The sequence below is a fragment of the Macrosteles quadrilineatus genome, unplaced genomic scaffold, assembly GCF_028750875.1.
Source record: "Macrosteles quadrilineatus isolate MER2022 unplaced genomic scaffold, UCM_ALF_1.0 Scaffold_3__2_contigs__length_128488019, whole genome shotgun sequence".
NCBI classification, from domain to species: domain Eukaryota; kingdom Metazoa; phylum Arthropoda; class Insecta; order Hemiptera; family Cicadellidae; genus Macrosteles; species Macrosteles quadrilineatus.
Genome location: NW_026542596.1, coordinates 65708837 through 65853015, shown reverse-complemented (window position 1 = coordinate 65853015; position 144179 = coordinate 65708837). Strand labels below are relative to the sequence as shown.

At 34.7% G+C, this 144179-nt stretch overlaps 5 protein-coding genes across 7 annotated transcripts; 3 read left to right on the top strand and 2 right to left on the bottom strand.

Annotated features, from left to right (window-relative positions):
• Positions 1–9105: 9105 nt before the first annotated feature.
• On the top strand, positions 9106–47312 carry LOC128988788 (RNA-binding protein 24-like). Of its 3 annotated transcripts, none has more exons than XM_054410426.1 (4): positions 9106–9226; positions 26306–26363; positions 42600–42841; positions 44840–47312. In XM_054410426.1, the coding sequence occupies exons 1-4, from the start codon at positions 9106–9108 to the stop codon at positions 44995–44997; spliced, it is 579 nt and encodes a 192-aa protein (XP_054266401.1). In that variant the 3' UTR covers positions 44998–47312. The 3 variants fall into 3 exon arrangements, with proteins under 3 accessions (XP_054266401.1, XP_054266400.1, XP_054266402.1); XM_054410425.1 differs by having other exon boundaries at positions 9106–9253; XM_054410427.1 differs by lacking the exon at positions 9106–9226 and adding an exon at positions 24999–25160.
• Positions 47313–59854: 12542 nt separating this feature from the next.
• Positions 59855–76403, bottom strand: LOC128989265 (mucin-17-like). Its single transcript, XM_054411143.1, has 3 exons — positions 76380–76403; positions 74269–74464; positions 59855–64328 (listed from the first exon to the last, which is right to left on the bottom strand). Exons 1-3 carry the CDS (start codon positions 76401–76403, stop codon positions 60127–60129), a joined length of 4422 nt encoding a protein of 1473 aa, XP_054267118.1. The 3' UTR covers positions 59855–60126.
• A 1790-nt stretch (positions 76404–78193) lies between these two features.
• Positions 78194–86457, top strand: LOC128989264 (uncharacterized). Its single transcript, XM_054411142.1, has 4 exons — positions 78194–78244; positions 81921–82023; positions 84601–85013; positions 86227–86457. The coding sequence occupies exons 1-4, from the start codon at positions 78194–78196 to the stop codon at positions 86434–86436; spliced, it is 777 nt and encodes a 258-aa protein (XP_054267117.1). The 3' UTR covers positions 86437–86457.
• Positions 86458–89224: 2767 nt separating this feature from the next.
• Positions 89225–95690, top strand: LOC128989921 (gem-associated protein 7-like). Its single transcript, XM_054412056.1, has 2 exons — positions 89225–89445; positions 95346–95690. Exons 1-2 carry the CDS (start codon positions 89349–89351, stop codon positions 95588–95590), a joined length of 342 nt encoding a protein of 113 aa, XP_054268031.1. The 5' UTR covers positions 89225–89348; the 3' UTR covers positions 95591–95690.
• Positions 95691–96865: 1175 nt separating this feature from the next.
• Positions 96866–133702, bottom strand: LOC128989920 (solute carrier organic anion transporter family member 74D-like). Its single transcript, XM_054412055.1, has 13 exons — positions 133599–133702; positions 113745–113938; positions 112172–112396; positions 109242–109445; positions 108349–108489; positions 106539–106760; positions 105616–105780; positions 104643–104835; positions 103605–103749; positions 102781–102974; positions 101748–101851; positions 98510–98611; positions 96866–97746 (listed from the first exon to the last, which is right to left on the bottom strand). Exons 2-13 carry the CDS (start codon positions 113935–113937, stop codon positions 97583–97585), a joined length of 2052 nt encoding a protein of 683 aa, XP_054268030.1. The 5' UTR covers position 113938; positions 133599–133702; the 3' UTR covers positions 96866–97582.
• Positions 133703–144179: the final 10477 nt, after the last annotated feature.

Genomic DNA, 144179 nt, shown 5'->3' with positions numbered 1-144179 from the left:
CCTGGTCAAATAGGCTACTATTTAACCATTAAAAAAACCAAAGTAATTTACAGCCAACGATGGATTCCGAACCACTAAGCCATCATTAACCTAAAAAAATTGAATGTTACCTTAATTTATCAATACGATATGACTTAAGTAGTTTTTATTGCCTGCCAGAATAATATGTTTATTATTTTGTTTTAATTGAGCTACAGTCAAATGAGGGTTCCGAACCACTGGGCCATCACCAGCTTATAAACACATACAATGTTAACTTGATCTAACAAAACAATATTACCATTGACTATACAATATGGTATGGCTGTTGTTGTTTACATTGCCTGGCAAAATACTATTTAAAATTGTTTACAGTTTAATCTACAAGCAAGAACCAAAGGTGGGTTCAGAACAACTGAACACTTATTCAGAACACTTATTGAAGGTTATCTTCAATCAACAATACAATGTGACAACCAATCTACAACCAACGTTTAACGACTGATCGCTGATTTTTACCATCGCTGATAATTATGCCTTTTTATGAAATTGGGATTGCAATAATTTTTTTCTGTGAAATTGTACATTCTATAACACTCATTAATTTACACATATATATAAGAAGAAAGTTTGTTCCAAAATATCAAGCCAAAGCTGATGATAGTAAAATAACATTGGCAAAGCTTTAATAATTTTAAAACGTTACCTATTTATTAGCAATCTACAAGTGCAGGTGAGTTCCGAATCATTGGAAAATTGCCAATCACAACGGTAAGTTAATTTAAAGAATCGTAACAGTAGAATAATTTGTGATAATTAGTCAGCAAATAATGATTAATTATCAGTCTGTTGATGGTTAATCCGTGAACTGCTGGAGCAAGCTGGTCGTGTAGGAGAGCGTGGGACTTCGGCACTGGAAGTCCAGAGTTCAATTTCCGCCAATCTCCTATGGATTTTATTCAAGTGATAATGCCGCAGCCTCTAGGGCTAGTCTGAAGCAGGTCTGAAGTGATCGATGTAAAATAAAATCCCTGGCATTAGTCTCGATGGAAAATCAGTCAACAGTGTAAATTTTGTCCATTGTAGACAAATATCAAACCACTTTGAATTAATAATACCTACTTTCTATAACAAAAAGTGTGTTCCAAATGCAGACGCAACGTTAAAAGTGGGTAGGTATCAGACTCATTGTTAGGTAGGTCTGGCATGATTGGACCATGTTATTTCCCTTCCAGCGCATTAAACTAACTGTATTATTCACTTCTGAATGACATATTTATGTTCGTTTTTTAATGCTTCAATTCATACTTGGCTTAACATACCTACATTGGTGTGGTCGCCATATCGGAATAAAGTATTAAGTATTAATTAACTATAATTATTATACAATTATTAAATGCACGAAATGGTTTTTTATTGTGCACGATTTGTTTATCATACCCTAGAATGCCAGGCTCTATTACTCAGAACTGTTAACACATTACTATTCACCCTAGGCCTAAAGAGTAGGGGAATTATCACTATAAAGAACATTAGTGTTAGGAGGGATTTGAGCCTAGTTATTATAAAATGCCGTAACTTATGCCATTATGATAAGAACACTGTTATACTTTATCACGAATTAGTAATAATGTATTTGTTTGAAAACTTTAATATTTTTGTGAATTGAATAAAGTGTACTAGAGATTAGCTGGATTTGAACCCAACACTTTGGGAGACGCTTCACACTGTACTTCTAGCTCTAGAACAACTCGCTTATATTTTTTAAAGCAATACAAATTAGTTATAATAAAAAAAAACAATTATTTACAGCTCTATTAGTGACAGTTGCAGTATTATCATTTTTCACGAATTGGTAGTATTAGATGAATAGGTAACCTAAAGCATTTATATCACCAAGATAAAGAACAGTGGTGATTGGCGGAATTTGAACCCAAAACCTCGTGACCGAAACCTTACGATCTGCAACTAGACCAGGCTGCTCCCACTACCACTTGTTAAATACATTAATTTTAGTTCGAATAAAATCAACCATTTTACGGTACCATTATTTGGGCACTATTAATCACGAATTGGTAATTTTAGCTTGTTGAGTCTTAATAATTTTTACTAATTGGATAGGGTTGGTTAGTAATTGGGGGGAATCAAACCCATAACATCAATACCGCCCCACAATCTACTCCTAGGACTATACTAGCACGCTCCCATTTGTTAAATCCATTAATATTAGTTATAATACAATAACAAATATTGAATACACTTTTAGTGACAACTAATATACCCTAGTTCATCATGAATTTATAAAATTAGATAAGTAACATTATGTATTGTTTTATCACCTAGATAAACTCAATTGGTGATTACTGGGATTTGAACCCAAATGCTCGAGATCGAAGCCTTGAGTTCTACAACCAAACCAGCTCGCTCCAATTTGTTAAATCCATTATTATTAGTTCAAAAAATTAAAAATTTTACACCACTATCAAGGACAGTTTGATTTTATTACGAATTGGTAATATTAGATAAATAATAACATATTATTATTTTTCATTTTATGTCCTACATTTACATATTAGGACATTGTATTCACCACGGAACTGTTTAGGCATCATCAAGCTAAAAGTAATTATATCTGTGATTAGAAGGATTTAAACCGCGGACCTCAGGGACCGAAGGCCCGTGGTTACGTTGTTCCCTAAATCCCCGTTTACACGCTTGAATTATTTATCTGCACAAACCTGGATTGCAGAGAAAAAAACTGAATATGTACGTTGACTAACAGAAAATTTAAGCATAAATCCACGAAGGCTTTGCGAGACAGCTAGACATATTTTAGCTACAGAAATAATTAAAAAATAACGTTCAGTGTAGTTTGCAGAAGATAAAAAGAAGACAGGAAGTGGACTTCCGGTAGTCAAATCGCGATCCCACGATCGGCGCGGCGGAATATTTTTGGCTGGGCCGATAGTTCCCGTGGACGCCACTAGATTCGGCCGAGCGCTGTCGTATCAAGAGGTATCAACAATAGTCAGTTGTTTTAAGGTATCAACTTTGGTGCTGTTTTTATGAATGCAGAATGATGGCTCTATACAAGTCGAGGTATCAACTTGAGGTGATAATTTTTAAGAATATCAACTTTTCATTACTATTGGTTATACAAGACTATAAACTAAATATATAAGAAAGTAACTGTCTAAAATGTTATAAGACACAGAAGTAAACAAATTTCCATAACACATGCTTTAAAATAAACCAATATATACGACGGAAAGAGGTATCAACATAGTCAGGTGTTTTAACGTATCAACTTTGGTGCCGTTTATATGAATGCAAAATGGCGGCTCTATATTGTTCGAGGTATCAACTTTAGGTGATATTTTTTAAGAAGATCAACTTTTGATTACTATTGGTTGGTTATTAAAGACTATAAACTAAACATTTAAGGAAGTATCAGTCTAAGATGTTATAAGACAAAGAAGTAAAACTATTTCCATAAGATAGGCTTTAAAATAAACCAATATATACGACGGAAAGAGGTATCAACATAGTCAGGTGTTTTAACGTATCAACTTTGGTGCTGTTTTTATGAATGCAAGATGGCGGCTCTATATTGGTCGAGGTATCAACTTGAGGTGATATTTTTTAAGAAGATCAACTTTTGATTACTATTGGTTATACATGACTATAAACTAAATATATAACAATATATAAGTCTGAATTTTTATAAAACTTAATAATATACCATCCACTGTAACGTAGGATTCAAAATAAAAAAATATATACGATGGAAAGTGGTATCAACAATTGCAGCACATTTTAAGGTATCAACAATGGTGCTGACTTTATGAATATATATTTATATATTTATATATTTATATATTTATATATTTATATATTTATATATGTGTGTCCGTTAGCACGATAACTCGAGCAAAAATGATCCGATTTTGATGAAATTCGGTACAAACGTGTAAACCTACGTTTATTCGAACGAGTTCGCGATCCAGCATGATCGGACCATGGGAACGGGGGTTTATGGGGGCTTTTATGGGGTAAAAATAGGTTTTTTGCATTTTTGACCCAAAAAACATAAAATTTAGCAATTTCTTTCCAAACCATTTTGTAGAGCTTAAAAAAACAAATAATTTAGTATATTGAAGCGTTATTATGCGCCTAATGGTTACGGAGAAAATTCTAAAAAATTGTAAATTTAAAATTCCCATTCTATTCTTATGGAGAATAAGTAAACTGTTGTAGTTTGCTTGTTTATGAACATATTTTGATCAAATTTGAAAAATGTTTTTATTTCTTGCTAACTATTAACATAAAAAAAAAACAGTTTTACCTCCCTGATGCAGCAAACCTAAGTACTTGTTAAACTAATTCTATTTAAATCGGGAATAAATGTTATATTTTTAAGTAGACATTTCAGTGTAAATCAAATGGAAATTCGCTTAGTCTGCAGGTTTGCTGCAGCGGGGGTATTTAAATATTCAACGTAGTTACATAAATAACACACAAAACATAAAATACACAAACAAATAAAAAGCATAAAAATGCAGTTTGGAAAAATATTTTAGGTGATTAGGTTGAAGCAGCGACTACAAAACTTTAAGAATGTTCCGATATTTGGATTGTTTATAATTTTAAAATCCCCTTGTTCGTGACTATATGTTAGCTCGAATTGATTAGGGGTTTAGGTTGGATAAGAAAAAGTACAGTCCAGCAAAAACTTCGCACCACGGCCTTGCTGGCGTTGCAGTCAAGAGGGAAGCTATCGTCAAGAAGATACACCATACTTTGCAAAAAAATATATAGGCCTATTTTTGGTTTTGGTCAGAGAGGTTCTGCCTGTGGCTAAGTTGTAGCCAATAGTTTAATGCATAAAATAGCCTGTATTTTTTAATTTTTTACAAACAATGTTTCTGTAGATTGCTTAAACAGGTAGGGCAATTTAGCATTTTGCAACGTGTAGAAAGAAACTACAATCGTACGCGTTCCGTATGGACTAATGTTTAATTACCTAAGGACAAAATAAAAATTAATTTATCTTTTACTGACTTTAAAAAAAAAGAAAAACTGCAAAATCGGCATGTAAACTGCGAACTCAATTAGGCATTTTACCATCACTAACTTTAACAACAAAACCAAGATACCCGAAAACGCCAAATAAAATTTTAACAAAATGAAAAATTACATTTGGATTACTCCATTTGCCAGCCAATTCTGCAACATACTGTATACTATATGAAACCAGGGTTAAGGTTACCTATATTAAATTAAGACTTTTTAGGGTTATAGAATGTTGAAGTAAATTATTTTACTGTGAAACTTTTCAAATTTGTGTATTTTTAACGTTTAACATGAAATAACCTCGTTGACTAAATAATTAACGATTCAAGATGGAAAACTCCTGCTTTGGTTTTATTTCAAAAACATTATAATGAGATGATATATTCTAAACGTTTCTGTAAACATTTGACGCTTACTTTAGAGTTTAATCAATATTTTGTTTAAAGTGGAATGACCTCAACGGCTACTCTGGAACTAACCTGAGAATTAAACTAAAAAAGTTCGTAGAGACAATATATTTTTTCACTAAAGCAATTACTACGACAAGTTTCAGTGAGCGGGATTTATTAATTTTGTTTGGAGAAGGTTTTAACTAGGTACATTCTGTTTCTCAAAGGAAAAGGGGTTAAAATCATATATACTAGCATGCATAGTATGAATAAAGTACAGGGAAAACCTATAACAGTAATATTTTGAGGTAGTTTCCTTTTCTTTATATGCTTGTCAATGCTGGAGAAACGTAATTTAGTGATTGGTTTCGACAAATGGGTAATCAAACCCTAACCATGCACTGCAGTGGCAAAAATGTTAGACGAGAGCCGTTGATTAGCTTTTTCAAATATAGATGAATATAAACTCGTTAAATGTTTTAAAATAAAATCATAATATATCCATTGAATATAACATGTAATACTATCTAACTACTAAATGGCTAAAGAGGATGAAGAAGCAAATAAATAGGTATTGTAATGTGGTCTCAACCATGGTCTCAACTATGAACCCGCTGAACGTTTTAAATAGGCCTATTTCGATAGAATGTAAAGTCAATCGCACTTTTAGCAGGAATTCCACCACATAAACTTAGAATAAGAGTAGTTTCTATTTTTGTTTATATTATTTTGACCAGAACCAAATCTAGGGTAAAGTTTAGTCAAAGGGATGCATTTACACTAATTTAGTTTACCTTAACGAAAGGAGAATAAAAGTAGAAATAATAACTGGGCCAGGTCGCTAATTCAGTGGGTTTTACCAAGAGCTTAAATTATCTCCACATCTTTATATGCCTTTTCATATTTCACGAAGACAATTTCCGAAATTACAATCGGGGAAGCATTTATATCAAAGAATTTTGTTAACTATAGACTACCGGTAAGCATTAAAATGCACAAACATACGCCTGTAAATTAAGTTACCATTCTTCGTAATGTAATGACATATTTGATGTAATATAATGATAATTAAATGCTAGAAACTCAGTTTCTATATCCCGTAAACTGATGCTGAGCCGGCCAAACTCCTAGCGCCAATGCCGCGCCAAGCGATTTTATGCCTATTTTTAATCGCTTAAAAATGATACAAGCAGGCTCCGTATCAAAAAAAGCTTCAAATAAAAAATAAAATTCATACTTTGAACTAAAACTTTGCCGCAGGAACTTTTTTCCTGACCAAAAAATAAAAAAGTTCCTCGCTTACTACATTTTTTATGTTTTTTATGGTGTTAAAAAACAATCATCTGTTTTAATTTGCCTAAATAAATTATACAAATTATGTTAAGGTAAAAACTAGCTACATAGTAATGAGCACTGGTTTTTCCAGAAAAATAATATATCAATTTGAAATTTGTATGTTAACAAATAAGTGTAGCAGAGCAGGTTGAGTGAATGTATGTTTGTGTAAAACAGAGAGGTTCATTCGGCCCGTCCGCCTCGGTATCCCGCCAATTCGATTGTCTTATGGCAGAGACTGTACCGTTGGAGCTTATGAAACTTGGAGGTTATGAACCACTCTGTTTATTTGATATTTAAAAGTTGGAGTTTGTGAAATTTGGACATTGTGAAACTGTGCTTATTTGAAAGTTATAGTTTTGGAGTTTATGAAGTTTGGAGGTTATGAAACACACTGTTTATTTAATATTTTAGACGTTGGAGTTTGTGAAATTTGGACATTATGAACCTCACCCTATTTACTCATAAGTGATGCAATATTTAGACATAATATAAAGAAAAATATAAACAAATTGTAAAAAATAAATAGGAATATCAAAATTACGCAAAATAATGGTTGAAAAATAAGACCAAGTGATATATCAAACATTATAATAAAAAAGTATGCATGAATTGTAAAAAATATTTATTCACGATAAGAAATACGCAAAGTGATATAACAACTATAATAATGACGAAGTATGAGTTAATTGCAAAAAGTATAGGCCTACAGTATATAAGACTACTGGGGAGAACGCACGACATACGATAAAAATCGTATAGTGGGCGAGCGCCCATTTGATCGTACACGCCACTGCGAGTTAGACAGTCGTACGACAGTCGTGTATCACAGTGGCAGTGGACGACTGCTTCACGACAGTTTGTCGTAGTCGTGAGATTATCGTACAGTGGGCGAGCTCTCATAAGATCCAATGGTTCACTGCGGAAATGTTGTCGTTCCGACACAGTGTCGTACGACCGAAATCGTATAGTGGGCGAGGGGCCTTCGTGCTGCGTACAACTGTTACGTCACAATACACAGGCTGCAACTGTTCATAAACGCTAGATAGATTATTTGAGCCAGAGGTAACGGTAACTATTGAAACTTGGCATATGCTAAGGATATGTAAATGAGAAAAAGTGTATAACGTTACGATTTGAAGGAAACCAACCTAACCTAACCTAACCTAGCCCTATCCTAACCTAGCCTTTTAACCTAACCTAACCTGATCTGACCTAACCTGTGTCTGAATCTAGAGTCCAGTCCTTCAAGACCTAACCGAATCTACCACTTACACTCACCTAACCTAACGTAACGATTCATCTACACCACCCGCTTTGCAAATTATTGTAGGGAGGCTCTTCAGTAAAAGAAAACTATCCTACTACTCTCTTCTCTAAAAGACCCAATTCTAAGTTACAGTATAATACAAATATAATGCTTATTTTCAACTCATCCTCCATGAACTCAAGTTACATAAATTTAGTTTATTTCACTCATGCCCACTTCGAATACGCATGAGAGACAAGTAGTTGTCTCTATGACATCACCGTTATAAACCAGTAACATAGATGTCTGTGGTCCGCCGATAAGCTCTGTGCTGATAAGCAAACGGTCGCTGGCTGATTACAAATTTAAAATTATTCAGCTTGAAATTCATCGTTGTATTTCCCCGGACACTTTCATTGTTTGTAATTCTCGCCCCAGTTGAGGTATTGATTGTTATTCAGTTCCGGATTATTATCGTCTAGTTTTCGCGGCTATTGAGTCCGTCCAATTTGAAATAATGGGTCTCGACATAATCTTGTCGGTTGCACATCGATTGGGATATTTATAGTTTTGAATTAGTACTTGCCATAAATTTTCATTCTTCATTGTCATTAAAAACTTAAATATTGTGGAGAAATTAAGGTGCTACTTACCACCGGCTACGTCATATACATCTAGCAAAATCCATAAATGGATTGACAGCATTTGCATCCATACAATTACTGTACCCTTGGTTTAAAGTTGAAGACTTAACCAGGCTGTTTTTCTGATCACTCATTTCGATCCCTCCATTTCCTGTCGTCCTATCCGGTTACTATACCCTGAGTGATGGAACCTGTCTCCTGACCCTTTGTCTTGAGACTGGCCAATGGCATATGACACGGGTCAATCCTAGGTGGATGAACCAGGAGACTGGTTCCATCATACCTACTATAGTCAGTGTGCTTACCAACCCACCTCTTACACTTCATATAGCACCAAAGCCCTATGTTTATATTTTCTTCATCTTCCTCAACATAACTACAGTCCCTCCTGTATTTATGTGCACTGTTGTGACTCGTGTTCTGTTTCCAGGTGATCATGGGAGACCGACCCGCAGCCGAGAGGGCGTGCAAGGATCCCAACCCCATCATCGACGGCAGAAAAGCCAATGTCAACCTAGCCATCCTGGGGGCGAAGCCCCGGGGCAACGTTCAACCAGGTCAGAGCTTTGGTTGTGACATTTCATGTAGGTATTACTTCCTGTGCTCTTTATATTATTCCCAAGGATGATCTGTATTGAGTTTTCCGCCGGGCTTTCCTATGTTTGGGTAGCTTAATTGACATAAATAAAACTCGACTGATTGCCTTGAGGTCGCGAGTTATATCATGAGGAGTTTATCAGTCGCATTTTGAGAAGTTTCTAACCACCCCTGTCATTCATGTTGTTGACAGCAGATCTTGCTCCACCTCCATACAAGAAATCTCCCTCCCCACACTTGTGTTTTATTCATACTTTGGTTAAAATTCCTTTAGTAGTGAGCCCATCTCATTGTAGTGTACTGTATTGCCATTGACTATTAGATACTGAAATTGTATTAATAGTCAAAGGTACTACCAATTGAAATAGATACGCAACTTGACGTATTTTTACCCAAGTATGACAGAAGGAACAGTGTATGAAATGATCTGTGTAGCGCTAGAGCTATGATACGATTTAATTATTTATTTAGCCAACCAAGATCATGATTTATCAAAAGCTCAATGGTCAATGACAGTTGGGTCTAGTTTCGAAGCATCAAAAGGCATAAGTACTGACTTTTCTCAAGACACGACGACGTCTTCTTGATTAATATGTGAGCACTAAAACCACTTACTGAATGTAATGTCGTAGCGGTCCTATTATAGACTACTCAATTCTTCTTTGTTAGACCGTTTATACAGAATGTACAACTGAAACACCGCAAGCTTCGTCAGTTGCCTAGTCCAACCACAGCTGTTTCAGTCCAGGGTCGTGACTATAGAGTATAGATTGTCAGTTGGCATTGTACATATTTAGGTGAACTCGCCGTATGCTGTAGCACGCCCGCTACTCCAAGGTTAAACTTGTTACGGCTTTTAAGATAAACTAGACCAAAAGCCGTTTACACTCGTCAAAGTGGTTTTACACTGTTCATGGCATTATCATTTCCCGCGTTTTTATTCCTCTTTAATAGCGCTTGTTTACGAAGGTTACGTTGTTGTATACGAAAGGTATTTTGTGAACTTTAAAAAGTTTCACTTGTGACATATCTTTGGGCTTTTTCCAAAAGTAGGGTGTAACATGGGTTTTTGTATGTGTATTAATAAATAATATCTATGATAGAGAATTTTTTAAATACTTTGGCCGTCTTATCTCCCATGGACAGCGTCCTGACGTGGTTGGGACTAGTTTTGTTAACAAACTTTTAATCTGATCACAGTCTATAGTTTTAGTCAATTATCTGTTTCTCCGGAAGCATATTGAAAATTTACACAAACAGAAGGATAATACGAAAAAAGGGAAGGTAAAATCTTCGCTTGGTGACTTGAACCTTTAGGGATTATCAAGGAAAACTTGACAGATTCACTTTCTCTCACTCTCGTGTGAAACCTTGGCTGAATAAAACCTAAATAAACAACTTTGCTCTTTTCTATTCTTTCCCGTGGGAAATAGAATACCATTGGGTAAAACATGCTAGATAATCTTATGAAAATAAGTGTAGTAATAATTTTTTCATGTTTAATTGAGGTTCATTTGGCCAAGCTGTTGATTAGAGTACATGCCAACTCACAGTTTGTGGATACTCTTTCGTAACAACCCTGTAGTATCCAGGGAGTATCCAGGGAGCGGAGACTATCCGGCACGTGCGACGCCCCTCATGTTGGCGCGATATCCGACATTCGATACTTCCACTGGAGATATCCGCTCCTATCTACTTCCTTTTCACCCCCCCCCCCCCCCAGCCATCTATAACCCCTTCAAACCATTTTGTCCTCTTCACACGCTTTGCAAATTAGCATAATGATTTCAAACCAATCGGTATGTTATGCTTTTAGACGCTCTGGATATTTTATGTTTGATTTCAAGAAGCAGGACTTCTAGTTTACGTTCTTAGTCTTCGCAGTAGGGTTTGTATGACAATAAAACATCGTCAATTGACCCAACCGATCGTCTCATAAATTTCTTTCCTTAAAAAAATTGTATTGCATTGCGATTTTTGGCACTGCCCAGATTGAGTGCGAAACCCCATACATCTTGTTCATGTTTCCTCATACCTGAAGACGATATCGAAAAGTCGTGATAGTAGCCAGTGATGGAAAATTCTCCTAATAGTCCTTAAACAATTTAATTATATGGGTATTGTTTCTAACACTTAAACCCTATTGTAAGGAATCGTCTGTTGTTGGTTGGGTAACTTTTTCCAATAAGACCAGTTGTTAAGATGTTGAGTCTTGATCCTTGAAAGTTTTAAAACCCTCTTCCTGACCTATCACAGTGTGAATTGTGATTATCTTTTTTAAAGCTAACATAGATAAAGCATTCTTCCTCCCATCTCATTGGCGTATCAGATACTGTATCATCTCGCGTGATGTCACCCCATGTCACACCCTAAATGAATTTTTAAGCGTTTGCATATTTCATCTCTTCATATGTAATCTCGTTAACTGAATAAGAGTAAATAATTTGATGCTTTGGAGTTATATTTACGTGTACAGTGTCAATTTGGGGGAAAAACTATGGAACCATTTTATGTCAGATTTTGGGTTTTTAAGCGAACAAGATCTGCTGTCTGACTATTGTCTGTGCTGATGCCAATTTTAAGCAGGTGCCTTTTAATCCCCTCGTTAAAATCACTATCTCGTCCTAGTCGTTAGTAAAATAACAGTAAGTCCAAACTATCAGAACACGCGTCAAACACTAGATGTCTGGCGTATTAATGTGACTTGTAATCAGCGAAGACATCGTCGACATGTATCGTTGGGAAAGAGATGCGCAGTGATACCTTTATCTCCATAGTTCCTTAAAAATACACGTTTAAAAGCCCTGCGTAAAAATTAGCAAACAATATGTTAGTGCCTACAGTAGCTAAAGGATAGTAGTTACCGTAGCACTCTTGGCCGAAGCAATTTTCCTAGGCCCCAGTGCTTAAGCAACACCTCCGAAGAGATTTAACGATTCGGATGTTTTAGAATTTGTACATTTTAAGGGCCAGTGAATTCAATTATGGGCAATGGGAACTTTGCCTGAGTTTGGTGCTTCAAAAATCAGTTTGTTGACTTTTTGACCACGTTATTAGAAAATGTTAGCCTAAATGGTTTCACCACCATTTCAAATACACCATGTGGGCATTGCGTATGGTCCGGCAGTCCGTGGACATTTACCGGAAGCGGCCACTGTTATTCATCCCGGGTTGTTTAAGTGGCCACTTCCGTTTCGTGTCGCCAAGTACTTTACTTGTTTCAACTTCACACCTAAATGTGCTGAAAGTAAGTTTTCATTATCGCATTGAAAAAATCAAGATTTGTTACTACAGTATTCTGCATAATTTTCCATGGTGTTCCATTTGTCCCATAAGAGCTGTGACTAAAGATAATTTGAGATAATTTTACGTTAGTCTACAACAGGAGTAACTTATCCTTTTCATCTAGCGCCTCTGAAATATGCAGCGCTCCGAAATGAAATCAAATGCTTTCTTCTGAGGTGAACAAAGCTGCTTAGTATTTCCTTACAGTTATTAACCAACCAACAAAAATCATAAAAACAACGAGCCGGGATCGGTTGTCTAGGGATGTTTAATTTCTTTGGATTTTTTATTCTACAATTTAATGGTTTATTATAAACGTTTGCCCTGTGATGAGAAACACACAGCATGAACTATCCAAAGAGAGTATAGCACCTCTTTCGCACAAAAAAATAAAGTAAGGATTCCAAAATTTACGGCTGAACCGTTGAAGGCCGGAGATTGACATAATCCTAAAAAAATAAAATAGTCAATCTTTTATAGTTGGTCAAAAAAATAAGTCGCTCTACCACAACGATGCAATTTATAAACTGGTCCGAATTATAATATTATCAGCTGTGTGGCGACGCGACGCGACGTTGCCGCTGTTATCAATGTTGCGTGGCTTATCAGTTATCGCGCCACATTGCCCACTCTGCGATATTGTATTCTGATTTGTCTCTTGTCCCTCTCTTTGTCCTTATCGTATTGCGTCAGTTTAGTTTCCCTTCGTCCTGCCTGGTTATTGATAAGGAATCAATTCAACTGATAGCATTGTACTGAACTTTTCTATATAACAGTTTTTTAAGTGATTAACCTATATTATTGCATATAATGTCCTTTGTCTTATATTTGTTATCTAGTTATTAAAATATCTTTGATAATTTCGATTAGAATTTATTTAGGGAGTTCGTTGATGTTATATTGTAATTATTTCCAAATTATTATTAATTTACCTTTATGACTCTTTCTGTTTTGCTACTGAATGTATACTACTGTAGTAGTGCTGGCGCAATCGCCAACAATGAATTGCGGCATTGGTGCATTGTGAGAGAGCTAATTATTACTCTATTGAACAGTATTTGGCAATACCCTACGTATACTGCAATGAACATCACATATAATAGACCACCAAAATAAATAAATGGTATATTCTCTGTGATAATATACCTTACAATCTCGTCGCTTTTCACAGTTAGCCTAGTTAATCCTAGCATTCACTAGAAACCTAATACATAACCTTCTAAGTTTTTTGATCAAAACACTCCTTTACGTTAGGCTTCAACCTCATCATTACCATGTGACCATAAATTTGTATACACAGGTCACATAACTCAGATTTTTCACCATTGTAACCTATTAACAAGCAGTTTACCACAGTATTGGGTGTTTTACCAACACACACCCCTTTACCCATCGACATCAACCCTAACATCAGTTGGGGGTACATGTTCTACCACCATCCTAGAGTATTGACTTGTCTTCAAAACGTCACGTACTCTACAGAGTGTTTTACGATGAGCTTTTACCCATCGTTATCAGCCTGACCATCGATTGGTAATACGGGCCAATCATTCTAATCCTAGCTTATCAGTCATGGAGTACGCTACGTCGTAATGTACACTCAGGGTGTTTTACCAAAAACTCTCCCCTACGGCTTTACCCATCGTTATCAGCCTGACCATCGATTGGTACCATTAGTCTCTGCACTGTGCATTAGCCTAGCGTGTGACATGCTGTTATCTGTGTATGTCGTGTGTCCGGCTAATCGATATGATGGCTAGCTGGAAATGAATAGTTGGCTGTGTCTGTTTTTCAGTCGCAGATCCTTTAAAAATCGGCGAATCCCATTGCAGACGATGGTAAGGGAGTTACTTAAATGTTCGCTTGCTTTTTGTACGAATATTCTTCACAAAACCAACCGTATCGATTTCCTATTTCACCAAGTTCTCTGTTCGCTACGTTTCACGAAAGTAGCTTACAACTTCTATTATTTGTTTCGTCAAGAATATTGTTGGAGTGCATTCCAGTGTGTATTCTGCCTCTGTGCTAATGTTTATACACCTGCCAGATGTAACTTACTCACTGTACTGCACAGCTGTTCGGAGTAGTGCTGCCAACCTTGTGGATCGTGGACTGTCCTCCCACACAAAGCAAAGCAAAAATATCCACAACCTTAAAACAGTTTTTAAACGAGCCTACTAATGCAAATAGAAATACGTAAATACTGTTTTCTACGAAAGTATATTCGTAATGTATTATTGTTATTTCAATTGATAATCAAATGCGTTTTGATTGAAGTCGCGAATTTACTTTGTTACTTCTAGAGCACTAACTCAGATATAATAATTATTAAACCCTTAAAATTGTATCTCTAAAGCCTTCATATTGGTTTTATCGATAATTAATTAATAGGATGGTATGGTAAAAATTTTAAGCCAGGAAATTATTATTTTTGAAAATATTTTGATTTCTATCACGGTTCAAATGCATTGCAAATACGTACAGAATTCTGAGAACTACCAGTATAGGGTAGGTGAACGTCAAATGTAGTCAACATTTTATCCAGTTTGGATCATTAGTTTTCTCTCCACTCCACATCCATACAAGAGCGCTATGCTCAGATTAACTTCTACCCGTATCCCTCGACCATTTCCACCCTGCACCTCCAAGGTCCATGTACCCTGTAGCTCGTGCCACCCGCACCACCCGGGCCCGGATATCCGCGAGAGCTTCGCTCACTTCCGGAACACAGGACATCCCTAGTCCAGGTGGGCGTGGGATGCGCATGCGCCGGATCATATCATATCCTGGCGATCGTGATTTCTCATGTCCGAGGTTTCAACTCATATTCCCACGTGAAGGTTGAAATTCCTGTGAGGTATTGGTATTTTGAGAAACATTTTTATTTCTGTGGAAATTGTCTCTTTTCTCCCCGGAGAAACAACATCCTACCGAGGATGGGTTTGATACGCGACTCACGGAATTAAAGAGTGCAGTGTCTTGTTGGTTTGTCAGCGACCACAGAATTAAAATTTTAATTCTGTGGTCGTTGTTTGTTGTGGTTATCCGGAGCAAAAATCGCCTTGAAGATGTTACTGCAGACTTGAAACGTCGGATAGTTATCATCCTCTTGTCTGGAAAAAACACTCCCCATACTTACAGGATATCATTTAATTCATAGGAAAGAACATATACCAGTAAGGACACAACTAGAAATTGTACAAACCCAAGATTGCATGATGATTAATAAATTATATTCAGGACTAGAAAGTTTATAAACGTGACTTTGGACTTTGGGTCAGTTATGTTTTGCGTAAAACCATATCAACTGTTTACGAAGCTTGGAATGCAAGCAATAAACACCGAAATAGCATTGAAAATTTGTGCAAACTTACTTAGTTCCCATGAAACCTTCAATTCAACTGCATACATCTGTTTAAGATAAGATTCGTTTATATTTTTATTGCATTTATTTTTCTGCGCTGTAACCCTACACCACCTAAACATAAGCTATTATTTGACTAATATTTCTCTTGTTAGTAAATTTTGATAATAGCCCCATAAAACAGGCCTGAAATAGTGACTTGTGGTTTAAAGTGGTGCGGTCGGCCAAGTTGATGGCACTCAGATGTTTGTGTTAAGAGCTGTAAAACGCAAAAATAAACTGCTAAATATAAAATATCAGTCGTCATCTGGACTGGTAACTATTAAGCTAGGCGCCCACCGGGCAACTCAGCGGGTGACGCGGCGCGGCGCGGCGCGGCGCGACGCCGTGGAAAAAAGTTGCCACGTATCCGTGCCATGTTATCTTATGAACTGACGCCCACCTAGCAACCCAGCGGGTGGCGCAACGCGGCGCGGAAAAAAAAACTTCTTCTCGAATCCGGCAGTGAGAATTCGGTGGAGAATTTCTTCCTCTCGTGTTGCGGCGCCTCCGTTGAGTTGCCTGGTGGGCGCGGGGTAGAGGCACGGAAACGGCGTCTGCCCCTCGTCTGCCGCTCATTCGGGTGTTTTCGGAAAGTATCGTGAGCCCTTCGGGAGTGTTCGGGTCCGAATCGAAGTGCACTGTGCATCCCCTCCAAAAGAATAATTCTCAGCGCTGCCCCGCGCTTCCGCTAGAGTTGCTTGGTGGGCGCGAACCCTGGAGAAGCGGACGGAAGTTTTTCTCCGCGTCGCGCCGTGCCGCGCCGCGCCGCGTCACCCGCTGAGTTGCCCGGTGGGCGCCTAGCTTTAGGGCTCAATGTACTTCATCCTTTGTTGGAGAGTTGAATAGAGAAACGCACTCGATGTACAAAGCTCAAATAACATTCACCAAAACGAGATGCTCAATAAAGAAGTGCGGTAATGTACTTTGACCACTAAGTTCCAATAAACATAGTTGTTGTAACCAAAATACTCCAATGAGAGTCCCTTCCCAACGAATTATGGCAGCGTTATTGTTACAATCCCTAATTATCAATAAACCCTGTGTAGTGTTTTACCAAGCCGCTACTATAAACAATGTACAAGAGCATATCCATAAGTAACAAGAAACACCGATGTTTAACAATACCACTATTTAGCAGTTCTGTACGATGTTGAATAGCAGTACTGTTGTTTCAACCACCAAATACAGTGAAGTGTATTCCCAAGACGCCACTTTGCTGTTTCTGTTCAGCGCTAGGTAATAATTGACCTCGTGTTGATAGCATACACGTACAATTTAACAGAGCAGCCCCATTGCTTCAACCACCAAGTAACAACAAACCCAGTGTAGGATTCAAGATGCCCACTATAAGCACCCCTGTTCAATGTACTAGGGTAGCAGGGCTTCCCGCGTTTCTATTGCTTCCTCACTAGTTTTTACCACTTTCAAACAACCAATCGATGTCCAGGCTACCGACCCTTGGTCATTTGATGGAAGTATTGCATAAGGCCCTTAAATGTAAATGGGTTTTGTAAAAAACTTTCTTACCATAGTCTGAACAAACCAAGTAGTTGTGGAAGAGTTATATTTGAAGGGATAAAATATACCACGCTAGTAAATATTTGATTTCAATTATGCAATCCTATACGCTTCACCAAGCAATAATTGATAGGTGTTAAAGCTACTTGTGAACTAAAATGACAAAAATATAAAAACCTGCAAAATTACACATACATAACTACATTAATTAATTGTAAAAAAATGTATCCTCGTTACTTTTAAATAATAATTCTACCTCGTGTTTTTTCCGGTTTCATGTCAACACAACGAAAACAAAAACAAAAAAATTCAGAAAACAAAAATAACACTAGGCACACATTGATTAAAAAACATACTTACCTGGCCAAGTAAGTTTTTTTGTCAATGTGTGCCTAGTGTGATTTTTGTTTTCTTTGCATGGTGTGTTGCAAGCTTTTTGATGTATTTTAGGCTAAGCATTTTGATGTATTGACTTTTCCTTGTACATATGCTTTCAGGAAATAAGTCATTCTTTTCTCAACAATCATAAAACTATTTGTGCAAAGTTTAGCAATACTGCTAAAATAATATTGGCTATTGTAATCGGGTGATGCAATCAGTTGGTTTGCAGCGTATTTGTGTGGGCATCGCATATAGACTTTACAATTATAAATTTGTAATTGATTTTGATTTAGCCAAGCTTTAGTTATACTTGCTCTAGGAAACGGAAAGAAGAACAAATTTAATTCTTTGCTTGATTCGTCCCTGCAGATGGTTTGGAGAAACAGTGTTTCTTTCCGAAAGACTAGTTCGAGTTCGAGACAGACTGTAGTCCATTACAAGGTTGCTGATGTATCAGTTCAATAAATCTGTTTATCAGTTTGATTTACAATAACACAACTCGCTATCTCATTGTGATACGAGGCCCGGATAAAGGTTGTTAACATGGCAATTATAAATAACAAATCTTTTACTGGGAAGCTTTCTTATTAAAATGTAACTTTGTCTACGATGTTAAGGGTTAATGTAAACTGATAATTGCTTTTATTTGCATTTATATATATTCCATTGAATGTGTGCTATTTTTCAAGCATACATAATTTGTTCTACGTTTGACAAATGTAATTTATTTTACTATACGATAAGATTGTATGGTTTCTGTAATGCCATGATTGTGGCCAGTGGTTACATTACGTAGGTACCCACTCATCCATTTTCACTGCATGTACATTTAAATATAATTAATAATAAGGAGAACTGTAAAAAAATAAAAAAAATATAAACAAATTGTAAATTGACACTATAAAACAGAATCCTTTATTGTTTGCGAAATGTGGAATACATCCAGAAATGCTGTAAATGTACACCTACAAAGTTCTTTACAATAAAATTGTTACTCGAAGGCTGTAACCATATTTCTACTAGTGGGAATCCTTCATTTACTGTATGTACCTATGTGCAACATATTTATAATGTGTCAGGTAGCCTAGATATGGGAAAAGATGAGACTTTTGAACAACAGTGGTTCTAGTTAAGAATGATTTCAAAATAAAAAACTAATTACTCCTCACGCCGCCTAGTTACATGCGGACGTTCAATCTCGTGTTGGAGTTCCCGCCAATTTGGTGACGTTTCCCGCGTTTCCGCAGCGCCAGATATTGATTGATAACAGATAGCAGTGATAACGCTATGACCGGATGGCGTGTTCTGCGTTCACTTCGCCACCTGTTGTTGATGTTAGAGCTTCATTTCCTACATACAAACCCAACAACCCCACCCCCCTCTCATACTCTCTCTCTCCCACTTTACCCTTGATTAATAGCTCTTCGTTCCATCCGTGTTTTAATTGTGTTTTGTTGTTTTCCAAGTGGGGGGTTTTATCGCCAGGTATTAAATTTCGATATTTATTGCTTTATTTTTTCTTGTTTAAGATTCACTTATCTTACGTAGATGTTTCTCCTGTTTCTAGGTAGTGTTTCTAACATGATTACTAGTACAGTATCCTACATTAGTATTTCAACATTAGTATCCCTCCTTAAACCATAAGTCTTTTCAGTGCATCCCAGACGTCTTTTCAGTGCATCAGATTTTTTCGCAGTGTCTATTTTAGATGTAGGCATGTTAAATTCACCTTCAATTACAAATGAATTATGCACCTACACCAATTTTGTTTAAACGTCAAAACGAACTGTCATAAAAGTTAGCGTCAAATGACCCCTAGGAGCGGAGCCTTGTCAGGGTATAATCAAACGGTTGTTTCACAGTGTATAGTTATTTGTGCAACTAGTGAGAAAAGTGAGCAATTGACTCACTCGAGAGAAATCCTTACTCACGAGCCGTAGGCGAGTGAGGAATGGTTTCTCGAGTGAGGCAATTGTACTTTGAACTCGAGTTGCACATTATACTTTTCCTACAGTTACCATAATCATAAAACAAATAAATTGGTGAAGAAACATAACCTATTTTTACACAGAAGTGAACTTTTAATATAACATTTAATAGGCGCTTTAAAATAAGAAAAAAATAGCAAAACCTAGAAATAATTAGAACACAGATGAAACCATTGTTATTCGATAGTGAAGGGTATTGTGAATAACATATCAAAAGTCTCCAAAAATATCTTTTGTGGAACACCACCATTTTTCCAAAATGGCGGCCAAATCCAGTAGTTTTTTGCTTTTTATTGAAATTCTGACTTTCCAGTCAATATTGGTGAAATGTCACAAATACATTTTATTTTCCTCCTGAAATTACCTTTAAAATAATACCAAATACATGTACCTACAACCAAAAATAATCCCCGTAGAAATAATAAAATATTTCAAATAATAATATTTTTTATAAGTTAACGTAATAGTCCAAGCAAACACAAATTTCTGACATAGGATTCGTGTAAAAAATTGCAAGGAAACGTTTTACGGCTTTATTTTTATTGTTGGGTGTGCAGAGTGACATACTAAAAGTTGCCAAAAATCAGTCCTCGGGAAACCTGTGAAATGTGATAAAAGATGGCGGCTTTTCCCATCATTGGACAAATGTTTAAAAAGATACAACATGATTTTTTGCAAATTGTTTCGAGATATTAAGTTAGGATCACCACCAATATTTATTGGGTAGTCAGTACTTCATTTCGATAGGGAACGCGTTTTTGGCCGCCATCTTGGATCCGCCATATTGGATATAAATATTTTTAATGTAATTATAGTGTTGTGACACATCACTATGAACTAGATTTCCACGCTGATTTCAATGCTTAAATCCATTTTTAAATCAGTTTTTTGTTTCTTAAGATATATTAAAACGAAAACTCTCCCCTATACATTACTTATGGACGTATCGTACTTTGAAAATGTGTTTAGATTATTTTTCTCCAGGTCTTATTGATGCTTGAAGTTCGTTCTAGCCTTAAAATATTCAGTGATGTATGAGCTTCCTTTTTAGCTATTTATAGTTAAAACAGACTATTTGTCTACGAGGTACAAACCCCAACACAATATTAAATTACCCTTTATTTAAATCACATTTTGTTAAAAGATTTATATCTCGGGTTGTTAATATGTCAACAAGTTCGTTCTGGAATCAAAGTACTCAGTAAATGTTTGGCTTTAAGTTTATTGATCATTAATTGACACCTCATAAATTTAAAACGGATCATGTAAGTAAGGCCTACCTTCAATTAACATTAAAATATTGATATTTAGAAATTTGTCTTTAGTTAAAGACATATATCCCCAATTCTAAATAATTCCCAATAAGGAATCCATAGCTAAAATATAAGTCAATACTTTAACGAATAGCTATAAGGAGTTTTTCCCGTTTTCACTCTGCAAAACACTACAAAATAAAACCATAAAATTTGTGTTGCAATGTTTTAAAGGCCATATCCTATATTTATCTAAATATAATTTTCAAGTTACACAGTTACAGTTATTTATAAGTAAAAATCTACGTTGAATGCACTAAATTTGATTAAATACGTAAGTTTACATTTAGTATTGAAAAAAATTACATATACCATTTTTTTATCATCACCCCTCTTTTGGCATTTACACTTACTGCCACAACCAGAATGATATTTTCAGTGGATGAGCTTTAGATTGAGAAGGTAGTGCTGGTGGCATGTGTGTCTCAAAAAGGGTATATTTATGCACCATCAGTGAACTATTTCCACGCCATACTTGAATCTGATGGTACTCCCTTAGGCTGTCGTAGTTTTCAATGTGTTTTTAAATGGTCAAAGTACGAAACTTCCATAAGCAATGTATGGAGGAGAGTTTTCATTTTTATATGTCTTAAAATAAAAAATAACTCTTTAAAAACGGATTTGAGCACTGAAATCAGCGTGGAAATCTAGTTCATAGTGATGTGTCACAACACTATTATTACATTAAATAATATTTATATCCAATATGGCAGATCCAAGATGGTGGTTCAAAAAGCATCCCCTATCGAAATTAAATACGGACCATCCAATAAATATCGGTGGTGGTCCCAAGTCAATATCTGGAAAATGTACAAAAAAGCATTCGGAATATTTTTTTTTTTCAAAATTTGTCCAATATTGGGAAAAGCCGCCATTTTATATACAGTAATTAATTTAGGGGTTTCCCATGGACCGATTTTTCGCAACTTTTGGTATGTCACTCTGCACACCACATCAATAAAAATAAAACCATAAAACGTTTACTTGCAAATTTTTATACGATCCCTGGGTCTGGTTTTTTTTTAGTTAAATTATTTATAAAAATTATTTGAATTATTTAATTAATTCTGCGGGGATTATTTTTGGTTGTAGGTACATGTATTTGGTATCATCTTAAAGGTAATTTCATAAGGAAAATAAAATGTATTTGTGACTTTTAACCAATATTGTCTGGAAAGTCAGAATTTCAATAAAAAGCAAAAAACTACTGGATTTGGCCGCCATTTTGGAAAAATGGTGGTGTTCCATCAAAGATATTTTTGGAGACTTTTGATATGTTATTCACAATACTTTTCACTATCTAACAACAATGGTTTCATTTGTGTTCTAATTATTTCTAGGTCAAACCATATATTCAGGGGCCTATAATGTGAAGTGACAAATACAACAGTACAACAGCTGACCAGCTGATTTACAGCCAGTGCTGCCAACGTATTTCGCGCGCATACGACGTTGCCTGCATGTTACGCGCTCACTATTTCGTGCTTTCTCGTTGCAAATCTGGAGTGAGACAAAGTAATTAGAGTGAGACAATGTTAACATTGTCTCACTGATGAGCGAATTGGCCACTTTGCTTTCTCAAATCAGTGAGAGAACATGTACATTGTTAGGTAACTGTAGGAAAATGAATTGGTGGGCAAGTTTTGGCGGGTGTCGGTGGCGGGTAGTTTTAGCGGTACAATGCGCATGGCTGGTTTTGTAGACAGGTGGCTCGGTGCCCCCTGTACCCGCATATGTTGTGTGCTGTACTGACCACCGCACGCGCATACACGCACACACATGCGCTGTAAACCATACACTAACACCATGTGGCCATGGTGGGAGGATGCAAGAGAAAGGTCTACGTTTTAAAGTGCTGTCACATTACAGTACCTTTGATTTTTATCTATTAGAAAATTTGCTGGAAACTAACTAAGGAGAATAGAATAAAAATTAAAGTTGGACATTTAAAAGCTTCCAGCCATTACCATCTGGGTCGTCATAAGTCATTAGGTCAGAAAATAATACAAATAACCAAGAATATTGCAATATATTGCTATTTTATTTGAGATATAATTTATTTGAAATCTGGTATAACTTACTGTAAGTTGATTCATAAGGTACTTTAAGTTGATTCATAAGGTATTGACTGTTCATCATTACGTTTCTGGCGATTCTTACATCGTTGGGTTATCCTTGAAAAGTGTCATTCTCTTTGGTGCTTTGAAGCTGGAACCAGCTTTCCATAATTATCAGGATTGATATGGTTCTGATTAATGAAATGAGCCGACCTCAACAATGGTCTTATCTCTCGTCTCATTCTGATGCATTCATATCAACTATTACTTTTCACTACAGAGAAGTATATTACTTCTATGTGACTGTGCCTTTACTCATTTCAATTTTATCTTGGTAAATGAATAAATAATAACAAGAATAACGACTTGTCCATTGTTGCACCTTTAGTAATTTTTCCGCCCGGCCCGTGTACATATCTGCGATGACTGTCCAATTTAATCGATCAATATTCTCTATAGTCTTATCACTAGCAGATATGTTTTATTGTCTCTTTGTGACAAAGGTTGGCCAGACTGGGCGGCGCTAACTCACCGTGGAGCTGGGACAGATGTGACCAGGGAGGCCGCCCCCCGCACACATGGTGTCTGCGCGTGTGTCGCTCACGCGCGTGCGTACGTCGCTGCACGCGTTTGTGCGTTTCCCGTCACGTGACTGTTCTGATTAAACCGCGCATTGTTGTGCGGGATTTATTGCGCTTCTATGTGTGTGACGTCGGCGCGGGGTTCCAATATCTTCGTGGGAGTTCAATTGTTTAAATATGATTAAATCGATATGTGATTTAGATTGCATGTATATTTTTCTTCGGTAACAAAAATTATGCCAATAGCAGTATTGGAATAAAAACAGTTTTTATGGAATAGCAGTAAAACATGTTTGATAATGAGAATAGCTAAATTTGTTACCCTGGTCATGTTTCGTGCTACCTTTGTCTATGGTGCTACCAAAAGTACCTTGTCTATGTAGTAAACGCCACAATTTATTATCCAATGTCATAAATTTAAATTTAGTTCAGGCTCCTGTATAATCGATTTCAGTGTGTAAACACGAAACGATGATAGTGTAAGATTCGCCATGAACGTTCGTGAGCTTCCAACTTGTCGCTTTGATGACATACATCAGCGTTTTGAATTTCACGTGTTCATGTGGTAAATTATATGTAGACAGCTGTGATGGCCATACGGTTTGTGTACTTAGAACGATTGTATCTCAATCGTGAATGTAATCTCCATTTCCTATCCCATTTCCTGACTCCTGATGTCAATGCTGCCTGACCTCTTTCTGGCTACAGAAAAGCAGTTTGTCAGATTTCTACTCTGATCTTATCGTCAGAGGTTAGAGTCTCGGAGATGCGATTTCAGACTCCCCTCCTTCGGATTCTCACACTTCTAGACATAGAGATATACATTTTCAGACATATCACCACCAAAGGTACATTCTGCCTGAAGTGATGGTGTCCTGAGATAGTTAGATAGTTCTCACCTCGCCACGGTCGTATAGGTGACAAGACTGGAGCCAACAGTTTATTTCCAACCTCCGGACCTCCCCTGGCAACACGCCGAAGCCGGTCTATTTCCACCGAGCGACACAACTCACAATGTCCCCCGAAATAATTGTGCCTCTGCGCTGAGCGCTCGCTTTCCCATATACGGCGCAGAGCACTCCGCTCTCCCGGCTTTATTATTATCATCTCCGGCATTAATTTGCTGCACGCGGCTCCTTGGGTTACTCTAAATCACAGCACGGTGCCAACACGCTGTAGCTCATTTGTAAGGTTGGTCCAAATTTGTAAAGGTTGGATGCTTGGCAGCGCTTGGACGCAATACCAAACATCGTTTATCGCTGGAGTTAATAGTGTCGTCAGCTAATCGTCTTAAATTAATGTTGGGCTTAAGTTCTTTGAGGTTTTCAGATCGAAACAGATTTCGTGTCACTGTGGAGCTTGCAGGTCAGAAGTATTCTCGTCTGGTGGGAAATTATCAAATCAATTAAGAGTGGATTTAGAAATATTCCGTATGTGATTGGGATTGGGCCATAGGGGATGAAAACCGACTTAAGTTTAGGATATGAAGTCAATAAACACTTTACTGCATCTAAGGCAAACGTAACTACAGTATCAAGTCATCAAGTTAGGTGTTGAATTAACAGCAACACACAATCAGGCAATTAGTTATTGCTCATACCAATTCGGTTACTCACCATTGCAGTAGTTTTGCAGTTAGTATAAATGTGTAACTGAGGTTATATGGGCCTCTAAACTTTAGGTTATAGGCCTAGTACTGTAGTTGTAATTATCGTTGTAGAAGCGTTGAGGTAGAATTCAATTATGTGAAACATCGCGAAACAAGATGCGCAATAATCTGTTTTGTAATAAACCTTGAAACATGATGAATCTTGATTAACGTATACCTGTAATATTCAAATGACCCACAAAAAATAAACCAACTAATTTATCAAATAAGTTTCCTGAAGAATACACTGCGAAACCTGTTCATCGTTACATTGTTTATTAAGCAAAAAGAATGTCTACTGTGCAAAAGTAACGCTTACTATAGTTTTTGTCTTTTGCGGACGTAAACAAACAAAACAATTGTTTTTGTTTCATCAACCATTTAACTTTGCAACAACCAAAACTGCACAATGTAAATTTTAACTTTAAATTGAAGGCTTTACCTAAAAAAAAATGCTATGAGTTTTTAAATGTTCCTAATTGTAATAAAGAAATACTAAATGTCTGTTTTAATTAGAAAAATAATAATTAGTCTTTGTAGTGTAGCGAAAAGTAACGTTCAAAACACGAGTGAAAGTGGGTCTTTACATATTCTCGACCAAATGATCGATAAACACATGGTCTCAAATATGTGACTCACTTTCTACTCTTGTTATGAAATATACTATTTTGGGAGTACCTTATCACACACATCGTCAGGTGGTGTACGCTGTGATAAACTTTAAATTGAAGGCTTGACCTCAAAAAATTCTATGAGTTTTGAAATATTCCTTACTGTAATTGAAAAGTAATAGACCTTGTATTGAAATTAAACTCTTTGTGATTATTTTGTCCCTTAAAACTATAAACTTTTTTTGTTGCAGGTTTCCAATTCCCCGGAATAAGGACAACCTACCCCACTGTGTTGCAGAGTCAGTACGGGTGAGTACAACGTACCACTGGGGCAAATAGTTCTACGTACACAGGATTAACTCCAAAGCATTGAAAATACTTTGTTCAATCAAGTTGAATTGCTTTCAAAAATTACAAATTTCAAAACCACAAAAGTAAACAATTCAGTAAATAAAAAAAAATCATAATTTAAGTGTACACTTAACCGCGATTTCGTGCATGCCCAATCCATCTGTTGTGAAGACGATTATTGAAGTATACTCTGTTATGTAGCGAACGCCGGCCGGACAATTGGGTGACTAGCTGCTGGGTATCTACAGGGACTTGAGGGTATCTACCTTTCGAAGGAAACAGTGTTAGTGTCGTGTGTGTGTTTGTTTTGCAGTTTGCGCGCAGAGTGCACGTTTGCTGTGAATCTATCGGTATTGGTTGGGTTTGGTTGTTCTTACATATCTGTATAGAGGAACTCACTTCGCGGGGGCCCTCGTCCTGTCTGCCACTTACGAACATACACAATAACACACACTACACAGTAATATCTGTCGATACTTTACATGCTCACATGTTGTGTACAAGGTTTCTAATTGGTATAAATTATTCATAGGTTGAAAAGAAAAAGAATAGTTCAACAGTCTGATAAACTAATAGTTTAACACATTATGGTATCCAAAAGCTATCTAGAGGTAAAAACTATTGTATTTGTAATTAAAGCTTCTCCAAAAATACGAAATGATGGCAACATGAGTATTTACGCACAACAATCTATCCAAGCAGCGGTATTAATTGATTTCTTAAAAAAACCTGTTAAAATGCATGTTTTCAATCTAAATTTCTATACTATCGTGGGTTATTAAATAACAATGTATTTAGTGTTTTTACGCAACCAAAATACAAGTACTTTACCATAAGATACTGTTTACGGCAAAACAAGCTCATATTTTGGAATCCTTGTATTGTTTATTTCATTGCCAATCAGCTGATTGTGCATTGTTGCATATTTATCAATTTGAGGTTTAGTGTTATTGAGAATTTATTGTGAAAAAGTATTAACTTGGCGCTTTATATTACTTCATCTATGCTTGGCGTTTTCGGAAGCTATACTCTGGGCAAAGAACCCTTTACGTCCTTATTTACAATGCAAATTATCAATAACACAATTCCTCATAGATAACTGTGAGGATGCATAAAATCCTTTCAATCGCCAATAAAGTAAAGAAAATAGGGATAACATCATATGATGTGGGGATTTTTTTTAAAAAAAGTATCTCACGGTTGTGGTAATTATTTCAAATCATCTCACGGACCCCATATTTCAACATGGACATTGAGTAGACGGAGATATACTCTCTTTCATCTTTGCTCGAAACATTAATCATAAATCGCTGATAAATTACAATTAGCATTAATACAACATTAACATTAATTACATTCAACAATTTAATTAGTCTTGCTTTTATAACAAAAAACCTATTTTTTTGTCCAGTTTCTTCTTAAAATTACTTTATCTATTCAATTGTTTGTAGTTGTTTTTCTGTTTAACATATCTTTGTTTAAAGTATGTATAGAGTTTCTTGATTGATCTCGTTTTACGTAGTAAGGTTTTTGTTTTTTAACATAGTATACTTTTTAATGTTGTACCCAACGACCACAATGTTATGTAGCGTTGAACTTCAATTGGAGTTAAGCGATTATAAATATATTTATGCATTTTAAGCTTGTCATCGGTAGAATTCGAGTGAGGTTCATTGTTTTTTAAATCAATAATTATTATTCTCTCTTAATTATGTTGCGTAGTTCACCCTTAAGTTGGACAGTAATGGTTTCCACATAATGCCTCTTAATTAAGCCTAATTCATCGCTAATTACACAAAATTTTCCCTAATCTAGAAACTTGTTTACATTCACCGTTCCAGTATAACCCCAATACAGGTGACAAAACTGCGAATAGACAAAAACAAACGAACAAAACATGGAATATTAAAAGATAGTAGACCTGCAGGAGTAAAAATTGTTTATTTGATCTACATGTAGATAGCTTGATTTAAAATGTTATATGGCCTCAAACTGTACTTTAGCAAGATTGGTCTTTCTTTTTACTTTAAATACCGGAAAAGTAGGCCTACAAGTTTTTACAAGTTGTTGTTTTTGAGATGTCCTCCTCCCTTTTGATTTTGGGTAGGACATGTTATGCTATCCTTATAAAAATGATTTTCCCAAATTCACCTGACGTAATTATGTCGCTTGCCACACAACAGGGATGTTAAACAATAAACGCACTCTGAGGGTGAGTTACCCTCCCAATATACCGGACCCCTACAGCACGTCTAGTACCCCCTCCCCCCCTGCTCACCACTAGTACGTGCTTTGTTCACCCTTAATAAACTCGCGACTACCACTATGATTTATTAAATGGCAGCTGTCGTTATATTCACTGCCAGATATTACTTGCCGATAGCCTATGGGGTCATAGCATAGTTGGACCACTATTTGACGAACAATCATCGGTGTTTATTCTAGAAAGAAATTCGTGATAACTTAACAATGTTTGCAATAAAGGTTTTGACATTTTTATCTCGGTTTGCGTGGCAAAATATTTCTTTATTATTTCGTAGTATGCTGCATTTCCTTTAATGCTAGACCAACGTATTAGAACTTAATTTCATTCATTTGGTAAATACAAGTTAGGTGATTCCAGATTTTTCCTTTTCCAATAATTTCCCCAAGTATAGGATAATCTCAACCACACAAAATGTAAGACTATTTTTAAGACCAAGAGCTTAAATGTCTTGTACAAACCTTTTACTAAAGAACAAGAGCGTAAATGTCTTGTAAAAACCTTTTACTTAAGACTAAAAGGGTAAATGTCTTGTAAAAACCTTTTACTAAAGAACAAGAGCGTAAATGTCTTGTAAAAACCTTTTACTTAGGACCAAGAGGATAAATGTCTTGTAAAAACCTTTTACTTAAGACTAAAAGGGTAAATGTCTTGTAAAAACCTTTTACTAAAGAACAAGAGCGTAAATGTCTTGTAAAAACCTTTTACTAAAGACCAAGAGCGTAGAGTATTCTCAAGCATATCATGTTAATAATCTAACAAATAACAGATTCTATTGTTTCCAACCATAAGACGTGTTTAATTGCCGTGACTTTGGTATTGATTTACTTCTGATGCCGTCACGACAATGATAAAGCACATGTGTACGGTTATCACTTATATTGTCTTTCCTTCGATTATTTACCACTGGAAATATGGGGTTCATCGGTAACGACTTTTTTATTTCAGTAGTTTTGAAACTAAATCTATTTACTTGTGTTATAGAACCTTAATACTATTTTTTACATATCTATGAAATAAAACGTTGAAGGTGGTAAGCCAAACCAAATATCATGGAATAGGCATATTTGTCTTGCGAATTTAGTCAATTAATTTATAGTGCAATATTATTACTTAATGATTGAAATAAAACAATTTTCCTGTGGAATATTGAAATCTAATAGCGATTTAAAGTGGAATACCGGTCATATCTAATTGTGCATCAAGAGCAATCAGGTCATATAAGAAATGATACGCTGATGCTTTCTTAATACTCATCATCTCAATATTTACTTCTTAGTACATGTTGAATAATAGTTAATGTATTTGAAATCTAAACTATACGTAGATGAGCTAACAATTTTCATACTAAATTTGTATCTGTAAATACTCTCTAAGGTTGATTTTTTCAACATGTTAACAACCTCTGTATCTCAACAACAGTCTGATAGACCTATATTTCACTTACACAAACTACACTTTACACTACAAACAAGGGATAGTGGTGGACGGGGGCGGGTGGCCGCCCTGCGATGGTTTGGTGTGGTTTGCCGACAGCTTGTAGGCTTAGATTCTAATTATTTCGTGGATTAATCAAAAGTGTGAATCACAGTAGATATCGAGACAGAGACCCTGTCTCCGGACTTAACCATCTGTAATGCACATTCTGTTCTTTTATTGTTATTTTATTCATATTGTTTCCTTTTTGTGGCGTTCCTTATAATTTGTTAGTTGTGGATTTTCTTATACGACTGTTAGTTTTAGTGGATTTTTAGTGACTTCAGATATTTGGCTTGGGGTTAACCATTTCGTTTAGTGACGGCGTTCTTGGGCGATTTGTGTAACAACTTAAGGTAAAGTTCGTTTTCGCTTAGATGAAGCACAGTTTTCATTGAACTTGCAACAATTTTGATCAAGCACAAGTGTGATTTTCCATTACGATAGAAAATTTTATCTTGATATAAAATAAAAGAAACAATGTTCTTACTACCTTAAGGAGTATGAATCAACCTCACTATTATACGTTTAGTCGTATACTAAAACCACAAATTATTACACGACCCGTCGGATTGAAATTTATATTCAACAATATCAATGCCTTCAGAGAATAACTTTTTCCTAGTCATTAACGAAAGGAAAATGGAACATTAACATTTCCCACTGCTTAAACCCTTTTACGAACTACCACTTGAAAATACCACCTTTTAATCTTGTTCAAACAGTCCAGATTTTAAATTGAACCATAAGCATTACTATGAAGCCAGATTCAATATTTTCCGACTAGTCACCATTGTCTATTGCCACTGCAGGCGGTGGTCTACATAATTTCAAATCATGTCGTTAAATATGATGCTAAAAGCCCGAATCCTTCATCTAGTGATTTTATCAAACTAAACGACCGAACAAGGCAACGAAGCATCTTGCGGAGCTGAGCAGTTGTAAACAAAACTTGCAGACGCGCCAAAATGTGCATATTTTGGCGCGGTGGACTGGCCCGGGAAGCGGGAGTCATTTCGACACAAGACACAATCTGGTTCAAAGCTAAACTTCCCGTTTATTTTCATACTTGCCAACTTTGTTGAGACTAGAAACTTTGTTGTCATGTTCGTTTAGTTTACGAGCAAAATTCAAATGTACGTGTAGTCAGTATGAAGTTGTAGAGGTTAAAACACTTTTTGTTACGCCCCTGAATTAATTTTCTGTGTAAATTCAAGCTGAGTTTCAAGTTAGATTTTGTACAACTTCAATTTTAATCGTAGATATCAATATTTTGCTTAAAATTTAATATCATTGTTGGTGGACGCGAAGAAGTTAAAGCTTCTGTCCTTGAGGAATATGCTCAATACTACCTTGCCTTGATTCGGGGGTTCTGTACCCATCTAAAGCTGCAGATCCTCCTATTTTGAAAAAAAAAAACGAATATATTGTCTATTAGACGGAGACGAACCCTGTATTGCAGAACTACCTCCACTGAAATCCATTCTAAACCAATCCTGTAGTTTACATACTTGAAGTTCAAACTCCCCCAGAGTGAATGGATGTGTGTTACTATAATTTGTAAAGGGGTTGACAAAGTGTTTACTTGCTCTACGTACCTGAAGGTGCCGAAGCATCTCTCACTATCTAGAACACCGTAGCCAACAAGCCAGGGGTGTCTTTGGTGAACACTCAAGACTGGCAAATTTTTTATACCTGGAATCTGTTCGCATTTTCGGCTCATAATTCGAGAACAGATAGTTTGAATTCAAATATCAGCCATTTGTTGCACGTATTTTCTTTTACAAGGGTTGGTTTTGCGGGAAAGGTTGACTCTGCATGATTTAATTATTAGATTGATTGGTTTTAAGTAGATGGTTTTTTTGCATCCAAAATTGTTAAAGGGTTTGATCATTTTTGGGAAAGGAAATTTCTCTGTGTTAATGTATAATTTTGAAACAATAGTCAAGTATAAATTTAAACCTTTTTGTGTCAAACAACACATTTTGTTGTAGATTTAATTTTCTGAAGTAGTACAATTCCAAAAATTTACCCTTATCCAGTACTTTTACTTAAATATACTGCTATTGAACATTCCATTAATTTAAAAAGTGAATTTGATTTGTAAACAGTGTTTTAAATTATCGGCTTACCTAATTACTATATAAATTAGAACTGTAAAATAATGAATAATGTTCACTGTATGTAATTGGATCTTTCCTTCGATGGTTTAGTTTTTAGAAGTGCCACGCATTTTGAGCCTTTTAAAATCCATACTGGTATGACATAAACTAACAAGCTGAATTAAATAATTTTAATTAGTGATTCAATATTAGTGAACAAATCGGGGGGTTCGTCATTAGTGGGAGGGGAAGGGGACCTAGAGGAGTTAGGGATGAGTTTGTACCATAACAATAAGTAAAGTGAAAACCCCAAAAGTCCCTCCGGTATTTCTAATCAACTCCATTATTTATCTCGATGATTGGAAATAATTAACTAAATTTGTTGTCACGCTGAAATCCATTCCTTGAGGTTAAGTTATATTTAGTACTTAAGGCAAAATACTACTCATTGAATATCTAACCCCTTCTAATCAAGAGAAGTAATTTTCACTTACAGTGTTAGTGTTACAAAACATTTCATCGAGTTGTGAACTGTACATTGAAATGTTCTATAAATCACATGTTATCAAGATGCCTTTTCATCTAGGAAATATACAGCTGATAACAGATATCAATAAATTTATAGGAGGCAAGATAAATAAGAGCATTCCATGTTGTAAATCTGTGCCGCGCTAGACACGATAGTCTTATTTGCCCTTCAGATAAGGGAATTTGAAAAGTGAAATTTGATTTGTCTTGGACATGCTGGAAACTAGTTGGTCTGTAGAGGTCTACGGAGACGATGCTATTTTACGTGGTAAACATTTATCACAAAAATCTCCTCAGGAGTGGGTAAAGTGTTAAGATATCCTTTATCCGCAGTTTTTTTTTTCATAGAAAAAATTAGATATACTCTAAAAACCTTCGGAGATTTTTTATTAATCCCACCACGGTTTATTTTAAATCAAAACGATCACGTGAGATGTCTAAAATCAATTTAAAGTGTCTTAAAATGTTTCAAACATATTTAACAATACGAAGATCGAAAGCGAATGAATAGTGTCGCTGCATCTGCATAAATAGTTAAACCGAAAAAGTATGATAGCTCGGAGTGCCTTACGAATCAAAATTGTGAAATAGTTTTGTATGAAGCAGGTGTCATTAGATTCATTTTTGTTTGACAAGGTGAGAGTTAAAGATTTCTACCCAAATCAGAATAGGCATTGGTCTATTTTATTTAGTACTTGTCGGTTTTTTTTAGATATACCTTCTGAATATCATTTCACATCGACGCTTTGGCGTACAACCACTAGTTTCTCTATCTCTGGATGTATACTACTATGACATTTTACCGTGAAACCCAGCCTGATCTAAACCAGTGAACCAGTGCCATATACCAATGCTGTGTGCAAGTGACAGGGCCAGTGCCAGTGCCAGTGCCATATCCCGGTGCTGTGTGCCAGTGCCAGTGCCAGTGCCAGTGCCAGTGCCAGTGCCATATCCCGGTGCTGTGTGCCAGTGCCAATGGCGGGGCCGGTGCTATATACCATATACCAGTGCTGTGTGCCAGTGCCAGTGGCGGGGCCGGTGCTATATACCATATACCAGTGCTGTGTGCCAGTGCCAGTGGCGGGGCCGGTGCTAACGCCAGCCGCGCTATTTTTGAGCGAGAAATGCGCTCGCGTCTCGGCTAAAGGACAACTATTTGAGTCTACCAGCTGTTGCCATATTTTTACGTCACCAAGTTGGCCAACCTGTGCTCCTCCGTCCCGAGATGTCGTGGTTTGATAAAGTACTTAACCTCTAGAAATAAATTGTACGGTTTCCTTATGTGTCCTTTTATACTCGTGCGTCTTTGATTACGCACTTTGGGCGTGAGTTGCTTTGAAGTCCTGAAAGGTGTACACTGACTTATTCTTTGGCTCTTAGGACACTGTCGTACACTTGTCATGGACATTTTCTTTGCTTACAATTTCGTGAAATATTAATCCAACACATGAAAAATATTCGAGCGCAAGAGTACCTAACAATTCAAAATAATATTAATTTGAATTTGACCCTATGTCTCTTTGTACTTATGCCTTATCTTGGAGTCTACATATTTTTGCTAATTTAATTTGATCTCAAATTTTAAAATTTAAATTGCCAAATTCACAAACAGGGTTTTGTGTATGGAACACTCGGTTTGTCATTAAATGAGAAACATTATTCTACGAGCAAACTTTCGTTATCCATTTTGGACTTTAGAAAGATAAGTTTCGAAATCCAATCCCAAAGGTTTTTAACCACCCATTATCATCGCATTCACTGTGTGTGCTCAGGTTAACTTATTCTACAATCTTTAGACAAATGGTAACCACACATTTTGCAACATCCCGAAGTCGAATGGTAAAGTGGCTGCAGCAGTGAGGGGAGAACCTCCCCTAGCTCTCCCCTGCAACCCTTTAGGCTTTTGTTGCTCCCCCTCGGATACTAGGGGTGACTGTAATCTGTAATCCAAATCTGCTGGGCTGCAGACTACAGATACAGACAATACTGCAGTAATAATCGACGACTAATTGCTGCAGTACTGAGTTGTCCGTATCCTACAGATACTAGTACATACAACAATACTGCAGTAAACAGTGATATCAGCACCGGGTCGACTGTAACCTGATTTTGGTTAACATTCGGATAAGGAGTATGAAAACTGAAAAAAATATATGTATAGCACAAAAAAGGAAGAATGATTTGATCTCATTGTTGTTGATTTGTGTCCTCGTATCACTAAACCGCTGATTTAATTGAAGCAGTACTGCAGTAGGTGATAAGAAATTCTTGAAGTTTCAGAATTTTTTTGTCTGGACTTGCAGGAAAATATATGTCTGTAAAATGTGCAGGACAATACCGTTAACGGACGATGTTTGTGAGCAAAGATAGTTTTCTTAAGTCAAGGTAGGACTCTGTTGTGATCAAAACTATTGGTGTTTTAGAACTTAACGTTTATGAATAACATTTTTGGTAATTTTGATTGTGTCATACGAGGGTTTGCGGCTGCAACCTCTATAATGCTATAGATGTGCTTTTGATGTTGTAATGGCGTGTGTTGAACCTTCGTATTGTAGATTGTTGATTGATGGAAACATTACTACTTTTTCTCCATAAATTACTACAATGGTCAAAGTATTCACACTAAAATAAACGTACCCGTGAACTTTCTTTCATCAATTTACGAATAAGTCCTGATGGGTGTAAGATGTACCAAGACACACTATTAGACGTTTTCAAAGTTAACTTTATACGGATTTGTAAGTGATCGATGATGTTTCAGCAAGTTGGCGGCCGTTTAAAATGTGTACAATAATGTCTGCTAAACGATTAAGAAAAGGTCCCTCTAAAGATTTAACTTTTGTCTTCAGATACCAATCGACATTACTCAGTTAAAGTTTTTAAAAGGTTTAGAAACAACATGGACTTGGTTGAGTCTTCATCAGAGTCTACTGCTGCTGTCAACTACTGATTTGATTTATAATTATCTACCAATCTTAACGGAGCGGAACCCCTTATTGTACACTATAGTATACTACAGTACCGTAGTTCCACAAAATAATTAACTAATAAAATATTGACTGCAGTGCTTCTATGTGAGTGGTTAATTCAGCATGAATGGTATTCAAAATTCAAAATTTTACCTAAACTCTAAAACGAAATTTGGGTATGTTTGCAAACTTGTACACTCAATTTCACTCGCAAGACACTCGAAATTATTTCTGTTGAAGACGTCGCTACCTGAATCATTGCTTGAGCTCGTTCCAAGAGCAGTTGTGAAGTATCAATTTCTGTCTGTCAGCCGCAGTCATGGCTTGCAATAGGACAAAGGAAGGTGCTACGCCAAGTCTTCCAAGTTTAGAACATGTAGGTTGTGCTCAAGTAAGACGGAATTGGCTGCAGATCTGTGGCTAGGTGTTTTCTGAGTAGTATTCCTGATGCGTTTTTCTATATCGTTCTTGAGAGATTTTTTTTAGATTCCATCCGCCTGGAGATGTTGAAAAGTAGGGAAAAGTATTAAAAACGATAAGTCTCCGGATGGACATAGTTAAAAATATAGTTGAATCGAGCATCGTTGCAAGCTGATCCCGAATCATCTGACATTCACTTTAATTAATCATATACAACTTGTTAGGGTCATGCGTAATAATAGAGATCGATGGGGCCATGTTTATTACAAGATTTTGTAACAGGTGCCAACGTTTTTGCTGTACGCCTACAGAACTTAATTACACAAGCAAATTGGGGTTGACTTTACTAGTTTAACTACGGGAGAAAGTATGTGTGTATTTGACATCTCTTAGTTGAAGGGCCTAGCACGGATTAAAGAAAGACGACCTAATGTGTGGCTATGCATACACCAATCTTCTGGTTGTCAAGTTTCGATATTTCCGGAAGTCTCAGGTTTGTTTTTCAATTTACAGTTTATTGTACTTGCTGCTGTTGTACCTACCTCGTTTTGAAGCTTCGTTTTTGTTTTAAGTCAGGCTAGGAATAAACTACACCCCACATTAAATTGTAGTTGCATAACAATATTTGACGCTGAATATATTTTATTCGTCCCGTCCTACAATATCATTTTCTGAATGCAAAATCAGAAAGTTTATTTTTACAATTTATATATCGCGCGAAATTTAAAACACAATTTGTGCAGTTTAATATGATCTTTTCACTTAGCAATGAGGTTATACATGTAAAATACACCACAGTCCACAAAAGTTTACAAACAAAATTAATTCACAATTGTCTGTGCACGTTGTGAAAGTGATTGGTCCGTGTTTTAGCCACGAAGAACCGTTATCAGATATCGGGTTTCGTGATTACCAGAGAAAGCTTTTGCAATCGTCCATGATCATTACATATCACGCGTGCACGCACCACGCATCATGCTGATACTGATACAGTTCGTTGACATTATGATAGGGATTATGTGTGTATTCATTGATTATGTGTCGATTGGAAATCATAATTCTATTATTTGGAATATAAAAGCCTTTAAAAATAATTGTATAGTTTGATAGTAAACCAAAATTAATCGTTTCTTTTTAGTTCAGTGTTAAAACTGCGGTAGATTTTGATGTGTCTTATTACGTCATCACACGCAAAACGCGAAAATGGAACATGAAACAACTATCGAACATTTAAGTCACAGATAATACATTGATTATACACAGATTATTAAAGTAGACATTAGGCAACTAACTGTCTACTCTCCTTAGACTACATATTAGAAGTTACTGTATTGTTTCCGGAATTGTGCTATTGACAAATATGATACTTTCCCAGCAGTTTAAAATGTCGTGTTCAAGTGAAACGCCGTTTTCAAACACAAAAGTCCAGGGAAATACATTGAAACAGCTCGAGTAGAATGAATATCCACCTAAATGAATATGAACATTCAATTTTCACACATTTAACGACAAGACTCAATTTTCACACATTTAACGACAAAACTCAATTTAGACATATTTATCGAAAAAGATAATATCATTTATGGCTTTATAGGCTTTTTGGTAGATAACTTATCACATAGGTAAGTAAAAAGATTGTGAAGAATATACTTTTAATTGATAAACAAATATTCATACTGTTTTATCTTTTTAATTATTTTAATTTTATCAGTCAGTATTCCAGTTTATTGATAACGCGATGTTAGATACCCTCTTATCACCAGCTGACTATGTGGGAGAGAAGGGGGGGGGGGGGTCAGGAGGATTGTGATTGGATATAGCGGTTTGTAGGAGATTGGATAATCTTGAGACTTGCGCTGAGGTGTTGACCCCCCTCCCGACCCCCCCCCCCCCCTTTGGATAACCCCCCTCCTAACCCCCCTCCTAGTTACGCCTTCTTGAGACTGGTCAGAGCGATAAATGTTATCAATTTCTTCAAAGCACTAATGAAAATATTTATACTAAAAATAAATTGTCGATTTGTCAACTAAAATTGAAGGCAATGTATTTTCAGAAGAGATTTCCAAACAAGATTAAATTCAAAAGGGTTTCCTTACAGTAGCATTTAATTTCAAACAAACTACGTGACACTCTAAATTAATTAGTTTTATAAATGAAAATTTGAATTGGTATTAAAGTTCCGGTTGTAGAAATTAACTAAAAAAATATGTGATCTTGTTCGCCTCATAAGAAAAGTATTTTTCCTAAAGGGTTGCTATGTTAATTTCGTGAATTTATTACCATTATCCGATATTAGTTAGTGGAAGTTAAAAATTTAGTTTTTTAGGACCTTTTGCACTTAGTGTCCTCAATTACAAAAATCTTCATCTGAAACCAACAAAAAGATAGGTGGAAGGGTACAATTTGAGTTTCCATACAATTAATTCTTAAGAAATTTATTTTTACTTTTTCATTTATACAAGGTGATGTGCAAAATTTTAATTTGGTTAGCTAGAAATGTCTACCATTATTACAGTACCACCTCTCAAGACTAAGTGTGTATGTACCTATAAACTATACAGAACACCCTTTTTATACAGTCAAGTTTCACTTGATCAAACATTTTGCTGTTTATAACAATACATTCCATCTACAACTGGTCTTAAACCAATATCACAAATAGCGCCAAACCACTAAATGGTAAATGTGAACACTTGTGCATATACAAGTTTTTCCGTGGCCTCATTTCATATATTGTTAGGAATAGAGTGCGAGTTATGTTTATAACTGTTATGAACTCTTTGGGAATGTTATTTTCTTTTGTGGTGTTGTGCAAAAAGTTAATTTTGTATCAAACAGTACAAAAATGGTGCCAGTCTATGGATTAAAACTTTTTTATGCCGATCCTTCTATTATAAATTTGATTCTAGCTAACTTTCCATCGAATTTTCTTAAAAAATAATACGGCAAATAATTGTCTGTCGGTAGTGCAAACCAAGCAAATTTTCATTATAATGATTGGGTTTAAATTTTTTTTTTAATTATTAATAATTTAAAGAAGAATAATAATTTAAAGGTTTAATAATAATTTAAAGAATAAACATATGTCGGATTTATTCCCTATTTGAATAACATTAGGTTTAAGGAGTACTTATATAAGTTTGCTGCTACAGAGAGGGTAATAAAGTGTGTTTTAGGTCAAATTTTAATAGCTTGATAAAATATAATAAGTAAATATGCCAAGTTTGATCAAAACAAAATATAGGCCTACCCATAAACAAGCAAACCACACATCAGTTTACTTATTGTCCATAAGAATAACATAGGAATTTTTAATTTAATTTTTTTTTTAATTTTCTATATTTACACGTTTGTACGAAATTTAAAGCTATTGTGCTAATGGATACACATGAGTTGGAACGGATACATCTTGGATGGATGGTGTTTTGGGTGACATCAAAATGAAAAAGTTAATCAGTCCCGGGTATATGGGGAAATTCACTGAAAGAAATCAGTTTTACCTTCAGTAATGAAATGTATAACTAAATTTAAAAGTTCAAAAAAGCCAATTTATAATAAATTATTTTAATCCACAAGCGCTTTCAGAAACTATGTTTCCATCATCAGGCTGTGTTTAAACTGATACAAAAAGTAAATATTTACAATAATAAACTAATTTTAAGTAAAGTTAAAACAGATAATTTTGCAAGAGGATATTGGAAAAATATGAAAAAAATAATCCTTTGAAATTTACCTTCAGTATCCAATAGTCAATGGTTTTACCTAATTCCTAGAATGGAAATTTGCTAAGAAGTTTCATTTCCCTTTATTGCAACATGCTAATGTTTTTGAAACTCTATAGCCACAAAAACATCTGTTAGTGGTTTTTGTTGCAACCACTAACATACATGATATCAGAGTAATTAACTTATTTAATAAGGATCCACGGTTTTTTTTATTCAGATTTTATTTAAAACCCTGAAATCAAGTGAGATGATCATGATAGATATTGTTGAAAAAATTATCATAGGGCTGTGTCTTAGCCACTGAATATCAGGTTGTATTGTGGAGGTTTTGATGGTTTCCGGCATCTGTTGGAAGACCTTGGCGCAGATCCAGTAAATAAACAAATCTGAGGCAGTTCTAATTAAATAGTTGACTAGTGCTTGCCAACAGTTTACCACCAAACCTTCTTCTGCAGCTAAATATTAGTCTGATCTGGCCTAAAATCAAAAGTGCTTACCCCCTCTATCTTGGCTCATCCTAAATGTAATTTTACTTCAATAACAGAATTGTGACAGTAAATTTGATTTTTTTAAAGCATACAGATAAATACACCCTGTCTGAGTTACTGATAAACTTATAGGTTGATACTTTGCTTTCATTTGTTTAGCATCAAGTTGCACTATGATCAAAATACCATAAATATTGTTTCTTATCCAAGAAAAAAAAATGGTTTAATAGTTAAAAAAAACATATTCTTACTTCTACCTAAAACCTGTAAAATCTTGATGTTTAGAAGGATTGTTCTCCCCCTCTTACAGTATTTACAGTATTTAGAGCAGGCTTCTTTTTATAAGGAATAATAGTTTGTGAGAGTGTTTTTCTTTTTATAATAGATGCACCTTTAGGATTGTCTTTTTTCCAATTCTAGTTGATCAATATTGTGGATTTTAGGGAGAACAATTTTGGACAGCCTCCTTTTGGTTCCAAAAGGCTTTGTTGTATTTTCTTTAGAATATTGCTGCGATAGGAATTGACTGTGTTTTGTATCATTTCTTCACGGTCGTCTTTCTTATGTTAGGATGCACAGGTTTGTTGGTTGTGTTATTGAGCAAAACTGAGTGACATATGTTTTTTTCAGCTTAACAACATTCATGGTAATATGTAATTTTTTAGCACCAAAAAATGTTTTATTTTTTAAGTAACAGAATTTGTTTAAAATTTTGATATTACTGTTGCAACCAAACTTCGTAATATATTTTCAAGTTTTACAGTACCGTACAGCTTACAATCATGAAAAACACATTTTCTTTGTTTCAATTTTTTTTTACTCTTTTTCACCCAAACTCTTAAAAACCAACTATTTCAAAATAATATACCAACGGGAATCACCCATATAAATAATATTGTATAGCATATCACATAGAACTTTAACTAAATTGTTTGGCTTGAAGCGATTTCATTTTACTCCAAATTAATGAGTTAAATTAAGTTTTTAATAAATAAAGTAAAAGAATGTATGAATTTATCTTCGGAATTGTTTGCTTTTTCAAAAATTGAAAGTATTAAGACACACAAATGAACAACTCTTTGCACAAGATTGATATTCCCTGAAGAAGAGTTTGTTACTTCTGGTTGCAAATTTATTTGGATTATCGATCCATAATTTTAACATTTCTTGCAAGGGGAGAGCAAGTGAGTAGAGGTAATTGATGTTAACGTTTTAATGATTAATTTTTTTAGAGTTTGATTTGGTGTTGTTTCACTGTTTTGAAGTTTTTATGATGTGATTCGGGTTTAAATAATACCTTAACTATCATTGACTTTGTACTGTAGTGTTAAAAATAAGGCTTAACGTAGAACTTATTGTAGAAAATAAATCAAAATAAGAGTAGGTGTATCATGGTCAGTCCCTAAAAATCTGTTGAAGACTTAAAATATTATTTCAAAACTAAATACCTTCCAAATTTGTAATGAAAAAAGATCTATTTTGGTCAAGCTTTTTATAAAAAACCCAATACATTTTGATGTTTTACTAACAAGAACAAAACTTTGACCAATCCCTGCCTGAAAAATATACAAATAAAACTAGAAAATATCATGCCTGGTTTCTTATTTTCTGAAAGTCATAGAATATTGTTATCTGTTAAACCTTTATCCACTAAACTAACCTATGTGGATGCATATTTCTTGTTAGTTCCTATAATAATGAACTCTTGAATACACTTTTAATTAATTTCTGATCAAGAGTTTTGCTCTAAGATGGTAGATAAGAATCAATAATCTCATAATTTTTTTAGCTTTTATATAATCCTTACTATATCCAAAGAAACCATAACATGATAACAGCAACTAGTATTATCTATAAATTAAAAATGAATTCATACATTTTATAAGTTCACTTATCCAACCACAACCATACATCTGTCTAAACCGAAAAATTGTGATCAAATTATGTACGGGACATAATTTGATCACAATTTTTCGGTTAACGAGTTTAACGATGATAACGGGTATCATTGGGAATTAATTATTTTTAATAAGTCTATTTATTTATCCAAGTATACAATTTTAATTTTCTCTGTTTGGCTGACTAATATTACCCTTCTTTGTCAGAATAGTGTGAGGGAGTTTTCTTAATTAAATCTCACCGCAAGCCAAAATCCTTCACTATTTGACACAAAACTTCAATTTCAACTTGTGCCGGACACTAACAGGTCTGCTTATGTTACAGTGTACCGCCCGGTTATGTGTACCAGTCACCGTACCTGAGCGCCGCAGCCGCTGCGACCCCCGGGGTTGTGTCTCTACCCCCGGCCCAACTGTCACACGCAGCACTCGCCGCAGCCGCAGCATCGCAGTTCTATGAGTACCAGAACGCAGCAGCCGCCGCCGCAGCCGCAGCTGCAGTGTCTTCCTACCCCAGCCAGGCATACACTAACGGCTTTGAGACTTACCCTTACACTACGGCTGCCGGTATGTGAAACAAGTCTCAGTTCTTTAGAGGGCTTTGGAATAGTCCTGCCTAATGAAATAGCTTATCTTAGTAGCTGTCATCTTATGGAACATACATCCTTCTGAAATCTTAGTCTTCACCCTGTAGTGATTGCGTAATATGAGTGTAATGTAATTATCATAAGCTAAACCTTAGCATAAAGAAGTTTTTTTTACCAGAAGCGTAATATCTGTAACCATTCTCCCCTCCCACCTTAAAAATCTCCTTTCATGTTTTGTTTTTAGAACTGTTTAGAAGACTGAACATAGCAATAATTAATTAATTTGTTTTAGAGATGTATAGCTTCAGTAGCAATAAGATATTTTGTTAAAACCTTTTGGTATGGAAGCATAGATAAAGTTCTAAACATAAAGGAAATTTTGAGCCTTCGAGGATGTCATGAACTCCTTTAACTCCTGTTCTCAACACTAGGAGTGGGCTGCATGTGTAAAAGTTCCAAAACAGTGTGTTTCCAGATTAGCTAAGTATTTATTTTTCTCAGTTCGATTAGAGTATGAAGTAACATGGCTTTTGTTGACTCATTAAGAGTGCACTCTCTGATTATGTAGTTTAAAATGTAGTTTTTTTTGTTTTTTGCAGCAGCTATATTATAACTGGTCTAGTCGATCATAAAAACAAATAGTTTAGAGTAATACATTCTTCTAAGATAATCACCATGCTAGTCTAATGTATGCTGTTTAAGCTTTTCAGTGGGATGTTTGTCCTGATATCGTTATTTCTTATGTATGAAAAACGCCAAAGTCAAGACTAAACACTGAGTAATTCTTCATGAGCACCCTCTCTGCTCTGCTTGATGGGATCCTTTCATGTCTGTAATTGAAATGAACACCTCTGTGGAGAGTTCTCTGGCCTCCAGGCTAGTGAGGGAAAGTGTACTTTGTGGGCTTCCCCCACTCACATTCCATCCCCATCTGCTAATAGCTGTTATTCCTCTAAAACCACCACTTATGTTACACATGTTCACCTATTTAACTGTATCAACCTGTTTCAAATAATTTTGATGTTCTTATAACGAGGAAAAAATTATTTTCATCATTCTGTTTACAGCCATTGGCCTTTTGTATTGGAAATAATTTCCATTCAGCAGAGAGCTTTTCTAAAATTGTTGATTTAAAATCTATAAAATCATATTATTTTTCCAGCCTCAACAAAGTTTTTCTTGTCCCATACAATCAAAGTTTTCTTTTGCTCCACAGAAGCACTAATTTAGAGCTATTCATTATATTAACCGATTTTGATTCTTTGCAGTGTGAAGAAAAGAATCATTCACTACTTGTCACTAAAGTCCCGTTTCGGGGCTCAGTAATATTGTTTCTCTACCTCGCTCATGAACCAAATTTGCCCTGAAATAGATCACTTTGAGACAAGAAAGGAAATATACTCCTCCATCATGGCAAGAACGACGTTAAGTGTTATTCATGAGATTAAGCTAGATGAGGCCCACCCCAATGTAACAACTGTGTTAAGACTTTTTCTCACGCTCCCTGTAACCGTGGCAACTGGAGAACGGAATTTAGTAAATTGAAACTGATCAAAAAACTACCTAAGAAGTACAACGGGCCAAGAGATGCTGACAAATAGTGTCATCTCAATATAAATAAAAGAGCTAGACACATAAACTTTGACTAGATCATCAATATATTTGCCACAAAGAAAGCCAGAAAAATAAAGTTTTAAGGTTTTAAATAAATGTTCATCAGTTCCTCATAACGTTTTTTGTGTTATTTCAAATCCTATCTAAACCTTAAATAATAGCTTAGCCTAAATAATAACCTGTCTAAAATAATAGCTTACGCAGGTATTTGGTATTTTGGTTAGGAGGGGGGGAATCAATCCTTGCACCCCCCAAACAAATCTCTTGATTCCAGCCTTGTTCAAGGATCTTGACAATGTGTTAACAAAGGTCTATGTCTGCATAACAGTGTCAGGGCCCTGATCTAACCAATGTGTTTGTGCAGGGGCTGCCAGCTATGTGACTCCGTACGCCTACGCCACTCTGCAGCAGTCCGCAGCTTTGCCCACCGCAGCCACTGCAGCCAGTGCCTTCACCGGACTGTCACCCTACACCGCAGCCGCAGCACAAGCAGCCACTCTGCAGGAGGCAAGGCTACAATGATCCCCTCCCTCGTCTTAGCCCTCACATTGTTATCCGGCCTCAGGCCGAACATTGTTATCTTGTTGGCAATATCGGTTGTGATCGTGTGGTCAAACATAATTGTGCAAACGTAATTGTGCGGCATCTAGCAGTAATTTAGTCTTAATTTATCGTTAATCGTAATGGACTAGTTACTTTCATAGGGTAGTTTAATTTCCTTACACAGATTCTCTGAGAAATCACTTCGAACGGGGGAACGTTCGAATTCCGAAGCTTTATTAAAATTAAAAGTTATCGGATGTTTTTTCGTTAGGCCTTCATATTTATTTATTAATATATTCTTCTGTTACGATGTTTAGATTTTTTATTTGTTGTAGACATTTGATGTACATTTTACAATCTTAATTATTTATTAGCTCGACAAAAATATTTAATTAATTCATTAGTTCTTATACTTCGTACGACAGCTTAAATTTTTCTCTTTGATGTATCTTATTAGTGATGCAACTATGATATTTGTAAATATTTAATAATACATTATAATTAACAATGTTTGCATCACCGTGTACTAGACTCAAACTTTCTTAGTTTACCATTTTAAGAATCTCATTTTCAATTACAATCGTAATTTCACATTTTAAAATGAGGCGACTTGAATTTTGCTTTTGAACCACATAGGTACCCTAACTTATTTCTTTTACCTAGCTATACAATTGTACTATGTTTATGGGGATATTAACACATGCCCCACACATTATCTTAAGTAACTTGTAAATTAGATAGTAAATCTGTTATCTAAACTGCTTTGCCCCAGTGCTATATGGGAAAGTTATTTAAAAAATAAAAATAATAAGATAGTTTTCTGGATAACATTTTATGTAATTTTTACAAACTAAACCTGGACTAACATCACACTGCAGAAAATGTCTGTAGTGAAACTACAACTAAATGTACAAATACATTGACCAAAGAATATCCAACTGCAAGACTTGATAGTCTATGTCAATTAACAAATCATACCAAATAATAATTCAGTCAACAAACTTTGTAGTCAGAGGTTTTAATGTTAAGTTTAGAGCACTGCTTGAAATGTTAAATGTTTTTAGATGTTGCCTTGGTAGTCAATTTAAAAATATTCTTACTACTTAAATATTGAAGGTGTACATGTACTACCGTACTTATGCTAGAAAAGAATATTCACAAACTATTATCAAAATTGGCCAGTATAAAATCAGCTCTGTGTTTTCATATTTGAAATTATTTCATACATCACTTAATATTTAAGCGTCACCAAAGCATAACAAAAATGCAAACTAATTATGGAAAAACATGATATGCAACATTACTATTTTCAAGTACTGTATTTCGAGTACAGCTCTGATCTCATCATGTTGACATATCAGCAAACCAACCACTAACCTGTTAATTTTAGTTCCGTTTAGTCAAGTTGACTATTTTTCAAGCACTGCTACAGCATCCATTTCGTGTGCCATCGTTAGTATTTTGAGGCTTCGAAATGCGATCGCCATACCTCATACCATTAAAAGGGGTTTAGATGACGTGTAAAATTTGTTCATATATTTAAAAACACGTTACTTAGCAATAGAATATATTAGTAATCGTAAGTGTTAGCAATAATTATTAAGTACATTAATGAAATGTAATATTTTTAATATCTAGTCCATATCCTCCTGACTGACGGTGATTGAGCAGGACAGGGTATATTACCCAATGTTATATTGGAAATCTGTTACCCGAATACATTAGGGAAGCTATTTCCAGTATTTTTATAATATTTAGTAATTTAGATAATGTAGTTTATTCCATAAGTAATTATCATTTATGTTCTAATAGAGATGTGCAATAAATACACCGATTTAATTGGGACGCTCGTACGACTGCGTCAATCGTGTAAATGTAACTCCTCCCTTAAATTATGCAAAATCATTTCTCATTCACTTTTTGTTTGGTGCAATATTATAAATTTGGTGTTTAGTGTTAGTTGATTTTTTTACAGTTTTGTATTTTCGTATTCGTATCTTGCATATCTCTATAGTGTAATATTGCTCAGTTGTTTATTAAATAGGAAGAGCAAATATGATTTGCCCCTGTGATTCCTGTTGTTAGAACAGTAAAGTACTTATTAACTCATTACCGTCCTATCTGGCCTTACCAGAGTGTCAAACGTACAAGTTATAACAGACTCAGTGCCTTGAGTACAGTCTCATCATCACTAACACATCTCTGATCCGTATATAACACTCATGTCATTTGATCAATTCACAATTTAATATATAACTATTATAAATAGGAAAAATTGTAGCTATAAAATAAAATGTTACTTATAAATTTCAGCGTGTTATTAATCCAATCTATAAAACTTATACTTATAATTAATTGTGATTCTTTTGGTGGAAGAGGTATTATAATGTGGTGAAATCGTTGTTCCTTGCATAGTATGATCTTATGTTCAGGAATTTTATTAATTCTAAGAACATAAGAGCTTGGATAGGATGTTTCAAAAATTTAATTTTGAAAGTTGGCTTTTCTGTATTATAGGCCCTAGTGATTGGCATATTAACATTTTTAAAGTTTAAAAAGAAATAAAAGGCAGTCCTGAAATAACCATCATCAACCCTAAGGCTACTGACATACTTGGCGACTTAGTCTCTACAACTTTTTATCCGTAACTAGGTTGCAAAAATGTCACTTTTGGCCCACGAATGCAGTTGTTGCAATTACTCGAATGCTCCAATGAGTGAGGAGGGCCTGTTGCTATAGTTATCACATACTGTGTCTTAAAAGGAAGAGATAACGCAGATTTGGAATGCATCCCATGAATGCAGTTTGAACATGGTCAGTTTCACTTCACAATAATGCTTAGAGATGGAAGAAACAGTTTTACTCTTATTTTTAAATGAGATTAACAATTTTTGATGAGCTGACCTTACACATTTACAGCTGTCACTTATTGATTGTGAAAAAAAATACAAGGTTTTGGATTCCCATTGCAACAGAAAATACTAATCCTTTAGGCTGATATCATATGATCGCTATTGCCATCGCGCCCGAAAAAGTCCATATCATACGTGACGGCAAATGCGTCGCGTTGATCCCATCCCACACACACTGGGTGTCTGTTATACATAGCGTCTTCCGGGCGCAATTGCAGTCACTGCACTTATTTTATTTCCAAGATGGTTGTTTAATCTTAATGCACATTATCAAAGAGTATTATCGGAAGAATACAAGACGATAGAGAACCCATCCTGTTCCTGACGTTTGTTGAAAGGATAGTCTTATCTTATGTTCAGACAGGAAGTATAAAGAGATATTCATTCGTTACTATTGAAAGTCAGTTGATTCTTTTGAGGAACTCCTTAGTGCTGTGTGAGAAAATAAGAAAAACAGAATGTGATGATGATCACTCCAAAAAGGTCTTCCAGTTAATCTGCCAGTAGTCGGGTGACAAATGCGTTCCCCTGATGCTAGCGCTCCGTAAAAGACAGGGTCCCCCTGTCACTAACACCGCGTTAATGACGTGACGCGACCATGCATTGGCAGCGCTCAGTGTCCGGCTGACGCGGACGCGCCGACAGCATTAGCCTCCGTATGATATGGGTCTTAGGGCAGTGGTACCCAACTCTGTTAAGGAGTCCGTGGACCACTTTGTATTTATTTTTGCACATGAACATAGTCTATTTAAAACCCGTAAAAAGGGAATAACCTATTTACTGTACAGTAAAACCTCGATTATTTGACAGTCCTTTTAAGTAACTCGACAGTCAACAGCTGTCAGGGAAAACATAGCTGGCTTTGTCTTATTATTGTGTTTGACTTTTCAAGTTTTAATTGTTGAATATTTTGAATATTCAACTTTTTTATTTATTTGTAAAAATGTGTCTATTACGTATTCATTTATTTAAACTCATTAAACATTTTTATTTTCTTGATAATTTCATAACCCACAAACTCGACAACCTCTGGGCCCACAAATAGTGTATACAAATTACTGATCTTATTAATTTCAATGGGAATAAAGTATGGATACAGCAGATATATACAAGACTATATAAATGGAACAATCTTCAGATTTCAGATTTCCCCCCACAATGTTAAGTAGAACCAACAATTTTTTTTTAAAGTTGCATATACAATATTTGATTAAAGAAATTATAAAGGCGATATCCAAGCAATTACTTTATTATATTTAATTTCGAAGGTACCAGTAGTCGTAAAATAAACAAAGTGTAGTGGTGCATTAAGATATTTATTGCTTTGACAAATTTTTGTTATCTTAGAGAAGTAAAGTATAGAGGAATGGGACCTACATTATGGAATGACCATGCGATGTCAGCTCTGGTATATACTCTGCGCTGGAAATATACTTGTGACGAACAAGGAAGAGCCCGAACGGAACGGAGAGAGCTGTTCACCCTGCACAGGGCATAGGGTATTCCTCCAGCGTTGTAAGGACATGAGGGCAAGGGGGGCGGTGTTGGACTTCCCTAGACAACACTTTAGTGTACTATTGGATGTTTTCTCTGTACCAAATTTCAACCTGTCATATATTGTAAGCCGATTGAATTCATCCCTGTGTAAGAAGGCGGTCTCAAATTTGTTACAAATCATACAGCAAAAAATGAGAATGGAGATATCAAAATTTGGTCTGTTAAATTTTTGTTATTCTTGGTAGTATCGAATGTAAGAAGTATAGGCTGAATTGTTCTCCATTAACACTTCCCTGTAGAGCAGTGTGCCCCACAACCTAAAGTATGTAGTGGAGGGGGTGCGTGGTGAGTGAGTATTATTATATATATCAGGAATGTTTGCGTGAGCTCATCCACAGGTGTGCAAATACAGTAATTAAGATGATGGATAATGGGTGTAAAAATCTTTAGTTTAATTTAGTTCAAAAAAATTACTGGTTTAAAATAAAAGAGCACTCAAAAATATGCGTTAAATTAAAAACTCTTTGCTTGGTCATGTAATCCCAGAGGGGAGTTTATATTTTGCCCCCGTTTTTGCAACTTTGGGCTCTTCACCCAAGTTACAAAAATATAACTTTCTTGGGAAAAGATACTGCGGATAATCTCTCCACAGTACTATCCTGGAAATTATACCAATTCGTATATACCTAGACAAAAATATGTTTCGGATTCCACTATAAACTGTAGGTCCCTTAGTTGCCGTTAGCTGTATGGGCCATTAATTAACAGCTGTGTCTAAGGAATAAGTCAGCCTTAGTCACTAATAAGACTACAAGATCGCGCCACTCATCCTTCACTCATCTCCATTCATACTTGGCTTAAAATACCTACTTTGTATGGTCGCCATTTCATTGAAAAGTATAAAGTACTATATACTATAATACTTATGTTTTCCATTTGTAGCAACTTCCCCCGCAACTAAATGTTATAAAAAATGTACATTTTATACTTTTATCTGAAATGTTGACCATATGAAGGTAGGTATTTTAAGCCAAGTAAAATGGAGATGAGTGTATGATGAGTGACACGATCTTGTAGTCTTGTTACTGAAGGCCGACTAATTGTCTTGTGAAGTGGTACGCCTACAAAAAAGATAGGGAACTTTTGTGATAGCGGAGTTGAGGTTTATACTCCCCATAAAGGCATGTTATGTTATTGCAGTGTGACTGGTGGTCAAGGGGAACTTCAGGTACCAGTAGCCTTTCTATGTTATCACCAGCGCTGGATTTAAAAAATACTAATGACTAGATTAATATTTGATTTTAATGTAGAAATAGAATAGATTCTTAGAACAATGACTTTGGGATATAAGAACTTGAGAGATTTCATCCACGCAGATCGGCAATTTTTTTAATACTTAAGAAACATATAGTTGACTAAGCCACTTCCTCCAGAGTGCGCTACAGTCTACAATTCTACATCCTTCCTTGGATTTTTCTTACTTTGATAGTTGATATGACATGAAAATTCATTTGGAGCTTATAATAGGTTGCAGTGGTGGCCCTAGAATCCCGGGGCCCAAGGCGAAGTTCAATAGCTCTCTTAATACCTTAAATATGGCTGCTGTGCAGGGCCCCAGGCACCGCCTTGTTTGCGTTTGCCTATAGGTAGGACTACCTCTGATATGTCACCCTTTCTGTTAGGCATGGTTAAAAAGTTAGAGTGGTCAACAGAAACTCGTAATTTACACTAGCGCATAGACTGTGAGTGGCTTCAACTTAACTTTAACTTGGGTGGGTTATACCATAGATAAAACATACTCTCTTAGTAGATTTCTCATTCTTATGGAACAGCTGAAGACAATTTTATTGTTAGTTCTGTACGGTTTATGTAGAGGTAGTGTTTTGTTTACAATTTGTTTCCCGTTATTACAGCCATTTAAAACCTCGTTTAACCAAATAATACGATCTAATCATAAACAATAACTTGTCCCCTAGTTATATAACCAAATAGTAAAGCACAAATCAAGAAATTAACCCTAAAATAATAGAAACAAAGTTTGGTCGACACTAGCCCCCATGTGTCACGTACATTAACTAGACACGAAAAACGTGCTTCAAAATTTACAATGGGATGAGAAGTCTACTTGTGTTGGTTAGTCTATGGTGAATGTAACGTCTTATTATAAACACAGTCACAGTTTTAACAATACTTCATTAAGAAAAAGAGGATAAAAACTATCCGGTGGGATATTGAAAGCCTCCAGTTTAAGCATGATCCTGAAAATTCCCATGGATTCAGACCCAATCTGATTAATGAATCACAGTGTTGCCACAAATAGCATTTACTCTAGCACTTTCAAAAAAATTTTGTCATTTAATTATTCTAATTATGAGTATTTTTATTGGGAAAGGTGCTAAAAATCTCATTTTCACTGGTAAAAACTTGGAACAAGAAAACATTAGTCCAGGAATAAATGAACGACCTATAACTAAACTCTTATATCTTCTGCCAGAAGCTATTTTCATCTTAATTAGTGAATACATCCATGACACTAGCCACAGCTCAGTCTGCCACTGGCCAAACTATAAATCATTTTACCAACAAAAATACCTTTCTGTTTGAGGTTATGTAAAAGTGTATAACAAGCAAAAGTAACCTAATCAAGATTTAGCAGATGCAAGCCAAATCTTAGATAGAGCTGGATATGCTACATGTCAGTTTGTCTTAGTTTATTTTTTTTCTTATTGAAACATTAATATTTTATCAAGCCGAACTGTTTAAATGTCAAGTTAGTAAACCAGTGAACTATTTTTAATTACAAAGAAGTATTTACCAAGATGCATTTCTATTCAGCCAGCTAGATATAATTGAGTCTATTTACTATATTATGTCCCTTCAGCGTGTTAGGCTGGCATTGTCAAGGGCTTCTAGCTCCAGTCATGCTAAACAGAGCGTTGTAATGGTGTATTGTTGCTTTATTGTTTAACATCTGATCAAAGGCCAATAAGATATATCTCTTCTCGGATAATAAATTTTTACAAGGTCTGTCTCCTTGTGCAATTCATTGCTACTACAAGAGTAGCTGCGTAAAATATTGTAGATTACTTTGAAGTTCTAACCAAAAGAGTTTAACAAAGATGTAAAAAAAAATCCAGTGGAATCAAGAAGAAACAATCAAATGAGAAACATTTTTTTGGTTTATTTGCGGTGGTGACAGAGTCAAATTGTGTGAAAAATTATACAAAATGATAATTATAAAGGGATTTGAAACCATAAATGTTGTAAAAAAATAATAGAAACGCTCCTTTGTGTATAGAGAGATCTTCCCTGAACATTCCCCTAATTTTGTTAGATTGATCGTTCTCAAACTTGAATATCAGTTTATTGTATTTCTCGGGTGTACAAAATTATAAACTCTTTATTTAGTTTCACACATTTAATAATTCTAAATCAAACAAAGTTGTCTAGTTTTAAAATGAGATCAAAATCATTCAAATGAACTTTCAGAATCCAAATTAACAATCAATGTTCATATAAAATAAATAATTGATTAATAAATACAGGAAAAACTAATTTCCAAAATAAATTACAATAAATTATTTCTTTACTAGTCCTACTACCAAAAATTAATCATAAGATGTGTTTCCAAACCTAATATCTATATCTGTCTCACTCCTTTTTGATTTATCATCGTTCAGGCTCGGAAAAACAAAATCTGAATCGGAAGGATTTGAATCATCAGTGGAGAGAACTGGTGGTGTTTCTGGACTCTTACTGTCTAAATCAGAATCATTTTGGGAAGGTGACGAGTTTTCCAAATGTGTATTATCCGATTCATTGTTTATTTCCCAGTTTTGTCCGTAAGACGGTTCTTGCGAAGGTTCTAAGGGAAATTCAGGTTGAGTTTCATCATAGCTGTTTTCAGGACTCCAGGACGAACCTTCCTCTTCCACATGAAGCTTTCTGTTCCCTGTAAGTGCGTCGAGCGTTTCCTTCATCAAAATGGCTGGTCCTAACACCACCGTAGCAAGAGGTTTGCCGATCTTCTCCACAGAAGTTTTCGCGACTGTGTTGGCTTGCTGGTACAGGTATCTGGGGATGTCCTTGACAGCTTTAGATGCAGAATGTGCAAGTTCCTTGAAGGTGTGATGAAGATTCACTCGCTCTTCTACAGGATCTTGACGGTATTCTGGAAAATATATTTTACAAGTTACGCGTTAGTACTCTAGTGAACAAACATTAAATGATATACTGTTACAATTCTAGCGTTAACTTTGGATACTGAAGTAGACCTTCAATTCAAATGGGAAAAATCTGTAGCCAGTTAACTATTTCAAAACCACATGAACAAAGCTGTTCATACTAGCATGGTTTGAGTCGATGGATGTTACAGATCCTATAGGTGATGATATGTTTTAAGTTTGGCATGGTTAACATTAACAAACCAATGTATAAGAAAGAAAACTGTCGTGGCTCAATAATCCTGATGCATACAAAAGTTTTGTCTAGCAAAACAGTTTGCTTTCATCGTTAGATTTCAATTGTGAATATATACCGGGGAAAATACATTTTGATTTTATGTACCCACATAAAATGCTGTGAAACTCTTTAACTCCATACAATTTAATGTCTTCTTTATGGTTGAACCTGATACAACACTGATAGACTTCCAAGTAGACTGAAATTTGAGAAATACAGAGGTCCAAAATGACATTTGAATATCAATTTTGACTCTCAATATGAATAAGATTAAAGTTTAAAATCATTACATGTTGACAATAAATTGCCAAGTTGTGACACACACTCATTGCAGGGAAAATGGAGCACTGTCCTGTGCAACTTTCTAAAACGTCTTAATCTCAAAACCGAAGATTTTTAGGTATTCCCAAACAACATCACTACATTGGCTATGATTGTTTCAGAAACATGTAGCGAAACATGCAGCAAATTTCACACAGTGTATGCAAATATGGGTGGATTCTGAATCAAGCTGGGTAGATTGACTATTGGCATTGCCTTTAATTCTTCAAAAGGCTCTATCACCATTCAGATACATAATGACCTTGTATTTGAATCACAGCAAATCTTAGCATTAACTTACCTCATATTACCACACAAAATTAAAAATCAAGAGATAGAGGATTTGACAACTGTAACCTACAGTATTTTACCTGACACCTGTATTATAGTGTTTCAAAGGTTTGATTAATCACTTCTACTTCTTATTATTGAACTGAAATTGCACACATTCAAAATTTAAAAAAAGTACATTTTTATTTGAGTGAGGAATTTTATTAAATTTATGGTTTATTTTAAAATCAATTTATTAATATAAAAACCCACTAAATATAAGATCTCAAAACATCAGTAGTAAAACATGAATTATGGTATTACATTTTATAAAATAAAAACTTCTAACAATCAATGAGTCACAACATTTCTATAAAAGTTTCTAACATTACACAATTTGATATTATTTCAGAACATTTAAAATTGATACAAGCAAAACTAAACATTCAAAATTAATTCAATTCAAATTTCAGAGTCATCTCAGTGAAAAGGATTCTTTCTTATGACCTACATCTACCATACCCTACACCAATTCAAAGAAGAAAAAAATATATTTAATTTTTAGATGGAAGAACATCTTCAGAATTATCACCATTTCCCAAACGAATGTCAATTCCAAGATTATCATCATTATTCTTCGGCTCCTTGTCTTCGAATTCTATTACCACATCTGAGTTTCCGTTTGTAAAGATGATTTGTGTTGTAGTCTTTGGAGTTGAGGGATCTGGTAAAGGCTGTTCAGAAAATCCTTCTTGTGAGAGGTCTGGGAATGGCATTGGCCGAGGGTTTTCAGGGGCAGGGTTGTTTTCAATCGGTTCTTCTCGGCAGTTTGTTCCACCGTAAGGGCATTCATACTGATGAGTGTGTGTTCCCATAGGAATAATCTGTGGACGTCCGATGTCTATGGTGTGGCTTGTTTGGTGGAAATGAGTATGAGTCGAGCAAGGTGGGTATGGACAGAACCGTGGAGGAAAGGGCGGGCGAAAACCTGGAGGTTGGTGAAAACCATTCAAAGACCCGAAGTGAACTTCTTTGTTGTGCTGAACTGTAGCATCAAGATGCGAGCCAATTATGCTTTGCAGAGTGCCAGCTAGTTGTCCAATGGGATGAAGACCTTGTTGTTGGAACTGGGGATCCAAAGGTGGGCCATAGTTTGGTCTGCCAAATGGAACCTGAGGATAATCTCCAAAATGGAATGGATGGATTTGTCTCACAGATCGCTGCCTTTTGTCTTGTTCATTGGAATTGAAATTTTCAAGAGAGTCGAGATTCTTCTGATACGCCACTTCAACTTCAGTTTCAAGTGGGTTGTCGTTTTTTGAGAGACCTGAAATAGACATTTGTGTCTAAATTGATTTTATTATTAAAATGTTAAATAATTTAAGTATTTTTTTGTAGTAAAGAAATAAAAATATGATAAACACTAAAATACTAATAAAGGATGCGGCAATAAAACGATCTCAGGTCATCTAAGAGTAGTGGGAGTAGGCTCATTGGAAAGCTGCTGTAGTTATAGCAGTTTTGTCAACTGAGCAACATGCGTTTGTTATCGAGTCATTTAAAAAAAGTAATGACTCAGCTCATTGCAGCTCGCATTCCATGCATTCTTTCAATTAGATCGACATGCAGAGGTTCCGTTGCGATTATCTGAATGGATAATCAACAAAATTAATTAGATTAATACAAATTAATCTGTTGGGATGAAAATTAAGATCGAACTTCTAAATTTGTGTAATAGAGCGGCCAGACATGTTTAAAGCAGACGCTTGTTTTCAGGCGGGCCTAAGAGGACTGTTTTCCACAGCAGTTCAAACTCTTTAAAATGTTAGTTGTCTGGCGTCAGATCTGACTTTGGACGGTCTGTCAGCTTCTTTTTGAATGCATAAGCTGTTGTTCTAAAGTTAGTAACCCACCGCATGATTGTGCTACACAACGGAATCTCTCCACGTCACCCTAATTAAAAGAATGCACACAACTGCCGCTGAGTTGCAATGACTGAATTATTACTATTTAATGCGACTCGATAACAGACTAACCTTACCACTCTCAGACAACCGTGCGCTGCAGAAAATAGATAATTTTTGCCGCTCCCTTTATGGATGGAAACAAAGTTGTTTCTGCATTACGTTACATGTCCCACAAAGATTGTCTGTCAATTAAAGTCTCCATAAAGCTCTTGTTACAACCAAACCAGCTAGTTCAAATCTGAGCCCAACGTTGAGTTCCTTACTTTGTCCACTACTATTCTAATCATCCGGTACCTCTCTTTCGGAAAGATAAAAATATGGGCATAAATAGGTATTAATTACATAAATAGGTTACAGTTCCGGCACTAATTTTTTTTATCGAGTACTGCTAATAGGTAACATCTCTATAAGGCTATCACGGAGAACCAGCTATCATACATGGCTTTAATGTATGGTGTCATATGGTTGCTCTCATAATATGTAGCTATCATAAATGGTTTGATCAGTTGGTGGCTCAGATGGTAGAGCCATGGACTTCGGGCCCAAGGCAGCATTCTTTGGATCCTAGTACCTGCCATTACTTTGTATCAGTACAGTCCATCATAGTATTCTACTGGCTTACCCTCTGCTTTTCTGGATACGTTCCATCTCCATGCAGGGAAGTGGACGGGGAGGTGTAGGTGAAAAGAGGCTGCCAACCTATTTTTTTTAGAAAGATCAAGGCAAGGCTATTAAGGAGAGGGTTTGTAAACCATGGAAGACAAACATGTTGATCAACAAGTAGTATCCTCAACTTCAATCATTTACTAGATAAAAACACCCACTGCCGGCTCCATTATGTCAATAGCCCCCAGGGAATTTCCTAAATCGCTTTTCACATTTTCTATGTGCAAACACCTTCTACATACACATCTGTCCACTGACCACAATAATCATTGAAGATTGATGACCCCCTTCATACAGAAACCTAATCACAGAACATTCACAGATTCTTCGTTAGGGTAAGGACATGTTAAGGAGGTGTATTGTAGTTTGCTGTAAACGCGAAGTTAAATAAACAAATTATCTGTTACAGGTGCGCGCATAGTGAGCAGGTTGAGGTGGAGGTGTAGGTTGCCGCTTAAAAGGAGATCCAGCTGGATGCTTTTCGAGAACAAACTATTTTGATTTTACCTCGCCACTCTTAGCTCGCTGCTTTTTTTTAATTGGTCCGTTCAGCTGTTCTTCTGGACCGATTGGGTTTACATGTACGTTAGGGTACCTTTTAAGATTCTCTGATTTAAGGATACGATTTAAGTTCATGAAACAAGTGATAATATTCAATTCACCTAGTTTCTGCTGTACTTAATTAATGGGGTGAGCACTTAACTCTTGATTACTTAAGGTACTTGTAAACCACCACTTACTAGCTAACGACATCTCATCACTATCATCCATTACTGACAGAAAGCATTATTTACAGAAAAACTAAACAATATTCAATTAGAACTTGCTATTGCGCCACACAGTTGGAGACAGACTGAATGTGGACTGGAGTGGTGGGGGAAAAGGAGCGGTAAACCTCCTTAACATGTGATACCTAGCTCCACCCTACACACCTATACCTCCAGCTACACATCCAGCTACACCTCCACATACACCTCTTCAACATGTCCTTACCCTTACAAGAAACGTCAATTTTCCCTCATATAGGTTTTGGCTAATATGATGAGATTATTGTGGAATGAATAAGTTAACAGACCTTAATAGAATAATAGTGGACAAAAAGGACAAGACATTAGTAACAGATTTGAATGTGACTGAAGTACAATGGAGACTTTATTTTATGGACATTTCTTGCTCTATGTTTGCTGTCCACCATATACTATGTCTTTTTTAAGGTTCCATTCAATCCATTCTATACCGTACTTAATGTCTGTTGTAAACATTATTCTTTGTTTGAAAAACTGTTGGTTTTCTTTAAGAAAATGGTTTAAAACCTATAGCTAAACAATCTAAATATTCATGGCAGTCATAATGTTAAATAAACAATGGTACAGTTATAGTTTGTCATTATAGCTATTTCGTTATATCAAGTTGTAGTGAATTGCCAGTGCGTAAATCATAAGCAATAATAGTTTAGTGATTGAGTGTAAATTAACTCAAACACCCATAATCATCTAAAGGAATAACCTGCTGTATCCTATATGTCCACTAATTGGTTAAGGATAATCAAAAGCCTTAGATAACACTACTTGTTTACACAATATTTCAAAGAAAGACACCACTTCTAGAGGATATAAAAATCTAAATGAAAATGACATGGATATGTCCTGAGTGACAAAACATTCTTCTTGATATGAATGCAAGAGTCTAGCTACAAAATTTTTATTTATAATGTTACTTTTTTAAATCTAAGCTTGATGAACTGGAATTATCAAACTCTTATAGATACTCTAAAGAGCTAATCAGTAATAATATATATTGTATCTAATTTTAAATAGCTTATAATACCTTTCAAACTAGGTTAACTTGTTAAAAACACAATTCAATATTTCAAACAAAAGAATAAACTTTAAAATCCACAGCTGTCATAAGTCCAGTCTAGGTGTTCATTTTGTGGGCTATTTTCTTACATTAAATTTAGGTCAGTAACACTTATGTTGGTGAGGAGCAGGGTAAACCAAACACAAAATATTTATAAACAATTGTTTATTAATTCATTAAGCATGTAAAAATGCATTACATAACATTGTCACATCATAACCTCATTACAAAAATTAAATTTATAAAGTTTATGTTCCCTCTGGTTAAAAAATTACATCAAACATTCTTAAGCAAGCTGAACATTTCAATTAAAGTTTTGCTTTAATCAATTTTACTTTACTTTACTTACATTCACCTATTAAAGAATAAAAAATTACTGCATTTAAACTAGATTACTGTACACAACTAAACTAAAACATAAGTTGATTATTCACATATAAAAATACAGTCTAAGAATTGTACCCACATTTACAAGATTAAAGAGGCAATTATATATATTCACTTATGTAGTTTTAAAACTGTAATTAATAAAACGTCCAAAGGATTTTAAGACTAGGTTCAGTTTAAAAAAGGAATAACTACAGTTCTTTATAAAAATAAAATTTGAAATACAAAAACATTTTCATAAAACCCTATGTTTGAAAAGTAATTAATAAATATCATCATCGTATAACGTGATAGGTAAGAACTAATGTAAATAAAGAAATTGGTAAAATTTTACAATTCTTAAGGAAAACATTGTAACAATAACTAAGAGAATATTTAACAAATACAGTATAATCAATACAAGAGATAGATTTAAAAAGTTCTTTGAAAGAATTTAAAAACAATATTGAAATGTTCTTGACGTTAAACATTATAAATAATCATATATTTACATTACTGCATCGCTACAGTAATATGTTTTGAAAAATACTTAAATTACACACAATTAACTATACAACTATCAGTTGTTCATGTTGAACAACTGTAATATATCATGTTCACTTAAGACAAGGATTAAAATATTTACATGAGTTATATTTACAAAATAAAGTACAACAAATATTTACAGCCAGGCACTAATAAATAAAAAAGCATTATGTACATTTTGTTTAGTCTAAGTCAATATTAAAATCACAGTCCATAGTAGTTGTGTTAGTTTACATAAAAGCTCATGATTTCTCAGCTCTTGCTTTGCGATCTTTGTGCCTTTTAGCCAATTTTATTAGGTCAAAAAATGATGGTGTGTCATCGTAGTCATCCTCGAAGGGGTCGACATAAAACTCTTCATCCCCATACTCGTCCTCTTCTTCCTCGTCGTAGTATTCATACTCATCCTCATCATCTTGAATCTGTAGTTCTCCCGTTTCAGAAAGTAAAGCCAAGATGGCACTTGCATCTGCTTGAGACATCTGTGTAGACCGAGCTGATCTAGATTTCTTCATAGGAACATTAGAGTGGCTTCCAGTATTATTTGAAGCCCTTTTGAGTAGTTCATTCATAATCTGCAAATTTTTCTTTGACCTTTTAAGTCTCTCCTTTTCTGAAACTTCATCCGTTAAAGGTTCAGACGAATCGTAATTAAAGTCTTCAATATCTTCATCTAGCCTCGATGCCCCGTCCCCCATGAGAAGTTCACCTGTTTCGGTAATTTTGTCAAACGTTTCCTCATCCACTAAGGCCTTCATGTCCCCAAATAGAGATCTGATCACTTGTTTGTCTTCTTCGCTAAAAGCGTTATTTTTGTAACCCTCCCTTATCACTGGCAAAAGTTCTAAAATTGTGGAAGCATAGTCGATTGGATTTACGGTATCTTCTAGATTTAGGCTGATGCTGAAGGAACAGTTTGATTTCTCATGTAACTTGTTTGGCTTATTATCGGTTTTTTTGTTTTCAACGGCAGTTCTTTTCCTCCTGTGACCATGTGGCAATCCTAATAAACACAAGACACATTCTGTTGTTGGGTATTCCCTAACATTTTCATCTATGTTTGTAACTGACCGTCTTCTTCGGTTTACACTGTCTTCTACCTCCAAAATTGATTCAGGAATTGTTGTCGCCTCAACAACTTCTGTTTGCAATCCCTCCTCATTTGAAGTTTCTATCTCTGTAGTGAACTTAAGCACTCCACTTTGGTAGGAGGGAAATGAAGGATTCTCACTTGGCAAGTATTCTTGTGTACTTTCTTCAACATTCTCATAACCTTCTCTCCTATAATCTTCAGTCAAATAGTTTTGATAACTAGTCGACAGTTCTCCTACATCCTGTGTTGTCTCTTCTTTACTCTGAGGAGCATCTGTATTACTTGTTTCTGTTGATTCTGGAAAAGGGATGGTTTCTGTAAAATTCTCATCTTCATTAGATTTAGATTGAGGGTATTCCGTTGTTTCTCTTTCCAATAAAGTATTTAAGTCAGGCATAGAGGTTTCTTCTGTTTGCTCTTCTGTCCAGTCTTCACTGAAAAGTAGACCTGGGGTATCAGTTTTCCCAAACAGTTCCTTTGGAATGGTTGGTATTGGTTCGTTTGATTTTTCTTCAGGTCTGGAAGTGCTAGTTAACGTTTTAGTCTCTGTGGCCAGTTTTTCTTCTACAGAAACTGTTGTCACTCTACTTGTTGATATTTCCGAAGTAGTTACTACTGATTCAGTTGTTTCCTGTAATACTATGTTTTCGTCACCCTCTCTTAACTGTGGCAGTTCACTAGGTGTTGTAACAGTAGAAATGTCTTCATGACCAGTACCATTAGAAAAAACATTAGTTGTTGAAATTAATGGAGTGTTATTTTCTTTAGACTGCACAAATAATTCACCGCCATTGTTTGTCGTGGGGAATACTTGTTCACTTTCAGTCAATGCTGGCAATTGGCTGAAACTTTCTTGCGGAGTAGTCAGATCTCTCATGGTTTCGGTTTTACTCTCAACAATAGCGTTAAAAACTTGTGTCGAAGCCTCAGTTAAAGATGAAAAGTCTTCTGATGGTGCATGGTTTGAAGTAGTTTGTTCTAAATTGTAGAAAGTATGGTCAATGTCATCTTCTCTGGCTTGAAGTAGATACTCAGTCATCTCAGATTTCTCTGTTAGATTGTCCGTGGATTCCATCGTAGATGTAAACAAAACATTGTCTTCATCAAAGCTTGACTTGGACTCTTTGCCTTCAGTTGTAATGTCATCGGTTTCATAGGATTCTGTAAATATGTCTTCTTTTCCTTCTTGATGGTTTTCAGTTTTAGTATTTGGTAATTCAGTTGTAGTAAATTCCAAGTCCTCTTGTCTGCCAAGAATGGTTTCAGCAGGTTCTGAAACAAGTTCTGTTGTTGGACCAACTTCATCCTTGTCAGGTAAATTTGTTGAAAACAGAATTATATCCTCAGAAGCTTGTTTACTTGCTTCAGTACTAAACGGTTCTAAAGTAGGGTATGAGTCGGTAAACAATTCTTCTCTAGCCTCTTGATTCACTTCCAATGTTATTGATCTATATGTTGTTGTATAAAATATTTCTACTGGTTCAAATGCATTTTCTTCTGTAGTAGACTCGCCAAACAAATCACGAGTTTCTGCCAAATTATCAGTACTAAACATTGAATCTTGAGTAGTAATTTCTTCATCATTCTTACGATAATCTGTAGTGCTAACTCCATTGTCTGTATCTTCTCGTCCTAGATTATCTGAATTGTATGTTGTTGAGTCTTGAACGGTTCTAAAAATGGTCTGTGTTGTGAATTCTTTCTCTTCTTGGTTGCTTTCAAATGTGACTTCTTCTCTTGGTTGAACTAAAGCTACTGGGATTGTTTCAGATATATCATTATTTTCCATTCTTGTAATTTGCTCAGAATTGCTCATTGTTGTTGTAAAAAACTCTCTATTGGCATCCTGTTCAGTTGTGAGGAGGTAGTTTATTGCAGTTTTACTTTCTGGAAAATACTCATCTGACACTGAAGTTTGTTGGTCACTTGTAGATTGGTCTGTTGTTGGCACAGGAAGTTCACGAGGTTCTACTGTGGTCATTTCAGTAATCTCACTTTTCCATGCAGGGGTATTGTCAAATGTCAAAGAATCCAACTCTATACTGTCTCCTGACTTTGTAGTACCTTGTGTCTTGTTCTCTTCTATTTCATTGCCAAACCTATTTAGCTCTGTTGCTCTGCTTTCATGTTCCAAAAGGCTGCTTGAGGAGGTTGACTCTAGCATTATTTCATTTGTAGGCACCAAACTTTCAACAGGAATTTTCTCTTTTACACTTGGATCAACTTCATCCACAATCTTGAGAACTAGTTCACTACTAGCTGAAGTTGTAATATCAGAGAGAGTGGTGGACGTGGTTATCTTCTGACCATCTTCAATGCTTTTATCAACAATTTTAGGTGATTCAGTTGCTTCATGATGGTTCTGGTTGCCTTCTGGGGATGATTCATGATGATAGAATTTAGCAGTAGAATTCACTAAGCTTGGGTATGTCTTCTGAGTTGGTATATTTGCAGTACTCGTACCTTCTTTAGCTTCAGGTTTAAATTCGACAGTTTTCAAAGGAGGTTGGGTAGGAACCTCAGTGGAAATTTCAGTCTTTGCCACATAGGATATCTGTGTGTTGGACTTGATAGAAGGTTCCGTCCCTATATTAGGAATCAAATTGTCAGGAATTTCCAAAATCTCATTTTCAAGTTTTGACACTTTTTCCTTCTGAGATCCAAAACCTTCTTTTTTATCAGGTTTATTTAAAAATTTCCCTGGTTGAGTTGGATGTGTATTCACAAGATCTTCAAGAGGGGTTGCATTGTGTGGACTAAGTTTACTAATGAGCTTCACGGTTGCATAAGTTGGCCAAAAAGTGCTTCGATGATGGCAATTCTTGTCTGGCCGTTTCCTATCACAGATGATGTGGTGATGATGTTGCTTTGGTGGATACTTATTCTTGGAGTGGCTTGTATGAGATGGTTTGGCGATAACCATTGGCTTGTAGTGAGCGTTGAAAGCTTGATTACAGTTGGCACCATAACAAGGCTGTCCAACTGAGGGTGCAGGAACAATTTTTGCCAGTCTGGACGGAAAGAGATGAAGACAGTTCAAGATGTTTCCAGAACATGGACCAGCAGGAGATTGGTGAATGTATAATGGGTGAACAGGAACATGCTTCACAGGAACATCTCCGTGATAGTTTGGTCCAAAATGGTCCAAGCGTTCCTTGACAAAGGGGAGAGGAGCGAACGCATTGTAGAAATGTTGACGAACGATATCCATGTAGTTCTTCTTCAACATAGCCAGGTGAAGCTGAGCATCTTCTCCTGCATCTCGGATGGCTTGGGCAGCTGCCAGTTGAGCTTCGCTGTAGTCTTGATGGCCGAGGTGGTGGAGATTGAAGTCTTTTGCAACTACAACACCTATAAGAGAAAACTGGCTTGTAACACTTTCGGGGATTTTTATACAGTTTTTTTATTCATAACAACTCTCTGCCCAGTTGCTGAATGGCTTGAACACTTGATAAAAAAATACAAATCTAATTCAATTTGTATATAAAAAAATTCACTTGATGAAATAACGGTAACTGCTTTGTCCAACAGTGACTGTCCCAAATTATATACTGATTTTGTAGGAACACATAAAATTTGAAGTAAACAAACATTCATCAATGGTATACCAACAAATTTACCATTAATAACACTTCCATATTTGTTTTTCTAGGGTTTTCCATGCTTTGGTTAAACCAGTGGTCAAGAGAAAAGCTTTTCCAAAATATAAATCAATTGGGATGAAATTATTTATTTTAGTTGTAAGCTGAGCACCAGTATTTAAATAAACTTGTTTACATTGAATTCTACAGTACTTCGAATGGCATGCGTTGCAAGTAACTTATGACAATAAAAAAAATTTCAAGTGTAAATTACTTGATTTTACATAGTATTCTACTGGGCCAAAAAATAGCCCATAATTGAAAACCCAAATTCGTTGTTTTCAATAGATGGAAAGCTTATAGACATACCACGAACAAAAGAACCTGCGCAGAAACGAAAAGATCACGTGGTTCGCGCCGGTAGGTGTGGCGTACCATTCAAACCTGCGCGGCTCGAAACGGCCCAGGGTTCTTTTGTTTCTGGTATTACTATAGTGACATTTGTGACATTAAAACTAGTCGGACATTCTGAGTTGTATCTTCTGAAATATTCTCTGAACTTTCCTTAAAAGATTTATTGTAAATAATCATTTTAGAAAAATATACAGGGTGTTCAAAAAAAGGTGGGGACATAATTTACGTAGTGATTCCTTTATCAAAATGAAGAATAACATTTTTCAAAAATCGCTTCGTTAACTAGATATCTGCCATTTCGTATTTTTTTACATAAACATTTCTATCTTTGAAATTTTTCAACCGATCTTTATGAAACTTGGTATGTATGTTACCAACCTTAATAATAAATTATTATACCCCATTTTACAACAAAAATTCGTATTGTTTCAGCTATTTCTTATTCGATCTTTTTGAACTTGGTACCGTTTGATAGGGAATTTAAAATGCTAAATAAAAGCGTTCTGGTCATGTTTTTCATCAAATTAGCCATTTTTAGTACCAGTAATTGAAGTTTAAAACATTAAAATGGCCGCCATTTTGAAATTTTAAGTTCAATAAAGATGAATTTTTTTCCTAACATGGGTTTATCTTAACATCCCAAGTTTTATAAAGATCGGTTGAAAAATTTCAAAGATACAAATGTTTAAGTAAAAAAACAAAATTGCGGTTATCTGGTTAACAAAGTGATTTTGGAAAAAATGTTATTCCTAAATCACTTGATTTTCTCTTTATTTTTACCCAAGGAATCACTACATAAATTATGTCCGTGCCTTTTTTGAACACCCTGTATATCTAAATAATACTGCCTTTAGCTCTAATAAATGCAACCACTCCATCATGGTAAAATATGTAAATGCAGTACTTTTAAATATAGCAGTATCTCAAATATCATTAAATAATTATGTAACATGAGAAGTGAAAATAAAACTGTATATGAAGGATACAGAGTTTGTAATTACATTGTTTTTTTGCTCTTAAAATATTGTCTACATATTCAATAAATGAAGTTCTGAAGTATGGGAAAGCATAACCATGTTTTTTGAGTTTGTTTTATAAAATAAAAATTAAATTAATATTTTATAGAAGTTTTTCTAACAAAGGACGAGCATCCATGAAATATGTTTTAAAAAAATCATGTTTTTCTTTAGGTTATTGATATCTTTAGATCCCTGGTAGATGACCAATGTTTTAGAACCATGGATTGTTAAAGAACTAAAATTAAAATTTATTAGTTGTAATGACAATTTGTAAGCTCTACTGCAAGGAACTGATTGTTCTTTCATTACTCTGTTAAAAACTGATCAAATATCAAATCTAAAATTGCGAGCTTTGGACTAGATTAAGTTGTTGTTAGAAATTAACACCTGCTTTTACATTGTGTTTTATGGTTTATGTAGCCTTGTACTCAGTTGAGTTAGAGTTTTAAAAAGCTAAAAAGAATCAATTCATTTCTACTAAATTGTAGCAGCAACGCACTCCTGAATGATTATAAAACTAACCATAATTATTAATTAGTATAATAGTTTCTCGCAATTGCAAACTGTCTTAAAAGATTATACAGGGTGTTCAAAAACGGTGGGACATATTTTACGTAGTGTTTCCTTGGGTCAAAATAAAAGGGAAAATCAAGAATAACATTTACAATAATTATAAGATATATTTTGTTTGACATGACTAATACAAATCTGTATTACTTTGGTTGAATAAACGAGTTATTGAGTTATAACATTCATGCTTTCATGATAATGTTAACAGTCCCGCGATGGTCACCCTACCCATCAATGTTTCAATTCCTACTTTTTAACTGTATTAATAAATAGAACATAGCTGAAGACCAAGCCAGTAACTTCTAGTATATAATATATGAAGTGATATCAAATATTATTCAGAGTCTTGTACAATGTTTAAAATTAAAACTGTACCAAGAGTTTTATTTAATACTTCATCAATGATCTTGGGGTTCGACAAGGATGTACGAAAGTATTGTTGATAAATCTCTGTTCAAAAAAATACAAAGGTGAATATATTTGGTCATTTTGTTCCTACTAAGAATTGGTTATTTAGTACACTAAGAGACAATCATGAGTTATTAAGTTCCGGGGCGCAATAAAAAAGGTAGGTAGTTGAATAAATTCCAAAAAATGAATTGATCTTATACTCCTCTTGATAATCATTAAAAGTTCTATATTAAAATAAACTGTGTAGTTAACTATTTCAACTCAAGCAAACATATTTTTAATCTGATTCACTCACCAGATAATTAAGTGAAAAAAATCTTTTTTTAGACGCAACTGATTCTTAGAAATGAGGTGAACTAGAAACTTTGTCCAGAAGGTAGTTGATGTTGTATAAAAATATTCCCTAATCAAAACAGCAACAGGAACACTCATTTATATAAATCATTCATTATAAATGTAGAAAAAACTTGAGTAAATATTCAAAGGTTTTGGATAACAACAGTGAATTTCATTTATACTCAAGGCTTTTATTTCCAATTACTAAACCTGAATTTATGAAAATATAAACAAATACCCCCGCCACAGCGAACCTGCCGACCAAGCGAATTTCCATTTGTCTGAATTGATTTTCAATTAAATCTATTTAAATAACATGAAGTTTAACGAGTACCTAAGTTTGCTGCTACAAGGAAACTAATAAAGTTTTTTTTAGTTAAGTATTAATTGCTTAGTATAAAATAAATAAATTTGTCAAGTCTGATCAAAATATGTCCATAAACAAGCAAACTACAACATTTTACAATATTCTCCATAAAAATAACATGGAAATTTTTAATCAAAAATTTTTTTTCAATTTTATCCGCTACCAATAACCGTACAAAAACACTTTGATATACTAAATTATTTGATTTATAAGCTCTTTAAAGAGGTCTAGAGAGAAATTTAGAAATTTTGTGTTTTGAGGGTCAAAAATTAAAAAAACAATTTTTACCCCACAAAACCCCTTGTAAAACCCCATTCCCATGGTCCAATCATGCTGGTTCGTGAACTAATTTAAGTTTATACCGCCTTACACCTTTTAACCAAATTTCATCAAAATCAGACAAAAATTATTCAAGTTATCGCGTTTATGGACACACACATACAATTTTGAACAAATGGTGTTTTTGGTCTCTGGGGACATCAAAATTAAAAAGTAAATCGATCCCCCTCCTATGTCTTACCGCCCCTATGGTAATAGCTACTTCCCTATAGAGAAATTTGCAAAAACAATGCATAGTTTTTCCCAGATATTGTGGGGATATTAGTAAATAAATTATAAAGTGTGGCTGAAAAGTCTTAGAACGGTGTAGTATACTTAAATATTATAGAAGATATTTTTCTATTATTTTTCTACTATTATGGATATAGTAATGAGACTTGGCATGTCAATAATAACAAAAAATGTTTATTAAGCTAACATCACTTTTTTCTCTTAAGGGGGCGGCGCACGAGGAGACAGTAAAAATTCTTAAATAGTTTGGTATCAAATTAAACGTCTTAGTTAGTTAGTAGAACACATTGCTGCAAACCGAAACTTGAACGGACAACCGAGTAAAAAATTACAGCTGTTCAAAAATTCGTTGAATTTGCAATGCTACAGTACTATACGCTACCTCCTGAAGGGGCGCCCGATAGAATTCCGATGCAAACCATAAACTTAAGCATAGGTCGATATGCACTTCAAATTAAAGCTCTTCATTAGTATAACATGCCGTAAATTTGAGCTCAAAAGAACAACTGAGTAAAAAATGGCAGCAGTTCAAAGATTCAAAATGACTGATTTAAGAAATATTTAAACGGCTGCAATCTTTGACTTGGTTTTCCGTTCGAGTTTGGTTTTTCGGTAATGTGTTCTACTATAACTACGACTTTTAATTTGATACCAAACTCCACCTATGCTGCTATTTAAGAATTTTGTCTGACTCCTCGTGGGTCGCCCCCCCGCCAAAAAAAAAGTAATAATAGCTTAAGAGAGTACACATTTATGGCTATTATTGATGTCTCACAACTTCATCCAAAAAGGTAAAAACTATATTACACCGTTCTTTTCAATCACACTGTATATTTTAACATCCATTAAAAAGTAAAATTGTGTCATGATTTTTGAAAATTAATTTTGACATTCAACCTGAATAATAAAATGCATGGAAAATTTCAATGCTAAGTTTGCCACCTTCCTTTATTACTTAACTTTAAATTACTAGTTTAAACAACAAAATTTCCAACTTATTCAAGTTAACAATTCACGGTTGTTAACACATACGCTTGCTCCCATTATACTGCGTAAGCGGAGTGGGTAACTATATGGGTTTGAAAAGTTGAAAAATCGTTTGAACTATAACTGCATTGGGGGTTGTGCCATTTTTTACTCACCCTGAGTAGGTATGTAATAATATTGCAAATTCAATTAATCTTTGAACAGCTGTCATTTTTAGTTTGACTCGGTTGCCCGTTTGAGTTTGGGGTTTGGGTTTGCAGCAATGTGTTCTAATAAATAACTAAGACGTTTAATTTTAAACCAAACTATGCTGCTATTTAAAGCTATTTAAGAATTTTTTCTGACTCCTCGTGGGCATCCCCCTGGAGGAGATCATTGAATATATGATAAAATAGATGTTTACGTCAAGTAACTTAGTGCAATGTTTTGTAGCTCTATTTTAAATATTTCCAAAAATATTCAAACAACACGAACACGGGACTTTTTGGACACCCTGTTTATACATAACTTGGAAACTGATGTTTTGACACAGACTCAAAAATTGCTATATACAAAAGAACTTTCTCCATGTACTATAATTAAGGGGAGAAAGTAAAAATGTATAAGAAAATATATTACAGTTACTAAAATTAAACATAACCATGTTGCTGTAAATGTTGTAATGTTTGACAGAAAATCTCACAAAATTATCTTTGTAAACAATTGTTATCTTTCCATATTATAGACACAACCTATGAGGTATTAATTTAATTGCTTGAGGTACAAAAAGATTACTTTTTCTTATTCAATATGAACGACGGGTGGCGTTGTCCTGTAATCCAGCTACTAGGAGGTCACGAATTGTGGATATTTATAGGCATACACTGTGGATGCGATGCTCCGTGGTGTGGATTAACGTCCGCACGAGTGAGTACTTGACTATCCGCAGTACTATCCTGATGGTACCAATTCATTAAATACCAAGGAAAAAATGTGGTTCGGATTCCACTCTAAACTGTAAGTCCCTTAGTTGCCATTAAATGTATGGGCTATTAATTAACAGCTGTGTCTAAGGAACATGTAGGCCTTAGTTACTAACAAGACTACAAGATCACGCCACTCATCTTACACTGATCCTACACTCATATTTGGGTTAAAATACGCACATAGTGGCGTCCCCATCTTAAATAATTGATAATTGATAATAACGATTGCATAACTTTCTTTCTTATAGATAAAAATCAAATTCATAAAAAACTAACTGGAGTATACAAAACAAAACATATATTTTCCATGGCTAATATTTGAAACTACTGTATACTCTTTATTATATGGGGAACCATAAAAGAGGGGGGGGGTCCAAATTAAATTAAATCCAAACAAAGGCCCTCAAGTAATAATTAATAAAAAATAAGAACAGTTAATCAAACAAATAAAATTTAAAATTCAATTATATGTTATACCAAATATAAGAAAATGTAGTAATAAAAGGCTCGTACCTTAAATTTTCTACTCGTGTCGTTAACACTATTTACGCGAGTTGCTACACTAGTGTTTTAATTACTAAAAATCACTATTCATAACTTCCAAGAGATGAGGTTGTGTTTTCGTTTATAGTGTCTCATTGCCACTGACAGTGATGCAACGAAACATTGTACCAAACAACCAAACACTAAATTGCACCACTCAACAATTAAATTGGTAATTGAACAGCTGATTAGTTTAATTTGGAATCATTACAATTTTACTTCTCCTTGTCAATCCTTAAACCTCATTGGTCTGTTACCCGTGTTGTTATGAATAAAACTATGCTGTTATGAAAATAAACAATGTTGTCATGAGATGGTTTTCAATTCTAAGAACTTTACTGAAACGGCTACTTAAAAAACGGTTGTAGGTAAAACTAATTATAAAATGAAAATAGGTTAAATGTTAAACTTTGACAAGCTAAGAATTGTTCTCAATTTATTCTTTGATCTTGTTTTATATTGTGTTTTTTAGCAAGAACATAATGACATGAAAAATTCTCAACCATCACAGTAATTTCAATCTAATTTTTATAATCTTAGATACTGCATTAGTTCAGTTAAGTCAATAATACTACTAATAGAATTTGACAAATGCATGTAATTTTCTTCATTATTTATTTTTATAATGTAACTAATCATAAAGGCACATAATCCCTCTGAAATGCTTAGAAGACTTCTGTAATTTTGATAAAATAGCAAAGTTAAGTGTTTTTAACAATTTACTTACAAAACAAAATCGTTGCCAGATAATGTCATTGCACTCAAGAACTTTCCTGTCATTAGTATGGTCTGTACATAGATAATCATTTTGTCTTATCATAACTAAACAGCATTCGGTTTTTTTAGGTAGGTAGATTTTTAGGTAGGTTTAAAACAGTATATCGTTACAATAATGGTATTATTCATACAGAATGTTCCCAAAATATATTTTAAACAAAATTTAGACTATTTGGGTCAGTTAAAAATTCTGAAATAGACTAAATTTTAAATTTTGACTTGAACTAATTGGTAGTAATATTTGGTACAATTTTAACCCTTTAGACGACATGATAATTGATTACACATATTTCGACTTTAACAAAAAATATCACAATTTGGCAAACATTGAATTATTTGGTTCTAAATAAAACGTCAAACGCTGGAATCTGAATCTTTGAAGTTTACTGAACTGTTTCTAAAAACAAATACCAGTATAAACGTTCTTTTTGTAACTGGGTGAAATTTTTATTGTTGCCGACTTACACATTACTTAGATTCAAAGAAATCTCTATGTTATAGTAGTGACAATACTCAATCTTAGTCAACACACATGGCTTTATATGACTCATTATCATACACTGGAATTTGCTAAATAAGAATGAAAAACGTTAACTACTTAAGGAGGGAGTTCACTAAAAAAAAAAACTGAAGTTTTACTTGAAAATGTTATTTTGACATATTTTTATTCTCCCTTAAACTCCATATCTAAAAAAACATAAACTATAAGACCGTACTATTTTTATTCACATGGACAAATTTTTTAAGTTAATAATGTATGTCGATTTTTCAACCGTAGATTGCTTTGTTTTGAGTATTTTAGTAATACAATTTGACTAAAACCTACAGTAGTCATTTTATAAATAGTCATTTTAATAGTCATTCACCTATAACCTAGTTAGTTTATTTGGAAAAACTGTATTTAATAGTATATTGTCTGTTTGGAATAGTGAGGGCCACAGCTGCTTTCAAACAAAGGCTAGGGTTAATTTCTTGATTTGTGCTTTACTGTTTGGTTATATAACTAGGGGACAAGTTAGATTAGAGCGTATTATTTGGTTAAACGAGGTTTTAAATGGCTGTAATAACGGGAAACAAATTGTAAACAAAACACGACCTCTACATAAACCGTACATGAACTAACAATAAAATTGTCTTCAGCTGTTCCATAAGGATGAGAAATCTACTAAAACCCAGCTCCGCTTCTAGAAGATATAGAGAGGTGATTTTTTGTTTTTATTTTGTTCAGCTTGTTCAGTTATATGATCTGTGGGATGGATTTGAAAGAAAAATCAATAGAACATATTTAATAATATTTTTTGTTAATTTTCTACAAAAAAACCTATTTACATTTAGTTGTTTTTAGTTTTTATAGTTTAACATTAAAAATGTTATAGGGCCATTAATTTTATTCAAACAAAACCCATCCTACAGACCATAGAGCATACCTCAAGAAACACTTAAAAACAAACAGTTTTAATTAATCTTTCATGGGTTTTAATCCGTACATGATCTAGTGAACCCTTGTAAAACTTGAAAAATCATCCCTCCTCCCCTACAGGGGGTGAAAAAATCCAACACATTTTTTTGTTACTATGGTTACAGCTAATTTTCAGAAAAAGTTTAAATATTTTTGGCTAGTAAGATTTATAATTTTTTCATGAACTCCCCCCTCAAACAATAGGGTAAGATTGTTTGTCCAAAATAAGTGTAAAAACCGATTAGGTGACGGAAACAATGGTAATAAATATATAAAAATATGTGAAACATTATTCCTTACACTTGTTGATCTATCATGATTGTAAGTGTAACTGCAGTTTTTTTTTCTAACGTATCAATTAATATGAACAGAAATACCTGAAAATAAATTTATTTGTGTTATTTTATTATCAAATCCTATCAACTGTGGGTAACAACTTTTAAAATGATAAGAATAAATCAATCAAATGTTGTGGTTTTCTTACAAGACCGAACATGAAAATAACAAACAAAACTGAACTCTTACATGCGTAGATATTAATTAACAAGGATATATTAAAAGGGAGATATTGAAAACCAAATGATTTCACATGGTTTATAAATGTCCTAATTGTTTTTAGTTATGTAAATACAAAATACATTCTGGTAAACGTCTGGTAATATTTATACCGTTTCATGTTGTGTAAATGCAATATTTTTTAACTCAGTCAAGTTTTCTCAATATTTTACTTAAACAGAATCCTGGAATCGTTGACAATATTTAGGCCCTATACTAATATTTACTTTAAGACAGTTTTAAAATTATAAAATATTAAAAGTAAGTTTTTGAAGTCCTTGGTTAAATTAATTAGGTACCATTATCGTTTATTTATTAAATGAATAAAGTTCTACACTTGATACAACATGTAAATACAATTTTTAAATAAACCCGTATTGTGGGAGAGCTAGTTAAATATTTTTTCATCTTAAGACAATGAAAATAATATTTTTAATAGATTTTCTACCCTACCTCATGATTGGTCTTTAAAACTAACAGATTATAGTTTGTTGCAAAGTAATGGATAACATGTTAAACTTATTTATTCTTCTTGTATTTAGTGATAATCCATTGCATTTGTAACTTGTGCTTCAACTTTAATTAAGTCAAAATAAACATTTTGTTAATAAGCGATTTCAAAAATGTTCACTCTAAAAAATCTCATACAAAACGTAATTTATGCTACCTTAATCACGACAGAATCCCCTATACCTGAAAGCAGTTATAACAATTTCGAAAAATCAAATATAACCAACCTTTGTGCCAGTTAGGGCGAGCGTAGCATGTGCTGGGGATGAGCAGGGCGCACAGCAGTAGTAAGGGAGACATGACCACCCTGGGCGAGTTGCGATGGGCACTGGAGACACTGAGGGACTGACCAGTGGACCACTGGACTGCTGACTGCTGACCAAGGGGTTGTACATTGGGTAGGGGAGGGGGTGGACTTTGACCCTAGACGCCAGACATGTCTGTGGACAAGCCGGATGCCGGAATGAACTTCCTTGTAGGGAATTCAAGAATAGTGCAAATTACCTGTATCAAGTTGAATAAATTACTATTTTGTAGCTTTTAAGTAACACGATTTTAGCTATCATAACAAATATACATCCTGGTTTTGATTGCTAAATGTTGAATAATTTTCATGGAAGAATAATATCATTTTATCAGAAACTTGTATAAGATACACAGTTTACCCGTATCTCTACGAATACACTCAACGGTGATGGTATTGACACTAAAACTGTCACTGAAAAGTAATTTCACCCCCGTATACAGTCAAAAATCGTACGTACATAAATAAGTAAGTATATTCAATATTTTAGACACGAAAATTATTCTTTGACATTTCGTAGATACAAAATAAGAATGCTATCACTTTTCCTAGCGGTATATACTCGTGCTGAGTTATTTCTTCTACATGAATAATATATCGTTTACGTGAATAATTTTGATGACATAATTCGATTATAGGTCTCAAGTCAATCCAAAATCAAAAGAAATCTATAATTGGAACACGTAAATTATCAACATAACTTTAATCGTACCTCAGGTTATCATAAAGGTAGGTAATGTTAATAAAACATCGATAAAAATTTAACTAGATAGTTAGGTAGAAACGTGAATATTATAGAAATACACAGCAGTCCTGCATTTTATCTACGAATTGATAAACTGATCAATAAGTGAACTTTCACTTGGATTCACACCACATTCAACATGATCAAGAAATACTACGTAATAAATACTGTAGGTAGGTTATCTTAACGTATTTTTTTATTTAAAATGAATTGAGTAAAACGGAGTTGCAACAAAATTGAAATAATAGTATTTTGTTACCCATTCCTACTAAATGAGATGTAACCTAGATGTGCAATGGATTGTCTTGAAACTAATAATAAATTCATTCTGTATAAAATAACAACTAGGTATAATCGGTTTGTTTGCAGATAGCACTCTATAATGCTAGAAGACAATAAAAATCGTGTTTTATAGTATCATTACTTTATTTCAGACCCCAACACACACTATCTACATGCCATAAGATATGTGAGGATCCTTATACTATCACCACATACTTAATACTTGTTAATTTATTCAAGTAATATTTATTCATCATTTATATCTAATCCAACCGGGAAGGCGAGTGTGAACTTCCGGAATGAAACCAGTTCTTTCATTCGTGGATCATAATCTAAATGCCAACAGTTCAATCTTAACATTATTCAAAACATTGTACCTATATGATTTAGTAGTAATGTACCGTAATGCCATTCATAGTTTGATGAGTCCTCAATGCGTCAAAGAGTAGGATATTTCTGCCGAAAACGTTAATCCGTTACAAGTACACGTAGTACAACTGACAGCTGACCCAGAATATTCTAGAAACGGGCGAAAGTTGAATGATTGAGGAGTTTCCTCTGACGTGGAAAAGTTAACTTAGTTGATTATTGTAAATCTGAGAGGTTAAAGTGCAAGTTGTCATACAAGACAACCGATTTTGTGATAAAAAAACAAGTATCAATGTTAAGTTTAGCTGCGTTTTGTCCCTACGAGCCCTTGCACCACCTTAAGAGGGTTCCACGCGCCCGACTGGTTACCACGTAAACATGGTCCTACAAAAAAGAACCTCGTGGCATTATTAAAGTGTTTATCGAGTTGAAATAGACTGTAAAATACTCACAAAGATCCAAACTATGCCCTGGATGAACTGAAACTTCGTAATTGTTTATTTACGTATTTACAGAATCATTTTTAAAATCCTTTTTGAAAATCCAACCCCACCCATTGCAAGCTGTGATATGTTGAGAGCACAAAAAGCACACAATCATTGGAAACTAATTAGTTTTAGAGTGTTGAAAGCTTGTACCGTAGAGGCATGTTTAGCCGCCATCTTGAATTGACCCGGTAGAACTTAATAAATATTAATGTAATAAGGTGAATAAAGTTGATGCAGTGAACTAAAATTCAGTTTATAATAAATATTTCTAACAAAGTAACACATATCTTAAAAAATAAATATATTTACACTCCTTTATTACGATTGCATTTTCAAAAAAATATTGCACTTAAAAATTGAAATAATTTGTATTATAAGATTGAAGTTTTATATGTGATTAATATTTATCGTAGTTATGGGGGTTTCCGTGGTCCACATAAATATAAGAATGCAGAATATTGGTCGTTGACCTACAACAACCGACGTGGACCTCTGCTGTACCTTCCAATGGCAATTCACATGGATCTGCTCTTGCAAGAAACGAGAGAAAATGCAACAAGAAATATCAAGTAAAACTACAAAAATGTTTGTGAATATTTTAATGTTTAAATCGAATTGACCTAAATGCAACATTGGTTTAACATTTGTAGACTTGAAGTACAGTAGAACCCCGGTTAACCGAAATAAAGGGTGGATAGCCATTTCGGATAACCAATTATAGTTAACCTATCATATGCTTAAAAATAGCCAATGTATCACCACAGTGTGTAGGGTAAATGAATTTAAATGAATGTCTATATAATTCAGTGTTTTATTTAAGCAACAAAAATGTTACAATGGGATAGAAAATACTTTAAACCAGACAACTGAAGTTATTAAAGCATTTTACAGCTCTATATTATTTTATAGAACCATTTCGGTTAATCCGAATTCGGTTAAAAGGGTTCTACTATGGTATTTACTCTATTAGACTTGAGTACACCAGTCGATGTCATTTTGATACGATAATTATATTGTTAAATTTAAAAAAATGTGAAATTCCAACTAGCAAGACTTCAATTGAAAATACATATCTACGTTCCCACTAAAATACGTTAAGTTACCGCAAATCAATCAATAGGGTGCATTACTGAAATAAGTTCATGCATTATGTTAAAATAATCATTGGGTATTTGACTGTAGTGAATAGTAATTTTTGTATGGATTCCACGGTTTGTTGCTCACGAGCTTTGTTAAACTGTATTTCCTCATCTAAATACATCACAGTTTTTCTGTTTAGTTTTGACTCAGTCGTCCCGAAAACCTGTTTGTAACCAAAGGAAACTTGTAAATCATAGACATTTTTGTACATTTATTGCTATTCATGCATCACGTTTCCCACCAAACAAACATCACCACAGGCCTCACAGTTTTTGTAAAAATAACTTAAAATACATTATACCGATAAGTAGTACTGCCAGCCGCAAGACACTGTAAAAATTCCACAGTGTTTGTGTAAGTATAACTTACAAAGAGTAGACTAAGATGAAACTCTTCACAAAGATAAATCCATGGCGATACAACTGAAGAGTGTGAAGGCTGGGCTGTCCACAAGGAAGTGTGTGAATTACTTTACCTATGTGATTCATAGTCTAAAACCTAGTACCATTGGATCGTTGATAATCAACTTCCCATTTCCCTTAATTACACTTAAGTATGAAAGCGATAGTTGAACAATGTCTACCGCTTTGTGGAATGTTCATTAATATTGAACCGATGATAGGTATGCAGCTGTTCCATTTAAATACTAATGTACTCCTGTGGTTCGAAGATTTTAACAAGTGTTTCTAAAATCATAAACTTGTACTTCCACTCGATCGCGCTAAGGCGAAGACACCAACCCCTTGGGACGTCGGAGGGGTAGGAGTCAGGGTGACTGGAGACTAGAGTCTAGACCGCGGGCGACGGGCGACGAGGGGACGCCCATGGGGGCGCTAGGCAGGCGACCAGGCGAGACCGACGGAGTCCACTCAGAGGTCCGTCTACGGCTGTAAATGGAAGTTGTACATCAACATAATGGACAACCATTATACATTCAGGTCATGGTGTCTCGTGGTCAAGGTTTAGACAAATCAATAAGGATAAATTTAAGTGTAAACTTTTCCGTGCTACAGTAGAATGTGCAATTGAAATTCTATTAATTTTATATTTACATAGCTTAGACACCAAAATTTTAACTTTGGCTGATTTGTCAAACAAAATGTTTAATAGTTACTTATATTATGTAAAACAGTTTAAATAATCTGAAAACAGTCGTTGTGTGGTATGACCATCACAAATTCAAATTGCATAACAATAGTCAAAGAGCGAAACCATATACAAAAAGAAGATATATGTGTAAATCATTGACTATTAATATAGGCCTACTAGTATATAATTAGTCAATGGAAAAACTTAAAATTAAATTAATTACTACAGTAGATATTTTTTGCCCAATATCACCGAAAAAATAGAACACTAAGAAAACTAGAAGCTAAACGAAATTCTTATGATAAAATAAATTCTACCAACGTAATCAAAAAGAAAAAAATCAAATGAAAATGCATAACATAAATAACTATCGAAACAGCCAGACATATTTGTAACAATGATCAGAACTAACTGAAATACCAAAATCCTGATAACATTTTTTTATTATCTGCCTACTTCAAACTTATGGTCATGATTCTCCCAAGAATGCAAGACATTTGTATAATGTCGAAACCATTTGGTTATTTGTCGTTCTGCGCTTGAACTGATAGTAAACTAAATAAATGAGGAGCATTGTATGATTAACAAGTGTCTGAAGATAGTCGAACAAAAAGAGTCTTCCAGCAAAAAAAAATTCATAACTTAAATGCCTACATATTACATTCTGAAAATATTTTATATTATTTTCTTACGTTTAAACAGTTTTAGAACCTTGTATGCCTAAATAAATAGGTTTTTGATCAGAAATAATTCAAAAACTATTAAAAAGAGGCTAGTGGTCAGTCTTAGGAGCATCTTTTTGCTAAAATGCAGGAAAAGTTCACTGTGTCCTACTACGGTGTTGGGTATAAAATAGAGACACATAATGGTCCACCCCAACACAATAATAGTCACCCAAGAGTTACCTTGATCCAACAAGAGCATGATGCACTTTCACAATAACTTTCCGGGCATCACGTACACTGCAAGTAAAACATTCTCACTAGTTTTATTCATTCAATAACAACTTGGTTTGTGAATTTTCCTTGAAAAATCTTAAACAATTTACTCCACACTTGATCCAACACAATAAATTAAATATTTTCAGTCATTTAGAGTGTATAGTTTTAACCCTTATTATGATGTTTATTTTTGTGGTTATCTATCTCGATTCAGCTCAAGTACATAGTATAAGCAATGAATACTGAATAATTAAACATTGAAGTATCTTTCAAAGCCTGATTCATAACATTTCCTCCAGTTGAATGTGAAATTTGAATAATAATTGATAATTTTTACAACAAATCGGTAAAATATGAACACTGAGTTTATTTTAGGAATATACCTTATGCAATATATCTAGATAAGGAAGATTCCACGTTTATCATCAAAATACCAAACACGAATGACAATCATTACAATGCAAGTAAGAAATATGTAAAATTGTGTCGTTTGTAACATGCCCTAGATTTTGACATCACTGTTGTAGATTTTAAACAAAAAGTAACATTAACGAAGTAACTGAATATTTTTTAATCAACGTGAAACGTCATTGTAGTAAAACATAATTAAATAAACATGATATCAACTATTTATATTTGCATGTATGTAAGGATTTACAAACTGTGTCAGGTCGGTCAGCAGACGGAAGCCCACAGGTACAATATTGTGTCACTGTGTCATTGATAATGTATTACAACATAATGTCGTCATCTAGGCATATGTCGGGTTGTATAATGACCCTTATGTCCATTGGTCATACACCCAGCCTGTCCTAACATCGGTAGGCATCGATTAAAGTTTGTGTAACAATTAGTAAACTTCTCTTACAACGTACGTTGGTCTAATTTTCATCTCAGTCAAATTTGACTCGGGCTAATTTTGTTTTATAAATAGTTGGTATATTTCTAAAACCTATATTACAGTCAGTTTTGTTAAGTTATTAAAGTATAACAGAATAAAAGACCTGGCTACAAAGATTGCAATCTGAGTCTTAATTTATACATCTTGTGAGTTGAAAACGTAGAATGTTCAATTAATGAGGTACCTACATGTAAAACAATAGATAAAGAAAAATTAGACACTTTATGAAAAATATGTTTGCTTAAAGTGTCAATAGAAACTTGACTAAGGGCCATGTTTGAAACACAATTAGAACTTAAGTCTTCAGACTTTTTTAAAGTATAACAGCCTAGAGTTAAATTTTCCTGGAATAGTTTCGATAGTGCAACATTGTACATAATTACTCTAGGAACAAATCTATGAGTTTCTAAGAGTGTAAATACACTACGGTCCCATTAGAAATAAGGCATAGAGTTTGATAAATAAGAATACTAGAAAAGGTTAATTCTTGAAGTTAAAAATTCAGATTCATATGACTCTACGACCGTTATTAGTGTTGAGAACTTGATTCATAGCCCTCCTCTAGACACGACAATAAGTAAATTTTATCATTAGCAAATCCATATAATCCCTGATTACAAATCAATTAAAATAGATTGAGCACTGAAATAAATTAATTGAATGAATACTGTACTGGGTAGTAAAAAAATAACATTAAGCCATAACATCAGTTATTAATAACTATCGAAATATTTACACACTTTCCCGTAGGTAGCAAAAAACACAAAACGTGTACTTTAGTTATATAATTTTCCCCTTTTGTTTGTTGACCTACCTAAACTCCTACAGCACTAATAAAATATGTGTTGTGAAAAACAGTTATGCTATTACATTAATGACAACGATATAAATAGCAGATTCTACGAATTACGAAGAATTTCTATGGGTGAGGAACATTTATTAATTACAGACAGGAATCATTAATGGCCACTAACATTCAGCCTAATATATCTTTGACTATACAATATGCAATACGCACTACGGACACATTTCGTTCCAATTCCCATGTATAACATAGCAACATAGCTGTTTTAGATCACGTCAAACCTCTATAAGACGAATTTCAAGGGGTAGGGGAACATTTCGTACTATCGAGGTATTCTAAAGAGTTTATCCTTGCTCTAAGACAATCGTTGTTGTAAGGAAGAGGAATGGATGGGGGTTTCATGTTGAAACAAGCTCCTTTTTGTTTTGAAAACTACGTACTGTACTATAGAGGTTGAGATCATGAGAAATTCGTCTTATAGAGGTTCGTACTAACGAGATTCGACTATATATAATTCAGTTCAATTGAACACCGACTGTATTTAGGCCAGAGGAGTCTGAAAATCTTGTTAACCCCTCCCCTTCCCTAGGTAGCAAATACTTTACAACCATAATAAGCTTTTTTAATCCGCTCAAATTATCCTGTACCTGTGTCCAAGAATCACAGTTAAACAGTCTTATTTCACGAGTAGCCTATACAAACACCTTTTCTAATTGTTTTAACTTAACAAGTGTTAATGTTTACAAACACGTCTATACCCAGTTTGCAACATCACCCGTATGTAGCAGGTTATAAATGTGTGCGCTACCCCCCAGGTGACTCAGTACGGTAACATGTGGGTATTGTTGGTGACGGCTAGCTTGGTGTTTGGAGGCCACGCCGCGCCACCACCGGCGCTGCTGGAGCTTGGTGAGACAGGTGAGACCATGGGGCATATGGGGCTTTGTATGGCATTATATGGGGAATGTGGAGATATGATTGAGTAGAGAGGTATAAAATAACTTACAACACTGTTAACATAATTACTTTGTAACTGTAAAGCATTCGGTGTTCCTAGACTTGGAGGATTCAGGTGCCATGGGGTATTGTATGGCCTAATATTGGGGGTACGTGGACCTTTAAATTAGACAACGGTCGAAAACTGGACTAAAAATATGTAATGTACAGACTTCTCTGTTTTCACCCCACGCTTTAAATAAAACATTTGATTGAAATTTCTTAAATTTGGTTTGATTTCTTTTTATATTTCGTTGTTATTTTTTCAGCAGCATGTAAACCTATAGGGCCCATGTTAATTTTTTGAAATTATTTAAAATTAATTTTTTGTGCTTATTTTTTAGCATATTTTGATTCATAAAGGGATTCTGCACATCTACATATCTTTATAACAGTGGGCGTAGATTTTCCCTGCGCTGCACACGATTTGAGAAAAATGTTTTCAAGAAATATGCTTGCCTATTAATAGGATGATCCTGGCTAATGAATCAGATGATCTTAGTCAGTAACAAATTTACACAGAACATCTCACTCCATTCTACACTCTTCATTCACTATTATTTGGGTTAAAATACAGTTATTTGGGTTTTAGGTGGCAGTGACGTCGCCATCTCAAAGCTTGATAATTGGTTGATAATTGATAATCGAACAGGGCGTGGAAAACAAACATATAAAAATATTGTACTGTGGAACCAGATACACACAACTAACACTACAACCACGAAAAAATCCAATCAAAAAAATTAATTTTGTGTCATCACTGCATAAAAGTCACAGTATATGCTGTCACATAGTTAAAAAAAGTATTTACTATACATCCTCCATTCATTGTGAATATATTTAAATATACAGTATAAATTGTAGGTTGAACTTTGTAATAAGTACGATTTTACACCTCAGATAGGCCTAAATATTTTTCGTAAATAGTTAACGTTGTACTTAGTTGTTTTCTTCACTGAGTTACTTTGGTTGTACTTTTGAAAAATCCTTGATCGTAAAAAAAGTTTATAGTTGATTTTATCTTTAAATTCAATGTTTGAAGAAACTTCGTTTACTAGACGAAATTTCTTCAATTGCAATGAAAAGCATTTAATGTTGAAATATTTGGAGTGAAGTGAGTGACAAGGACGTATTCTGTGGAATGGTTGGAATTGTTTGGCCAGCGAATGTTGTGAATACCACTTTTGCTGTTGAGGATAAGCATAGAATTTGAATACAGCAAGTTTATTTCTTATTCAATTGTAAAACTTGAAGCATCGTTCATTGTGTTATGTACAAAAGTTCAATACCTACGTTTTTACTGTAAGAAGAAATTACCACAATTTTGTAAAGTAGTGTATCTTTTAGTTTGTGTCTTATTTAATGTTTTAATCTACATTTAAAAATAAGTAATACTTTTCTGTTTAAAAAGTTACAGTAAATAAACGAAGGTCAAAAATTAATTATTCTAAAGTTTTATTTTTGGCTCACAATGCCCAAAATATTTGACATTATGACCTATTGAACAGTTCCTAGTTGTGAAATGTATGTGCTTATAACAGATATCCAAATTCAATGATTGGTTTTCAAAGTTTTCAGCGTAAACTTCCTTCCTTTCTCGTTATCCGTGTAAACAGCTGTTATCACGGCCCGCATTTAGCTAAGCTATCTCTCTCTCCAATTAATTAGGAGGCTCAGTCCAAAACCTACTCTCCTCCAATTCTGACAGCGAAAGTCTTTTGATAACGACGCCCACATAGCTCAGTAATCTTTAAATAACACTTTTACCTTTTCCCATTTTAATTGCGAATGATTGAGAATGATTGTGAATAATTGAGAATTCCGTTTGCCAGAAAAATCTGATACAAGTAAAGAATGTTGAAATAGAAACTAAAAATCCACTAAGACTTTATCATTAAAATGTTTAAGATTAAGATAATATTATTGATAAATATTTGCGGAATATTTACATGCTGTAGGTTGTACGTAATGTATTGCTTTAAACTCTCTGTGTATAAATTCTCACAAAATGGGCAAAATATTGCAGAAAAGCCTCCCAATAAAATTGATCCAAGGGGATTTAGCCAAAGTATTTCAAAATAATTTGCAAGTGTGAATACTTCACAGATTTGAATTTTAGAGGGAAATAGTCAGTCAGAGTACATTTTACAACGCGATTCTCCATCTAGAATCTTTAAGACAATTAACTCTTTGAATGTTGAAGTTGATTTCAACAATGTCAATAAGCACTCCGAACTATAGAGATTTTAAAATAAAATACATTTCAAGATACAAGTGTTATAGGTCAATGCCAACCGATTACAATGGTGTATTATTTCCCTCCGTTTTGCAATATTCATGATTATCATTCCATAAATTAATTCTATAAACATAAATTATGAAACACTATGGTATTAAAATAGGTTTAATCCTTAACTCGATTGTTATTAGTTTTAATTGGTTAGCTGGTATTTTTTAATTAAAAAAAAACTTAAAAACGTTACCAATAGTTTGTTTCAGTTTCAGAAATCCTCAGCGACCTAGAAGACATTCCATTGGAAGAACGAGTCGACGACACAGTTTCTCCAGAACTCCTGGAGCTGTACCAAAACATCGAAATGCTGCTGGAGATTCAAAAAAGCAACCTAACCGAAAGTCGGGAGGGCCGAGGACTTCTGAGCAAGCTGAGTTTTCTGACTGGTCTGAAACTCGGGAATTTCCTGACGAGCTCGGGCACGCTGGCTGCTAGTCAGAGTATAAACTTCCTAGGGAAGGTGCTGAACGCAGCCTTGTCTGTCAGCTACGGGAACGTCGGAGGATATCCCGGGCTGGGGGGAGAAAATGGAATTGGAGTCGGAGAACTGGGAGCTCTAGGGGCTCCAATAGTGGGTCTGCAGAAACTGCCTGTCATCGAGGAAGATGTCCCTGACGAGGTGATGTATCTGAACACTCTCTGTGTAGTTCTTCAATAATTAATTTGTGAAACTCTTTTTTTTACATCATACCAGAATCCAAAATACGCATTTTATGTCACATTTTAGTCTTAAATTGCAAAACTGGTGTATGCATTACAGATTTTTTTTGCAAAAACACCAGACCAAATTTTTTTAGAGCTAATTCAATCCTTTGAAAAAACAACCCAAACATTGGAGTCAAAATTGGTTTCATGTGTGAATGTATTTCGTGTTACTACTTGCTACTCCAATCCAATAAACTACAAGGTACAATATATATTGTTAAATCAAAATTTTCCTACAGTTACCTAACAAAGCGGGCTTTCTTACACCGATTATAACACGTGAAGCTGATTACTGCTCTTTGTGCATTAGGTACAATAACTATTGTAGAATTTATGTATATTTAATCACTGTGGTGTAAAGTGATTCTTTTCTACTCGAGCTCAAATTTTACGATCAAGGCTAAGCCGGGGTAGGAGAATGAGCGATGGTTGAAAAGACACTTTTTGCACCTGTGATGATCTTTTTCGTCATATTTCAACATCCAAACTAAGGTATGAAACGAAAAGAAATGTAATGTTATGTTGACCTCTCAACCCGACTTTCAACTTATTTTCAACAATTTCCCCAATTCCAACAAACATTAAGTGATGATTTAACTATATTCTCTATTACTTTTGTGTTAGTGCATCCTGTAGTCCTGCATCCAAACTCGATATGACGAACTATTGGCAAGAATCATTGACTATTGGCCACGGAAGTCAATTGGTTGTATCGATAGTCAAAGCAAGAATGCAACAATAAGCTACAACCTATTTAATCGATAATATCGATACATGCGTTTGCTAGTCGATGTTTACAACTGAGTTATAACAGCAGACTTTTACTCCCTAAGGAGTAAAAGTTTCTGTTTTAGACCCTTATGTATTTAACGGCTATTTTGCTTCAGTATGACGAAAATTATTATTTTTCAAATCCTTAAATATATAAATCATACTCCCTTAGTTAAAACATAACACCTTGTGTTGGTAACTCTATAATCATGTGTACTGTATATGTTTCTGAATGCTGGCTTGAAAAACATTCACACTATTTGTTTAAAACGTATCAAAAATGTCAGTGCTGAACACTCGTTCAAACCTGACCCAGTGTTTAACTTATACATTTTAACAAATAACTTTTATTTCAGGACAAGAAAAGAGAAAAGCCAGACAACGCCTCCCTGCCAGTCACCTCCCCGGCGGCCACCCCCGCCGTCAGGATCAGGGCGAGTCCTGTGGAGTCTTCAAGGAAGGAGTTCCTCAAGGATCACAACCACAGGGTTGACAACTTCAACAACAACTTTGAGAAAAAACTGAGATCCCGAACTGGACGAATAGAAGCATCAACGTATGTTTAGGTGTCATAAACTTGGCGTAATCCTGCTCTAACTCTATGAACTTTCTTTCAAGAAAAGTACAAACATTGTGATTTTTAAAATTGTAGTAAAATAAAACTTGTGTATGCATTAGAGTCTGAGCTCAACTTAAGAGTCCAATCGAATTAAAGTAATGGGCCTGAAACGATACCGTAAGGGGTTTTGACAGTATTTTTGTGTAAATTAGCAAAGTGTTGTATATTTATTAAGTCTTATAATATCATCAAATCTTCGTACTTCAATATTGTATATAACCTGATCTTAGTCCCTAGGTTTTTAATTGGCCTTTTTAGTAGTTAACAATCTGAGAAACTTTAAAGTTCACAAAGAAAATTCTAGAAATTCTGTAGTAGTAAATGATAGTCCTAGTCCATTGCCTATTTGATGCAACTTTACGGGTTAGGTTAGTTTTAATGTAACAGTGTTTGCTTATTTGTTTAGTAACCACTGTGAATATAATTTTTATCTAGCATTATAAGACAAAAATCAAATTTAATTTCATTCCATCGCTTTCACGATAGAAAATTAAAATCTTAGGTTATTTATATATATGTTCTTAAAATCAAACTGTTCCAATTATTCTTACATTACCATGGCTTGACCATTAAAAATTCTCTAAAATTAGGTAAAATGTGAATAATAGTCTCACCTCATTCCTTGACAATTTTGTAATTTGTTTACATAAAATTATGTTATTGAACAGAAGCACAGTTATTTTTCCTTCTCACCAAAGATCTTGTTACAATTTCCCACAGCGCTGTACAGTCCCACAGCAGCCATTAGCATCAGAGGTCCGTAAGACCTTGTCATCATAGAGGAAACCGCCCCCAAACCCACGAACCCAGCCATAAGTGCATTTCCTTCTTGGAGGCACGTATTCCACTTGTCAGCTCTTTGATGATGTTGTTGTGCGTTCGTTTTCTGTGGACTTGTAGGGATCATAGTCATATTGACTTTTGTGAAATGGTGTTGAAGTGGGGAATAAAAGCAAACTTAAAATTTGAAGCTTGGCTTGGTGATCGATTTAACGTTTTATTGCCATAGAAACATTTTAATTAAAATATTCATTGAGTTTTATGGTTTTTTTATATATTGACATTCAACAAATTCCGTGCCACAGTAGTCTGTACAAGTTTTTAAGGTGATGTTAACATAAAAAGAGACAGATAATTTGATGTCATGGGGGTTTAATTATTTTCTTGAGCGATTTAATAGCTACAAATTAATTTCTTATTGTTTTAATACATAATCTTATGTTTTACATGGAGATTCATCGTCTTATGGTGACGGTGGGTGCAAATCTGGTCCGTGCTGTAACAGGATGACAGAAATTGACATTTTTAAAATCATCCTTTGAATTTAACGATTTAACCTATACAAATGGAGGACAATGCCACACTTATCATGCTGAAGATAACATATTTTAGGGCAAACTCTGTCAGCCAAAATATAAATGGCACAATTTGCCTAATGCTTGCGCCTTCAGAAACTGAGGGACAAAATATCTTACATAATTGTAGCTCGGTTGCTCTGTAGACAATGTAGGCAAGCAGTTCAGTAAACTGAGGGTACATATTTATTTACATACCATCCATCTACAAATTATCTAATATCAATAAATATGTTGTCCCTTCCTTCTGACTCCAACAGTTCCATTTAAAAATATAATGTAATTGATCATTATGCTATATGTCGAGCCATATACGCTCCACAGAGTATAGTTTTGGGATCAGAAGTGTCTAGAACGAAAATTAAATATCTCTGTGATGAGTATATAGATAATTATTTATTTCTTAGTTGTAAAGCCCTTTTATAGGGAATTTTATTGCATCTATTTTATCAGAGACTCTCAATCTCTTAAGATATTAATATTTTTTCCCATTTACAATCGAGCTGGATTTTGCACGTTTTAGTACCTTTATCAAACTCCTGAATAAAAAATTAAAATTAATACAAAAGCCACATTTTCTTCATCGATGCAACATATGGAAGTCAAATTTCTCCAATAATTTTGGAAACTACAAAAATGTCTTCCGGTTTCGATGTAGTATGAATACACTACTCGCTTTAGGTGTGTTGCAAACGCAAATGCATATTATTTAAAACCTTTTTTACTGTAATCATTTACATGGTGTGTTTTACTCTAATGTTATCCCAACGAACTGTTGGTTAGGTTAACCCTCTTCAGAGAAAAAGTAATGCCGGAAATTAAAAAAAAAACATACAAGGGAAGTCTTTTAGGTAATGTTTATTTTAAAGATATTAAACATACTCCCTATGATATCGACATCAAAAGATAAACGTTTGATAGCATCAAGTCCAGACGTTGGACCGCTGCTCAACACAAAACGTAAAATATTTCAACTACCGGTACCCAAAATATAGACGAATAAAAATACTATAAAAACATTGTCTGAAGTGCATTTATATGTTAAAAATTTGCCACACCTAACGATAACTTAAAACTATCTACTGCTCTTATCTATAAGGATTATAACAAATCCATAAGAAATCGTATGTTTGGTATAAAATCACACTAAATTTAAACCAGATGTATTCTACAAATTAAGTGCGTTTCCGAATTGAAACTAGTTCCTTTAGCCATAGATAAAACAAAGGCTTCTCCTCAAGCTTTAGCTTACTTACTCTATAAAAGACCACCGATTATTAAAACTATAATCAAAGGTTCAAACTACTTTTCTATTTCACTCAACTACCAAGAGTCCTGAGTCCATAACATTTCGAATTTGAAATTTGAGGTTAAGTAAAAGTAAGATTGTTTCGTTTTGTTTTTAGGGTACTTGGTGAAGTTAAGTTAACATTAAACTGTGACTAATAAGTTAATTATAATTACATATCTATAGCGTTTTAAGTTAGCTGCAACACATTCTATAATGAAGGACATTCCCAAAGATTTTGCAACACCTGAGAAACAAGAAGCTCGAGCTTTCTTGCGAGAAAGATTCCTTAGAGTTATCACCGGTATAACAGGTGCGTACCTTATTTAACCTAACACTTATGATTTCAACACCTCTAATTTTAGGTAAAAGATTATCTAAGGCCTAAGTAAGTTATGAGTATATCTTATAACGTTTTGGTACTTTTGTTTTATTATACGGAGGCTGGACTTACACTGTGTAAGTTAGCAACTACAAACTAACTTAAAATGGTTTACAATACCTACATAGTAATCCCTTGTTGCTGATTTAGGCAACTAGACCTAGTTTCAGTTCTTGTTTTGAACCATCATCAGGCTCAGGCCTCAATGTGTCAGGTAATTACTTCATTCGAAGGTTGTTAACAAACTGAGTTAAATAAATAAATCATATAGGCAAAACACGATAGGCCTAACACGGAACGGACACACATGACAAAAAACACGAAGGTACATTGACAATCGATTGTGGCCGGGCTGAGGTAAAGTCTAGACTATAGGACTATAGGTGAGTCTAGACTTTACCTCAGCCTGGTCAAGGGAGTATGTTTAAGCCCAGGCGCATATTGAGCTATGCGGCATGGTCCGGGCAGTGCAGCATAGCACAGGGCAGAATTGGGCAAAAAGTCTGTGTTGCACAGTTGACATCGCATATTGGGAAGCAGTGTCATACAGTTCTCATATAGGAGTGATAACAGTTTCTTGTGCGAATATATTGTTAAATATTAGGATTTGAGTTCTGAGTCAGATTCAGGCGCTGATCTAGATTTATTGTTACTTCTTCACCAGAGAACAAGAAAGAAAGGTCGTAAAAATTTGCAATGTTACGGTAAGTGATTTTTGTATTTTCTCCCAGATTTCATTCTTGTAATTACTCTTTATATAGGCTACCGTACTTAGGTACTATGACTGGTAATGTAAAAACTGGATAAAAACACACAATTTCTATTAATTTTCTTCTAGATTCGTCACAAAACACTAGTCAACCTGGCGCAGGTGAGCAATGCGGCACAGACACTTGTGACTTGACCACAAGTGCGCGCAGTCCACGTGCGGGACTGAACTGCACTGCCCTGCGCTGCGCCATATGCGTGTGTTCTAGCGAACATGTGGTTTACAAAACACTGCCCTGCGCTGCACTGCACTGTGCTGCTCCGACTGCGTCTCAATATGCACCTGGCCTAATCTACCGTATGGCTAGGCCCTAAATCGGATCAAAACTATCAGCATTTTCAATTGTATCAATCTAATAACTTTTTCAGTTGAAACCTAACTTAAGTTAGTTGTTCTGTTCAAAAATTTAGCAACCTCAATTGCATTTGCCTGGATATTAATACCTAAGTTTATCTAGGGTTCAGCCTAAGTTTAGGAGTTTTGGATGTATAGTGCTTGAGAAGGCTATGTTGCACCTGGGATCAAAAGGTGGTGACAACCCCCCCCCCCCCCCTTAACACAACCTTCTTAGTTGCCTTGTTCTCATAACTTAATCAGTATGATTCCCTTCTTTCCCTTTTTGTTTAGCCTATGTTTGTGTGTTCATCTAAAATTAAAATGCAACTTAAGTAAAAAATCATGTCATCGTCAATATGCGTGATTCGATCAACTCGATATCACGGACAATCAGTTAATATAAAATATCAGAAATGACAAAAATAAATGCGAACAAAAACCATCTTCTTTATTTCATTCCACACAACAACACACTAAAACTATTATTTGTTTTTAACAGAAGACAATTGAAAAACATGTGACTGTTTATTTACATATATCAGGAAACAGTCTTTTAGCAAACAAATAAGAAAGATCTATTGAGGTGTTTTCTTTATCAATGATTGATCATCGTACGTCAATTACAACATTCAATCAACAAATAACCTTACTTACACTTTGTATACTTACTTTATATAGGCCTACCTATTAGGCCCGGTTCACACGAACGACAAACCTAGCAGACTAGGCTTGGACTAGGTAAGCATTAGGTAAGCACGACTGGGTAGCAGACCACAGGATCAAATGGAGCCGTTCACACGAGCCTAGGACGCCGACTAGCTAGTCGTGTTTGAGCTTGATGTCCCAAAACCTAGTCGCGCCCCGCTTCCCAGTCCGTCGTGGCAACTACCCAGTCGCCCAGTCGAACTGCGTAGCAGTACATGTATCCTTATGGGAGCGTTCACACGAGCGATCGGGTAGTCGAGCTGCAGCTCACATTCTTACCTTTGTTCTCATTGTACACCAGTGATGGAACCGAGTGGTTTTGATATCGATATTTTCACCTAGTCCGTGCACATGTCGCTCGTGTGAACCGGTGTGATCCTGTGGTCCGCTACCCAGTCGTGCTTACTAGTGCTTACCTAGTCTGCTAGGTATGTCGTTCGTGTGAACCGGGCCTATACTCTGAATCCTTTTTGGTTGTCCGACACCTATTACTTTAAGCTAGCAGCCATTTTTGATTTGGCCTATCTACATGAGCCTTGAAAGACTGTGAGTGGATTGCATCTAGTGATCACATTGTGAGCCAGTCCACAACAATGAACAGCATTAGTAGATTTTTAAGTAGGCCTAACGGTACCTACAACTTCGCTTCCTTGGTTCCACACGTCCCAACATTCGTGCTGGCCACTCACCATTTAAATTGCTATCGTGCCAATATACAGCCACTTAGCTTAATTCTTTTTATGATTTTCTTGATAGGATTTTTTTCAGTGATGTCTCAATGACTACAAAATCAATTAGGATTTTTTCTAGTAGGCCTACTTTGGTGTTATACGACAGCCGACAGCCACATTTATTTTACAGCAATTCAATTCAATTCAATTCAAAACCACTTTATTCATTTCCTGTACATAATACATTGAATAGTGTCAACAGTTGTTTAGGCCTAATAGTTATGAAATACATTTCTAACATAATAAAATAAAAACAAAATTTTACAAACTTAATTTTTTTTTAAGTCTAAACAAAAAATACATAAATTGAATTTGTTTTTGACTTCAAAGACTATTCAACTCTTCAAAAGAAAAAATAGCCTTGCTGATGAGAAATCTCTTTAATTTATTTTTAAATATTGTTTTGGAAGTCTCTGATTTAATTTCAATTGGAAGATTATTATAAAATTTTGATCCCGCATACATGGGTTTTTTCTCAAAAAGTTTTAGACTATGGTGGCCAATTGCAAGGTTTTCCCGATTTCTGGTGAAATAATTATGACTATCCCCAACTCGTTCCAAATCATGAAGTCTGTCCTTTACTGATAAAATTGTTTCATAAACGTACATTCCGTAAATTGTCATTATATTTTCCGATTTAAAATGTTCTTTATTAACAGAAGTTTCAAAATCTAAATTGCAGATAATTCTAATAGCTTTCATTTGCTTTTTTAGAATAGAATTCAAATTGTAATCACTAGTTGCACCATAAAGTGAAATCCCAAAAGATATACTTGAGTGGATATATGAAAAATATATAACTTTTAAAGTTTGTTTTTCACAAAAGGGTTTCAATCTAGATAAAGCAAATAATCCCGATGTGATTTTGGCAAGTAACTTTTCAACGTGACTGTTCCATTTCAGATTTTTATCAATTACCAATCCCAAGAATTTCATGTTGTCCATACTTAGAATTTCTGTGTTCTCGAGTCTGATGATTGGTTTATTTTGATCACCTAATTCTCGAGTTTGAAAACTAATGAAATTTGTCTTATCTGGATTAAGAAGCAAATTATTCGAATTAAAAAAATTATTTAAAACTGCTATATCGGAATTTGCCTTAAGTTCAATTTCATCATTTGATTTTGCAGTGATTTTCAAATTAGTATCATCGGCATATAGGCAAAGTTCACTCAAGTCACTGAGTTGGGGAAAGTCTCTAAAGTAACAAATGAATAATAAAGGGCCTAAGATGGACCCCTGAGGCACTCCAAATTTCACATCTCTAATAGAGGATCGGTAATGAATTTTATAGTTTTTGTTGTTTTGGTGAATTAATTCTACAAACTGTTTTCTGTTGGAAAGGTAAGACTTCAGTAACTTTAATGCATTGTTCTTTATCCCTAATTTGCTTAGCTTTGAAAGTAAAAGGTCATGTGATATTGAATCAAAGGCTTTACTTAAATCCATAAATAATCCTACCACTTTCAATTTACTGTCCAAACTATCAATAATAGATTCAACAAACTTTGTGGCAGCTGTTATTACAGATCTACCACTGCGGAAACCATGTTGACATTCTTCAAAAAGGCAATTCTTTTCAAAAAAATTTACTAGTTGATTATAGATTACTTTTTCATAAACTTTAGAAATAGCGGGAAGCAATGCTATTGGTCTGTAGTTTGAAACTAAGTACTTGTCCCCTTTTTTGAAAAGCGGTTTTAATTTTGCTAATTTAAGTTTATCAGGAAAAATACCAGAAATTAATGAAGAGTTAATGATGTGAGTGATTGGTTTAAGTAATACGAATCTTGCTTTTTTTAGGAGTACCACAGGAATACCATCATATCCTGTACTAAAAGAATTTTTTAGGTGGTTTAAAATGTAATCAATTTCTTTCTCATCAACAAAGCTAAATTTAAAATTGTTAGTACTAATTAACAACAGATCATTTTCTGAACTATTTTCTGTCTCAACTTGAGTTTGCTCCATACTACATATTGAAGTGTCCTCAATTAAATCTGCAAAATAATTATTAAATTGGTTACAAACCAAAGAAGGCTCAGTACATACAATGTCATTTGATTTTAAAATTATGTTTTGTATATCCTTTGCTTTATTTCCTACTTCTGAGTTGATAATCTTCCAAGTGGTTTTATTTACATTATTTGAATTATTAATAACAGATTTATAGTAATTTTTCTTTGCAGTGTACAATCGTTTTCTGAAATTTTTGTTCATTTCCCTAGTTTTCTTAAACATTTTTTTACAATTAACTTCTCTAGCCAATTTGCTGAAATTAGTTATATTTTGTTTTTCTAACTTCAATTCATTAGAGATCCATTTTTTGTTAGAATGTTGTCTTATCAAAGTCTCAGGAAAACAATTATCAAAATGATACATAAAAATGAGATGAAATGTATCATACTTTCTTTCAACCGGTGATGAGTAAAGGTTTGCCCATGATTCAAATTCCAGTGCCCTAATAAATTGATTAATATTTGCATCGCTAAATTTCCTCTTATACTCAAAATGGACCTTTGAACCAATATTTAATTTGGTGGCTTCACTATTATTGATAATTTCAAGAATTTGACCATCATGGTCTGAGAGTTGAGTGTTGATTCCTATAACTCTGTAATAATTGCTTTCTAAATTGGTAAAAATATTATCAATTGCGGTTTGAGTTGATTCAGTGATTCTGGTGGGAAAATCAATTAATGACTTAAATCCATTAGCTTTTACAATATGCAATAATCTATTTCTATTATTGTAACTTTTATCCAACATATCAATGTTTATATCACCAACAAAAATTGTATGTTTGAATTTTGAACTTAGAATTTCAAGCATGGTATTTAATCTTTCAATAAATTCTGATTCGTTTTGTTTTATGGGATTTCTATAACAGCCAATTATAAGTAGCCTAACTTTTTTTTAAACAAAACTTTTTGAATTTCTACTAAACAAATTTCAAAAATTGTTTCTGAAATAAGATTTTGAATTTCGGGTATTAATATTTCTTTGCAGTTAAGCACGCTGCGGTGGTCATGTTAGGTTGAGTTATCATATGTTTGTAGAACTTTTCTTGTTTCGTTATGAATCGAACGATACCAGATGAGTCATACCTTCTATTTATTATAACTCAACCTAACATATCCGCCGCAGCACGCTGTATAAAGGAGCTCTCCGTATAATACCAAAGTAGGCCTACCGTTTTTATTTGTTGAATTAGCTTACAAAAATTGATTCATCTAAACTTAGTGTCTGTTTGCTTATGTTTCCTCTAACAATGTAATATTCAATTTCAGACAAGGACTGCGAAATTCAACTCTTTGATAACACAACGGCGTCAGCTAAGTTTGGTGGCTGTGACTTGGATGCATTCCAGATTTTTGTTAAGGACTTGACCCAACCTTCTTCACAGACCGCTCCTCATGCACTAATAAGGACTACTGACATTCTAAGTATTGAGGTACCAAACGCAACATATCAGAAGTTGATAGACCCTACTAAAGAACAGAATGGAACAGCAATGGAAGTTGAAGCTGTGTGAATTGGAATAGAATACCTGAATGTCATTTATTTGAATTGCGAGCGTTCCTTTAGGTTATTGATGTTTAATGTGTAAATGTGATTCCAAAAATACAATCTTTTATATACTTAAAATATTTTACAGATTTTTTTCCATAAGATAATCTACTACACGAGATATGTTTGACAAAAAGTTTAATTCCGATACCAACAAGTCAACAGTCACACATTTAAGCTACGCGCGCACTACGGCGGCACGGCACGGACGGCATTTTTAAGAGGGGGTGCGCGCACTAGGGCGGCACGGCACGGACGGACGGGACGGGACATCCGCACATCCGCAATTTAGGACAGTTGACAGTCTGCGAGCTAAAAATTTTGAGTAAAGATGGATGTAGATAAAGTGGTGATAGTAGGTTTAATTTTAGCAGAGGAAGAGGAGACAAGAAGGTGCAAGCAAAGATTTTAGATACACCACATAAACAGGAAAATACTAAGTTTTGGAGAGTTCCACACCTTGTTTCCTGATCTTGTAGAAGGATTATGTGTAAAACTTACCTGATTGTTTCATAATAGATCATATTTCTGCCCATATATTATCACGCCGGACGTTATCAAAATATTCCGAAAGTCGCATGTTGTACAGTTTCGGGTATTTCTCAACGAGAAAAATCAACTTACTAACATCTATGTTTACAACACACGAAAACACTGCTACTTTGACAGAGATCAGTTGAGAATGGCGGATGTCCCGTGCCGCCCGCCCGGTCGGTGTGCAGTGCTCCCGGTCGGTACGGGCGGTACGGGCGTCACGGCAGCTCGGAAATGTCCTGGAGTTCTGTCTCCCGGACTTTTTAACAAACGGCGGAAGCTGCCGAACGTCTATTGCCGGCCGTACCGCCGTAGTGGGCGCACTCATATTACATTCAATGTTATTAATTTTTAAAAATTGCCGTGCCGCCGTAGTGCGCGCGCAGCTTTAGGTTTGCTTATTCATTTTTTGTGTGTTTTTACGCCAGTGGTGTTTTTTAATGTTTTGATAGGGAACGGTCCGAACCCTGGTCTTGTTTAATGTCGACCTTTGGTTAGATTGCATCATTAATTCATAGCCCAATGACAAATGTCATCTGGGTCTAGAAAGAGTCTTGCTTGGATTCAAATCAAACCGCCTTCATGTGTTTTATACATGGCCAAGTAGGTAGAAAAGAGATTTTAAAACTTTAAGTCATATGTCTATTGTCTATGTGAGTTTAAAAAGCAGGGAAAAAATAAAAATAAAATTATTACTAAACTTATTTAATTTTACGATTCTTGAACTACAGCTAAATACTAGTCTACATAAATCAACAAATATTTACAGATAATTATTTACAGGTTAACACAGTTATCTTAAGTACATTTTTAAAACAGTTAAATTATTGTACATGGAATGTGTTGAGATGGTTGTTAAAAACAAGTTTTTAATTTTGGTAATTTTTACAAATAGATTATGACCCTTTATTGTGATTGTAATATCATAGATAAAACATACTCCCTTAGTAGATCTCTCATCCTTATGGAACAGCTGAAGACAATTTTATTGTTAGTTCATGTACGGTTTATGTAGAGGTCGTGTTTTGTTTACAATTTGTTTCCCGTTATTACAGCCATTTAAAACCTCGTTTAACCAAATAATACGATCTAATCATAAACAATAACTTGTCCCCTAGTTATATAACCAAACAGTAAAGCGCAAATCAAGAAATTAACCCTAAAATAATGGAAACAAAGTTTCATCGACACTAGCGCCTTTGTGTCACGCACATGAACTAGACACGAAAAAGTGCTTCAAAATTTACAATGGGATGAGAAGTCTACTTGTGTTGGTTAGTCTATGGTAATATCCCAATAAAGAGTTTTTGCTATGTAGCCTTGAATGTCAAACTTCTAAAAAGTAGTAAAACCTACATGCAAACGCAAATCCATTTTTTAAGTCCAGGTACAATCATACAAACACAGTAAAAAAATATCACAGTTACGCCTTTTCAGGCTTATCATTGGGTGGTAAAACTTCATGTTTTCCATTTACTGTTGAGTTTAATGAGTTTTTGTTTGAATCTTCCTCATCTTCGTACAGCTTCAGGTCTCCACCGAGATAGCACACCAACGCATCAAACAGGACCCCAATCAGTGTTAAACCTGAAAGTTAACAAATATATTGTCTATCATTGTCATATGTCAAACTTCAAACAGTATTAAAGTTACAAATGAAGCACAAACTCAAACTCAAATTTATTTTTATTAACCTTTTTAGGTCTACTATATTTTCCCTGCCATTGTTTAGAAACTTAGAAGTAATCTAAGTTGTGAAAAAGCTTTCAGGGAATGCACTACTTGTATTGATGTCTCAGAAGAAACTCCAAGAAAAACCTCCTGCAAAGCTAAAACCACTGGGCTAATGCATTCAACTTCATATAGTTACTGGGAAATCCACTAGGAAGACTCTTAAAAGGGCAATGATTGATTATGTTTGTTTCATAGTCTTGCACTAGACCACTGCTGTTTGGTGGATTGTCTGGATTGTCTGACCTTCCCCGTTTCATCTTCCAACTGCTACATACATCTGATGTCAGAATGGGGTTGAGCGGTGTCTACTGTATAGCGTGGTGGATTCATTCCACCCAAATAGTTAAAGGTTCACCCTTCCTTGTGTTACTAAAATGGTACATAATGCTGCATTTGATATAACTAATATAAATACACTAACAAAACATGGTTTTCAGAGAAAGAATTAAGTGCCACAGTTATTTTTCAATTGTTGAAACAATATTTTCAAAAAAGCCGTCCCACCTCCAAAGAACAGATGAAATGCATCTTAATTTAACTCCAATGCATAACAGTTTGGAATACCATTGAAATTGATTTCAGAAACTGTAAAGATAAACATGTCAATGCTACTCACAAGCTGAAGTCACGTTTAGTGAGTAACGTAGCCTGTATTTGTCGTAGAGCCAACAGTTGCCTCTTCTGCCACAAGTCTCATCCCAAACCAGACAAGTAGAATCTGCAGCAATCATACATTGAGGGTGTCAGGAAAGAGAATTTAGCTTAAAATACATTTTCACCACACTATGATTTTTTTAGCCATTTTACAAAATGATTATTGGAGGCTGAAAGCTACGTATTGCTGTCGTGGTGATTTGGGGACCGAGCAGGTTTTTACATCCCTAGGGCCGAAAGTTAGCTGTTTGCTCACTTTCTTACACAATCAGTAGTCAGTACTGTACCCATAAAATTGCAACAGACTTGTTTTGATGATTTATTGATGTATTTCCCAGTGGCAAGAGCTAGAATATTTAATTATTGAACGTTTGTTACCTTATAGCCTTTGTTCTTGCAGAAAGATGTTAAAATCCTCCTACAGGTGTCCGTTGCGCGTCCGCGCCCGCCCTCGTGTTCGTGAAGTCGCCGCGACGTGAACGTACGGTCTTGTGATGTGGGTATAAACTGTATATAAAATGTGTAAATAGTTCTTCTCGTCTCCCTGAGGATGCCACACACTGTGGTGAATTACATTGGAGGATTTTAACATCTTTCTGCAAGTACAGGGTGAGTCAGTGAAACGGGCCATTTTTCGGTAAGTATAAAAAAAAGGTCAAACATCATACGATCGATTAATTCATTAAAAAACTTAGTAAATGAGTGGAAGTTTGTGTTGAACCAACAAAACAAGCATCAAGTCTTGAAAATAATATCAGAGTCAACTCCTTAAACTTTTAGTCAAGCCACAAAAAAGCAGGAGCTGAGGTCAGAGGATCAAGGGGGCCAAGCAATATCCCCATTTCATGTCAAGGGAAGAAACGACACACCAAACCGTAGCTTTATTAGAGTGAACTGGCCATTCATGAAGTGCTTGTGGACCGACCAATATCAAAAATTTGCTTATTGACATCCCGTTAAGTGAAAATGAGCCTCATCGCTCATCCATAGGCTGTGAATTAGCTCTGGGCCATCTTGCATATTTTGCTGATGGTATGGCAACTAAGTATGGCAACTAAACTTCCAGAGGTTGGGAACGCAGGGTAACTTACTCGGCCCCTTTCCTTCTTCCCCTCTATTCACTAACGTTATAAGAAAATAGCCCGTTTCACTGACTCACCCTGTACAAAGGCTATAAGGTAACAAACGCTCAATAATTAAAGACTTGTTTTATTTCCATCGCTGCTTAGCAACTATTTATTATTATTTTCTCTGATTCCTCAAATTATTTCTAAAAAAAACCTTAAAGGTTTAGTTGTGTTGACTGTTAGTGTGTATTATTATTGTGGTGAATAGTGGTAATAGGGTATAGTGTGGTGAAAAATATCGTCCGTACCACAGACCGAAATGGTTTTGCAGCTCTCGATCTTTTAACCCTAGGAGTGGCAGATCGACAGAAAATGTCGATTTCAAAATGTGCCGCTGGAGTGGCGGGCGACAGAATATGTCGATTTATGTAACGTTTTTTTCAGTTGCATGTTAAGCCCATTTAAAGTCGGTGAAATGACATAACTCTTATACCAATGGAAAGATAAGATTCCGAAGTTTCATTTTATTATAAGAATAAACCTTATAACATAAATACATCGATCTTATAATGAGTTACATTTAAACGAAAAATACGCGCGAACTCGCGAACGCCATGTTTTGTTGCGCAATCGTCAATGATGAGTCATTTCAAAACTAAATAGCAGACGTAATTTTTGTCTGTGATAAAAGCAAGTGGTACCACTGTAACAAGCATGAAGAAATCTTTTATTCTGTATAAAGTATAACGTCAAAATATATTCCAACAGCTGATGAACAATTTTTGTAAATAGCCTATTTTTACGTATTGTTCATGTGGCGGATCGACATAAAATGTCGATTTCTAAATCGCATATATATACAATGTGAAAAGTACAAAAACGTTGTTTTATATACGCTCTTGTAGACGAAGGACAGTAGAATTCAATGTTGTTAGGCTGGTCACACAAATAGAAGCTTTTGATTTTTCAAAGCTAAAGGAACAGAACACTTGTCATTGTCTAACCTAAAATGGCGGCGTCGTCGTGAGTTTTTGTCCGATAACAAAGACGAAGTGTGGGTTTTATCCCTATTTTACAGTGTAATGTTCGTTTTATGTTTTTATTTTGTATTAGGCAAAATATTTATGCATTATTTTGCATAAATATTTATACATGTGTGATCCAAAATAGGATAAAAAGTTAGTGAAGTTTTGTGGGCTATAACAGCTGATCAGTTGTTTTGTTTACATTTTTGCTTTTGTGAAAACCAAATATTCTATTACTTATCTTATTTAGTTATTCTTATATAGAATGATATTATTGGCTTCAAAAAATGTATGGTTTTATCATATTGATTTATAAGTAGGGGGCATTTGTGGATCTATCAACGTGTAGTTGAAGAAATTGACGTTTTCCAATTTTTCCGTATTATTGCTAGTAAATCTATGAAAATAATTCTTTTGTGTATATTTATGATATGTCTATGTAGAGGAATAAATTCTGAACAAAATGCATATTTTGAATTGTGCAATAGAAAATTACGTTACATGTGACACGTGTTTGCTTTTGAAATAAAATTTGAAAAATTTATAAATTTTCTTTTTTTTTTTACTTTTTTCTAAAAATCAACCTTTCTAAAATTGGTTTGTATTACCATTTTTGAATTCTACTGACTATTACGAACAAAATGAATATACGGTTCAATAGTTTATCTCTACATACTAATTTTATACAGATTTTTGAAAAACTCCCTTACAAATTCATCAAAATGACCGTGCCACTCCACAAAGCACATACTGAAAATCAATCTCGCCACTCCTAGGGTTAAGTTCTCGACTTCTTCTTGAACTTAAAAACTATCTCGAGCCGCCAAAATATTTTCGCCCCTAGATACGAAATATATTATTGAAGTAAACAATTTTTGTTGATTCAGATTCTCATATTTTATTATTTCAAAAAGTCCTAAATGTATGGCAAATTTATAGGTGACAGAAACTACTGTGGCGTTATAAACTAACAAATTTAGTCCACACTTCATAAGGCCACTCACTGTAATGCACTGTGGTCAATTTTGTCTGGTAATTAGGCTAATTGCCAGCAACTACACTCCTAATGCTTGTACAGTATTTAAGTACTTTTAAAAGTCACAATCACCTATCATCGCTCCGTAAAGTATTGGGCCTGGGATGAAGGCGAACAGACTGACCATCAGCAGGCCGAGCCCTTGAGCGAAGGATTTGTCTACTGCAGCCACCGCTCTGAAACATAAGACAAATCAAACATTGTAAAAAAACAAATTAACTACATGAAAACAATGAATTGAAACTCATTAATGCTAAGCTTAAAAGTCAACTTATTTCAACAAAGCTTTGTTCTCTAGCACTCTTATATTTGTTTAACAAGTAGTCATGCATGTTTAATATCATATTAATATGATGTTAAAATATACATAACATAGAAATACCTCTTAAACCTTCAATTAATTGATCATATTTGATAATTTGGTTTTAAAAATATTGTGATTTGAAACTTTATTCTATTAATTAAAACTTAGGACTTAAAATCTGACTATGAGATGCAAATCATCTAAAAATATCTGACTAGAACAGAAGACCATATCAACCTGATTCACGATAGTATCATCTTTCCAACACTTTCAAGGTTTTTAGTTCTAATTAAAACTTAGGACTTAAAATCTGACTATGAGATGCAAATCATCTAAAAATATCTGACTAGAACAGAAGACCATATCGACCTGATTCACGATAGTATCATATTTCCAACACTTTCAAGGTTTTTAGTTCAAAACCACTGGGTCTTTGTATTGTGGCATTGACCAAATTACCATTGGACATACACAAGATTTGAAGGCTCTCAAGTTTATGAGCCCTATACTCTAACCAGCCAGTCTCATTCCTATTCATCCTACTGTAAATGAGTTAAATGCTATCTTCATCCTCTGATTATCTTAACTTATTTTGTTTTCCAACCTATGTAGCCAGCATATGATGGAAGTTCCCACTGTAAACGCCTCTAGACAAAAAATCTCTTCAAAAGTGTTCAGAAGTAAAAAAAAATATTTCCAAAAACAACTATAGGTAATTATTTATTCCTTGTTCCCATTTGAGATATTACATACAAAATATCAGTGAGCGGAATAATTTAATTAGTAAGGGTCTCCACATACCTGTAATTGACTAGAACGTTCCCTATCTTCCCTGAACTACCGAGACTGTGCATGACCATGGTGATGCCTATGAATATGACAAAGTTGTAGTAGCAGTTGGTTCTACAAGCTCCTGTCTTGAGCACAATCTCATCCTTTCTGCCAGACACTGATGACAAGACGTCATCTGGGATACAGGAGCAGTTGGTGAATGTCTGTAACAAACATAAAAAAGATGGGTTTAGAAACAGTAGGTCTTAGCTAGTCTTTATCACTGAGACAGCAACAATTGTGTACAAATGTAACCTGAAAATGAGTACAAAGTAAGTTAAAGCGGAGTTTGATGACTTGTGTAGCTTTGTACCTGACTAAGACCAGCTGTTTCATTAGCCAGGACCATTTATTTAAAAAAAAATTATGGAGGGTAACCGTAAGAAAGGCCTATGAGGTCTTCAGTTTTCCTCAATAATAGAGGTTAACCATAAGAAAGGTCCATGCGGTCTTCAGTTTGCCTCAATAAAGAAGAATTTTCATTGAATTTAATTTCAACAATCAAGAACAGTTGGGTCCAGTTTAAAATTGAACTCTAATGAAATTCTTAGGTAAAAACTATTTAGCTGTGTGGTTTGTACGAAAATATTGAATTTTTATTTGGTTAGTGGAGTAGAAATTTTAAACTTGTAAGTGTACCTGGGTAACACTGTGACAAGTTTTAAGATTTTGTGATTCTTTCAAAGTACCGTTACAGAAACACAAATTGAAAATTATAAAAGTACATCTGCGGCCAGACATAGGGGATAAACCACATTAGAACGAATATGACAGTTTCCAGTCGTGCTACTCACAATGGGTGAAGCTGAGTAGTCTGCTTGCTGACAGCCTGCGTGACACGCTGTGTAGAAACTCAGCTGAGCCTGCTCTAGACACACGGGACTGAACTTGAGACTGTTACAGCCACAGTTGTTATTGCACTCGTTTATCAGGGGCAGCCTTTAGGAGCAGAATAACATTTGAGTTTACAACTACGGTAATTACTTGTATGTTAACTATACGTTTTTTGGAAGTGGATTCACTAAATGTTACATTTCTTTCATAGGTTATTAAGGTACTAGGGAATCCGTGCGGCTCAATGAGTATGAAACATAACGTTGAGGAAAACTTTGTGCTTAGAGTAACTGTATTATTCTTAGAGTTATTATAAAACTTTTTATAAATTGATTTTTAACATCTCTGATTGCATGCTTCTCTTTATGCTCACATAAAATTTTGCTCTCAGTTTGTTTTACATGATTACTTCTAATGAATGCTAAACGCTCTCCTTCATTTTGAGTGAACATGTATAAAATATGTGCAACAAAGTTTTTCCTGCATGGAGAAATGAAGACACTGTTGCCTCACTGATAATCTGTGTGAATTAAATTCAAGTTGGGTCATTTTATTCCTTTGATTTGAGACATCCCTCTAGTCCAAACCAACGGATTTTCTTCATAGGGGATTCCTGAAAAGTTGGGTGATATCAACCATTTAATGTGGTACCATTCTGTAACGTCTTTTAATGTGTTTGTATGGTGACCATGACAGACCATAATATAATTCCAGAAATGTACCGACATTGTCTGATAACAAGTACTGTAGCGTCAGATTACGGATCTTGTAAAAATATTGAGTGTCAATTGATTTTCTAATTGATTTCCTATGTTTCCATAGCACATGGAGGAAGATCCTGTAATAACTGCAGACTTGTTTGTGTAAAGCAGTTAACTTGTATACAGAATGCCAAAAATGATACTCAAGTTTAAACCATAAAAGCAAATGTAGGAAGAATTTGTGCAGTTGTACAGTATTGGAAAATATAAAATAACCAAATTAATAAGTTTAATTACTCGTTCTCTCCCCTGAAGCCAACCATACTACTGTCCTCACAACTGAGGAAGATGAAGGACAGTTCTCCGATGACGAAGGAAATGCCGACAAGTACATTCCATCCTAATAGGTACGTGGGTCTGGGTTTAAACTTTGAAATCACTGCTCCTGATATGAGGAATCCTGAGGTCATCGACAAAATTGCTGTTGGCCCTGGAAAATAACATTGGTTGAGTCAGTAACAAACGGTGGATACAAGAAATGGCAGGCGGCCTCTACATTGTGAAAAAAGGTTAATGGTTTCTACCCAAATTCATCTTATTACCCCAAGCTTTAAGGTCAAAGTAGATTGTCAAACTTGTTCGATTGCTGTATTGCAGTAATCCATCTTCAACAGTTAAACTAAAATTTTTGCCACTATGAGTACCTACCTAATTGCTGCTATGCATACAAATCGTCAGAGATTCCCTATATTTTTGCCAGTTCAACAACCTAGCCATAGATACAACCAATGAAACCAAGATAAGAAAATTATAAAAGAAGATTAAAATGATGAAGAAGATGATGATGGCGATGATAGGAAATGATATTTGTTTATTGAACGTATGTTACCTTATTGCCTTTGTTCTTGTAGAAAGATGTTAAATCCTCCAATATATTTCGCCACAGTGTGTGGCATCATCAGGGAGATGAGAAGATCTATTTACACATTTTATATATACACAGTTTATATACACATCACCAGACCGTACGCTTACGTCGCGGCGGCTTCGCGCGATGGACACTTGTAGGGGATCACACTAGTACCGTCACCGTCTTTGTTCACTGACCTACTGCTGAGAAGGGTTGGTTTTGCAGGTTGAGAGTCTATGCTTTGTTGGCAATAAGGTAACATACGTTCAATAAACAAATATTCTAGTTCTTGTCACTGGGAAATACATCAAATAGGAAATGATAGATGGATCAAGTAAGGAAATGGTATCTACCACTTACCTATGATGAAGCTGGCCCCGGCAGCCGATTGGTGGAACTGAATCTCCATGTATTTAGTGATGTATGTGATGTAGGCTGAGCCTCCCAGGATGTAGAACACTCCAGACAGGATGTTGGCCATCAGCAACTTGTTCCTCAGCAATCTAGCTAGTGCTGCTGGGAACTCTAAAATTTGAAAATCATACAAGTCTAGATTATTTATGGTAATTTTTGTGGGTATAGCGCACTAGCAGCATTTTTAAGAGGAAACTGTTGCTTGTGATTTCATAGACAGTTACAGGGGAGCATGGCTAGATTAGAGCATTGGACTCATGTTTTGGAGGTACTGGGTTCAAATCCTGCCAATCTTCTCAACTTTTAGCTATATGTGATAATGATGTCATCTAGTGGGACAAAGCTTACCTTAAGATTAGGCCCACAAGGGAAAAAATAGTGTGGCCTATACATTAATCACAAGCACAGTTTATTGTCAGGATTATGTTAAGGATTATTTTGGTTGTGGCGGAAAAGTTCTAACTCACTAGTCTGCCGAGTGACAAGCTAAACATCAGTTCCTTCAAAAATCTGCGACGCCTCTACAGAATCAGAATATTATAAAGAAGAAAAGAATAGAACCATAAATAATTTGGAGTGGATAAATAAAGTGTTCCAAAAGGTAAAGATAATTATTTGATTAAAAAGAAATCATCATTATTTGCATCCCAGTATCAATTTGTATTACTTGTTGGTAGGTCTTCTTTTAATTGATGACGATAGCCAAAGATAATCTCTGCAATAAATCTCATAAAAAAATTTATGCCCTAATTGTTGTTTTCTTTTAAGACTAGCTTTAGAAAAGAAATGTTATGTTTTCCTAAAATTTCTATTTTTTTCCAATAGAAATATAAAATAAAAAATAAAACATTTCAGCACAAGAAGTATACCTTTCAAGGTTGGAGGTGCTTCGCTTTCCACTTCAGTCACCAGTTTCTCTCTGGAGACTCCGTTTTTGAACTCTACTTCTTTTTCTGTCTTGCGGACAGTTTCTAAGGTGATGTCTGCGGGTTTAATCACTCCCACTTTGCTCTTGCTTGGAGGCATCTTCTTGGGGAACATTGCAATGAGAAATGAAAACAGCAACATTGCAGTTCCCAGGATAAGCCAACCTGAGTTGAAGAAACAAATACAGTAATGTCATATACTTCATGAACATACTGTTTTTAAAATTGAAAACATGGTTTGTTACTTGTACTTAATTCTAGAGAAATGTAGCAACCAGTGACCACACTGTTCTCATTTTCTCCTGAGAAAAATATAACTCTTCCTTCAAAGGTGCTTTTATAGACAGTATAAATTCACAAATCGACTAATTTACAGTATCAAGTATTGTTCAACTCTAAGACTTGTCACGTTTTTAATTCTTTTTGCACACTCACACTTAGCTTATCTTCATTCTTGTTACTTAAAAATAAAAATATTTCAAAATCAAAATGAATTTATGATACCAAAGAAAAAATCCTGAATTTAGAAATTGAGTTTGGAGTTCAGTTACCTACTAGTACATCATTCAGTATACTGCAGTCCTATGAACACACTATTGGAAAATAATCATATGGTACAAAAATTAAAAATGTGGATCTATGAACCTTCATAGTCCAGTCAATGAATTATCCAAAAGTAGGTGTAGAGTGCGTGAGCAGGTAACTATGCGATTCCTTCAGAAACTTGTTCAGGGGGCTTAGGGTGTTAACATACCAAAAGTCCTGACTCCTAGGTGGTGAGCCAGGGGGTGGAGGGGGGAAAAAGGGGGGGGGGAAAGGTACGCATTTTGGGTTTTTTGATTATATCTCGAAAACTATCAACTTTTTGTATACTATAGTAAATTATGAAATTGAAGAAGATTAAATTTTCTACAAGAAAAGTATATAATGTGTTTATTTTGGTTCAACAGATTACGAGTTATAACTTATTTAATTGATATCTTATTAAAATACTCCTTCCATAAGAAATACATGTAAATTAGCATATGAAATGGGGCGAATCCTATCCGCCCAAAGGAAATATAACTGATATTCTGTAAATATTGACAAAATTTCCAGTAATTTGACACTTTAATCATGAAATTTTGTCAAAAATTAAAGCGAGGGTGAGCGTTTAAAAATGGGATGATTTAAGGTTTTTTTTATATTTCCAATAAAAAAACACCAAAACTCGAAACTTTGTTACCTCGCCCTCGCCTTAATTTTGGATCAATTTTAATGATTAAAGTGTCAAATTACTGGAAATTTTGTCAAGATTTCCAGAATATCATTTATATTTCCTTTGGGCGGATAGGATTCGCCCCATTTCATATGCTAATTTACATGCATTTCTTATGGAAGAAGATTTTAATAAGATATCAATTAAATAAGTTATAACTCGTAATCTGTTGAACCAAAATAAACACATTATATACTTTTCTTGTAGAAAATTTAATCTTCTTCAATTTTATAGTTTACTATAGTATACAAAAAGTTGATAGTTTTCGAGATATAATCAAAAAACCCAAAATGCGTACCTTTTCCCCCCCTTTTTCCCCCCTCCACCCCCTGGCTCACCACCTAGGAGTCAGGACTTTTGGTATGTTAACACCCTAAGCCCCCTGAACAAGTTTCTGAAGGAATCGCTTAGTTACCTGCTCACGCACTCTACACCTCATTCCTTGACTGGACTATCAATCTCTAATTATTCTGACTCATAACATGTAAAACTGACCCAGCCACCAAGCTCCTAGCCATCGAGGATCTTTGTTGGTTATGATGGGAGTTAGAGTCGGTGCTATGTAGAGTCTGAGGCATCCGTAACCTACGATGAACCCAATTGCTGGTCCAATCGTTCTCAGGGACATTGTGAGACCTGTAGAAACAAGATAACATGATTCAGTAAAAAACTTAATCTTTTTAGTTTTGATATTTACTTAACGTGTTGATCGCCTGCAGAAACCAGATCAGCATAATAAGTTTGAAATTAAAAATTAATTATCATGTATATTTGAAAATTCAGTAATGTGTTAATTAGGCTTAGAATAATACTCCTAAACTTTGTTGAGATGCAATTCAGTTTAAGTCTAGCCATATTGACTATTGGAATATCAGCAGGAGTGTAAAAATGTTGTTTCTTTTCCGTAGCATATTCATTTAATGTTCATTTTTTGATTTTGCTTCGCACAAATCCCATTTGTTATACAGAATTAAATGCATTTGCAAGCCACAAGAACTATTTTTTCATGCAATATAAAATGGCTCAAAAAGTTACTGATAGCTGATTAGTTCAATTTCTCTGTCTAATATGCATATACTCGTGTAGTAGAAAACTCGTTGAACTCAAACCTACATTTAACTGGCAACCTAAAAAGAACAGAAGACTTTGTGTAGAACAAAACACTCTAATATTTTATAATCCAATGCAGTGATTTTTATTTTTCTAGCTAGATGACTAATTTGTTGAGTTTTCATACATTCTGTCCCTAATGCTCCAGTTTCCTTATGTTCTCATTTCATTTCATTTCAACAGTTATTGAACAACAATGCAAACATTTTTCCTTATTTTGCCAAGTGCTGAATTAAAATTGTTTCAAAGGTGTGCTTTGTTTAACACTGGATACTCACTTAAAAGCAAAGGAGTTTTTGACTTCTTGGTGTTGTCATCAAGGTAGGTTTGTCCCAAAGCGTAGTAGAGCGTTGTTCCGATTCCCAGAACGAATTGAGAGAAAAATACCAGCAGTGCAGGGATATTTGAGAACTCTCCACCCACGGGTAATTCACAATGTGATCCGCCTTCCTCCCCTCTCACGCACAGGGATGCCTGATCCTCTTGGAACAAATACAAAATGTTTCATCATCTTTGCCATCTTTTGGAAAACTCCTGAAATAATTAATTAGTTTAAGAGTGAAAATTTAAAAACGTACGTTTTCATGTCCCTGGCCTTTTACTTCGTAGATACTAGATTTGTAGTTTATTATTATGTGTTTTAATTTTTTTTGGGACGGGGGCAACATGTTAACACTCATTTATTTGGTTTTAAATAGGTTCTAGGTATTTTTTTTGTATTTTTAAAGTCTCGAAATTCACGACCATGACGTGTCCCTAGGGTACATTTTCCAACTTTCACGCTGTTTTTAGACTAATTATTCATGCCGAAATATATTAAGCCATATTTTGATGTCATCAATGGTTATTAAACTTACAAAAAAGGAGCATATTATAATTTTATTGTCATTGCAAACTGACTACCATGACAAAATAAGTCTGTCCCTCGATTTGGCGTCACGACCATTTGGGAAAAATTTTTAACTTTGAAGCACGACAGTGGCAAGCCTGGCGTCGATGGAGTCAGTTGGTTTTAGAGACTAGTTCGGGGTGTACGTCAGGATTGTAGTGCCGGTCGTTTCGAGTTGAAAGGAGGAATTACAAGACTAATAAAGGAAAGATTGTGTTTTTTGTAATTTTGGTGTGTCCATGACCGTACGTAGTCACTCGATGAAGTAGACATGGTGTTAATTTTTGTTTATAAGATATTTCAATTGCTAGATTAACCTAAAAGTCCACTTTGTATCCTCGAACATGAGGTGCAGGGCCACCGCCAGAACAGAGCCAAATAACACATAATTTCACGACCAAAGTTTCACGACCATCGCAGGTTTTTTCACAACCAATCCAGCCTTATGGATTATAGGGTGTTTGGTCGTGACAATAACTTTAATATAATTGTAATTTGAACAGTTTAGTTCAATTGAAACACTTATTTTTATTATAACTAACAGTATAATTGAAGGATTGTTTAGAAAGATTTCGATTATTTCAGAAAATTCACGTCCCTACCGCTTGTCCCTGACCATCACGTTGATGATTTCTATCATAAAAATTAAAAAAATTAAAATATCATCATATTTAAATGTTTTATACACAAAAGAAGCACACCTCTATACAAACATAACGATTTTTCGGGTCTCAGGTAAGTTTTTTCGGAGTTATACAAACTTAAAAAGATTTTATTTGCTTTTTTCAATTTTTTGAGTTTTTTTATTTTTTTCTAGAAAGACCAAATATACCAAAAGCTCAGTGACCTTTTTATTGTATAATGGTCATAAAAGTAAATTAGTTTATAGCAAAACATAGTTATAAAAATAATATTAACTATTTTTAATATTCATTTAAAAGTCCGTTATGGTCGTGACAGGATTTTGTGTTTTTCCACTAAAGATGCTCTTAAAAAAAAAAAAAAAATACCAAAGATATTGCGTTACCATGGACATTTTATAAAACTTCAAATGTTAATGAAATAAAAATAATAATAAAAGTTTTGAAAACAGGGGAAAAAATTTTGCAAAATGCTTTTCCTGAAAACGTACGTTTTTAAATTTTTACTCTTAAACCCTAAGAAAAGTAGCTGAAACTGTTAAAAAAAGATGTGGCTGTTTAGATGATGCTAAAATTGTAATTTGAGCTTTACAAAATCGTACCTAGAAACTACAGAAAACTGTTTGCAATAAAATCATACGGTAAGTATATTTTGCACAAAAAATTCTAAAATTAGAATTTGTAAGCTTGTAATCTTGATTAGAGACTTCTTCGGTGTAAATGACATTTGATTAATGTATATTTAAGTTAGACGTTGTTAGGAGCAAAACAGTTTGTTGTTATGATTACATTTAAAAGTTCTCCAATAAAACATATAAATTACTAAATTGTATACAGATATATACCCATGAACAAGCAGTCAATAGCATTTAATTCATTCTCTGTCAGTGTATAACACGGGTAGATGTTAAATATTAACAAATCTTTAAAAAAAAAGCTAGACAATTCAAAATAGCAGGACGTATGGTAAGCACCAGACGTATTACCTGGATCTTTAAACCAGATCCTAGTATTCCTAGTATCCATTAAATCAAGTATATGTTCGGCCATGAATAAACACCTTAAGTATTACCCTTCTACAATTGGCCTTAATGGAAGAATTGACCTTGGCAGCTATTTGTGTGAGGCTGCAGAATCCTTTGACAGAGAGCTATTGTGGCGACTGGTGACCATTAGCGACTGATTGTCGGTGGAATGAGAATCGCCTCACACGTGACTTCAACAGTCTTTCATTTCTTTCAATCGATTTTCCTTGCAATTCACACGTGTATGAGATCGTATGTGCAGGAACTTTATATTTGTAATTTATTGTAACGATGTTACTCAAATGAACTATGTAGGGATTATATCAGCATTATAAGCATACCAAAGTTTTCTTTAAGACTCACGCAATAATTTTTTTTATGAACTTAGAGGTTTTAAAACAACTAATTACCTTAAACTTTAATCTATTTCCTGTGAAATAAACTATCAAATGTACAACTCAGCATAAAATGTCATTGTTTTATACCTAGACAATCATGAATACATCAATATGGTATGAAGAATCATTTGAAATCGGATTCACAAACATCTATCGCTTTCATAATAACTTTTAGCTGCCGTCTAGACTTCAACTTTAAATTCTAACAATACTACCACCTATGATTTGATTTTTAATAAAAATACTTTTCCGTACTAGATGATGAAGATGAGTTAAATGTGTTGGTGTACTCCTTGGTGAGAGCTAGGGCGTCCTCCCCTGGGCCGTAGAGGAGGTGAGGCATAGCGAGGATGTAGCAGGAGGCTGCAGAGAAGGCGACACCCCACGCGATCCACAGCGGACGGTTCCTCTGGCCTCCGTAGTAGGAGAGGATGAGAGACAGAAGCACCTGACTGATCTCATTACCTGACATCATCAGACCTGGACACAAAATAGAAGAATAGCAACAATTAATTAGAAGTACACACATTTGTTTTGTGTTATGTAAGGAATCTGTATAAACCATAGACTTAGAATAGTGTTAAAATAGAATTAGAATAGTGTCTCTATAGTGTTAAAATTTCGATAGATAGCATCACTAACTGTTTGCCTCCCAAAATTGGCTATTGGTTCATTAAACCACCCCAATTGGAATCAAAGCCTTCAAATTTGAATGCAAGCACTATAAACAACTTGCTATTTTTTCAACCATAAGGACTAATCTAGTTCTAGCGGTTCATCTAGTCTCTGCAATGGGAAATGGTGAAAACAATTCAAGGGGGATTTTATCCCTGTATTGATTGCATCTTCAGTCATCACATTAGAGAGATACAATTGAGATGCTACGATGGGACTTTGAGAAATTGTTTATTTGTCTGCTGATTACTTGCAGACACCAGTTGTGAACAAGGAAACCCATGTAAAGATTGAATAAAAAATAAATTTACATATTATAAAATCAGGAAAAACTGAAACTATGATTTGAACAAATTGAATATAGTTTAAATTATGTTTTTTTCAAAACAGCATAACTATTGATGCCAATGAAGACAAACTAAAATTAATCTCAGTTTAAAAGAATCTTGAATTATATCATCAGAAATAATTTGAGGTTTAAAGACACCAAAAGATAATAAAAGTAATGAACCAAATAGAACCTCTGAGAACATTTTCAATTGTTTTGTTTTTGTAGATATATAATCTCCCTTCATCCACTTTTTTCAACCTCTAAGCATGTAAAAGATTATCAATTCACCCTTGATCTTATTTCCAAGAACCGTGATCATCTTGACCTTACAGCAGATAGTGTATCTTGACCAATATACTCAAACTACGAGAACGAGGCTTAATTACTATTGGCTTTGCTCTTGTTCAGGTGTACTCACTAATAATATAAAAAAAACTAAAATCTTGCTCAATTTAATTTTTTACAGAGAATTTGTTTTGGGCTAGTTTCTAGTTTGTGAAACTCATCACATTGTTATTGTACTCTGAGTTATAATATGGAAAAAGCATACATGAGTGTAGAGGAACACTTAAGTCTTTTGGGGGTTAATTATGTTACATAAGACTCAAGTGTGTCATGTGAACCTGTATTACCTGTTTCAATGTTTATTGTTTTCCATTCAACTAATTTCATTCAATGTTTATTGTTCTTCCCAACAACAAATTTGAGTTTTGAATACCTAAATAATAGCTTATACAAGAACAGGAACCAAAACTTATCATGTTTTATTCTATCAACTGTGTTTTGTTCGATCCACCATCACCAACTATACTGCAATGTTACCTGTGGTTTTACTGGAGATCTTGAACCTCTTCTCGAGTGTAGTGAGAGTGGCCACGAAGTAGATGTAGGACATGGCCTGGATGGTGCCCAGGAGTCCGTACACCACCAGGAAGCCTTTGGAAGAGTTGAACTTCTGTAACCAGGATGGCCTCCAAGGTCCAAGACCACACAGCAGCCCGGCATCTCCTTTCATTCTGCAGGAATCCAAAGTTTTAGAAATATTAGGATTTGAAAAAGATTACATTTAGAAAAATATTATACCTGTTAATCTGTTTACAAAATGTTTTTAAACAGGCTTATCACAATGCCTTTTCTCTTACTGAATGAACTCTTCAGTTTGAATGAACTATGTAATTTTTACAAGAATATTTGGAAATATTTGGTATCCTAATTAGTCGAAACTTCCTCAACAAATAATTTTGGATATTAGTAAACAATTTTATCAGCCACTCTTTGATACTATTTATCAGTTCCAAACACATTTGTTTACAACCAAGAACCAATAGTAGCATTTCATATAAGATTGATGACGGTGTACTTTATCTTAAAAACAACGATCAAAAGACTGCATATGACAAGCATTGTATACTGTTTAGCAACTCAGTACAATTTACAGTTAGTGTTGACATTCTTGCATTGCCTTATCACCAGTACCAACACCTCAGAACTGACTGTTAAGAGCTTGCTTTATCTTGGTTAACATTTATTGTTGCCTAATATTAGATGCAGTTGAGTTTTAAATTTGTCCTTCTTGTTCTACAAAATCTTTGGATATTTTTGAATCTTTAAGTGTATTTCATTGCGATCTTCACTTTCATGTTAACCAGTGAATGACTTTGTACAGTATGTGACATGTGCTGCAATTAGTTGAGACAATTCTCGATAAATAAATAAATCAACATTTATTTATTGAATTGATTGAACATTTTAGGATGTGTATAGAGGTTTGAACATTTTAGGATGTGTATAGAGTAACCTCAACAGTGGAGTGGTGGAATGAATAAAATAGCTATTTTAATTCTTTGTTGAATTTAAATTTTTTTTGTTTTTATTAGTCTACAATTTTATAAATTTTTATGTGCATGTGGAGATAATATGTATACTAGTATACTCATGATAGGGGATGATATAGTGGATAGAGCGTGATACTTCAACCAGGAAGAATAAAAAAATAAAATAAGTAATAAAATTATATTTTTTATGAGCATCAAAGAAAATGTATTATAACATAGGAGAAAACATTTTAAATATGGCCCTGGAGGACTACAAAATAAATATAAAGTAGAATCAATAACTTGGAATATAATGTGAAACTTGGACCTACAGGAGTAGTTAATTTTCATTGTATTTTTTATGAAGTTAAAGTTATCCTCATGAGCAAAAGACAAGACGGTCTCATCAGCAATACCGGTACTGAATAAAATAAAATGGCTTTAATTGAATTATATATCTGTCCTGGAGGTCCAATCATTAATGTTGCCCATGTTGTGACTTGTTACCGAGAGCATTTCTTGTGATATACAATCTTGGGTCGCCAGAATTTTATCCCCCTGGCCGTAACTGACGTCACAAACCAGGGGGTAAAATTCCGGTTTTTATTGCTAGTCTAATTTACCACACTCTGTCTATTTTCATTGGACTTCAAAATCCGCAGGGGTAAAATTCCGCTTGTGAACAAACTTTAGAGCGCTCAGGTGACGTCAGCTTGGCCCAGGGGGTAAAATCCCATAGGGATAAAATTCCGGTGACCCAATCCAGCAATAAAGTAAATTGGATGGTCTCTAAACGCGGGGAGGTCTGTCTATATTGAAAATCTCCCTCCACAAAAAGCCTTGATAGTAGTGTATAGGCATATAAACTAACAAACTAATTCACACAATTTTATTGTTGGTCTCATAGGTGTAACTAGAATGCCCCTAAGAGGGGGGGGGGACTACACCAGGGGTTTGGGGGTATGCAATGTTAGAAACTTAGACCTGTAGACTCGCGATTTTAGGCTATTTAGAGACATATAAAAGATATTTCTTAAAATTTTAGAAACACGTTTTGCTTGCATAAAATCACGTTTTAAGGTCGGGGATTCAAATCCTTAACCCGCCCTGGACGATACGAATTAGAAAAACCCACAAAATCTGATCTAATTTTCAAATTCGGTGTCTTTCATTCAACTGTACTCGTATTTAGTACTGTACTAGTTTCTACAAAACTATTCATTCTGGCTGAGTGTTTTGTACACCAAATTTCAGCAAGCATCTTGATGAGCTAATTAAAGCATACTAGTGATATAAATGTCTAGCTTATATTACGTAATGATTCGCGTCACCTGGCGTTATTTTAAAGGTCGTTGAACTTGTCAAGACTCCTACGTCTACGTGTGATAAATTGATTTGGAGGTCTTTGTTGTGTCAAGACGTCTTCCGAGGTGTCTGTCGATCCTCTGGTTACGCTTTTGAAGTATTGTATTTTGCGAGTGATATATCACAGAATATAGATATAACCTCTGCTAGATTCACAGACTGAAAATGCTATAAAATCGGTCTTCACTCTATAATTCCACTGTCCTTAAATAGAGTCCTATAGAAACTAGAGGTGTAGTGTTCAAAATCTTCAGCTTTAACCCAAAAGTACAATATGACTTCAATATGTTTTTTATACAATATGATTTTACTTCAAAACCAGTGGAAGACTTTTACTGTATTTAGTACCTTCGTCACTGTGTATTATTTCAGTTATAGGACGATAAATATAAAAACAATATTGTCAGTTGAAAAAAACATGATGGTGTTTATTCTTGGGAAACTCTTAAGACATGTCAGAATGCGGCTCGACTATTGTTATTATGTTCACGATAAACATTTCAGTGAATGCAGCAATCTTCACACAGTCCAATGCTCAATGCTCAATGCTCAATGCTCATGCTGCAGATTCCCGAGCATACAAGGTTACATTGAGTAACCATGCGTGACTTCTCTTCACATCATGCACGTTTCTTATCTTATTGCAATCACAATCCTCTTCTTATGATACTAAAATAAATTTACAAGGTTCTTAAACCTTGTAGGCCTTGTGTATAAAAACCTTGTGTATAAAGCAAAATTGAAAGAAGAATTTTGCATACGATAACTATAGCTTAGGTGATGTATTTTTGACTAAACTAACATTCGACTAGGCACATCATTGAATGTGTATAAGTATATGACGTGAGAACTTTCCTAGAACAGGAAATTATAATTAATTTCAATCATAATTTATATAATTCATCATGGCGATGATCCCTCAACATACTAAGTACAGCAGTATCGGGAGGTGTTCACATAGGGTGGGTAAATGTAAGATTACTTACGAGAAATATGTAAAACTGATTAGGATTGCACTTTTATGCTCGATTAGGATTATGCCTACCCCTTGCTATCAATAGTTTATTTCTTAATGTTCATTATTTAAATAAATATTAACTATTTAGAAATTACTTCAAAATATTTTTTCATTGCCGTAGGTCAAAAGGTAAAGATTTAACTCGTACAATATCGTGCTGTTATCACAGCTAATGATGGTTCCTATTGGGTTGGAGTTGGAATACAAAACAATGCGATAGTTTTGAAGCTATAAACTCATTTGCGTGCCAAGAATTAGGATTTTTCGTTTTATGCTATTTTATTTTATTATGTAGATAGTCTATCGACGCGACGTGGTAAAATTTCTAATTTGGTTTAAAACCCGGAATGCTATAAAATAATGCTAAATCAATCAGACGATGTTAAACATGGACAACTGACTCCTGCAATGTTTTCGAATTTTAATTAAGTAATTTGTTGTTTCGCTAGACTTAAAAAAAAATTATTGGGGGAAAACGTATTAAATTACACATTATCAAATACAAGAGCAATCAATACATTAAAGATTTATTGATACCAAATTATTTATCTCATCTAAACAAAATCGATATTGGTCGTGGATCTCGTATTATTTTGACCATCAGATCCACAGTAGATATTTATAAATAAAGTAATTCTATCCAGCAATAAAGTCAGAGGGGGTGTGATTCTGGCAAACGTAATGCAACCAATTTGTTGACCTTCACATTGAACTTTGCAAAACCGGTCCCCGAAGCTGCGGATTCCTCTGCTATATAGCCTCACAACATGCAATCTTCCTTGGGGAACAACTTGTCCAACTCGAGGATACGTCTATATGAAGACTCTTTAAACAATACCCATACAATTTGTATACAAATATAGTTATTTACTATCTCTTTCCGTCTATCGTCTGTCTGTATGTGTTTTGTTATAAAAACATTCATAACTCTTTAACAGTTTGAGCTACAGCGTTGAAATTTGGCAAAATCTTTATTGTATTAGCCGATATCATTTTGCAAAATAAGAATACAAATGTTGAAAACATTTACAAATAACGGCTATTCAAAATATTTGAAATCAAATTCCACAAAAGCCATTAGTTTTACCAAAATTAATTGCAAGTTACATAAGTTTAAAAATTTTACTATTTGGTAAATTTTATAGTTATAGACTAATGCGTTTAAGACCAATTCATCTTACTTCCTATAAAACCGAGAAAAAACGTATAATGAACTATTTTAACCAGCGTGTTTTCTTAGTCCAACAATTTAATTACAAGAATAATATTCTTACATCAACTATGAGCATTGAGCACGTCCACAGCAGATACAAACACAAGAAAACACAAACACAAAACAACCACAAACCGAACCAACAACAACCACGACCACAGCAGACGGGGATTGCCCAACTCCGCGCAGTGGTCAAATTTAATCCGAGGAAAAGTTTTATGGCCCCCGAAGGGTTCAGCCCAACTCCGCGCAGTGGTCACTTTTAGGGCCGATTCCAACTCCGCGCGGTGGCCACTTGTAATATTAAGGTTAGGTACCCGTCAATTACAGACCCATCAAAAAGAGTTTGAGACAGGGTAAAAAGTGTGAAATGTTAATAATTAAGTGTAAAATAAATGCATTTGACAATTTAATCAAAATAAGTTCCTTTTACAGGAATTTACAACAGTTTACTTATTCGCCATAAGAATAACATGAGAATTTAAAAATAAGAATTCTTTGGCATTTTTTCTGTAACTATTATGGCGCTTTTACGCTTCGATATACTGAATTATTTGTTTTTAAGCTTTACAAAGTGGTTTCGAAAGAAATTTCAAACCGTTATACTTTCATAATATATACATAAGCCCCCGTTCACATGGTTCAATCGTGCTGGTTTGTGAACTCGTTCGAATAAACGGTTTACACGTTCACACCAAATTTAATCAAAATCAGATCATTTTGCTCGAGTTATCGTGCTAACAGACTTACATATTTCCACATAAAATATATATACCGGTATATATATATATGAATTTGAACGGATGGTGTTTTCGGCCTTTGGGAAATAAAAACGAAAAATTTAATCAGTGAGTCCAGGTCTTACCATGAGACCCACGGTAATAGCCTATTCCCTATACAGGGTGATTGATATAAGTGTGCCAATTTGTTGAAGCAATCTGTGGTTGTTTACAAGACTAACATTTTTGAATTTGGTACTCAAGTTTATCAGTAAGCTCATAAACCCAGTACTAATGTGAATGATTGAGTATTGTAGACTTTGGAACATATAAATTTACAGTCACTCTTTCTCACGGGCTTTTTAAAACTTCTTATATTAGTGGTTTTTAAGCTTCGTCTCCTGTTTTGGGTAGGCATATACCTTTTTACTTTCCCTTTCTTATAAATGATTAAAATATATCATAATTTCAAACTTAGAGCACAAACTCTCATCCGTCAGGGCTGTGAGAGCCAACATTGACCACTGCGCGGAGTTGGGCATGTGCCGCGAGGGACCCGAAGTGACCACTGCGCGGAGTTGGGCAGTCGGTTTTGACAGATTTCTGACCACCGCGCGGAGTTGGGGTAAGCCCCAGCAGACAGACCGGCAGCGGAGAAGATCGAGAAAGTGGGTTGCAGAACTCTCGTTCTGGGTCACGAACCTGCGGGACGACAGTCGCAATCGCAAGAAAACTGAATATACACTCTCAATATTATACTGCCACTGCCTCCATGTATCCAAACACTTGAATAGAGAAAGCTGAATGGAGGAGGAAGTGAATACGAGTGTGTTTAGAGTTAAGTACCAGAGTTTTGTCAATGAGCTAAGTTTATAAGTCAATTTTAGTTTCGAAGTTCATGAGCTAAGTAAAGTCGTATGTGCTAAATCTATGACCGAAGCACAACAGCTACGTCCCAGAACTAAGTATAAGGTCTATGTCGAAGAGTTAAGTATAAGCTAACTCCAAGATAGGACAAAAGCTATGTCTATGGCTAAAGTATAAGAGTTGCCTGAAATCTAAGTTGTAATCCATTAAAATGTCTAGGTCTGTAATGTTTGCTGTGCGCGTAAGAGTTTAAAATAACGAAAACGTAAATATAACTTTGGAACGCAGTTAGACTTACGAGACGATTAATTTATTGACAGAGCATGATAATGTAAGGACGTCATGGCTTTATTTATATAAGATACGAAGAAATAGTCAATAACAGCTCATTTCAAGGCTTTAAGTTTATTGACTGTTGATTGTAGCCTAAGCTGTCGTGACCATAGACACTGGCACCAGTGGCACCGAAACTAATTCATTTGGTTCAAAGCATTGGGAGTGTGCTATTATAGCAGATGGTAAGTTATTTGTGGAGAATGTTAACCTATTATCTATATATTAATTTGAAACTGTTTTTCTTTGTCATAGCTAAATTGAGAGAACGGCTGGGCGTAGAAACTCGGTAGAGGTGTCTAAAGAAAGGTCTTGGTCTGTAGATGAGCCATCAAAAGAGAAACGTGGTAAATTCCCTTGGGGCTCTGCCCCAGTGGCCTTTGAATTCCCATCCCATGTTATTCTTATGGAGGAAAAACTGGGTTTTTGTCCCAGCTAATTTGAGAGAACGGCTGGGCATAGAAACTTGGTAGGGGTCTCTAAAGAAAGGTCTTGGTCTATAGATGAGCCATCAAAAGAGGAACGAGGTAAATTCCCTTGGGGCTCTGCCCCAGAAGCCTTTAAAGTTGCCTCTTCAAATTTGTTTACCATATGCATAATTCTACACTACTTTTTAATGAAACAGCTGTTAATATTTAAATTGTGATTTATTGATTTATTCAAAATGAAGTACAGTATTTGCAATGGGTTTTTCTGATTTTAAAATTGATTTTATTCTGCATCGTGTCATGTTTTGCAATATAATGTTCTATTACCAAATCAGTGGAAAATTTAATATCACAGTAACTCTTAAAATTATTTCTTAAGGAGTTAACTTACAAGATCAGCTTTTTGAGAAAAGATAAGATATTTACAAAAGATTTTGATTATATCTAAATGTTGTGTAGATCGTGAGTATTTCCATAATCTTCGTGAGTTGCCTGTAATGCTTCGCAATTGCTCGAATTCGAGCAACAGGTACACTAGTTCAAGTGATTTAGTAAAATATTATACGAAGAAATCTCAGGTTATCGATATTCCTAATTGTATTACACGTTCAACTTTGCATATTGATTACGGGTATAAATAATTAAATCCTGACTCTTATAAAATATCTGTAATACATGGAAAATGTAAAAATAAATTAAACTTAGAATAAGGCTCATTTAATATGCAGCATATCAAAACTTTGAACAGCCATAAAATTTTTTCAGGACCACCCATTTATCATTTTGATTATGTCATTGTGTTTGTCTCATCAATACCTTTAAAATAATATGCATAACAATACATGCTTACATTTAAGATTTTTCTCCGACTCCTGACCGACTCAGTCCCCCATAGTAGGCGAAAAATCAGCTATATTCTAAAAAAGTAGTTTTTTTATACCCATAAACAATTTGCAAAGTTTCAATTGTGTAAGTGGAACCTGGAAAAAATATTGGTTTGTTCCAGAACTTTTTGCCACCCCTGTATACAAATAATACAGTAATTTGAAACAGCTGTTTAATATTTTGTAGTATACTTATAGTTGTTTTCATTGCTAAGCTTGATCTATGAATTAAATGTTCATTGTTGTAATGTTATAAGTGTTTATTATTCAATGTTATAATTGAAATACGTGTGTGCTGAAAAAGCTCTCTGATATATCGTTTTTAAAGTTTTCACCAACTTATACTGAATTTAATTTACATGTTGATGTGATTCCTACAGTCCTTAATTATTATCCAACCAGTTTCATACAAAGTTGTTTCTTTTCTACATCGAATAAAAATTTACATAAGTAAAATAGTATACAAATCTGCATATGCATGTCTTTGAAAACAGGCATTGCATAGTAGAGGTCGGAGGTTGTATGTGCAAAACATAATATTGCACACATACAGGGTGACACGTAATCGAGATGATTTATAGTCCCACTGCGAGAAGAATATTTCGCAAAGAAAATTAATACTCTGACATCAACGTAAAGTTTTGTAAATACAAACAACGTAAGGATTGCAGTTTAATCTATGATTTACAGAAGAACATATTATTCAGTGATTTGAACAAGTTTGGATACAACAAAGATGTTAGCAAATTTAAGTAAACAATTTAAATTGTTCTGACAGTGTTACCAATACCATTGACTATATGGTGCCACAGACAATATTCTCTGTGGTGGTACCAGGGTGGTACTCATGGTAGCATTATACAGAAAATCGGCTCTTAGTGATGGAATTGCGGAATATAGTTAACTTATGTAATTTTAAACAGAAAAGCATTAAATTTATTAGGTTTACAATTTTAAAGATTTTATGAAAAATCAATTTATCACTCTTAACTTTTCCTCAATTATAACATATAACATCTTTACTAGTTCAGTAATATAAAATATTACTCAGTAATAATCTCTATTCTACATATTCCTTTTTGACTCAATTTAAATTTCATGATGGGTTAGCCTCTGGATCAAGGTAATGCAAATATAAAAGGTTTAATTTACCTGTTGCGTCAATTGATCCTTTAAGTTAGTTAAATAACTACGGCCGTTTCGTACTGCTAAACGAGTACATCTTCAGGTCATGAACGTTAAAATACGGCCTTCTCATCCATGGGTGGAGTCGTCAGCACATTTAGGACACATAACACGAACACATACGAAACAATAAAATATTTACAATTAAAAAACTTGGCCAAGTAGTCCGAACACGAGAGTTGTGTAACCGGTAGCATGACTCATCATCTAACGCTACCGGTTACACAACTCTCGTGTTCGGACTACTTGGCCAAGTTTTTTAATTGTAAATATTTTATTGTTTCGTATGTGTTCGTGTTATGTGTCCTAAATGTGCTGACGACTCCACCCATGGATGAGAAGGCCGTATTTTAACGTTCATGACCTGAAGATGTACTCGTTTAGCAGTACGAAACGGCCGTAGTTATTTAACTAACTTAAAGGATCAATTGACGCAACAGGTAAATTAAACCTTTTATATTTTCAATTTAAATGTAACATGTAAATCTTCACTTATTTGTATACAATTGCTAGCCTACATAAAATGAGCCATGAAAAGAGTAGGCCTATTTATCTGCTTGGAAGACGTAATTTAACTTTATTGTCAAAATTCTATCATTATTAAAATAACTAAACCACTTAAAAGGACGGTATATGTATTTTTCCTTTTATTTTTAACTAGTTCGAGAATCAATAATGCAACAACACATTCACTTCTTCTACAAGGCTGCTACAACGAGAATATTTTTCAACAAAACATGTTCGTGAAAGTTCGGCCTTTATGTATGAATGTGGCATTCAGAATTTCACCTTTAATAATCTCAAATGACCTTTGCGAAGAATCTTCACGTCCCTAATAGAAGCACGGCCTTCAATTACTATTGCCTTGGGTGAATCTAGGATTACAGACATTATAACTGTTGTTTACTATTGAGGACCTTCTTCCCTGGTGTTGAGAACAGCAGTATTCAATAATGTGCGAGGTTCAGTGTATGTTTGCAGTATCCTGGGAGTAAACTATCCTTCCTTTGATTATTTAGCAGGTATACAATCGCGTACATACCAGATTTTACGTCTCGTCTCTGATTCTTCCTTTTTAGTGGATGACCCGGGTTTCGGCTTTAAGCCATAGTCTTTTACATTAGTGCTTAACATACTCATCCCGAACAAACACAATATAAACATATAGACGACCAGCCTAAAAATGGCAAAGAGAGCAATTGTAATTGTTCAAATTATGTGTGTAATTGCACTTATTGTACTGCAAACGTTCAACGTGCAATGGGGACGTTCCACGACGGTCCCAATGTGCGCCCTAATATTATATACAATATTGATATGAAAATATGGCAATGAATATAATAGCAAATGATTGGTAAATATATGTTAATGAATGAAATAAACAAGATTGAATATTCAGAATTGACAACAAACATGTTTTGAGCCATGCTAAAAGTTTGATCAAAAAATATAAAAAGGACAAAAATCAGTATTTCACCTAAAAGTAGAGGATTTATAAATAAATAATAATAATAAAATACTCTGAAATGTGTACATAAATTATCGTAATATTTCTGTAATATTGATTCAACACTTTTCAAAAGATAGTAAAAAACAAAATCTGTCAAACCCATTGTGGTTGAACATTTTTAGCGACAAAGAAGGGATTTTACAAGGAAGTTGGCATCGGAAATTGAGTCACTGACGGTAGTAAAAGCGGAAATCATATTTTTCCGCTTCTTTCCTTTTAAGATTACACCTTTGAAGCGGCCTTTTAATTCAGATCAGCTGTTTTCCTTTGTGCTTGATGATTGGGACACTCCCCGGACATCCGGAGATACAGTGTAGCCAATACCACAGCTTTGCAAGGAAATCTTTTATGGATTAAAATTTTATATAGGAGTAGTGGTTAAATCTGGAATTACATTCATCTTTAAGGCCCAATAAGGCATTTGAAACACCTAATTGATTAAAGGAGGCGTCCTCCAGGTCCAGGCACTACGATCATAGTTTATTGTGCATTTTAGAAACAAGCAGAAACGTGGATGCCATGAAACGCACATAGCGTATACAGCTGATCTGTACATGTTTACTTTTCTTATCTCCCGACTACTGTTGGTTCAAGACATAGCAAGGTGCGATTAATTTGTTGTTATTTCACCTTGAAAACTTTGCTACAGTCAAACCGTATGATCTTGAGCCGTTGTTCTCTGGTGTCATGAACAAACAGTGAAACGGACACTATGTTAAACAAATAGACAATATTCGGATTTTGAGATTACAATTCTACTTGTAGTACGTTGAAAACAACACACTCATGTTTTGTTGGATCATTCGAAGGTTTGTATTTCCCCGTACCATATAGCGAGTATAGAGAGAGGATACGGTAATTGTGCGTCAATTTGGACCCCAATGACAAAATTGCTACAATGATAGAATCAGCAGCCGTGCACTGTACAGCGGGGTTTGTGGACTTCTCACACTTAAACAACTCTACTAGGTGTACCTACGATACACGAAGGTACACGAAGGTTATATAGTGAAGGTGTATCTATGATTTAATTTAGAATACTTTTCATGTCGATTTGCAAACTAGCGTAGAATAACTGAGTTAAAAATACAGAAAACCAATAGTAGTTTACGCAACGATTGCGTTAAGTGAGTCTTTACGACACGAGTAGAAAATTTAAGGCACGAGCCTTGGCGAGTGCCTTAAAAACTTCTACGAGTGTCGTAAAGACTATTAACGCGAGTTGCGTACACTACTTTACCTACGACCGTTTTTTAATTACTATCAATCTGGATTTAATTACTAACAATCACTAATGATAACTTTTTAGAGAGGTTATGTTTTCGTGTATTGTCATTGCCACTGAAAGTGATGCAACGACTTGTTGTATAATCAGCTGATTTCCTGTAATTACGTGTTTGTTAAACTTCGTTAAATATTACATTGCTAGCAGCATTCTTACCATAAATAATATTGTATCAGGTGTTCGGCAAATATTTCATTTATTTTTGGACTTCCACCAACTTAATTAAGAATACGCGAGTATCAACATGAACAAGTCGGATCAACAATTAAATTGGTCAACTGATCAGCTGATCAGCTGATTAGTTGACGTTCAAAGCATTACAATTTAAATTCTTTTCTCTCAATACTTGATCCTCATTGGTCCGTTACCTGTGTGGATATGAGAAAACTATGCGGATATGAAATGAAACTATGCGGATATGAAAGTAAACAGCTGTAAAGTGAAACTTTTCAATTCTAAGAACTGGACTGAAATGGCTACTTTAAAAAACGGTCGTAGGTAATAGTGTATTTCGTACAAAAATGAGGTTTTGCCGGCTCGAGATAGTTACGAACGCTATTTTTCACCACACTATACCCTTTTACCACTATTCACCACAATAATAATGCACACTGGTAGTCAACACAACTACAACTTTAAGAAAAAAAAACTATTAGGGGTTTAATCAGGTTTTATTTACTTTAAGTTTGTCGGAATTAATAGGCAAGCATGTTTCTTTAAAACCATTTTTCTCAGCACTTGTACATCACAGGGAAGATATACACATACTGTTAAAAAGATATTTGCCTGTAGTTGTGCAGAATCACTTTTTAAAATTAAAATAGACTAAAAAATAAGCAAAAAAATTAATTAAAAAAAAAAAAAATACTTAGCCTTATGGGTTGCAATGCTGGTGACGAAATAACAACAAAACATATACATAAAATCAAAACAAATGGAAGAAAATCCAATCACATGTTTTATTTACAGCGTGGGGGAAATAGAGAAGTCTGTACATTACATATTTTTGGTCGAGTTTTCGACCTCTGGACGACCCCTAGTTTTAATAAACGACAGTGAAATTGTATAGACATTATAGAAATCTTAAAACTTTGAGATCGAATTTGTCTAACCTTTATAGCGCTTCAATTACCATGTGAGAATCAATTACACAGAAGAAACAACAAGTTTGATGGACAATTCCAAGTACAGTATTGTTCATGACACAACCAATATGTTGTCACGAGTCAGCAATACAACAGCAACAATGAAGCCAACAATAACAAGACTATGTCGACGACTCTCACAGAGTGGTTTGAAGACTCTGAAGGCTATGTTCCACTTCAGACCTACTTAGCCGAAGAAGAATCTGCGCAAACCGGTTGACCGTCACCTCAGCGAAACCTTCCATACAGGTATTATCTTTGCATCAAGCAGTTAGTTGTTGTCCACACTTCCATATGCGTCGTGTTAATGTGAGCAGGATAGGTGTCTTTAAACTCCGCATTTTTATGGGTAAATAACAATAAATACTATAGCATTGTTTCAATGTGTAAGTGTTTTGAATAGCTAATCACTACAATAAACACTATTACAAGACATTTTGACACAAGGCGTTGTATACATACATTTTATTGAACTGCTGCATAGTAAAATGGCGAGACACAACATAACGACTTCGAACGTTTATTTTTTGTTGACGAAGTTACGGACTTGTCCGTTCACATACTGCTGCTTTACAAACACTACAGATTTCCATGCATACTATTTGGTGGAAGTATATTTTAGTCAAAGATTACTTCCCCGTTGACTGTGATTATAGACTGAACAACCTTCTAAATCTTAGTGCCAAGCTATTTCCCCATCAAGTGAGAACTTGGAGGAGGCCTTGGAAGAAGGAAGAGAATATATTCTGCGAAGTCGGAAAATGACTGAAGAGGGCAAAGTCCTAGAACAGCCTCAGTCCAGTAGAATTTCACCTCACTGGACTGAAGAAACATCACGAAAAAGAAGAAGAAGTGGAAAACGGCGAGGTAATATGAGGAGGATAAAGAAAAGGAGAAGAAAATGGAAAAAAATAAGGGTGGGAAAGAGGAGGAAGAGTAGAAGAAGAAAAATAGAAGAGGACGGAGCGGTGGTAGATGACGAGATGAGTTATTGTAGGTGATTCTTCTACTCTAGGATGCATGACTGATGAAAATACAAGAACGGCTGATGGATAGGCATCCATACATTTTCAAGTAAAAACTTGATTGGTACATCCAACCTTTGTATCCATAAAGCAAAGTGTTTAGGAAATATAAAGTATCAAAAGTTTTATAAATGATTGTGACACCATTTGCAAGACAAATTACTTTCAAACTAAATAGGATGAAAATACGAAAAACCACTTCGTCGACAAGCTATTTTCTCGAGAATCATTTCGGCTGGCATATGATAGTAGATTGAAGAGGGTTGACACCATGACGTCAGTCAATGCACTACAGTGGTTTTGACGTAACATTGCTGACTCTCGACACCACAGCGACCACTTACCCGTGTGGCAACTACAGCTGTGCTGATCAGCTGATCCGTGACGTTACCTAACCCTAGAAAAGGCGCCACTGAAAATCGTCTTCCTCTAGCACCCAGCTTCCGCCGGACCAACGCCGGGTGTTAAAACACAAAACCCAAGCACTAAGTTAAGGGAAAAGTTCAAGAGAGATTATTGAGCAAAAACGAAATTCAAACAGTAGCGTTCGGTAAATATTTATAAACAGTAAGTAAATGGACTGAAGAAGTTAAGTTATATTGTTCTTTCACTATTCCCTAGACTTAATCTGTCGACTTGTTTGGGAGGATACGGAGATTTATGAATTTAAAGGTTAGATGTTGGACAACATTGTTCAAAATAAAACTAATTCTTTTACTAAACAAAATTCTAGAACAAATAGTTATCCGAAAATTATGATTGGTCACTGTCACAGTGGTTTTGAAATTGGTAATCTGTATAAAAAGTTCAAACATTTCCACTCAATTTGATAGCAAAGTCAGTAATTATACTGAATTGAGGTATTCTACGTTGTAAGCTTTACGTGAAGTACATAGTTTATTAGGAAACGTCAATAACATTCTTTTGGACATTCAACGATCAATAAATGACGCGAAGGAAAATAATTATAGAAAGGTAGAATTTTCTAACAGTATTTATCTATATTTCTTATAAGATAACTTTTACAACCCCTCAACCACCATCCATTCAAGTTAGAATGTGTCATGGTCTCTGTAGTTCATTTATCAAATTAAATTTATTTGGCTCAGTGTGTCATTTGTTAAGCATTTACTGGTCTTCTTTATATTCGAGTTAAACTTGGTAGTTGTTTGTTTGGTTTATGATAACGTAAGTTGTCACACGTCATACAACTCATTCATGCACTGAGTGAGTAAGAAATTACGAATCGCTGGTTTACTGGTGACATGGTCTCATACGATAAGATTATTTCGTTCTATATGAAGTTCGTAATCATGTCCAAACAGAAACGATCTTTAAACAGTGACAGTCTGTCCGTAACGTTAACACGAGTTGCGCCACCTCAGAACAGAGTTAGATTAGCATGCATCAGCATTTAGCATTCCTCTACCATTCTTTCATAGTTACAGCATTACCGTGATCGTCGGTCCTCCGTACACTGATAACCAGTTCGTCATATCAAAACGGTGTGTTAAGAGTTATATTCCATTCGTGTGGTTTCGTATTCCTAGTTAAACTAGTATTGTTTGAACGTGTATCATAATGGATATATGAATCTTTTATCAAACGTTTTTATTTACCTGTTTGTACATATATAGCACAGATTACTTAAAAAACAATTAACCAGTAAAGTCTCGGAGAGGGATATCATCAATATAAACAGTCCTTGTCACATTTAATAGTAGTAACGTCACTTTCATGCAGCGAATTTTACGATTAACGGAATTCGTACCCAGGTTTTCAGGACAGAAGGCCTGTACGAAACCATGAGACCAATCGCATGCAACCTCAGCACCACAGAGAAGAAGTCAAAATAACTCAACACACAACATTATAAAATTATCAAGTTCTTATTTTATGAATAGAGTCTAAGTAGTGGTAACAAGAACAACAGATTAAATACTGCCAAAAGTTACTACTGTATTCTCATCCCCTTGTATATGACACTGCTAGTTGATTAGTTTTGATCATTAAGTTACTTACTTCTTTAACAATTTGTACAGCTACTTGTTTCCAACACACTTTCCAACTTTTAAACCCATAAAGAAACCCGATTAAAGAAATCTCTTCTCGAAACAATAACGCTATCGCACGATCGAACAGATTGTAGTGGACAATGGATGATTTCCGGTTCCAGATCAGCTGGTAGTAATTGTTGTAATCAGCTGATATCTAATGGCCGACACTGACAGCACCGTTAACAGACGAGTTAGCAAGGAGCAGCTAGCATGCAGCCATTGACCCAGATGTACCGTGGGCTAGGCAGCATTGGCAGGATACCAAGAGAAATGTTGATGCAACAGGACTTTGACACTGTGAACTCCAAAGTAGTGACAATGACAATGCTACGAGGAGGTTACTGCAAATTTACCAACTGATCTTAGATAAGGTTTTTATCAGCTCTATGGGGTTTTGCGCGGGGATAACATATAGGATACTATTAGAGCCAGCGTGGTATGTGTAACGTGTAACGAACAACTGATATTCAAAGACAGAAGATATGGGTGTTATTTCATCTATATAAATAAAATTAGAGTTTTGTCTGTACATTGCTTAGAATAATGAACTTTTTGGTTATTTTTACATTTCATAAGTCAGAGAAACCGAATCAAACCTTATCTCAATTTCTGTCTGTCTGTCTGTCTGTCTGTCTGTCTGTCTATCTGTCATTCTCTTGGTAACGCTAAAATACGCACTTTATTACAACTACTCCTCAATAACTATAGCACTGTCCCGCCTGAAACTTATTTTCCAAATACTATACATATATGAGATGGTTTTAGACGTATTTCATCGAATATGAGACAGTTAGATATTTAACAGTAAACCCTTGAAAATCAAGTTTTTGTCGATTTTTGACGTGGAATTTCTGGAAGCCCATGTTAACCTTATGAGAAATGAAATTATTGAATCTTAACAGCTGTTTCAATTAAACAAGTTGGTTCTGTTCTGTGATGTTCAATAGCATTAAAGTTACAAGGATTACCAACAGGGTGCAGCACTAGCACTATTATTTCTTTTACATTTATGACAACAGCTAATTTGCAACCTGGAGGCGAGTGAGCGTAGCGAACGAGCTAACCTGAAGGCAAGTGAGCGTAGCGAACGAGCTAACCTGAAGGAAAGTGAGCGCAGCGAACGAGCTCCAACATACAGGTGAGTGAGCGTAGCGAACGAACTTCAACCAGGACGTGATTGAGCCATGCAAACGAGATCAGATAGTAAAAATAAAAGTAAGCCTACCGTTATAGGATCGACCGGCAGACACAGAGGTAATTTAACCTTTTATTGATTGTCATACCGATCCGGAACAACAAAAAACAACATAAAATGAAGCTATGTATAATAGTTTGGCCAGCATATCTTAAAATATGCAAACCAACTGCTGTTCGTTATATAAGAAGGTTTCAACTGAATATTATAAGATCCCCGTGCGTAGAACGGGTACACAGCTAGTTATAATTTAAAACTATATTTTTCGTCATACTTCCCAAAAAAATAGGTTTAAATAAAAACAAAAGTTTTACGTACTGTGTCTTCATAACCTCAAATGTTTCTTTCAACTTGTCTCTTGAAACAATCAGCTGTTGCACAAACTTCGGTTCATTCATAATATCGGTTGTCAAGGCGATGAATTCAAATTATTGTGGTTCGAATCAATCCGTTGTTCTTCAAAATAAACATTCGATTTGGACTCGGTTCGATTTGGATCAAAACATTATGTTCCAATGACTAAGAAGATGAACTTTTGAATCTCAACGCATGTGTAAAAAACAGTTATTTTTAAAGCAGTGTGGCGAAAAACTTCTCATGAGTCAATTGATATGAAAAAAAATGTAGAAAAGAAATGTCTTGGGGGGACTGTTATAGCATCCTTATAGCAATTGATTACTAAAAGGGTCAATTACTTCGTATGATTTAAAAATTTCAAAGCAACATATTATTTTTCTGGCCAAGAAAGATTCTTCATAAAAAGCAGTTTATTGTTACATTTTCTATAATATTGAAAGTACGTTATGAAATATTATAGTCACATACATAAAATAAATATAATTGCCTTATGTGAGGTATGCGGCAAATGAACAAACTCATTTTAAATCTTGCGTACGGTATCGTTTGTGTATTTTTAAGATGACAGTCGTGATTACGGGAGTATTGGAACGTTTTTAGTTTCGTTTTAATTAGGATTGCTATACTCTTTGTTGTACAGTAATTTGTCATCCTTTCAAACTGTTTTAGCGAATTTCCTATATATGGAATAAGTTATTGCCGTATTTCTCATGGTAAGACCTAGACCCGGGACCGATTTACTTTCTCGTTTCTAGGTCCCTAGAGGCCAAAAACACCATCCGTTCAAATTCACATATACATGTCTGTTAGCAGGATAACTCGAGCAAACATGATCCGATTTTAATGAAATTTGGTACAAACGTATAAAGCTACGTTTATTCAAATTGGTTCACGAATCAGCATGATCGGACTATGGGAAGGGGGTTTATGGGAGGTTCTATGAGGTAAAAATAGATTTTTCCCATTTTGACCCTGAAAAAAATGTCATAATTTCTCTCCAAACCATTTTGTAGAGCCTAAAAAAGAAATAATTGTTTACATCGAAGCGTTGTTGTATGACCAACTGTTACGGAGATAATAAAAAAGTTAAATTAGAATTGCTATGTTATTCTTATGGAGAAAATATAAACTGTTGTAGTTTGCTTGTTTATGTATATATTTTAACAAAATTTTGAAATTTTGTTTATTTCATACTAAGCTATCAACGTTAAAAAAAATACCTCAATATGTTCCCTGTAGCAGCAAACCTAAGTACTCACTGAAATTAATGTTGTTTAAATAGAATACAAATCTGAGAATTTTTAGGGAATGTTTTAGTAGAAAACCAGCCAGGTAAATGGAAATTCGCTTAGTCTGCAGGTTTGCTGCGGCGGAGGTATTTAAATTTTGCTGAATACAACAACCGGGAAATGGCAACCGCACAGACATAAATAATAAATAAATACACCGTTAAGCGCAAACGACTAAACAAATACATAGAAACAAGTTAGGTGCAGTGTTAGGTCTTTCAAATTAAGTACTGTTGTTATATACACACTCTAGTTTATAGGGTTTTTAATTATGTTTTACTGTGGGTCGATTATAAAAATTAGTTGGAGATGTCAGTAAAACGCTTAAATGAGCTACTTTCAACCCGTTTAAAACCTAGACAACGATTTTTTTGTTCAGTTTGTTCTAAAATTTATTTCACAAGTTTTAAAATTTGACATATTACAAAAATTTTTCAAAACTTATGACAGTTTTACCTGACTATTCTACTGGACCGATTTACACGCGGGTTGTAACAAAATATAGGTTATCGGTCCTATTATGTGCAGGTTTTATTTGTGTTTTGAGAGTATTTATGTTAATTGGGTCAACAATGGAAATTCCACTTTTCTTAAGTAGATTTAATATGGGGCTAATTTGATATATTAAAGAGACAAGCGTGTTTATTGAAAACCTTTTTTCTCTGCTCGAGTGCATCGCAGGGAAAATCTACGCATACTGTTGGAAAGATATTCTGCCTGTATATGTGAAAAATCCCTTTATAAATCAAAATAGGCTCAAAAATAGGCACAAAATGAATTTAAAATAAAACAAAAATAACATGGGCCAGTTTGCAAAAATACATACTTTTGGTCGATTTTTTTGCCACTGATGAGCTATAGTATAATGTAATTTTATTAATTGGTATGAAATTCCCATAAGATTGAAATATTTAAATATAAGCTACTTAATAAAGTAACGTAAAGTAACTCTACACCTGACGTTGTAACTTCAACATAAACACTCACCTGTTTCCAATGTTTACAGTAGCCTAGTGTTGAATGTGTTAATGTCCCCAGCACATGACACTCGCGACCAGACCAGACTGACTGACTAGTGACTACTGACTCTCTCTGACTGAGAGACTGACTGACTGCTAGTGCTAAACTGACTAGTGTAGGACCACGCCGAGAGTTGGTTGGTGCGGTGTGGAGGGGGTCTGGCTGTAGAGCGGTCCACGCCAAAACAATGACTTTTGGATACTGAAGTAAATATCCCTTATACAGTATATTAATGGACCTGCTGATGCTAAATTTTCATTAAAAAGAATAGTTAATTAATCACTCACAAAGTGTACTACATTCAGAATTTCCTTTTTCTTAGATTTTGTTTCTCAGAAAGTCAAACTTGGCATAAAAGATGCAATGGTTTACTAAGAGTTGTTATATTCAGTATGGCTCGGTTAATAATTGGTGAATTCGAAAGAAATCAGTAATTTAAATTATCGCTGCTGGTGGTTCAATTGAACTACATTCGTTTTTATAAAAAAAAACTGGCTTATATATTTTTTCATCGATGTCCACGCCGGTGGCAGTTTTTGGAACAGATGTTGGATAGAGTACACAATCGCTTTTTGGGAAAGCTGTCCAAATCCACATTTTATTTGTGGATGTGCCGGGAATCGAACCCGTTTCTCCCACATCGAAGTCCGAGACGCTTACCTCTAGGCTATTAACACACCCTCAATTTTAACACAGGATTGCTTTATCTAGTTCTACCATTGTCAAAGGTAACACTCTCTTTAAAGATTTACCATCGTCATGGATCAGCTGAAGACAGTTTTAAGATTGGTTTACCGGTTTAGATAGCCTACATTAATGTATATTATTTCTTGTAATTTTACTGTTTTAAAGCTAAATTAACAAATCACATACATTAATAGGTTATCAATTACCCTATAGCAATAAAAAAAAAAACAATCCACCTTAAATGAAGAGAAAAGTACACTCAAACGAAACACATATAAAGGCCTTCCATTTTATCCTAGGATGAGAAGTCTACTTTTACTATCCAAAGTCGATGCACACACTTCTTAGATTTAAATGGAACAGCAGCAAATACAATACATCTTTGTCCTGTGATGTTTTTTAGTACTACTAACTTTTACTAACTTTAAATTACGATAATTGAATCATTATGGATTTAGTGGGTGGCTAATTCCCTAATAGCTAAACACAGTAGTTCTCAAGTGCGTTTCAACTACAAATACTTTGTTATTTTGTGACATTTCTAATTTCAATTCTCATTCCAGTAACTAAGCAAGTCTAATCTACCATGCATCGACACTCAAGTTCGTGCCAGAATCAACATTGCTTATCAAGAACATTAAAGCTTATCCAGCAGTTTCTTATTCGTGAGTCACCAGCGATTATGTGACGAAGTTGAGCTAAGTAAACAAGATCAAGAAATTTGTTAATTAGTGATTTACATTGTAACATTTTGCTATTATCTATACAGGGTGAATAAAAAGTCAAGACCCCCCCCCCCCTCTAATATTTTTCCAAGTAAATATACAGAGATATCCTTTTGGTGGTCGAGCAATCTTAGCAGGAAGTTTCATTTTATCATTTTGAAATTTTTGACTGTCCCCCCAAAAGGGGGGATTTGGGGGGCAACTCAAATATTTTAAAAGTAAACCCCCTTCAAGTGACACCTCATTCAAAATGAGGTGTCGCTTGAAGGGGGTTAAAATTTTTGAGTGTCCCCCAAAAGGTGGGATTCGGGGGACAACTAAAAATGTTTCAATAGAAACCCCTATCAAGTGACACCTCATTTTGAAGTGTTTAAAAAAAATTAAAGAATGGTGAAAACCAGAGCTCGCTATCTCTTCTCTATCCAAAATGGCAGCCAATATTAACAATTTTACCATTGATTTTCCACAACATTTGACGGGCTACTATTTTGGATAGAGAAGAGATAGCGACCTCTAGTTTTCACCATTCTTTAAGTTTTTGTAAACACTTTAAAATGAGGTGTCACTTGAAGGGGGTTTACATTTAAAATATTTGAGTTGCCCCCCAAATCCCCCCTTTTGGGGGACAGTCAAAAATTTCAAAATGATAAAATGAAACTTCCTGCTAAGATTGCTTGACCATCAAAAGGATATATTTACTTGGAAAAATATTAGTGGGGGGGGGGTCTTGACTTTTTATTCACCCTGTATAAGTAATCGGCAAGCTTGTTTCTTGGAAAACTTTTTTCTCAGCTCGTGTGCATCGCACGGAAAATCTACGGATACTGTTGGAAAGATATTTTGGCATTATGAGTTGCCATGGTGACGAAATAACAACTAAATATAGACAGATAATACAAACAAATTGATGAAATTCCAATCACATGTTTCATTTACAGGATGGGGCTGAAAACAGAAGACTGTTTCCGACCACTGGACGACCTCTAGTTACTAATTATTTGGTGGGTTAATGCAATTATGGGTGGGGTTGCAGTCTTAGTTTTTCAAAAAGATAAGTATCTAGGAGACAGAATTACTTTGGTGTATTTCAACATCCCCACAGCTTGTAGCAATCCCAAGAATTCTCTGCAGTTTCTATACTTTCCTAATTGTCTTTTGTTCTACGACGTCTTCAGTAGAATACTAATGCGTTGTACTCCACTAGTTCTGTCTGATGTCTCTGGAAAAATAGTGCTAAGGACCTGTAAATGAAAACGAAACACTTCAGTGCCTATTTCTTACCATAATGACACAGTTATAGATGGGAATGTAAAGAGATATTTGCTAAAAGATGGAATAATCCCAAATTTATTGAATAATTGTATGGAAAATTTAACGCAATATTATGATTTTAGCGAATTTCCCATATAGGGAATAAGCTATTACCGTAGTACTCATGGTAAGACCTGGACGCGGGACCGATTTTTTTTTCGTTTTGAAGTCCCTAGAGGCCAAAAACACCATCCGTCCAAATTCATATATATATATATATATATATATATATATATATATTTATATATACGAGTAATGTCCAGTGTTTCACCACACACTGTAAATAAAACATGTGATTGGAGTTTCTTCCATTTGTTTTGATTTTCTGTTTATATTTCGTTGTTAGTTCGTCACCAGCATGGCAACGCATAAGATCCATGTAATTTTTTTCAAATTTTTAAACTCATTTTTTGCGCTTATCTTTGAGCCTATTTAAATTTATAAAGGGATTCTGCACACCTACAGGAAAATAGCTTTCTAACGGTATGCGTAGATTTTCCTTACGATGCACACGAGCTGAGAAAAAAGGTTTTAAAGAAACATGCTTGCCTATTTATATATACGAGAGGTCGTCCAGTGGTCGAAACTCGACCAAAAATATGTAATGTACTCACTTCTCTATTTTCACCCCACACTGTAAATAAAACATGTGATTGGAGTTTCTTTCATTTGTTTTGATTTCCTGTTTATATTTCGTTGTTATTTCGTCACCAGCATGGCAACGCATAAGATCCATGTTAATTTTTTCAAATCTTTAAACTCATTTTTTGTGCTTATCTTTGAGCCTATTTAAATTTATAAAGGGATTCTGCACACCTACAGGAAAATAGCTTTCTAACGGTATGCGTAGAGTTTCCCTACGATGCACACGAGCTGAGAAAAAAGGTTTTAAAGAAACATGCTTGCCTATTAATATATAGACTAGAGGTCGTCCAGTGGTCGAAACTCGACCAAAAATTTGTAATGTACAGACTTCTCTATTTTCACGCCACACTGTAAATAAAACATGTGATTGGAGTTTCTTCAATTTGTTTTGATTTTCTGTTTATATTTGTTTGTTATTTCGTCACCAGCATGGAAACCCATAAAGCTCATGTTAATTTTGTTCAAATTTCAAATTCATTTCTTGTGCTTATTTCTGAGCCTATTTTAATTTTAAAGGGATTCTGCACACCTACAGAAAAATATCTTTCTAACAGTATGCGAAGATTTTTCCTGCGATGCCCACAAGCTGAGAAAAATGGTTTTAAAGAAACATGCTTGCCTATTAATATATTACGAGAGGTCGTCCAGTGGTCGAAACTCGACCAAAAATATGTAATGTACTCACTTATCTATTTTCACCCCACACTGTAAATAAAACATGTGATTGGAGTTTCCTCCATTTGTTTTGATTTTCTGTTTATATTTCGTTGTTATTTCGTAACCAGCATAGCAACGCATAAGATCCATGTTAATTTTTTCAAATTTTTAAACTCATTTTTTGTGCTTATCTTTGAGCCTATTTAAATTTATAAAGGGATTCTGCACACCTACAGGAAAATAGCTTTCCAACGGTATGCGTAGATTTTCCCTACGATTCACATGAGCTGAGAAAAAAGGTTTTAAAGAAACATGCTTGCCTATTAATATATAGACGAGAGGTCGTCCAGTGGTCGAAACTCGACCAAAAATATGTAATGTACTCACTTCTCTATTTTCACCCCACACTGTAAATAAAACATGTGATTGGAGTTTCTTCCATTTGTTTTGATTTTCTGTTTATATTTCGTTGTTATTTCGTCACCAGCATGGCAACGCATAAAATCCATGTTAATTTTTTCAAATTTTCAAACTCATTTTTTGTGCTTATCTTTGAGCCTATTTAAATTTATAAAGGGATTCTGCACACCTACAGGAAAATAGCTTTCTAACGGTATGCGTAGATTTACCCCACGATGCACACGAGCTGAGAAAAAAGGGTTTAAAGAAACATGCTTGCCTATTAATATATAGATAGATAGATTTATATATATATATATATTATTTTCTTGCATTTATATATATATATGTGTGTGTGTGTGTGTGTGTGTGTGTGTGTGTGTGTGTGTCCGTTAGCACGATAACTCGAGCAAAAATGATCCGATTTTGATGAAATTTGGTACAAACGTGTAAACCTACGTTTATTCGAACGAGTTCGCAATCCAGCATGATCGGACCATGGGAACGGGGGTTTACGGGGGGTTTTATGGGGTAAAAATAGGGTTTTCCCATTTTTTACCCAAAAAACATAAAATTTAGAAATTTCTTTCCAAACCATTTTGTAGAGCTTAAAAAAACAAATAATTTAGTATATTGAAGCGTTATTATGCGCCTAATGGTTACGGAGAAAATTCCAAAAAATTGTAAATTTAAAATTCCAATGTTATTCTTATGGAGAATAAGTAAACTGTTGTAGTTTGCTTGTTTATGAACATATTTTGATCAAATTTGGAAAATATTTTTATTTCTTACTAACTATTAACATTTTACAAAAAAAGAACAGTTTTACCCTCCCTGATGCAGCAAACCTAAGTACTTGTTAAACTAATTCTATTTAAATAGGGAATAAATGTTATATTTTTAAGTAGACATTTCAGTGTAAATCCAATCAGTCAAATGGAAATTCGCTTAGTCTGCAGGTTTGCTGCGGTGGGGTATTTAACTTTGTTTTGACTTGTCGTAAATATGCTCAATCCACTTATCCTCTATTTTAAAAATTTTAATTAAAAAACATCGAACATGTGATATCAAAATTTTTAATTTGTTTTGATTTTCTGTTTATATTGCGTTATTATTTCGTCACCAACATGGCATCCCATAAGGTCCATGTTATTTTTTTCAGTATTTTAAATCCATTTTTGTGCTTATTTTTGTGCATATTTTAATTTACGAAGGGATTATGCACATCTACAAAAAAATATTTTTTAACAGCATGCGTAGATTTCCCCTGCGATGCACACGAGCTGAGAAAAAAGGTTTTAAAGAAACATGCTTGCCAATTAATATATTGATAGAAGAACTAAATCTTTAAGGAGTGCTGTCGTCGGTCCCACAATCTGTCGGAACCATCTTATAAAAAAAAATAAAAAACCCTGGTAATGTATAACATCTATGATTTTTATCAATCATCTGTCATTTACTAGATAGGTTTTCGTGTATGGAGATCTCCATACATTGAATTTATATTCTATTTCGTTTGTATTGTAAATAAGTGTTTACGGTTCCGAGATAGACTTTAATGTAAAGTTCAAAGTTTTGTTTCCTACTGCATTAATAGTGTAAAAACAAACCTAGATTTGGCAATATAGCTATTACTACTCAAAATTACATATTTCAATTCCCGTACTTCGAACATCGTTCTCCATTACTGTTAATACTGTTCTCCTATACATGGGAATTAGAAAAGAACACATAACAAAAATAAGAAAAAATATGAATCATAGCTGATGAAATACTCAATGGAATTCGAACGCTGTAAAACGTCATAAAGTAAAAACTGTTAACTCCTTGACCGAATAGTAACTAGTAATAGTCATTGTGTATTTCCCTCTTATTTGTAGATAACGATACATAACATCTTTAGCAAGTGATTATTATGCATGGTCAAGTCGATTTCAATGAACAAATAACCCTGTTTTTGCAAATGTTTTTTGACCTTGACATGTATTTGAAATTACTGTAATAAGTTGGCTACTATCGCATATATACTGTCTAAGGTTTGTACAATTGTTATAATTTATTTTAGCTACATTTTGCAAGTGCGGAAAATAAATGGAAAATAGTTTCATACACACGTCATTGTGTCCTAAAACGATACTAAATCGCACAAAATATATTGTCTTGTGTAAACTGATACAAAGATAATAAAATGCATTTATGATTTTCGATTTGACAGGAAAATAATGAACGTGAATGCATAAAGCCGAAATATAAAAAAAAATTTGCTGGTCGTCGATTTGCCGATAGTTACAACATGATCAACTTTTTAACGTTTTAACTCCCCTTCTACAAATATATTACATTTTAAAACTCAAGAGTGCATATTGATAATAATTACTAATACTTTGTCGAATAAAAGCACCATACCAATAACAACACAATGTAAACATTAAATCGTTTTCAAACCAGCATAATAAATATTAGCGACTGAAATGTTTGCAAGCCTGATGAACAACTGGATTTTATGTTAGTTCCGCATTTAGGTTATTAGTTTCGGAACGGAAGAGAAGAAAACAATGGAGTAAATGATAACTTGCAGCTCTGACATTATGTCATGAGGACATTGTCAATGTCACTGGACATCCTGTGTAACATCATGTGGACATAATGTGGAGTGGCGACAGAAATATCATAATTTGGCGACAATGAATTATAATAACTCATTCACGATCACATTTGTTATTGAGTAGTTCAAACACAGACAAATTTCTTAGATATTTTTTAGGACAATCGAGGGGTAAATAAATAGTAAAAACTCATGTTTTTGCATAACATACATCATATAATGCAGCTAATTTACACGATTCACGCTAAAGTTGGAAGGATTAATTGAATCACCATCAACGTCCAGACTTTTATTTATTTATTTCTTTTATGTCCCACCTTCGCACATTACTTAAGAATAGTCCTAGAAGGTTGTGGCATTATCATATAGATCAAATCCATTGGTGGTTGGCGGTATTTGAACCCCGGACCTCGGACACCGAAGCCCCGCGCTCTAGCCCAACTCGCCCCCTTTATCAAAGTAATCCATACCTACTAAACATGCTTTAAATACAAATAAAATCTTACTTGTACATTTAGATGAGAAGTAGGCCTATATTGTTATAGGTCTTGATCGTCAATTTTTAGGGCCGGAGATGACTGAAGCTGTTCTAAGGCAAATTGCAGATTCTAAGACCCTTTTCAACATGTGTTTATTATTCAGTTGGTCACCAGTGTTTAACCGTGCACGTGCGTGTAAATGTTTTCGTCGTGTCTTGTGTCTATCAAAATTTTTATATTTAATATTCATTAAATGACTAACGCAATTCAAAAGAAGACAATCCATGCTTTAGTTTTTGTACCGCTACGCACCCGACGATGACGTAATCTCAGCAACGGTCATAGTGCAGCTTTTTGGCATTTTTGGGGTTTAGCCTCTGGATTGTAAAACTGTATGTGCTGTCTAAGGAAGACTGGCCTTAGTCGGCTACGTCCAAATTCACCAACATTTTTGGGGTCGTTTCTAATGTCCAAATTCACCAACTTTCTACCTGGAGCAGGTACATTATTTCTCCCGGCGGGCGGGGAAGGAATTCCGAATAGTTTGCCCTCGCCTGCTCCGTCTCGTCTCGGCAAGAGTGTACTGCTTAGCCCTAATAGTACTGTTTAAGCTGTGATTGTTTCAGGCAGCTTTAGGTTAGGTTAGGTTAGGTTAGATTAGGTTAGGTTAGGTTAGGTTAGGTTAGGTTTGGTTTGGTTAGGTTAGGTTAGGTTTGGTTAGGTTAGGTTAGGTTACAGTACACTCTCGCCGAGACGAGACGGAGCAGGCGATGGCAAACTATTCGGAGGGAATTCCTTCCCCGCCCGCCGGGAGAAATATCGTACCTGCTAAAGGTAGAAAGTTGGTGAATTTGGACATTAGGGACGACCCCAAAAATGTTGGTGAATTTGGACCTGGCCCCTTAGTCAGTAGCAAGACTACAAGATCGCTCCACTTATCCTACACTCATCTCCATCCATACTTAAAACATGGCTTAAAACACCTACCTCCTATAGTTCCTATGGTCGCCGTTTGAATGTATTAAAAGTATTGTGAGGACGGTAAGAACCTATACGAGTTATCCACACTTAATTAATCCACACAAATTCAGCCACACTCAAGAATCATCAATGTAAGTTTGTAATTAAATAGCGTCTAATATGTTTTACTGAAATGCAATAATTATGAACAAATTAACATTTTTCAAACTAAAGTGGAAGGACGGAAGACGAACAGCTGATTTCTGGACGAACAGTTGTCATCGTCGAGCGTGACAGACTTGGCCTTGGTTCTGGTCCCATCACAATTTTCCTATTGTTGCATAACCACAGATTGTCCAAGCTTGTTACATGATTTAAATTTTGTCCAATGACAATAGAAAATGTATAATTGTTGTACGACTGTGAAAATGCTTACATACGCCAATAATATCTTGGCTAGAAATGCAAAATATTTATTTAATGCCCGATTACACATTGCTTAGTATTTTGATATATTCGTCGAATTTGAAATTAATTACGTATTTTGCACTATCAACGGCATCAACAATTAATCTATGTACTGACAAATAAGCGTAAAACCTTATCTAATTTACCAAAACACAATAACACTCGTAAGTCTTCTTGAATTGTTGATACTTTCTTCGAACGGGGAGGTGAACTTTGATAGTAAACATTTAATTTACGTCACCAATAAAATATAATATCTCTGGTTTCTCTTAAGTCAGTGCAGATATAAACCCAAACACATTCCGTCTTGGGACTTATTGCTTAAGCATTACACACAGTTTAAGAGTAGTCTCATCATTTACCAAGTGGAACACAGATACTTTATTTGATTTCATCGTGTCTTTAAATTTTTAAAGTTAGGCTGAAAAAAACAATTGTTTTAACATTTAAATGGGTACCCAAGATTCAGATTCAATTGGGTAAATAGTCGCATCTATGCATGTACACGTCAGATTAAACAGTAGACATTTTAATATACACTTGTCTACTGTTTAATCTATGATATGTGGGGAGCTCGCTGGCGTAGTGGTTAGAGCGCGGGACTTTCAGTTCCTGAGGTCCTGGGTTCGATCCCCACCAAGTCACCAATGGATTTTATCTAAGTGGTAATGCCGCAGCCCCTAGGTCCAGCCTGAAGTAATGTGAAAAACAATCCCAGGCTCGTGCCTAGCGTCCTTAGGACAAAAAAATCTATGATATGTAGTCTACAGACAGTTTAAAATCAACCAATAACATGATATTTTTACAACTCTGAGTTATTGGTATTTATTTATTTATTTTTAATGGTATTTGGTACTCTGCGTCTTGTATATTTAATTCATTAGGGATATTTACTGGAAGAATATGTAAGAATCGCGTAAGTGGTTACGCCACACCACACTTATCAGATTTTGTGTGATTAACAACTATATCGTGGTGATTAAGCATGTGAAGGGGGAAAGCCATTGCTACAATGATATTCAAATTATTATTTTTTTATTAGTTTGGAGTATTGAGTTTACGAGTATGTCAATGATGCAGATACTGAGGTCGTTTTAAAAACTTCTAAACATCTCTTGCTCTCTGAATCTCTGAACTTGAACAAAATCACAGAACATAGAGTGAAAAAATGCAAAATTCTGAGAAGTAACCTTCATCATTACACTGTTGTTTTCATAACAACACGTAGAGTCCAATGCTGGGCTTTCTCATCCCAATAAATGCTTAATCATTTTACCAGGGTCAAGAAGATGCCCGCTTGTACAAATGTTGGATTTGCAAACAAATACACGTGTGCTATTGACTGATTACAATGTTCGATAGTGTTAAAACTAAACTAGCACATTTAAAAAACTAATAAAATTTTTGTCTTGTAAGTCTTTTGAATCTTATAAACCCAAATTCAAACCAAGAGATTGTAAAAAATTCTTTTTCAGTTATTATCGATTTATTAATATCTTGAAAGTATTTGATCCCAAAGACCAAAGAATCAGGCTGTTGAATACTCACTGTAAATTCTAAAAAGGTTAAATATAATATTTGATCCAACAAAAAGAAACAGTCAAGTATAACG

Bases quoted from the DNA above. Each gene is read 5' to 3' on its own strand.
- LOC128988788 (XM_054410425.1), top strand. From the start codon at position 9,106: ATGGGAGACCGACCCGCAGCCGAGAGGGCGTGCAAGGATCCCAACCCC. The intron at 26,364-42,599 runs GTGAGTACAACG...CTTATGTTACAG, and splicing joins GTGTTGCAGAGTCAGTACGG to TGTACCGCCCGGTTATGTGT. The intron at 42,842-44,839 runs GTATGTGAAACA...GTGTTTGTGCAG, and splicing joins CCCTTACACTACGGCTGCCG to GGGCTGCCAGCTATGTGACT.
- LOC128989920 (XM_054412055.1), bottom strand. From the start codon at position 113,937: ATGAAAGGAGATGCCGGGCTGCTGTGTGGTCTTGGACCTTGGAGGCCA. The intron at 98,612-101,747 runs GTGATTGTGACT...TGATTGCTGCAG, and splicing joins ACTTTACGGAGCGATGATAG to ATTCTACTTGTCTGGTTTGG. The intron at 97,747-98,509 runs GTGAGTAGCATT...GTTAACTTTCAG, and splicing joins ACTAAACGTGACTTCAGCTT to GTTTAACACTGATTGGGGTC.
- LOC128989921 (XM_054412056.1), top strand. From the start codon at position 89,349: ATGAAGGACATTCCCAAAGATTTTGCAACACCTGAGAAACAAGAAGCT. The intron at 89,446-95,345 runs GTGCGTACCTTA...ATTCAATTTCAG, and splicing joins AGTTATCACCGGTATAACAG to ACAAGGACTGCGAAATTCAA.
- LOC128989264 (XM_054411142.1), top strand. From the start codon at position 78,194: ATGGGGGCGCTAGGCAGGCGACCAGGCGAGACCGACGGAGTCCACTCA. The intron at 82,024-84,600 runs GTGAGACCATGG...AGTTTGTTTCAG, and splicing joins GCTGGAGCTTGGTGAGACAG to TTTCAGAAATCCTCAGCGAC. The intron at 85,014-86,226 runs GTGATGTATCTG...CTTTTATTTCAG, and splicing joins AGGAAGATGTCCCTGACGAG to GACAAGAAAAGAGAAAAGCC.
- LOC128989265 (XM_054411143.1), bottom strand. From the start codon at position 76,403: ATGGCGGCTAAACATGCCTCTACG. The intron at 74,465-76,379 runs GTACAAGCTTTC...TCTGGCGTCTAG, and splicing joins CGGCTAAACATGCCTCTACG to GGTCAAAGTCCACCCCCTCC. The intron at 64,329-74,268 runs GTTGGTTATATT...TTTCTCTTATAG, and splicing joins TCGCCCTAACTGGCACAAAG to GTGTTGTAGTTGCAAAAGAC.